Source organism: Phocoena phocoena, chromosome 2, assembly GCF_963924675.1.
Source record: "Phocoena phocoena chromosome 2, mPhoPho1.1, whole genome shotgun sequence".
NCBI classification, from domain to species: Eukaryota; Metazoa; Chordata; class Mammalia; order Artiodactyla; family Phocoenidae; genus Phocoena; species Phocoena phocoena.
The window spans coordinates 117,015,833-117,160,011 of NC_089220.1; the positions used below are offsets into that span (position 1 = coordinate 117,015,833).

General features: G+C 43.6%; 3 protein-coding genes, 1 non-coding gene and 2 pseudogenes across 6 annotated transcripts; 1 reads left to right on the forward strand and 5 right to left on the reverse strand.

The window, feature by feature from the left end:
- Positions 1-10,957: 10,957 nt before the first annotated feature.
- Positions 10,958-89,985, reverse strand: PTPN9 (protein tyrosine phosphatase non-receptor type 9). Its single transcript, XM_065871845.1, has 13 exons — positions 89,712-89,985; positions 54,676-54,819; positions 52,315-52,404; positions 51,498-51,622; positions 46,475-46,580; positions 32,100-32,210; positions 29,963-30,291; positions 25,471-25,564; positions 20,243-20,309; positions 14,452-14,530; positions 13,091-13,241; positions 12,462-12,669; positions 10,958-11,437 (listed from the first exon to the last, which is right to left on the reverse strand). Exons 1-13 carry the CDS (start codon positions 89,772-89,774, stop codon positions 11,223-11,225), a joined length of 1,782 nt encoding a protein of 593 aa, XP_065727917.1. The 5' UTR covers positions 89,775-89,985; the 3' UTR covers positions 10,958-11,222.
- Positions 41,952-42,046, forward strand: LOC136119742 (small nucleolar RNA U13). Its single transcript, XR_010655701.1, has one exon. It is a non-coding gene; the product is annotated as a small nucleolar RNA U13 (small nucleolar RNA).
- Positions 64,913-65,109, reverse strand: LOC136119357 (phosphatidylinositol N-acetylglucosaminyltransferase subunit Y-like; annotated as a pseudogene).
- On the reverse strand, positions 65,204-65,534 carry LOC136119352 (protein preY, mitochondrial-like; annotated as a pseudogene).
- Positions 89,986-100,032: 10,047 nt separating the features above from the next.
- Positions 100,033-119,537, reverse strand: SNUPN (snurportin 1). Of its 3 annotated transcripts, none has more exons than XM_065872160.1 (9): positions 119,481-119,537; positions 116,138-116,300; positions 114,108-114,255; positions 108,769-108,873; positions 108,433-108,529; positions 107,193-107,290; positions 103,720-103,794; positions 102,093-102,173; positions 100,033-100,619 (listed from the first exon to the last, which is right to left on the reverse strand). In XM_065872160.1, the coding sequence occupies exons 2-9, from the start codon at positions 116,293-116,295 to the stop codon at positions 100,296-100,298; spliced, it is 1,086 nt and encodes a 361-aa protein (XP_065728232.1). In that variant the 5' UTR covers positions 116,296-116,300; positions 119,481-119,537; the 3' UTR covers positions 100,033-100,295. The 3 variants fall into 3 exon arrangements, with proteins under 3 accessions (XP_065728232.1, XP_065728233.1, XP_065728234.1); XM_065872162.1 differs by lacking the exon at positions 119,481-119,537 and adding an exon at positions 118,897-118,924 and having other exon boundaries at positions 100,296-100,619; XM_065872161.1 differs by lacking the exon at positions 103,720-103,794 and having other exon boundaries at positions 119,481-119,532.
- Positions 119,538-136,795: 17,258 nt separating this feature from the next.
- On the reverse strand, positions 136,796-137,924 carry IMP3 (IMP U3 small nucleolar ribonucleoprotein 3). Its single transcript, XM_065872586.1, has one exon. The coding sequence runs from the start codon at positions 137,882-137,884 to the stop codon at positions 137,330-137,332; it is 555 nt and encodes a 184-aa protein (XP_065728658.1). The 5' UTR covers positions 137,885-137,924; the 3' UTR covers positions 136,796-137,329.
- Between the last annotated feature and the right edge of the window lie 6,255 nt (positions 137,925-144,179).

Consider the following 144,179-nt stretch of genomic DNA (forward strand, 5'->3'; position numbering starts at 1 on the left):
CAGGGGTGGACTTCCCCCTCCAAGCTCTCTGCGCCGGAGGAGGCGGGACTATCCGCCCCACCAATCAGAAGTAGGGGCGGGACCCTTGCGCCTCACGTAAGCCGCAGAAATCCTCCCTCCGCCCTTCACGGAAAAAAATCTTAGCAACTTAAACTCCAGCCCGGCCTCCGATAGGCGGAGCTCGGGAGAATATCATCCAATCAACAACCGAGAAGGAAAAAAGGAGCTTCGCCCAGCCAGTGGAAGACAAGAGAAGGCGGGCCCTCTGGAGGAGCCCGAGATGGGTGGAAGAGAGAGGGAAAGGCCCCGCCCCTCAGCTCCTCTCCGGGCCGGTTGCACAAGCCGTCGCTGGAGTAGATAGTAAACAGGCTAGGCCAAGGAGTGGAGGCAGGGGCAGCCCGGCGCTCCATAAGCCCGGGCCCCTGCGCCTCTTCTCCCGGCGTCGCCCCGCCCGACCTCGGCGGTTCGCGCCGGCGCCCCGCCTCCCAGCCCACGGCCGCCATCCCGGCTGACAGGCGCGCCCCCCGCGCCCCTCCCGCCGGCTGATGCATTTCCTTTTCCCGATTCCGAGCGTGGAGACTGTTTTCCCAGTTTCCGACCTTCACTGCCCCTTTCAGGCCACCCCCTCGTGGGAGCGCTCACACGTCCGTGCCCCCACCCCCGTCCCATCCGCGGGCAAACAGCACGGCCGGGGGAGGGGAAGGGAGCCACCGTCGCTGCCTTGGGGTGGGCGGGGAAGGAGGCAGCTCCATGTTTGCAAGGGGATCAGCTGGGGCCGCGGGTCGCAGCCGCCGAGTTTGTGGAGGTTTTCCACACCCCCAGGCCGGGTTCCAGCGCCGAATGCTGGCTTTACTGCCACGGCCCGGGAGGTCGGAGAGCCCCGACCGGCGCATGGGTCTAGTGCAGAGGCGCTGGTGCTCTTTCCGGTGGCCTCCCCCGCCCCCGGCCGCCCCTCCCGCAAGTCCGGCGTTGCCCCCGCCCCCAGAGTCCATAACAACCGCGGGCCCTAGGCGCCCGCGCCTCTTCGGAGCGCGCCCACCGCCCCCTCCGACAAGTTTGCGGACAGAAACAAAACCCTCGGGCGGCTGCCGCCCTCGCCCGGCGTGGTTAGCGGGGAAAGCCGCGGGCCCGGTCTCGCTCGCTAAGTCCAGCTCGACCAACTCCCGGCGCCGCGGGCTCAGTGAGCCCGGCCGGCTTGGCTCAGGCCGCCGCCCCCTGCCGAGCCCGCGCGCCGCAGCCCGGGCCCGGTTCCAGTTGGTGTATGGAATCTCCCCTTTTTTCTTCTCTACAATAATTTTTTAAGGCATTGCAGGAGCGAGGGGGATCTCCTCCTGCCGGCCCCTTACCCAGTCCGTCGCCCAAACCTACCGAAACCGACCGCTCGGTGAAATAAACTAGGCAGCACGGTCAGCGCACTGGCGACCCCGGGCCGGGCCGACCCCCTCCCCACGGATCCGGCCCGGCTTGGAAACGCACACTGGCGAGCGGGCGGCGCCAAGAGCTCTCCTTCCTGGCCTGCCCCTCGCTCAGCTCCCTCGGCCGCCGGACTCCGAGCCTCCCCTAGTTCCGTCCCAGGGACCGCGGCGCCTACACCATGGCGGACTGGCCAAAGCGACCGGCCGGCAAACAAGCCCCCCAAACCCTCGAGATTGGGGAGACCAAATTAAAAGCAGCTGTTTAACATACCTTCCGAGCCAGGCGAGGAGTACTGAATGGGGGGAACGCCCCCCACGGGCCATTGGCTCCCCGGTGCTCGCGTCAGTCATACTGGGCCCGCCTCCTCCCCTCGCTCCACCTCTTCCCCTTCATTGAACGCCCCCTCCCTCCAAAAAATATAAACAAATTAATTAAACTAGTCGTGAGTGGGAGGCGCATCTCTGGCAGAGGTCCCTATCCCTGCCGCACCGCCGCTTTGAGTTTCTTGCGGCCCTTGGACTAGGAGACCTCCTGGAACTCAAAGATCCGCTGGGTGGACCCGGAGGAGGAGCTAGCGGGGCCACCTGGCCCCCACTTCCTTCATACACACACCCCATTTGGAGCTGGGCAGAGGGAGGCGGGTGAGGATACCCTACCGACTGGCTGGAATGTCCCGACCCCCCTGTCTGTGTAACCTGTGTCTGGCCCATTCCGTTAAGTGCCTGCCTAAAAATGAGCGGTATAAGCTGGAAGTCCTGTGTTGGGGCAACAGGCATTTGCCCAAGCACCTACTGGGGTAAGGCAGACACATTCATACCGCACCTGCTGCTTGGGTGCGATTACAGAGACTGAATGAGATGCTCACTATGTACCCTCCAAGGGCATCAGACCTAGCTGAGGAGATGCTACAGAAAGAGCTAAGGCAAGGTGGAAAATGTATATGTAATTAGACATCCACAGAAGTTCAGAGCACAGAGATTCTTTCTAGCTGAGGAAAACTGGTGAAGTCTTCATGGAGAAGGTGGCACTCAGGTAGAAATGGAGGGGCAAGTTATTCTCAGCAAAGGACACAAAGAGGTAAATGCAAAGAAACATTAAGAACCATTTAAAGTGTGGCTGTAGTAATGAAACTCAGGGTTGGAAAGATGCAAAGAGCAGAAGACTTTACTACCTTGTTAACATTCTTAGACTTGCACAGCAGAATGTGCAAGCAGCATGGCCGCTCACAGGACCACAGGCCCAGAACTATGGTTTAAGATGCTCAACATCTCAGCAGCTGGATGGATTCTGAGGGTGGGTTGAATGAGGGGTGCCTACAGGCAGCAAGGTGAGGCAGAAAGGCTGTTGTAATAGTGGGTTTGGAGACTACAGAGGTACATCTTCTGGTGGGAGGGGTAGGTGGAGGGAGCCAAGAGGTTTCTTCTCTTTCTCCCAGCCCCCCAATCCAGAAACCCTTCCCTACCTTCAGCAGCCCTCAAGTCAAAACTCTGACTCAGATGCTTCCCTGAATCATTTGTAGTGTTTTGGAGGGGTGAGTGAGGCTACCCCACATGTCTGTGCTCAACAGAGCTGAGCCTGGGGCCAGAATACAAGATGAGTGAGTGGGAAAGACCTGTTGATTGAGGTATCCAGTAAAGGAAGCTAGTGTGGATGAGGTGGGGTGTGCAGAATGTGAAGGGCCTTAAAGGCCTGTGGGCAGAATGGGAGCCTGCTGCCAGTTAGGCTGTCCTAACAGTTCAGGTGAGATGTAATGAAGACCTGACTAGGGCAGCGGCAATGGATAAGCAAGAATAAAAACAGATGTGTTTGAGAAAGACTCCAGAGGACTGGGTGACTGATTCAGTGTAGGTAGTGGAGGGAAAGGACGAGTCAGTGGCCTGGTGTGTGAAGAGGTAGAAGAGCCTTGAGGTTAGTGGTTTGGTAAGCTGGCTTCCAGATTTAGTGTGGCCAGTGACTTAGTACTATATCCTTAGGCAAGTCCCTTCCTCCCTATGGGCCTGTTTCTCTCCTGTGAAATAGGGGTGAAAACTGGGGTAGAAAGACAGGCTCTAAGGACCCTTCCCTCCCTCAGAGTCCACAGGGATGGGGGGGACTCTGATGGGGAGGGAAGCTTGCTACTAAGGAGAGAGGGCAGGTGGGAAGAAATACTGATTCAGGAAGGGAAGTAGGTCATCTCAGGTGAAGTAGGGACTAGAATTTGGGTGGCAACTTGGTTGGTGGAATCACTGAAGGGTGTAAAGGGAGAAAGACCAGGAGGTAAAGAGTGTGTGTTCAGTGGGAGGCCCAGCACCTGGCAGGGCCATGGAAGTTGAGGTTCATTCTCAGACTGGGGGCTCCCTACAGGGAAGACCAAGTTTTTCTATATCAGAACAGACACCTTCTTATGTCTGGAGCCCTATCTCAGATTTGTGCTCTATTTCCTAAGAGGTTCTGCCCTAAATGAAGGCATAACAGATACTGTGTGAATGTAAGATGAGGCAGAGTGGGTAGAGCAGAAAGAACATTAGTCTGGAAGCTGACTAGTTTACACTTAGTCTTCTTATTACCTGTGGTTCAGCCTCCTGTCCTGTACAAGTTAACATGGCAGTCCTTACCCTGTTATGAAGATCACATGTGATGATAAAAGTGCGCTTTAATACACCCAGTGAGGCTCTGAACTTCTGTGGAGGCCAAAGGCCCAAGCATCTGACTGTGAGCCTGGACTGCAGGGGGTATACGCTGAAGGAAGTTACTTATGGAGCATTTGCAACCAGAACCGTTACTCCTCAGAGAACCAGACTTCGCTGAGACTTCTGACCCTCCTAACTGCACCACGCTGATGGAAATCCCCTCTTAAATGCTCCCTAGACTGAGCTCCTCGAGGGAAGCAACTCCATTTAATTCACCTCTGAGCCCCCAGTGCCCCCAGCGGTCAGGCAAGAAAGTCCCTCAGAAGGCATCCAGTGATGGTTTCTGACTCAGTACATTGATGCCTGCGTAGCACAGCCACTCCCAGACTCTGGGAAATTAAGAATTTGATTTGGAGACATTGGCCTTCCAGCTTCACTGAAGGTTGCATCCACTCCACCTCTCCCCTACCCTATCAGTGAGGACAAAAGAGTGAATAGATCTGGGTGAAGGCCCTCCTTGGAGAAGTCACATGGGGAAGCCAGGTTCTGATTCCCAGGAGTCCTCTTTTGTGTGAGTTAGGGATTATCGTATTTGTAGTTGAGCAAACTGAAGCTCAGAGAAGTAGAGTGACTTGCCCAAGCCAAGTTGCCAAGGCAGGCGAGTCTGCCTGAGCTTTTTCCATTCCACCACATGCTGTCTCTATACACATTAAGATCCATGATCCAAGTTGGGACTTCTGGAGAAAAACAGCTTCCCCTCTTGCTCCACACGCCTTCCCTCCCTGACTCCGAGAGCAGTTTGTACCCAGGTAGTTTTAAATGATTTCTGGCCCTTTCCAAAAAAATTATCCTCAAAGAAGCAATTTGTCTCCCAGTCACATACATGCATCCTCAACTCACAACCACATATACTCAAAACTATCACACCTTCTGACACCCTGCCTCCTAGGCATCACACACACATACCCTCACAGTTCTTTAGGGTGCTTATGGTAGGTGGTGATTGAGAGATATTTAGGGCCTGCACTTCAGTGGCTCTGCCAAAAAGATGTCAGTGCCAGTGCCCTGATGACAGAAACTCTGCCAGCTAAAGAAGACCATTGCCAGTTTGGGAATATCCAGGTGAGGGGCATCTATACGTTTAAGGGGAAAAGCTCAAGCTATTGGTCAGAATCCCAGTTTAGCCACTTCCTAGCTGGATGTCTTTGGCAAGTCATTTATCTTTTCAATTCCCTTATCTGTAAACTAAGAAGAATACCTACTGCAGTGGGTTGTTGTGAGATTAAAAATAAAGTATGCCTAGCACTCAAATGTTGTAGGACCCTTTCTTCCTTTATCTTGTCGACACTCTCTCTTCTCCTGGTCTTTCAAATGCAGTCCCTGGTGCTCCAGTTTGAGAGACCAGGACAGGCTTAAAGAACCCCAAAATTCCACTGTGTAAATTAGAAACTGCATTTGTCTGGCAACCAACTGGTTTATATGTTGTACATATGCCATATTTCTGATTTCTAGGTGAGTGGAGGCTTGGAATTTTTTTATTGGATTTTAAGACTGCTATTCACTGCCTTGAAATGTTTTGCTCTCACCTAGCATTATTTACCCCTCTAGGTCACTTCAGCCCAAATCTAGAAAACAGATATAACAATATGTTCCCAGTTTACCCAGCTTTATGCTTTCAAAGTGTTTTATTCTGCATATCAGTTGTTTGATGATTTTGTTTTAAGGCAGCAGGTTCCTTTGTTCAAATGAAATCTCATTCAGAGGTCTAACACGTAATAGATAAAGGTGGGCCTTGCTTTGGTTGAAGTGAACCCCAAGCACTGCAGTCTCTATCCCTTCACCTCCCACTCATGCCTCCTCCTTGTCAGCCCCTGCCCCAAGATCACTAGTGAACCTCCATTTATTAATCCTGTTCATTCATCCCAGCTACTCCCCACCTCTCACCAGTCTGTGAGAACACAGCCTAGTCTTGACCTTGGTTACCTCTGCCTATTAATCAGAATCTTTCCCAGGTTTTTCTTCTTCCATCCTCCCCTAAATATTGGTGGCTCCCAAGGGTCTCTCCTGTCTTCTTGCTCTCTTCATTCGTCTTTGTTCTCACCCACTTCCAAGGCTCCTAGCTTCTATCTAAACTAAGTCCCCAACTGATATCTCCAGCCTAGCATCTGCTCTGAACATCATACTCCATACGTCCACTGGCTGCTGGCCACAGAATAGGTATTCATTAAAGGTCAAGGAGGTAAAACAGACTTCACAAGATAAAGTGGGTGACCTAGACTCAGCTGTGCATCTGGCCAGTCTTGAGGCTAAGATAACTATATTAGCTTAGGATGCAGGGGGAGGGGTAGAAAGAAGTGAGCCTAGAGTGGGGAAGACAGCACTGTGCCTTTTTTGACTACCTTCTCTACACAACTCACTGTCTTGCTTTCCTACTTTCACCTTCATCTTAGTCCTAAAAACTGTATCAGGAACATATTTCCAGGTCAGGAACATATTACCCTAAGTTGTCAAAAAGGAATCACTGCTCCCCATCTCCAACCAACACTCTAGGTTTCCGGTTTAGTTAGTTATGTCCATGTTGGCCTTAGCCAGAAAAAAATGAGAGCATTTAAGACTGCAGAACGCCAGATTTAGCTTAAGGAAAAAGAAGGATTTTGTGAAAGCTATGGTGAGGGGTGAAGGAAGGCTAAACACTGCAACAGGTTTCTGAGAGTGCTAGATTTCTATCTGTGGAAAAGACCCAGTCTTCTCTGTGGTCAGTTAAGAGCAGTGCAGTCCAAAACACTTGTATTCACAACCGTTTGTGTGATGGTTAACTATAGGGTGAATATCTCCCAAGGGGAAATATAGTTCCCAAACTGGTGGAGCTTTTAGCTCCTGTCCTTGGTTAGCTAATGATGGTCTGGGGGTAGTAATCTTGGTAGTAACCCAGGCTGGAGACAAACCTAAGACCTCGGTTGGGAGGTCTGGTAGCTTGATTAGTTCATTCCTCCGCTCTGAGTCGTTCTGTCTGCCCCACATGTAACAGCGTAGAAACGTTAAAGGTCTATGGGATGGCCTGGGGATTATAGGGGAGACTTGCTGCTTACCAAGTTGGGGGCCAAGTGCGAAGGGAACTGAGGGAATAGGGAGGTGGCTGCACCTTGAAAGAGGAGACTTTGAAAACAAGCTAAAACTGGGGATTTCAAGTGGGAGCTGACCCAACCAGAGAAGGGTCTGATAGTTCCTCTATAGGCATCTGCACCATCCAGCAAAGAACTAGACCCTCAGAGTTGAAGGGCCTGCAGTAGGATCATCTAATAGAGCACATTCTTTTACAAAAGCTAGGACCTGGCTTCAGTTGAGTGGTGAGATCTCAAAACTACCAAAGAACTCAGTCACTCTAAGAAGGCTTTTCTACCTGGCCATACCTCCTGATCCACCTACCTGCAGGTGTCTGATTTATGAGAGTTTCCATATGTGTCTGGTTGTCTCTAGAGATGGGAAGACCATAAGGGCAGGAGTCCCATCTTCCTCAAGATATGATGCTAAATAGTCCAGCCTCCCAAGAACCAGTCGCATTCTGTCATTTACCTGCACACTGTGACATGGAGATTGACAATGGTGAACCTCCCAGGCTGAGGATGCTAGGGTACCCTTCACCTCAGGAGTCCCATCCTAGCTAACAGGGATGGGCAGAATGAAGGGACTAAGCCTAGAGGGAGTAAATTAAGTGAAAAAATACTCAAATCAGAAGCAGAAGCCTGAGTTACCCACAATATTCTCTCTCCCCTGAACACTTTCTTCCTCTTACATTCTCAACTGTGCAATCCAGCATTTCATTGTGGGTTCTCTTGTTCACCAAATCTCCTATGTGACAGCCTTGACTTCCTGGACAGATTCAGGGCTCCTTCTCTCTCTTCCCCTTTATCTCCTTTAACACCCAACACAGGTAGGCGCACACTGAGTATTAATTATCTTCCCAAGGGTAAAGGCTACAAGCAGACTACAGCAGTGGGGGGGAAGCTATTAATCTCTTTCTCTCAGATTTAGGAGACATCAATTTGCTAACCTTCCTTAGAGTCAGGGGCATGGACTAAAACAATGGTTCAAAAACCTGGCTCATCCTGCCGCTCACTCAACCACCTATTGGGCAGGACCCAGGAAACTGCATTTGTATGGAGCCCTTGCAAGTGATAACCTCACCAATCCTTAGATGTGCAATGAAGAACTCATGCATAACTTCTGAATTTAACAGCAGTTGGGCTACAGTCTCTTCAAATAAATGACAGTTCAAGGCCACCTCCTCCAAATCTTTTATCATTAATCTTGTTTCCTACATACTTCCCCAAACCCCTAACCTCTCTGATTTCCCAGATTTCATGTACCTCTGTTTACCTATTATGCTTGCTTGTCCCCAAGGGAACATCCAAAGAAAGGTCTGGCTTAATTTTTGCACTATACGTCCGCTCTTGATTAAGGTAGGAAACTCAAGAATATTTTGTTAGAAGATCAGGAGATGGATCCTTAGAGGTCTGAGTCAGGTGGTCCGAGTTCTTGCTGTGGCAAATTAATTCTCCTGTGCCTCGGTTTTTCTCTTCTGTCAATACCTACCTCAAAAGTTTGGTTTGAGGGTGAATGAGATAATACCGAGAAAGCATTTTGAACAGTACCTGCAACAGAGTTAAGCAACCAGTAAATGTCAGCTGCTGTCACTTTTATTAAGAACACCCCATGCCAGAACTGCTCCAACTGCACAGGTGTCACTGGCCAACAGGGAAGAGCTACAGAGCATGGGGAGTGGTCCTACGTGGACAAATCTTCTGGTTCTACTCTAAGAGAGAGATGCAAATGACTCAAGATCTTCCAACCAAGGTACCAGTGTAACCAAATGTATGGGGTTTCCCTGGGAGAATGACCCCTCTGGTACCCTGCAGACTTGAGGACCTGTACCAGGAGGTCCTATCTGGGAGAATCAGTCACCAACTCTGTCAGAAACCCTTCTTGTCTATTACATACAGATCTAGTCAAGATCAACTACCTGGAACTTAAGAACCGTCTATACCTTGAATAGAACATTAAAAAAACTCATTTCCAAAGAGAAAACACTATCTCGATCTTTGAGATAGCAACGCAGTAAAGAGGCCAAAGCTTTGTAAGCAGACCGGCCTGAGCTCCAGTTCTAGAGCTGGACCTGCTAAACCTTACCTTCACTGTAACCCTCTGTACCTTACCTTTCTCATCTACACAGAAACAGAAGGAAGGGAGAGTAACATCTCACTGGATTGTTGTGAGGTTTAAATGAGGTAATGGAGGGGGGAAGCACCAAACACAGCGATTGGCACTTGGCAAGCAGTCAACTGGTGCTGGTTCCCTTTGTCTGCCCAGAGTTGGGCCATGGCCTTGGGCAAGATGGGCAGCTCTCAGAACTGAAAGGCTATGAGGCCTTGGGTTCCTCCCTGCCTCCCCATCCCTCCCAGACCAGCTCTTGGAGCCCCTCCTCACCTTCCCAGCCCCAGACTGCTACTAAATTGATGAAGCTAAAAGGATTTGATCATGTCGGTATATTTATATGTAAATACAAAACTGTATCGCTGTAAGATATCGAATATGAACATTACAATTATTTTCTGAATCTGACTCAGTCCATTGACGTTAAATACAAAATGAAAAGATTGTAAAAATAAGAATATATACATTCAAAAAGCTTATTACAGTATAAAATTATCGAGGTCTGATCAGCTGCCAACCTCATCTGTGATAGGGTAAGAAGTTTTAGGGGTTCCTGGGATTTTCTTGGGAATGTGGAATGCTGGGAGTCTTGATTCCATCCCTGGCATATCAGGCTAGGTAGGCCAGGAGCAGACAGGGACAGGTTGAATGAATAGGGGGAAAACAGTGATTGCAGGGGACTGCTTCACCCAGACAGGGGTTAAGCTTTTGATTGACACAGAACCCACCCAGCTTGAGCTCCAGGGTCTGGCAGGCTAGAGGCAAGAAAGAAATGGGCATATGAATGGACAGGGCCAAGCTGCATAAGAAAAAGAACATTCTAGCAAAAGAAAAAGGGGCCCCAGCTCATTCTCTCAGGGAGGGAGTCTCATGGTATGTAGTCTCTTCTCTCTCACACCTGGGCTCCCTCTCTCTCCTTCTAAGACTTCGTACCGATTGCTTTTGGCTCTGGCTGCTCAGTGAATTCATCTCTGCCCAGATCCCAATCCCCAAGGGATAGGGAGAGGGGAGAGAGGGTCTGGAATCACAGTGGCGGTCTATTCCCAAAATCGGCAAAGTAAACGGAGGAAAAACCATTAGATAAGGGCAATCCATGCTGAATTAAACCAGTGTCACCACAAACCAGTATTCTTGGCTCCAACAGGCAGCATCCTGGAGAGAGATAAGTCATTATATAAGGATGAGGGCCTGTGGCAGGAGCATGGAGAGTGGATGTGTGTGTGTCCTCTTCCACCACTCTGCGGTCTGACAACAGGCAACATGATCCCCAACCCCAGCTCGTCCAGGATAAACAGTAGGATCCAAAAAGCGAGGAGTCCTGAACTGCAACAAGAAGCCCCAGGAACTTCTACAAAGGAGTATCTCTGTGTATATGTATTTATAGAATACGACCATATTATCACATACAGTATATATTATATACACACGTACGTATGGACTCATACACGTAAGTGCACATACACACACACACACACACAGAGAATGACAGAAAAGACTGGAATACACGCCCTAGGTATAAACGTGCTTGGCACTCAGGACGTTCTCTAGAATATGTAACTTGGTCAAGCTCTCTGGGAAGGAGGTGGATGCTCACCAAACCTCCCCATGAAATCCTAGCAAAGGGAAGGAATGGAAAGAGACCTTGAGAAGGAGAATGGCATTGGGAAAGGGGGGAGGGAGGTTCCTTCCCCACTTACCTCGGGGCCCCTGGCAAAAATCGATAGCCACAATTTGGTTTTAATAAGGCACAGTTCGATAGCAGGTGCTAGGAATTAAGAACACATTGCTGCTGGCCCTTTCTAGTGGCAATGTCACCACATCTATCTAGCCAAAGGGAAAGGCTGCCTTGCGTGCACGCGTGCGCCGGGAGACACGAGAAAGAGGTTGGTCCATGGCTTCAGTGTAACTGATGGCAACCTATAGGCTCAGCGGTGTCCAGGGTAGTTTAAGGAAGTCTGGGCAGCAGATAGGAGGCTCGTGGGACAGTTACTGACCCTCCATGGCCAGGAGGTTGTGGCTGGAGGGCACCATGCCCTCCCTCTCTGCAAACTCCAGGATTGCCTTGTAGCAGAAATAGTACTGCTCAGGGGTCTGGATGCTGAAGGCCCTCTGGGTCCTCATGCGGGACACCGTCTGGAACACATTTAGGGTGCCAAGCTCCTCCAGCTGTGCCAGGCAGATGTCCAATGAACAGAAGGTACCTGAAGGAAGGAAGGAAGTGGTCATACCTGATCTACCTCTCCTCTTTCCCTCCCTCTACCAAATTACCCAGGCAGGATTGGATGAATGAATTCAATGGCAAGGTGCCTCATGGCAGGAGGCCAGTTGGCCTTAGGCCTGAAAGGGCTCAAGGAGGAGGTCACAGGGAGTGTTGAAGGCCAGAGAAATGAGAAGGCCTCTTGTCTCTCAGGACATATATGGGGGTAACAGGAAGAGTAGGTGGGAAGGTGACAGAGGGACTTCTTTTTTTCTTTTTTTGCGGTACGTGGGCCTCTCACTGTTGTGGCCTCTCCCGTTGCGGAGCACAGGCTCCGGACGCGCAGGCTCAGCGGCCATGGCTCACGGGCCCAGCCGCTCCACGGCATGTAGGATCTTCCCGGACCGGGGCACGAACCCGTGTCCCTTGCATTGGCAGGCGGACTCTCAACCACTGCGCCACCAGGGAAGCCCCAGAGGGACTTCTTGCTTCAATCCCAGGCAGATAGAATGACAGCACTCCCACACTTGGGCCCTAATTTTTAGAATCCACAACTTCTCCACAGAGACCTATCACAAACCTATTCTTCCTTTCTCCCAAAGGGACCTCTGAACTAGAAGGCCAACAGTCCCTGCAATGTACATCTGCTTAAGGCAAAAGCTGCTAACTGGTTCCAGAATGGAGAGCACGGTCCAGGGTGGAAATCTCCCCAGGGAAGGGTATGGGAAGAAAGCAACAGCCCAGCTGAAGCTCTCTGGGACACCCAGGTGACAGTGATGAGATCAGAAGATAATCATGCTGATGGGATGTATAAAGCATCAAACCCCTAGAGGACTTGGCTTGTGAAGTATATATTCTGGCCAGTACACCTAACACTAGGGATACTAAAAGGACATTAAAGAGGAATTTTTCATGGTAATTCACCACCAATGGATCAAATACTCACATTCTGGCAACTAAGAGCTTTGTTATTCCTCCCCCACCCTTAGTGCCTCTGGATGCTCCAAGAGCTGCATCAGGTGCATTACCTGTCCTGCCAATGCCTGCACTGCAATGGACCACAATGGGTGGCTCAGGGCACTGCCCTTTGGAGCGTGCTCCCATGCTGCTGACGGCCAGCCTTTGCTGGTTCCTGACGGCTCTCAAGAAATCAATAAGGGAAGCTGCCGAGGAAGGGACACCATAATCTGGCCAGCTCAGGAACTGAAAGTGGGTCACGTGGCGTTTCTGCCGTTCCTTGGATGAAAAAAGAAGCAAAAGTTAATGAGGTCATTTCTCCTTGCCTCTGACTACCTTTGGCTTTTCCAGATTCTCAACCCTCTGGAATTGCTATCACCAAGGTTCCTATCACCCTCAACTTTCTCCACAATTGCTTCTCTACGAACGCAAAGGAAAGATTAAATGTCTGGAGAGGGCAGAATTCCTATATTATATGATCCAGATTTCTTACGTTATAAAAAGTTTCATTCCTAAGTAATGCCACTGTTGTGTTGAGACAATATGGCTATTCTGGCTCTGAGTCGAATATCCTGATCCTGTTTCCAGAAGAATGGAAGTAACTTACAAGCTCCCTGGAATCCTGCCTATTCCCTTTGGAGATTTTCTTTACAGTAAAGGTTTTCCCCCAGCTTCAAAAGAGAGAGAAAATAAAATTTACCTCTGTGTTGTGAATTTCTAGCGTTGTTTTCTTATAATGGTTCATATTCTCCACGCCTAGATTGGCCACTGTGAGGAAACCAAATCGGATCCGAGAGTCTTTTTCTAAAGGCCAGTATTGGCCACACTTTCTCCTGCCGCCCTCCTCAAAGCTGAAGACACACAGAGAAAGATAAGCCTTCCATCCTTCTTCTCCACAGCAATAACTCTGCTCTACCCATGACCTGCTGTACCCTTAGGCAGAAATGTCATCTCTTGCATTGCTTCTGTCTAATCTATCCCCTTGCTTCTTGGCAGAAAAAGGAAACCTTCATTCTAAACAAATGTAACAACAGCTAAATTTTCTGCATGTACTCATTCAGTGGACATTTATTGAGCACTAGCTACATCCATTTGGTCCCTTTCCTGATACCTCTTGGTACTACTCACATATCTGGCATAAACACTGGGTGGACAAAGAAAGACAGTCCACCTGGACAGAGAAAATATGGTGGGCCAGGTCAAACTCCCTGCCCTATATCTCAGTTACTGTTCATTCTCTTCCCCAGTGAGAGCCCTTGGCTGATAGAGGAGTGGGAAAGGCACAGTTCCTAGGATGCCAACAGGAGGTTTATGTAAAGGCCTAAAGTCCACCTCACTACTCTTCCAGTGGCTCCAAAGTACTCCAAGGTGGTACTTCTTCCACTCCAAATCAAAGGTGGCTTGTAACAGTGCCATGAGGAAGGGACCTGAGCAAACATTCTCATTAATTTTTTTCTCCTCATCTGAAATGGGTTATAATTATCATAATGATAATGATGATACTCATGAAATATTAATTCCTAAAGTTCTGGCAGATACATACACCAAAATTTCAAAAATATTCCTTTCGTCAAGAGCTTCCTGCCTGACCTATTATGTTTCACATCTCTTTTTTTCAAGTTCTCCTACAGGTGGAAATATGAACAAGAAGAAAAATCGTCAAAAGTAGCAAGGAAAGGGAGAACTAAGGGGAACTGGTAATTCAGAAGCCAGGAAGACGGCTGACCTTTGGAAGCAGGGAGCAGGCTAAAAGTAAATCGCTCCATGTTTCCCAATGCTTCCTCTGGTAGTTAAGGCCAGGACCTCAGGATAGGCTGTAACTGGCACAGGGTCACCAGAGCCATGGATTAAAGCTTTGACAAGTTAGATCTATCAATCTCCACCATACCCTGGCTCTGTTAACTCTGGGTCAGCTAAGAAAAAAGCTAAGACATCTCAAATTCTTTGCCATGCTTTCCTAATCCTCATTGTTTCTAAGAGCTAAACTCCCCTCTAGAATCACCCATGCTTGGGGACGGGGGACGGGGGGAAGTGCAATGGGTAGAAAAGGGATGAACTCACCGGGTGGTCATGACAATCACCAAGACTTTTTGCTCCCATACCATGAGCCAGAAATCACGATAGGTATTCTCCAAAGGGCCTACAATGAAAGTAGAAGACAAGGAACGTGACCCTGGGAAGCTCTTCTTTCCTTCTTAGGCTCTTCTGTTTTTTCCCAACTACTAACTCCAAAGCACATACGCTGGCTCCCTGCCTTTTTGACTATATCCCTGCTATTCAGGGTGGTCCTTGGGCAAGCAGCACCAGCATGGTACGGGAGAGTATCAGAAATGCACAATCCGCATTTTAACAAGATTCCCAGGTAACACTGTAGGTAGGCTACCGTTTGAGAAGCATTGCTACATATCCTCTTAGAGCCTCACCAACAGGGCTTCAGCTATCACATCCAGACTGAGAGTGTCAACTGTGCACATGTCTCCAGCTGCTTTCACCTCACCTAAGCCTTATAATCACCAGTTGCCTACTAAACCATTCCCCTTCCATGTCGCCTCATCCATCTCCTCAGACCCCGCATGTTTGCAATTCAGTCTCCTCCTTCAAAATTAGCTTTCTCTCTCTACTTTCTCAACTCTGTTAACAGTACTGGCATTCTTAAATGACTCAGTCTCAAAAAGTTGGAGTCAACTCTGACTTACCCATTTCTTTCATCTCCCAGAAACAGACACCAAGTCCTAGATTTTTTTTGCCTTTGGAATGTTTTTGGTTTTTACCCTTCTGCCCCTATCCTGGTCTTCCTGCCGAAATTCACTGCCACAAAGACCATATCATCTTTTGTCTGAGTTCCTGTAGTACCATCTTGGTTTACTTTTCTGAATAGGAATTTTTCTTCCAGTCTATTCTGGATACCCTTGCCAGTTTAATCTTTCTAAAAAATTGCTTCATCACAATATAGACACACAAGCGCACTTCTGCCTCTATTCCTTTGTTCATATTCTCTCACCTCCATTGCCATTGGACTTTCTACCCATTTTCTGTTTTTTTTTTCTTCCGGTTTTATTGAGCTATAATTGGCAAACATCACTGTATAAGTTTAAGGTATAGAGAGCATAATGATTTGACTTATTTATGTCATGAAATGATTACCACAATAAGTTTAGTGAACATCCATCATCTTATATAAATACAAAATTTAAAAGAAAAAAAAAAACTTTTTTCCTTGTGATGAGAACTCTTAGGTTCTACTTTCTTAACAGCTTTCATGTATAACACACAGCAGTGTTAATCATATTTATCACACTGCACATTACATCCCTAGTACTTATTCAGCTTATATCAATAAATTTGTACCTTCTGACTGCCTTCATCCAATTTCCCCCTCTCCCCAACCCCTGGTAACCATAAATATGATCTCTTTTTCTATGAGTTTGTTTTCGAAGTATAATTGGCCTACAACACTATGTTAGTTCCTGGTGTACAACATACAGGGATTTGTATGTTTTTTGATGTTTCTATACACTGCAAAATGATCAACACTCTACCCATTTTCAAGTGCTGCCTCTTCCTTAAAGCTTTCTCTTAACACCACATTCCTTTTTTTAAAAAATTTATTTATTTATTTATTTGTGGCTGAGTTGGGTCTTCATTGCTGCACGTGGGGGCTACTCTTCCTTGCGGTGCGTGGGCTTCTCATTGCGGTGGCTTCTCTTGTTGCAGGGCACGGGCTCTAGGCGCGCGGGCTTCAGTAGTTGTGGCGCATGGGCTCAGTAGCTGTGGCTCACGGGCTTAGCTGCTCCGTGGCATGTGGGATCTTCCCGGACCAGGGCTCAAACCCGTGTCCCCTGCATTGGCAGGAGGATTCTTAACCACTGTGCCACCAGGGAAGCCCCAACACCACATTCCTTGTAGGGCTTCCTCTCATCTCAGCTCTTGATGGCACATCTGGATCAAAACATCTTAACCATTTAATGTATATGGTCTTACATCAGTCATTTTACTTTGTGAGAAGTAATCATATCTCAGGCAAACATGGTGCTGAGGGCAAGGGCTATGCTATGTCATCAACTACTGCTTTTAGAGTTAGAATCTGTACAGGGCTGGGCACTCAGCAGGAACGCTGAAGATGCCTGTGAGCCAGTAACTCCCTTTCAATCAAGTGAGTAACAACCGAGGATAATTCCTTGTACTTCCCCAGTGCTTTTTTCTCCTTTGCTTTCAGGGAAGCAGGGCACTACCAAGGGCTGATTTTGTCGTGGAAATCTGCTAATTGCACTACCATTTTTGCTGAAGTCTCTTAGGAAGCACTAACATTTTATGATACTAGAATTCCCTCTTTGCAGAAGTGGACACTGCCAGGGGCATGTGAAGTCTTGGAAACAAGCTAAATGTCTAACAAGAGAGGATGTTAAATTATGGCATACCCCCAAATTTAAGCAGTCCATAAAGGTGATATTATATGATTTGTATTTTTGCTATGGAAAGGTATCCACAAGACAACCATCAACAGAAAAAAGAGATAATGTACAGAAAAGCCCATTTTGTTAGATAGTTTATATGTCCATATCTATTTGTATGCACAGAATGAGGTTTAGAAGGAGATGCTGCAAAATGTTAACATTTTCTCTGGGTCTCTGGGTTATGAGTGATTTTCATCTTCATTTTCTACAATGGACATGGCATTACCATAGCATGCATGTCAAGAAGATAATAAAAACACCCTTTCCCCACCTCTGACTCTTAGCCGTGTTCACATCGCACTATACTGCATCACAGCAGCTCTCATATACTTTATTTTCCACATTCAAACCACTGGCAAAATTGGTGTTGCCAATCAGAGCACCTGATAATACCACTTAGACTCAAGGCTAGACGGAGAAGGGTCATAATTTCCTCAAAGGCATAAAAGAGAGATTTAGAAGGGAAAGTTACACTTCCCAGGTTAGACTCTTTAACAGCAGACTTCTGCGAAGAAATAAAGTCAGCAGTTTATGCTGACATGGATGAAACAATCCACTAACCTGGCTTGCAAGGACTTTTGAATCAAACAGACATGTGCCCAATCCTGTCTGTGTCACTTACTAGCTGTGTGACCCAAGGTCACCTAATCTCTTTGGGCTTGTTTGTTCGTGGATTAATAAACCTTCCTTGCAGAGTGTCTATAATAATTAGATGGTGATTATATATCTAATATATAATAGATACTTTCAATAAATGACAGATATTATTAGAAATATTATGAATAAAAATCAGAATACTGAACACAGCCAAGAAGGTTAACCAGACAAACCAAACCAGCCTTCTCAACATCACAGGATCCCATTTTCCAGTCCTAACAGAGTGCTGATGCCTTCTGAAGATGATCAGTGTTTAACTCAAGAAATCCTCTTTCTCATACTCCTGGATGAGCTTCTTCTCCTGCACAGGGCCTTCAGAGCCAGCCTAAAGGATTCAATCCCTGGATTCTGCAGAACTAGCAACTCTAAGAAGTGCCCTTGCCTTCTAAACCTGGAGAGAGGAGCATTCTGAGACCCTTAGAGTCAGTCCTTACCCTCCATAAGCCCATCCATGCCACGGTCATCCTCCTCAACAAAGTCCTACTCTCAGGCAGATCACATCCTAATCTATACCTGCCCAAAATCTTTCCTGATAGTTCTCCTATTTGTTCCTAGGGTCTTGAAAGGACTTGTTGGAGAGAGTAGTCCCTCCTAAGGGACAAACAATAAATCTGTGACCATCAGACCAATTACAACATACCAAGAATCCAAAGGTCCTTTTCCCTTTTCTTCTCCCTCAACTTCTATTTTGAAAAATCTGAAACCTACAAAAAGTTGAGGGGCTTCCCTGGTGGCACAGTGGTTAAGAATCTGCCTGCCAATGCAAGGGACACGGGTTCGATCCCTGGTCTGGGAAGATCCCACATGCCTTGGAGCAACTAAGCCTGTGCGCCACAACTACTGAGCCTGCGCTCTAGAGCCCACGAGCCACAACTACTGAGCCCACGTGCCCCAACTACTGAAGCTTGCGTGCCTAGAGCCCATGCTCCACAACAAGAGAAGCCACCACCATGAGAAGCCTGCACACCACCACGAAGAGTAGCCCTCGCTCGCCACAACTAGAGAAAGCCCGTGCGCAGCAACGAAGACCCAACACAGCCAAAAATAAAAAAAAAAAAAAAAAAAAAAAAAAAAGTTGAAAGAACGGTACAATGTACTCATACATTCTTTAGCTCAAAAGCTATCGTTTTTGGCTATCGTTTTGCAAAGGCTGCTTCTCTATATATACACAACACATATTTTCTCTTTTACTGAACTATTTAAGTTTCAGACATTATGACATTTCACTCCTAAATACTTGAACACGTATTTAGAACAAGAACATTCTCCTGTAGAACAGTACCATTATCACAATGCAGCAATTAAACATTAATACAATAATATTATCTAATACACAGTCTCCAACTATCCCAATAGTTTGCCCTTAACAAATTTTTTTCCAAATTGAGTTTGCAAGTATGGATGACACACTGCCTTTGGTTATCAATGTCTCTTTAGTCTCCTTTAATCCAGAACAGTTCCCTGTCTTTTTTTCTCCCCCATGGCATTAACTTTGAAAAGTCTAACCCAGGTCTCTAGTATGTTCCACAATCTGGATTTGTCAGGTTTGTCTCTCATTATTAGATTCAGACTTAAAAACTGGCAACAGGACTTCCCTGGTGGCACAGTGGTTAAGAATCCGCCTGCTAATGCAGGGGACACGGGTTCAAGCCCTGGTCTGGGAAGATCCCACATGCTGCGGAGCAACTAAGCCCGGGCGCCACAGCTACGGAGCCTGCGCTCTATAGCCCACGAGCCACAGCTACTGAGCCCACATGCCACAACTAAAGCCCGCGCGTGTAGAGCCTGTGCTCCACAACGAAGAGTATCCCCCACTAGCTGCAACTAGAGAAAGCCTGCATGCAGCAACAAAGACCCAACGCAGCCAAAATTTTAAAAAATAAATAAATTTATTTAAAAAACCCCAAAAAACTGGCAACATACAACACAGGTTATGTTGTGTAGTTCTCACTATACCACAACAGGAGGCATATAATATGTATTTGTCCATTATTGGTGATGTTAAGTGTGATCACTTGGTTAAGGAGGTATCCGCCAGATCTCTTGCTGGCCATATTCCACAATGGTCAAAGGGCCTTAATTCCATATGATGGCCTGTCATGTCCTCCTATGTTGTGATTTCTCACCACCCTCTTTGAAGAAAACCTGGTATTCTCCTTGAGATGGCAAAAAACAGGTCAGGAGTAGTACTAGGGCCCACAAGAATATTAACAGAGGCTCCATCTGAAATCCTCCTAGAGCGCCCAATACTTCACTGTCAGACCTAGCAAAGACTATCCATGTCAGAGACTGCTGGCGTGCTCTGTGATGGTACAGGGACCAGCAAAAGCCTCTTAAGCCAGCAACACCCATTCATAGACTGAACTCAATCTCTGGGAAGTTCCATTGCCATTCCTTTACGTCCTACTTGACATAAAGAGCATCTCACTGCCCAGTGAACTCTGATGTCCCATTCCCTTGGGCTGGCAACACTAAGACACAGTCCAAAAACTTGTAGTAATGTTGTGTGTTCAAATCTCTAGTTTATCTCTATGCAGTGAGTTTCCAGGCACATCTGGTACAGAAACTCTACACCTCTCATCTGCCTTCCTCAATAACCCTCAATCTTTATGAAAGGCCAGGATCTAGTGGCTGCAACGTCACCTCAAGCTACCATTTCCTTTAAAAATTATGCTATCATCTGATGCCAACAATCACAGGTAGATGACACAAAACCAATTTGTGAGGGGCAGACTACTTACCTTGTGTCCCAATGTAAGCATTCTTCTGTTTGTAGCCATCCATGAAACTGGCATTGATGTAATCTGTCTAATGATAAAAAGGAAATATCGTTGCAGCTGTGTGGGATATACCATTTGGGTAGGAAAATGATGTACTAAGTAAATAAAACTCAAGGTATGAATTTTCTCTTTTTGTCACGCAGAAAGTGAGGAGTGAAAGGACCAATTCAAAACCTCACTTCCACAAATGTTACTGGGACAAGTGGATATCCACATGCAGAAAAAATGAAGCTTACCCCTTCCTCACATCATATACAAAAACTAACTCCAGGAAATTCCCTGGCGGTCCAGTGGTTAGGACTCAGTGCCTTCACTGCTATGGTCTGTGTTCACTCCCTGGTCATGGAACTAAGATTCTGCAAGCTGCACAGCGAGGCCAAAAAAAGCCCCCAAAAAACAAAAACAAACAAACAAAAAACCTAACTCCAAATGGATCATAGACCTAATGTAAGAGCTAAAACTATAAAACTCTTAGAAGAAAACATAGGATTAAATATGTGTGACCTTGGCTTAGGCAAAGCCTCCTTAGATATGACACCAAAAGCACAAGCAACAAAAGAAAAAACAGATAAATTGAACTACATTAAAACTGAAAACTTTTGTGCTTCAAAGGACACCATCAAGAAAGTGAAAAAACAGGGGATTTCCCAGGTGGTCCAGTGGCTGAGACTCTGCGCTCCCAATGCAGGGAGCCTGGGTTCAATCCCTGGTCAGGGAACTAGATCCCATATGCATGCAGCAACTAAAGATCCCACATGTCACAACTAAGACCCAGTGCGGCCAAAATAAATAAATAATTTTTTAAAAAAGAAAGAAAGTGAAATAACCACCCACAGAATGCACACATTTGATAAGGGATTTGTATCTAGACTATATAAAGAACTCCCACAAATAAATAGTAAAAAGACAACTCAGTTTTAAAATGGGCAAAGAATCAGAATAGCCATTTTTCCAAGATGATATATAAATGGCCAATGAGCAACGTGAAAAGTTGCTCAACATCATTAGTCATCAGAGAAATGCAAATCAAAACCACACTGAGATACCACTTCACACTCACTAGAATGGCTACAGGTAAAATATAATAACAAATATTGGCAAAGATGTAGAGAAACTGGAACCCTCATACACTGCTAGTGGTAATGTAAAATGGTGTAGTCACTTTGGAAAACCGTCTGGCACTTCCTCAAAAGGTTAAACACAGAGCTACCATATGACCCAGCAATTCCACTCCCAAGGGAAATGAAGACACAGATGTAAACAAAAAAACCTCATAAACAAATATTCACAGCAGCATCATTCATAATAGCCAAAAAATGGAAACAACTCAATTGTTTATCAACTAATGAATGGGTAAATAAAATGTGGCATATATCCATACAATGGAATATTATTTAGCAATAAAAAGGAGTGAAATACTGATACATGCTACAACATGTATGAACCTTGAAAACACGCTGAGAGAAACCAGACACAAAGGGCCATATATTGTATGATTCTATCTATGTGAAATGTCCACAACAGGCAAAAAGAGTGGACAAAAAGTAGGTGGGTTTGGGGGAAATGGGGAGTGACTACCAAGGCGAGTTTCTTCTTTAGGTGATAAAATATTCTAAAGTTGATTGTGGTGATAATTGCATGACTCTGAGAATATATTAAAAACCAATGACTTGTACACTTTTAATGAGTGAACTATTTGGTATGTGGATTATATCTCAGTAAAGCTGTTATTTACAAAAAAGGAGTTCATTAGGACTTGTAGCACTACAGCTCAGAACCAAAACCAAAAGGCAGGCAAGCCAAGCAACCTAAGCGGGAACACCTGTCCATGCTGTGACACACAAAAGGCAAAGTGTGACTGGAGAAGGAAGAAAGCTATACCTCAAAGCTAGGACCATCAACAGTATGGGCCAAACGGGCTCCATTACTGCCTAAATTAACACAAAGCAAAAAGCCACACACATTCAGAAGAGTCTCAATGAATAGCTCCTGACTCACTCTCTTCTGCGGGCCTTTTCCCACCTCCCAATGTCCTCGGTCTTATTTACATCATTAGCCATCAGGGAAATTAAATAGGATATGGAGGGTTACAGGAGGACAAAAGTAAAAAAGTTTCAACAGCAAACTAGGGAAAATCCATACTCCACTCCACTCTAGAGAGATGGGAATGACTCCCCATCAACCCTTTCTCCACTGGGTTCCAACACTTGGAGGACAGTCTGAACTGTCAGTACCACACAGCCACCCTAAGAAAACATCTCCAGGGAGTTCCCTGGCGGTCCAGTGGTTAGGACTTGGTGCTTTCACTGCCGTAGGCCGGGTTCAATCCCTGGTCGGGGAACTAAGATCCTGCAAGCTACACGGCTCGGCCAAAAAAAAAAAAAAAAAAAAAAAAAAAAACATCTCCATCTCATGGTCAAACCCATGCTATTTGGATATATGTCCATTAGATAGTCAGTCTACCAACTTATCCTCCCACTAATTATTTATTCAAGAGTTTCCTGCTCTGTTCTTCTCCCACAGCAACTGGTATTGACCTCATACTACTAGTGTTCTACCCTGACTTGGACACCTTCACTGAGCTAATGGATCATCTGCAGCAGACCCAGAAAGCTAAAAGTCTCACTCACCCCAACCAGGCTTCTCAATCCAGGGCCCACCCATAGTCAGCCAAAGCCCATCCTCTGTTCAGCCTGGCACATTCAAATGGTATACACTGCAGGACCCAGGTGAGAAGGCATAGAAAAGTACAAAGGATTTACCTGGTACATGCCAATCAACATATTATATAAGTAATATATGAGCTGTTACTCTTGGAGCTACCTTCATGCTTTGAAAAGAAATGCCACCTATTTAAAGGAGACATCTCTTTATAACTAAGGATACCAGCTCTTAGCATCCTTGTCTCTGAGAGCACTGGGAATTAACATCAGCAATTTCAGAAGAATCATTACATATTAAAAACTGAAAATGACCTCAGAGATAAAGTATAGACTTAGGGGCAAACTGAAATAGTAGGAAGAAACACAGCATGAACATTATGTTATAGGCCAGGTTCAACTGAAACTGGACTAACGGCTTTGTAATTCCAGGTGAAATCTGTTGAATAATTCACTAATAAACCTGAATCCTCCACTTATTGTGGAAATAAAGGCTATACCAATATTTGTAGTAATGAGACGGACTATAACTCAAGCAACGAACTTCAGATTAATTACAGAATGACTAGAATAGTCTCCTGGTACATTGGGATTCACTCATTCATTCACAAATAATTTACTGAATGTCTCATACATGCCAGGCACTGTCCTAGGTCTTGAAGACAGAGTAGTCAACAAGACAGACATTCAGATTATCTCTGACTCCAGAGCCCCAACTCAACTAAGATGATCTTAATAATACTGGTGAATTTGCCTTCAGTCAGCCAGACTCTTAGCTAATGCCACTGCAGGTAAACCCTCTCTAAGGATCCTAGACAGGATTATGAATTCAGTTTATGTGCTTGAAACACTAGGGTCAAAAGAGATTAAAACCATGATCCCAGGGTACTAACTCATGTACCATACATACCCAAATATAAGGCAATGATGTTCCTAAGAATTATCCTCCAGAAAAAAGGGGGGATATAACAAGTCCCTATACTGTGTCATGTTAAGGGGCACTATTTAAACTCCTTTTAAATAGTGAACAGCAACCTCAATCAATGCTGTTTTTTGATGTGTACAGAGGTCACCAGACAGAACTGTTGTATCGGAAGGAAAAAGAAGAAATGTAACACCTATTTAATTGTTGACCTCAAAATTCTTAAGTGTTGGATGCTGCTGTAAACAAGTTATAATAAAGAGGACTTTAAAAAGGAATAAGTAAATGATAATGCTACAGAGGATGCATGAGATACAGGATGAATGAAAAGAAAAAAATGTGCTAATGTTATGCTAATAGACTTTTCTAACGTAGAATAAACTTTCCAGTGACAATACCAGGCACTTAAAAAAGGAAATAAAAATGATGTGTTCTGGAAAACTGTTCGATTGACTCAAAAAGTAGCTCAAATGAAGACAAAGAAACTGATATTAAAGGTGTATGTGAAAAGTTTGAATAACTTTTCACTAAATATCTCTACTAAGTACATGGGATTTTTAATATGCACAGATATGATCAAATTAATACATTAAATAATAGAGGCACCTGACCAATTTATCTCTATCCCTATATATTTATGTATACACTAGTTGTCCAAAATTTTTGTCAGATCTTCTAGATGGAAAAATCAGAGGTCACTTTTTTTTTTAAGAGTTGGATTTCTTTCTTTCTTTCTTTCTTTTTTAATATTTATTTATTTGGTTGCCCTGGGTCTTAGTTGCGGCATGCAGGATCTAGTTCCCCGACCAGGGATCAAACCCAGGCCCCCTGCATTGGGAGCGTGGAGTCTTAATCACTGGACCACCAGGGAAGTCCTAGAGGTCACTTATAACGAGAGTCACCTGGTATTGACGCATATACACTCACCAGTATGGTGGATGACATGACTATGACTTTATTAGGAGTAAAAGGCGAAATAATTGAACATTTATCAAGCACCTACAGTAATATACCAAACTTTGTGCTATCAGCATGTACATAAAATATTTCATTTAATTTCTACTTAGTACTGTGAGATGGGCACATAGGGACTTGTGTATGTTAATAACTAGTATGTAGTCTAAAACTAAAACCTTGAGGCTGCTCTGGTGGCACGGTGGTTAAGAATCCGCCTGCCAATGCAGGGGACATGGGTTCCAGCCCTGGTCCAGGAAGATCCCACATGCCGCAGAGCAACTAAGCCCGCGAGCCACAACTACTGAGCCCTCATGCCACAACTACTGAAGCCCGCGCACCTAGAGCCCCTGCTCTGCAAGAAGATAAGCCACCGCAATGAGAAGCCCAGACACCGCAACAGAGCAGCCCCTGCTCGCCGCAACTAGAGAAAGCCCATGCGCGACAACGAAGACCTAACGTAGCCAAAAATAAATTAATTAATTAAAAAAAAATATATATATATATATATATAGTTTAAAAAAATAAAACTCAAACCTTCTCTCTCTGGCTTAGAGTCCATGTTCTTTCTACTACAGTATTAGTAAGCTTCACTTTGGAAGAGGCTTAAATTTCCCTCAGTGCTCCTAAAAGGATGGCATTTATCTTTCTACCTGAGCGTGGCCGCTTCGTTTTGTCAGCTTCACTCTAGTTTGGTCCAGGCAGGGTACATCCCCATAGCGGTTCTTCTCTAGGTTTCCTGGAGACCTGAAGGAAATGAAACAAACTAAAATAAAGAAAAAAAAAAAACAGCTACAAGAGTTGAAAATGGATGACAATGCAAGTGGAACTGAGCGCAAGTCAGGAGATTGTTGTCATTCATTACTTTTTTTTTTTTGGTACTATTTGGTTTCGAAAAAATCATTTGCATACATATTGATTAAAAGCAAAAAAAAAAACTTATAACGACCACACATATAAAGTAATACCCTATATTGTTCATAGGTATGAATGTATATGTAACAGTATAAACAAAATGATCTGGTAGGAAACATACCACATTCATACTAGTAACTGCTTCTGGGGAATGAGGAGAACTGATGGTGAGGATTAGAAGGATTTCAACTTTACAATTAATTCTTTTATACAATAAAAGAGATGAAGCAAATCCAACAAAATGCTAAAAACTGTCAGTACTAATGCGGTGATAGGAAATAGTTGTTTGTCACATTATGCTCTGTTCTTTCTCATATTTAAAAAAAAAAATTCCCAGATTTCCCTGGTGGCACCAGGGTTAGGAATCCACCTGCCGGGCTTTCCTGGTGCCGCAGTGGTTGAGAGTCCACCTGCCAATGCAGGGGACACGAGTTCGTGCCCTGGTCTGGGAAGATCCCACATGCCGCGGAGCGGCTGGGCCCGTGAGCCATGGCCGCTGAGCTTGCACGTCCGGAGCCTGTGCTCCGCAACGGGAGAGGCCACAACAGTGAGAGGCCGGCGTACCGTAAAAAAAAAAAAAAGAATCCACCTGCCAATGCAGGGGACACGGGTTCGAGCTCTGGTCCAGGAAGATCCCACATACCACGGAGCAACTAAGCCTGCGCACCACAACTACTGAGCCTGCACTCTAGAGCCCACAAGCCACAACAACTGAGCCCGCATGCCACAACTACTGAAGCCCACACACCCAGAGCCCATGCTCTACAACAAGAGAAGCCACCACAATGAGAAGCCTGCGCTCCACAACGAAGAATAGCCCCCCGCTCGCCACAACTAGAGAAAGCCTGCGTGCCGCAATGAAGACCCAACGCGGCCAAAAATAAATAAATAAATTTATTAAACACAGTTTGAGTACTCTGTGGATTAAAAAAAAAAAAAAATCCTTCTTCCCACACAAATAAGCCCAGCTGATATTTTACAAAGTTCCAAGAACAATTCAATAAAAGGAATACTCTTCGACCAACAGTGCTGGAGTAATTAGATACCTATAGGGAAAAAAATCTGAACATCAACCTAAACCTTACACCTTACACAAAAGTTCATTCAAAATGGATCACAGACTTAAATTAAATGTAAAACATAAACCTATAAAAATTTTAGGAAAAAAAACGTAGAAAAATCTTTGGATTCTAGGGCTAGGCAATGTGTTCTTAGACTTGACACCAAGAGCATGATCCGTACACGGAATAACTGTTAAAGGAACTTCATCAAAATAAACTTCTGCTTCACAAGAGACCCAGAAAAGGATGAGAAAAAAGCTACAGACTGGAAGAAAATATTCACAAACCATGTATCCAACAAAGAACCAGTACCTAGAATATAAAGAACTCTCAAATCCCAACAGTTTAAAAAAAAATCCAAATAGAAAATGGGCATAAGACATTTTAAAAAGAGAATATACAGACGGCAAAGAAGCACATGAAAAGATGCTCAATATCATTAGATAGTAGGAAAATGTAAATTAAAACCACAATTTTAATTTAGGGATCTCATCACACACTTATCAGAACAGCTAAAATAAAAAATAGTGACAACACTGAACGCTGGTAAGGATGCAAAGAAAATGGATCATTCATATATCGCTGGGAGGAATGCAGAAGGGTACAGCCACTCTGGAAAAGAGCTGGGCAGTTTTTCATAAAACTAAACACATAGTTACCATATGACCTATCAATCCCACTCTTGGACATTTATCCCAGAGAAATAGAAACCTATTTTCACACAAAACCTCGACACAAATGTTCAGAGCAGCTTTAATTGTAATAGAAACTGGAAACAACCCAGATGTCCTTCAACAGGTAAATGGTTAATTGGTTAACAGTTTGTACTGTGGTTCATCCATACCATGGAATATTACTCAGCAATAAAAAGGAACAAACTTGATACAAATAACAACTTGGGTGAATCTCCCGAGAATTCTACTGAGCAAAAAAAGGCAATCCCAAAAGTTTACACATAGCATGATTCCATTTATATAATAACATTCTTAAAATGATAAAATTATAGTAATGGAGAATTGATTAGTGGTTGCAGGGGTTGGGGATGGGGAGGGGTGGAATGGAGGTATGTGGTTATGGAATTCTGTATCTTGACTGCAGTTATGTATACACAAACTTACCTGTGTGATAAAAATTGTAAAGAACTAAATACATACACACACTGAAACTGGGGAAATCTGAATAAGATTGGTGGATTGTATCAATATCCTGGTTGTGATACTATATTAAACTTCTGGGAGATGTTACCATGGGATAGCTGTGGAAAGGGTACACATGATCTCTATTATTTCTTACAAATGCATGTGAATCTACAATCATCTCATAATAAAGTTATAATTTAAAGTTAAAATTTTTTAAATCCTTTGAAAGGATGGTATAGGGGAGGAAAAAAAAGGGAAAGAAAGTCTCTGGGTCCACGGGCATCCTGGACAGCAGTGAATATTCTATCTACTTCTTAATCTAGAATTCCATGGGAAACAGTTTGTTCTGTGTAAGTAGTTCTACTGGAACTTGGTGTAAGACAGAGGCCTGAAGATGTTGAGGATTCTGGTTTCTAGTTCCTGAAGTGGGACGTTTTCATTGATTCAGTAAATAAAGAGGCAAGATTGGGAAGTCCTTCCATAGGACTAGGACATATTCTCTGATTATAACACGACAGCTGGCTTGGGTGATGCAAGGAGCACAATCCAAACCCACTTTTTTAATGTGGGGAAGGGGAACCATTGTAGAAATGACACCTCAAGGACCCCTCAGTAGAAGCACCCAGAGCAGGGTCAGAAATACCCAGGACAAGTGTGCATCCTCTGCACTGGCTGGGAAAAAGACTGGATACATACAGGGGTCTTGAGCCGGTAGGGATGAAACAGAGCTGTGTGGGAGAGAATACTCTCCCCACATGATATATACTCTGCTTTCTCTCTCTCTTTTTTATTTCTTATTTTCCTTTGCATTCTTGTTCTGCTTATTGATTTTTTCTCAATTGCTTCTTCTCTCTTACTTCCCTTATCTGTTTCCTAACTCATTATTTTCCCTCTTTTTTTTTTCCTTTTCCCTCTTTCCTCACTCCCTGCCTACCTTCTTTACAGCACACTGACTAAGCTGGACAGGAATTACAAGAGGAAAGAGGTACTCACAGAATCACGGATTCCTAAAACATTTAAGCTACAAAAGAGTAAGTAGATATCAGTGAGTCTAATATCAAATACTACACACAGGAAAACTGAGGTGCAAAGAAGAGAAATAACTTGGGTAAGTTACAGAGAGTATTTCTGGCTAAGCTGGAACTTGAGCCTGGGACCCACTGGGGAGAGCTTCCTTAATTTTCTTTTTTTTTTTTTTGATGTGGACCATTTTTACAGTCTTTATTGAATTTGGTACAATATTGCTTCTGTTTTACGTTTGGATTTTTGGCTGCGAGGCATATAGGATCTTAGCTCCCTGACCAGGGAATGAACCTGCACCCCCTGCATTGGAAGGCAAGTCCTAACCACTGGACCGCCAGGGAAGTCCCTGAGCTTCCTTAATTTTCAACAAACAGTCTCAAAACTTGGAGAAAAAGAAGCTTTTGCAACAGCCAATGAAAACATGGTAAGATAAATGACAGCAGCAGTAAGAGAAATGATCCATGCTCTATTGCCAACAATAGTTATCAAGTGGTTATAAACCAGTTACAGAATTCAGGTAGAAGGAAAATCCCACAAGGCTGAATTCCTAAGAGGCAACTCTCTTCTCTTACTGACTGTGGATTATCTTAAATGGACCAGTACCCCTCCTCAGAAAGTAATGTAATACTATAAACGCTGTAGGGAGAAACTGCCCAAATGAAAGGACCAGAGATCAAATCGACAGCCTACATTTTGAGCCTACATTTTTGTTTTTTTCCTAAAAACACTTGCATATCAGGGAAATATCAAAAAATGTATCCATTAGTACACAGTTCCTCCACTGGGACCATAGACCTTCAGAAATTTCACAGCATACACTGTTGGAAACAAGCACCAAGAGGTGCCTCTTTCTGGATGAGAGAAACTATCATCTAAATGAGAGTGAGGCTCTTAACACAAGGAAAAGCCTCTGTTAAGGAAGTGAGGTGTGGAAGGAGGGGTAGGGGTACCAATGTGTGCCACAGCATCCTGGAAAGTGATCGCTGGCCCAAACCTTTCCTACTTACATGGAACAGTGGAAAGTGCCAACAGGGTTCTCACGACGGATGTCTTCATACTCCTCATATATCCCCCGCTTTTGCCTGGTGCTAACATAGTCCATCAACTCTTGGATGGTCATGGCATGGGGACCTGGGACATGCACTGAGTCCCAGTCTAAGGTCGGAGGGAGGGAGAACAGGATGATCTCATCGAAGGGATCTGGGTGGCCGTTCATCTGGGATAGAAACTGGAAATTCCAAGTGGCGAGGTCAATTTTAACGTACCCACCCAGGTTTTCTGGAAGGCACTCCTTGGGCAGGTGCTGGGTGACTTCAGATGTCTTTAATATCTGAATCTGGAAAGCCAGAAAGAACCACGTGAGTATGTGGGGAGGGAGGGGAACAAACAGATAAAGAACAAAAGTGCTTTGGAGAATGATATGAGATTTGCTTGAAATACCTGGTAAACTTAGAAAAGGAGTAGACTGAATTTCATCTGCTTGGGAATGAAGTCCTACGAATTTCCCAGAAAAGGTTTGACTTCCCACAACGTATAGCAAATTCATTCCTGGAATTAGGGGCCCTGTTATAAACCTTATATAAACGTAGGTATAGTGAACCAAGGCTTTATACTATTTACAAGGCTTTCCAGTACCATCTCATGTGGGTATTCGCCTTTTTGACTACTAAGAATGCATGGGAAGTGGTTATTTTTGTCAACCCCATACTAAGGCAATCAATTCTAAGCCTGTTGGCTTGTGTTTTACTCACAGCTTGGTATGGACATCCTCAAAGATCGGTTTCTGTGAAAGCAAGACAAGACCAGCCTCCCAGAGGCTGGGTAGCCCAGGAAAAATGCTAGAGAAGTAATTGTAATACTTAATTCCTCTCTCTGCTTGGACACAGCCATACTGGACCAAATTAGCCTAGCTGGTTCTTTTTGGAATCTGTGTGGAATGGGAATGTTTGCCTTGCTTGCTGTTGCCTCTTCCTGGAATGCCCTCTTTTCCTCTTTGGCCTCTTCAAGGACGAGCTTATAGCTCAAGCTCTTCTGTGAAGCCCTCCCTGACAGTCTGAGATAACATTCTCCTCTATGTTTCTCAAAGCCACAGTTCTCTGAACATGTCTGTGTCCCCTTTCAGGACCATAAGCTCCTCAGGAATAAGGGCTATCTTACTCAACTTTTAATTCCCAGGGCCCAGAGCCTGGACTGTAAAGGTGCTCAATATATTCTGAGTTCATACATGCATGTATATACTTGCATATAATTCAAGTGTCAAGAACTTGCCTAAGGAGTCCTCTCAAAGAGTTATCTTAGGAAAGACATCTCCTACTCTGGGGTCACTAGGCCACTAAGTAGCGTCCGCAGAATCAAACATCTTTAGTTTCCCCTCTCCAACCCAAGTCGCCTCAGCTACAAAGATCTGTATTGTTATTATTCATATAATCTCATACTAAAAAAAAAACCCTCTGATAATATTTTACAACATTATTATCTTATTCTATTATACCAATGTTTCATATACCCTTTCTTTCAAGGGTGAGAAATGAATGAGTAAATGACTGAAACCACAATCTTTCCATCCTGGAATGTTCAGTGGATGATAATAGAATCAAGATAATTTTAGACAACGCTTTTGAAGTTGGGAAGCAACAAGCTGTTTTAAGAGAAAATGCCAGGAATAAAGTAAAAGAGAGATTGAGAGTCTCCTCCACCACCGTGGTGGTCAAGGGAACTGAATATTTCCAGTTGAACAAATTCAAACACCAGTTCAACTGATGTAATTATATTAGAAGTTGTTAAATATTAAAAGCCTGTAGAGCCACAGGACTAAATTTTGGAAGTAGTAGCTATCTCTAAGTCACTCACGGGACACATTCCTTCGATACTATCCGCATGCAAGGTGCTACATACAGGGGAAGTGCCCAAACTATGACCAGGTCCTAACTCCAAGGAACTTGTACAGTAAGAAAGGCAGCCTGTGCTGGGCTGAGTAAAGAATAAAGCAGAGAATATAAGTGAACACACTAACAGAAGCAGAAAGAGAAACAAGCCAGGAAGGTTTTTTGAAGGTAGAAAATTAATTGGCAGGTTTCAGCAGTAGAGATGGAAATGTATCATATCTATCCCACCTCCAAATAAAATTAAGTTAGCTTCCTTTACCCTCTCCCGGACTTTGTCCTTCAGAAGGAGGCTGATGATGGAATAGGGCACTCGGAACCATATGGGTGCTCCCACAATCAGCACTTTCTTCAAACGAGCTGGAAAAGCTCCCTGTGGAGAACAATACAAGGATTTAAAAATACCAGTTAGGGCACTGCAACAGTGCCTAATGGGACCTTTGACTGTTCAAGCACAAAGTTTAGGTTTTTTGCTCTTCTCACCATTCTTACCCAGCAGGGGGAGTCTATAGCTTAATTCAGGTTTCACTTAGTAGCTAGAGAAAAAGTGGTTAAAAAGAAAGAAATGGAAGCAACTTAAATGCCCATCAACAGAGGAATGGATAAAGAAGATGTGGTACGTGTATATATATATATACATATATATATATATATGTATATATATATATAATGGAATATTACTCAGCCATAAAAAAACCCAAAATAATGCCATTTGCAGCAACATGGATGAACCTAGATATTGTCATACTGAGTGAAGTTAAGTCAGACACAAAAAGACAAATATCATATATCGCTTATATGTGGAATCTACAAAAAGTGTACAAATGAACTTATTTACAAAACAGAAGTAGAGTCACGGATGTAGAAAACAAACTTATGGTTACCAGGGGATGAAGCAGGGAGAGGGATAAATTGGGAGATTGGTATTGATATATACACACTACTATATAGAAAATAGATAATAAGAACCTGATGTATAGCACAGGGAACTCTATACTCTGTAATGGCCTATATGGGAAAAGAATCCAAAAAAAAAAAAAAAGAGAGTGTACATATGTAGATATATCAATATAACTGATTTGTACACCTGAAACTAACACAACATTGTAAATCAACTAAACTCCAATAAAAAATTTTTAAAAAGAAAGAAAGAAATTAAAAGCTGATTTACCTTTAAAAGTAATGATGTTATGGAGAAACAGAGAAGAACAAAAGTTTGGCCTGGGACACCTCAGAATTGTAGGTGAGTGTGCTGGAATCTGCACATTTAAATGCATGGGCTTTGAGTTATTTGATCTGGACCCATTTAATGACAGAGAAAGACTTCAGGACCTGCAGTTACATTAGTAAGAGATACCCTAAAGATTCTCAAGTCTTCCGGCAGATCTGAAAGAGGAATCTCAAAGGAAACTTTGATAACAGATGGATATCTCCTTACTATTTTTTTCCGTGATTATATTTCCCTGATCACATGAGTTCTCTATGATTTTTATTGTCAGCACAATGCTGCATTTTCAGAGAAAATCTTATTTGTGAAGCAAATAAATAAAATAAAAATTAAAAGTAACAATGTTATGTTGTCAGTGTAAGTTTTATGGATCAAAACTACTCTGATTTTTCTTGTCAGCATACATGTGTGCATCCTTAAGTTCTGATTATTAAAACTTTAAGGAACAACTAGATCATGAATAAAATGAACATGAAACATTTCTCATAATCTTTCCTTTATTCTGATATCTGTGTGTTTATAATCGTTGATTTTCCACTCATCTCTTCATCTACTTACGTATTCATTCATTCAATCAATCAATATGATCTAGAGGGCACAAGGGCAAATGAGGTCTAAAAGAAAAGAGACACCCTGATCTGCACAAGGCATAAGAGTGAAAAATTATTCCTTCTTAATCCATAGCTCTTAGTTTCATTTAGTTTCTCAATATTTCAACACTTCTCATAGGCAGGGATACTGAATAATACTGGTATTCTAACTGGGAAGAAATTATTCCCAGTTAGATTATAATAGTATTTTTTAAAAAATATTTTTATTTATCTATTTTTGGCTGCTCTGTTTCTTCATTGTGGCACGCAGCCTTCTCTAGTTGTGCTGTGCAGGCTCCAGAGTGCACAGGCTCAGTAGTTGTGGCACGTAGGCTCTCTAGTTGTGGCACGCAGGCTCTCTAGTGGCGTGCAGGCTTAGTTGCCCTGTGGCACATGGGATCTTAGCTCTCCCACCAGGGATTCAACCTACGTCCCCTGCAGCGGAAGTCAGATCCTTAACCACTGGACCACCAGGGGAGTCCCCACTATAATAGTATTTTTTTTTTTTGGCTGTGTTAGGTCTTTGTTGCTGCGTGGAGGCTTTCTCTAGTTGCAGTGAGCGGGGGCAACTCTTCGTTGTGGTGCACAGGCTTATCATTGCAGTGGCTTCTCTTGTTGTGGAGCACAGGCTCTAGGCGCACAGACTTCAGTAGTTGTGGCACACGGGCTCAGTAGTTGTGGCTCGCGGGCTCCAGAGCGCAGGCCCAGCCGCCATGGCGCACAGGCCCAGTTGCTCTGCGGCATGTGGGATCTTCCCGGACCAGGGCTCAAACCTGTGTCCCCTGCATTGGCAGGCGGATTCTTAACCACTGCGCCACCAGGGAAGTCCCTATAATAGTATTTTAAAGTATTATAATAGCATTTTAAAGTACAAAAGATAAATATAAATTATAATAGTATTTTAAAGTATAAAAGATAAATATGAAAAAATTAGCCACCCTATAAATAATAATCAGCATAAAAGTATAACGGTAAAAAGCCTCTGGTTTATAATAGCACTTGTGCACACAAGCACCATCTCTTTCCCTGTCTCTCTCTCCCTGTAAGTCACTGGTCATACAAAAAAGATGATTTATCCTTGGTGTCTGCTACGTTTATACATACATATATAGGTATACATTTTTTTAGCCTAGGAATATACGTCATAAGAAACATGCAAGACACATAATTTTAAAATCTTATTGAAAGACATAACAAAAGACTTTTAAAAAATCCATAAAACAAAACATAGTATTCCTGGACAGGAGAAGATGATGCTGTAAAGATGTCAATTCTCCAATTAATTCATTATATCCAAATTAAATCCCAAAGTGTTTTATCTTCCAGAACTTGATTGAATGACTCTAACATTCATCTAATCAAAAGATGATGATTTTTTAAAATATTTCTCATCAGATTTATAATTTTGAATAAGTGGTTATCTCTGGGGAATGGCACTGGGGTGTGTGAGGGAGTGGTCAGAGACTTTTCCTTGAATTACTTTTTAATTGCTTTTATAATTTATAAAAACTAGTTATAAAGTTTGTTTTTACTATGCATGTTATATATCAGTAAAAATTTAAATAAAAACACATGAAAGTGCATGTAAAAGAATAAAAGTGCAAAAAGGTCAAAACCACTTTTAGAAATAAAAGAATACAGGGAAGCTTGTTGTGTAAGATATTAAACTTTATTATAAGGCTACAATAAATTAAAAAGTGAATATGTTGGTTTTGATGCCTAGATCAACAGAACAGGGAGTCCAGAAATAGACATACTTACCATACGGAAATTAAGTATAAGATAAAGGTGTTATCCCAAATGAGTAGGGAAATAAATGTATTAGCTAACAAATGTTGCCAGCTATTTGAAAACAAATTATTTTGTCCATAATATTATGTACCATATATAATATGATATATTATTAAATATACTACATGTAATATAGTATATTAAAACGATAATGAAAAATTAAGAAAACATAGTAGTATGACAAAAGACACCATAAAGTTGAACAAATTATAAACTGCAAAAATGCTGGTAACACATACTTAACAATACTCTTAATATTCTTAATAACAAGTCTTGTAAATCAATGAGACAAACACTTCAGTAGAAAAATGGGTAAGGACTTCCCTGGTGGCACAGTGGTTAACAATCCACCTGCCAATGCAGGGGACATGGGCTCAAGCCCTGCTCTGGGAAGATCCCACATGCTGCGGAGCAACTAAGCCTGTGCGCCACAACTACTGAGCCTGCACTTTAGAGCCCGTGTGCCAGAACTACTGAAGCCCGTGTGCCTACAGCCCATGTTCCGCAACAAGAGAAGCCACCGCTATGAGCAGCCTGCATACCACAACAAAGAGTAGCCCCCACTAGCTGCAACTAGAGAAAGCCCACGCACAGCAACAAAGACCCAACGCAGCCAAAATTTAATTAATTAATTAATTAATTTTAAAAAATCTGAAGTATGAGACTGTGCATTAAACTTCTACTTACAACTTTCATGAGAATGAGGATGTTAGGGGACTATATTTAAAATTTTATCTGCTCCCAATGACAGAGCAATAAGTCACTAAGAAAAACATGATATGGATTTTAAGGCAACCAAACTTTTATTTCATTCTCTTTGAATTTATATAGCAAAACAACAACAAAACATCCATAGTAGTTTCATTATTTTGAACCAGATAAAGGAGGACACATTAACAGCAAAAGAACATTTGAAAAAAAAAGATACTACAATGTTATTATTTAAAGGAGTTCAAACAACAAAAAAAAGGATGTTATTATTTTAGAACTTCTAAATTCAAAAAAAGAGCAAAGGGAAGTGGGGTTCCCAGACTCCGTCTGGAGGAAGCGAGACTGCACCCGCTCAGGCAGTCAGAGGGAAGGGGACGGGACCGGCGGGCGGGCAGGCGGACTCACCCTCTCGGTGACTGCACCAATCGGGTGTGCCCTACCTGCCCGCAAGTGCCCTTGGATGAGGCTGTCCTGTGTGCCCTGACCAGGTCTTGGTGCTCCGGCCGGGTGTCAGGCCTGTGCCTCTGAGGTAGGAGAGCCGAGTTCAGGACACTGGTCCACCAGAGACCTCCTGGCTCCATGTAATATCAAACGGCGAAAGCTCTCCCAGAGATCTCCATCTAAACGCTAAGACCCAGCTCCACTCAATGACCAGCAAGCTACAGTGCTGGACACCCTATGCCAAACAATTAACAAGACAGGAACACAACCCCACCCATTAGCAGAGAGGCTGCCTAAAATCATAATAAGGTCATAGACACCCTAAAACACACTACCGGACGCAGTCCCGCCAACCAGAAAGACAAGATCCAGCCTCACCCACCAGAACACAGGCACCAGTCCCCTCCACCAGGAAGCCTACACAACCCACTGAAACAACCTTAACCACTGGGGGCACACACCAAAAACAACGGGAACTACGAACCTGCAGCCTGTGAAAAGGAGATCCCAAACACAGTAAGTTAAGCAAAATGAGAAGACAGAGAAACACACAGCAGATGAAGGAGCAAGTTAAAAATCCTACAGACCAAACAAATGAAGAGGAAATAGGCAATTTACCTGAAAAAGAATTCACAGTAATGATAGTAAAGATGATCAAAAATCCTGGAAATAGAATGGGGAAAATACAAGAAATGTTTAACAAGGACCTAAAAGAACTAAAGAGCAAACAATGATGAACAACACAATAAATGAAATTTAAAATTCTCTAGAAGGAATCAATAGCAGAATAACAGAGGCAGAAGAACGGATAAGTGACCTGGAAGATAAAATAGTGGAAATAACACAGAGCAGAATGAAGAAAAAAGAATGAAAAGAATTGAGGACAGTCTCAGAGACCTCTGGGACAACATTAAACGCACCAACTTTCGAATTATAGGGATCCCAGAAGAAGAGGAGAAAAAGAAAGGGACTGAGAAAATATTTGAACAGATTATAGTTGAAAACTCCCCTAATATAGGAAAGGAAATATTCAATCAAGCCCAGGAAACACAGAGAGTCCCATACAGGATAAATCCAAGGAGAAACACGCCAAGACACATATTAATCAAACTATCAAAAATTAAATACAAAGAAAAAATATTAAAAGCAGCAAGGGGAAAACACCAAATAACACACAAGGGAATCCCCATTAGGTAACAGCTGATCTTTCAGCAGGAACTCTGCAAGCCAGAAGGGAGTGGCAGGACATATTTAAAGTGATGAAAGAGAAAAACCTACAACCAAGATTACTCTAGGTAGCAAGGATCTCATTCAGATTCGACGGAGAAATTAAAACCTTTACAGACAAGCAAAAGCTAAGAGAATTCAGCACCGCCAAACCAGCTTTACAAAAAATGCTAAAGGAACTTCTCTAGGCAGGAAACACAAGAGAACGTAAAGACCTACAATAACAAACCCAAAACAATTAAGAAAATGGTAACAGGAACATACATATTGATAACTACCTTAAATGTAAATGGATTAAATGCTCCAACCAAAAGACACAGACTGGCTGAATAGATACAGAAACAAGACCCATAAATATGCTGTCTACAAGAGACCCACTTCAGACCTAGGGACACATACAGACTGAAAGTGAGGGGATGGAAAAAGATATTCCATGCAAATGGAAAATCAAAAGAAAGCTGGAGTAGCAATTCTCATATCAGACAAAAGAGACTTTAAAATAAAGACTATTACAAGAGACAAAGAAGGACAGTACATAATGATCAAGGGATCAATCCAAGAAGATATAACAATTGTAAGTATTTATGCACCCAACATAGGAGCACCTCAATACATAAGGCAAATGCTAACAGTCATAAAAGGGGAAATCAACAGTAACACAATCACAGTAGGGGATGTTAACACCCCACTTTCACCAATGCACAGATCATCCAAAATGAAAATAAATAAGGAAACACAAGCTTTAAATGATACATTAAACAAGATGGACTTAATTGACATTTATAGGACATTCCATCCAAAAACAACACAATACACTTTCTTCTCAAGTGCTCATGGAACATTCTCCAGGATAGATTGTATCTTGGGTCACAAATCAAGTCTTGGTAAATTTAAGAAAACTGAAATCGAATCAAGTATCTTTAACGACCACAACTCTATGAGACTGGATATCAATTACAGGAAAAAAAATCTGTAAAAAATACAAATACATGGAGGCTACACAGTACACTACTAAATAACCAAGAGATAACTGAAGAAATCAAAGAAGAAATTTAAAAATACCTAGAAACAAATGACAATGAAAACACAACAACCCAAAACCTATGGGATGCAGAAAAAGCAGATCTAAGAGGGAAGTTTATAGCAATACAAGAAACATCTCAAATAAACAAACTAACCTTACACCTAAAGCAATTAGAGAAAGAAGAACAAAAAAACCCCACAGTTAGCAGAAGGAAAGAAATCATAAAGATCAGAGCAGAAATAAATGAAAAAGACATGAAGGAAACAATAGCAAAGATCAAAACAACTAAAAGCTGGTTCTTTGAGAAGATAAACAAAATTGATAAACCATTAGCCAGACTCATCAAGAAAAAAGGGAGAGGACTCAAATCAATAGAATTAGAAATGAAAAAGGAGAAGTAACCACTGACACTGCAGAAATACAAAGGATCATGAGAGATTACTACAAGCAACTATATGCCAATAAAATGAACAACCTGGAAGAAATGGACAAATTCTTAGAAAAGCACAACTTTCTGAGACTGAACCGGGAAGAAATAGAAAATATAAACAGACCAATCACAAGCACTGAAATTGAGACTGGGATTAAAAATCTTCCAACAAACAAAAGCCTAGGACCAGATGGCTTCACAGGCGAATTCTATCAAACATTTAGAGAAGAGCTAACACCTATCCTTCTCAAACTCTTCCAAAATATAGCAGAGGGAGGAACACTCCCAAACTCATTCTATGAGGCCACCATCACCCTGATACCAAAACCAGACAAGGATGTCACAAAGAAAGAAAACTACAGGCCAATATCACTGATGAACATAGATGCAAAAATCCTCAACAAAATACTAGCAAACAGAATCCAACAACACATTAAAAGGATCATACACCATGATCAAGTGGGGCTTACCCCAGGAATGCAAGGATTCTTCAATATACGCAAATCACCAGTGTGATAAACCATATCAACAAATTGAAGGAGAAAAAACCATATGATCGTCTCAACAGATGCAGAAAAAGCTTTTGACAAAATTCAACACCCATTTATGATAAAAACCCTCCAGAAAGTAGGCATAGAGGGAACTTACCTCAACATAATAAAGGCTATATATGACAAACCCACAGCCAACATTGTTCTCTATGGTGAAAAACTGAAACCATTTCCTCTAAGATCAGGAAGAAGACAAGGTTGTCCACTCTCACCACTATTATTCAACATAGTTTTGGAAGTTTTAGCCACAGCAATCAGAGAAGAAAAAGAAATAAAAGGAATCCAAATCGGAAAAGAAGAAGTAAAGCTGTCACTGTTTGCAGATGACATGATACTGTACGTAGAGAATCCTAAACATGCTACCAGAAAACTACTAGAGCTAATCAATGAATTTGGTAAAGTAGCAGGATACAAAATTAATGCACAGAAATCTCTTGCATTCCTATACACTAAGAACGAAAGATCAGAAACAGAAATTAAGGAAACACTCCCATTTACCAATGCAACAAAAAGAATAAAATGCCTAGGAATAAACGTACCTAAGGAGACAAAAGACCTGTATGCAGAAAACTATAAGACACTGATGAAAGAAATTAAAAATGATACAAACAGATGGAGAGATGTACCACGTTCTTAGATTGGAAGACTCAACATTGTGAAAATAACTATACTACCCAAAGCAAGCTACAGATTCAATGCAATCCTTATCAAACTACCAATGGCATTTTTCACAGAACTAGAACAAAAAATTTCACAATTTGTATGGAAACACAAAAGATGCCGAATAGCCAATGCAATCTTGAGAAAGAAAAACGGAGCTGGAGGAATCAGGTTCCCTGACTTCAGACTATACTACAAAGCTACAGTAAATCAAGACAATATGGTACTGGCACAAAAACAAGAAATTTAGATCAATGGAACAGGATAGAAAGCCCAGAGATAAACCTATGCACATATGGTCACCTTATTTTTGATAAAGGAGGCAAGAATACACAATGGAGAAAAGCCAGCCTCTTCCCTAAGTGGTGCTGGGAAAACTGGACAGCTGCATGTAAAAGAGTGAAATTAGAACACTCCCTAACACCATACACAAAAATAAACTCAAAATGGATTAGAGACCTAAATGTAAGACCAGACACTATAAAATTCTAAGAGGAAAACATAAGCAGAACACTCTGTGACATAAATCACAGCAAGATCCTTTTTGACCCACCTCCTAGAGAATGGAAATATAAACAACAATAAACAAATGGGACCTTATGAAACTTAAAAGCTTTTGCACAGCAAAGGAAAACATAAACAAGACGAAAAGACAACCCTCGGAGTGGGAGAAAATATTTGCAAATGAAGTAACTGACAAAGGATTAATCTCTAAAATTTATAAGCAGCTCATGTAGCTCAGTAACAAAAAAACAAACAACCCAATCCAAAAATGGGCAGAAGACCTAAACAGGCATTTCTCCAAGATATACAGATTGCCAACAAAGAAGATATACAGACTGCCAACAAACACATGAAAGGATGTTCAACATCATTTATCTTTAGAGAAATGCAAATCAAAACTACAATGAGGTAACACCTCACACCAGTCAGAATGGCCATCAAAACATCTACAAACAATAAATGCTGGAGAGGGTACGGAGAAAAGGGAACCCTCTTGCACTGTTGGTGGGAATGTAAATTGGTACAGCCACTATGGAGAACAGTATGGAGGTTCCTTAAGAAACTAAAAATAGAACTACCATACGACCCAGCCATCCCATTACTGGGCATATATCCTGAGAAAACCATAATTCAAAAAGAGTCACGTACCACAATGTTCACTGCAGCTCTAGTTACAATAGCCAGGACATGGAAGCAACCTAAGTGTTCATCAACAGATGAATGGATAAAGAAGATGTGGCACATATATACAATGGAATATTACTCAGCCATAAAAAGAAACGAAATTGAGTTATTTGTAGTGAGGTGGATGGACCTAGAGTCTGTCACACAGAGTGAAGTAAGTCAGAAAGAGAAAAACAAATACTGTATGCTAACACATATATATGGAATCCAAAAAAAAAAAAAAAAGGTTCTGGAAAACCTAGGGGCAGGATAGGAATAAAGATGCAGACATCGATCCTTTTGTAGTTCATAAGTGTGATGATTGGGTTTTCATGCGCTTGTGTGACATGTGCCTCCTTCCATCCTTGTGGCACATTACCCATGTGACGTGAAAAAAAAAAATGCAGGGCTTCCCTGGTGGCGCAGTGGTTGAGAGTCCGCCTGCCGATGCAGGGGACGCGGGTTTGTGCCCCGGTCCGGGAGGATCCCACGTGCCGCGGAGTGGCTGGGCCCGTGAGCAATGGCCGCTTGGCCTGCGCGTCTGGAGCCTGTGCTCCGCAACGGGAGAGGCCACAACAGTGAGAGGCCCGCATACCGCAAAAAAAAAAAAAAAAAAAAAAAAAAAAAAAAAAAAATGCAGACATAGAGAATGGACTTGAGGACACGGGGAGCGGGAAGGGTAAGCTGGGACAAAGTGAGAGAGTGGCATGGACATATATACACTAACAAATGTAAAACAGATAGCTAGTGGGAAGCACCCACATAGCTCAGCGAGATCAACTCGGTGCCCTGTGACCACCCAGAGGGGTGGGATAGTGAGGGTGGGAGGGAGACGCAAGAGGGAGGAAATATGGGGATATATGTATATGTACAGCTGATTCACTTTGCTATAAAGCAGAAACTAACACACCCTTGTAAAGCAATTATACTCCAATAAAGATGTTAAAAAAAAGAAAAAATTTATGGAATGCAGTACTGGGATGGCTGAAGGAAATAGATACCCGTATTTCTTGGTGACAGTGTAAATTTTTTTCCACTTTTATGGAGGGTAACCTAGTAATGTATAAAAGATTAAGAATATTCATAATCTTTAGCCAAATAATCCATGTCTTAGAAATACCTTCTTAAAATAATTTAAAAGAAAAAGCTTAAATGATCATAATAGTATTATTTAAACCTGAAAACAATATGAATAATACAGAAAGATGGTTAGATGATTAAACTGTCTGTGATATATTAACTTACCAGGTTATTGTGACTGTTAAAACTGACAAACAGAAAGCCTATGTTGTGGAAAGGAGGGACTATTTAGTATGCAAAACTGGAAAAAAATTAGCTATCCATATGGAAAAAAAAGTCAGATTCCTACATCTCATACCATACTCAAAAATCAACTCCAGATGGATTAAGGTCTTAAATGACAAAAACAAAATTTTAAATTCTTAAAAGAAAATAGCTTCTCAAAAAGTTAAACATAGAACTACCACGTGATCCAACAATTCCACTTCTAGGCATATACACAAAAGAACTGAAAGCAAGGAATGAAACAGATGCTGTAACACCAATGTTCATAGCACCATTATTCACAATAGCCAAAAAGTGGAAACAACCCAACTGTTTGACAGATGAATGGATTAACAACACGTGGTATATACATACAATAAAATATTATTCAGCCTTAAAAAGGAATGAAATTCTGATACATGTTACAATATGGATGAATCTTAAAAATATTATGCTAAGTGATCAGACACAAAGGACAAATGCTGCATGATTCCACTTATATGAGGACCTAGAATAGGCAAATTCATAGCGACAGAAAGTAGAATAAAGGTTACCAGGGGCTGTGGGGCAGGGTGGGGATATATTGATTAATGGGCACAGAGTTTCTGTTTGGGATGATGAATAGTTTTGAAAATGGATAGTGGTGATGGGTTGCATTGTGAATGTACATAATGCTACTGAATTGTACACTTAAAATGGTTAAAATGGTAAGTTTTGTTATGTATATTTTACCACAATAAAAAAAATCACTAAAAACATTAATACACATGGTGCAATCAGTGGTACAGCAGTAAAATAAAATAAAATAGCTAATATATTTTTTCTGACTTTGGAATAGGGAAGGATTTACAATGCAAAACATATTAAGCAGAAAATAAAATACAGACTTATTTAATCATACTAAAACTAAGAACTTACGTTAGTCAAAAGGACTGTATAAAAAGTGAAAAAACAAGCTATAAACTGAGAGTATATGTATGTACATATACACACACACAGAGAAATAGATTAGTACAAAACTACATAAATGGATGATAGGAAAATGGGTAAAAGCCATAAACAGGCATTTTGCAGCAGAAGAAAACATATATGGCCAATAAATATATGAAGGGATACTTAATCTCACTAATAAGAGAGAGGTAAGTTATACCACAAGATACCATTTTATACCCACTCGATTGGGAAAAATTAAGAAGTGTGACATTATCATGTATTGGAGAGGATGTGGAAATTTTACACATGGCAGGTGGGTACAACCACTTAGGAAAACAATTAAACACTATCTTATAAAACTGAATCTTCCCAGACCTTACGACCCAGTAATTCTACTCCTAGATGTATACTCTAGAGCATGCATTTTCTTTTCTTTTCTTTTTTTAATATTTATTTATTTATTTTGGCTGCACCAGGTCTTAGTTTTGGCATGCAGGATCCTTTGTTGCAGCATGTGGGTTCATAGTTGTGGCATGCGGGCTTCTTAGTTGCAGCATGTGCACTCTTAGTTGCGGTATGCATGCGGGATCTAGTTCCCCAACCAGGGATCAAACTCAGGCCCCCAGCAGTGGAAGTGCGGAGTCCTAATCACTGGACTACCAGGGAATTCCCCTAGAGCATGCATTTTCAATAGAGGTGATATCACATCCAAGGGGGTGAAATTAGTTCTGAGGAGAGTGGGGAATGGGAAAAACAACCCAAACATACACACTCTTTTTGTGCATAAAGCATAGATATACGTTCAGTACATCAAGATATATATGTTAATACATTCAGTACATCAAGATATATACATTATATCTGTGGTATTAAAATTTCATTAGAAGAACAACAACTGGGGGTGGGGGGAGTCTAAAAAAGACTCCTTAGTGAGGCAATAATGAAAAAATGGTTGAGAAACACTGCCCTAGAGATATTCTTGCACACATGCACCAGAAGACATGTATAAAAATGTTCATAGCAGCACTGTTCACAATAGCAAAAATCAGAAAATGACCCAAAGAGCCATCAAGAGAAGTAGATAAATAAACTGGTGTATTCATAAATGGATGAGGAATTAAAAGGTATAAATCCTTCACCCATCAATAAAAAGGAATGAATCAAAGCTAAATGCCACAATAGGAATTTTAGTAATACAATCACAAGTGAAGTCCCAGAAAACAACATGCAGTATAATACTCTCTTTATATAATTTCTGTTGTAAAGCTGTAATAGTAAATAAACACTTCTAAACATCTAGTTCCACAGTACTCCCAAGTGAGGTCCCGGAACAAAGACTGCACAGACTCCTACAGGACTTCCCTGGTGGACCAGTGGTTAAGACTCTGCGCTGCCAATGCAGGGGGCATGGGTTCAATACGTGGTGGGGGAACTAAGATCCCACATGCCACACAGCTGGGCCAAAAAAAAAAAAAAAGACTACACAGACTCCTCGATCAATGTTTTTCCAACTGCAGGTTGTCACTCAGTGGGTCCTGAAATCAATTTAGTAGGTTATGACTAACGTTTTTAAAATGTTATAGAACAGAATAATCAAAATGATTGTACAGAGTAAAAGTAAAGCTTGTTTTGTGAAACTTTTTGTTTTATAAATATATACACACACATACATACATCTGTATGCTCAAATTCTGAAATCTAAACAGCTCTGAAAGCCACTAGTTTCTTTTTTAAGTTTAGTGCAAAAATTCATGGGACAGCAAAATCTGACCTGAAATCCCATAAGCTATTTATAACCTTTGCTCTTCTCCAAAGGTTATGATATGAATAATACATTTCATTGCAGAAATATTTGATATTAAAGTGACATACAGACCATATTATCTTTTAAAGTTCAAAATATTAAATAATATCTCTGGACTTAAGAGTTTGAGGTAAGAGATTAAGAACCTATCTATGTATATAACTTTACATGTATATGTATAGTTAGTGTACATATATTGATATTATTGTACACTAAGTTGCAATGTAAAACATATTTCTGACTAGGTTGAGACAAAAAGTCTGCAAGTTACTGGTTAGGTGACATTTTTCATAGACAATGGCCGTACCTAGGCTTCATTAATTCTTATTCTACAAAACTCCCGGAAAGAGGGCTTCCCTGGTGGCACAGTGGTTGAGAGCCCGCCTGCTGATGCAGGGGACACGGGTTCGTGCCCCGGTCCAGGAAGATCCCACATGCCGCGGAGCGGCTGGGCCCGTGAGCCATGGCCGCTGAGCCTGCGCGTCTGGAGCCTGTGCTCCGCAACGGGAGAGGCCACAACAGTGAGAGGCCCGCGTACAGAAGAAAAAAAAACTCCCAGAAAGAGACATCCCACCTTTATGACTCAGTGTTCCTGTGTATTTTATTTTAATTCCTCCCACTTTACTTTTAAGATTGTTTCTTGTTCTGAGGAAGCAGATATTGGTCATCATTTACAGGTGACCTTTAAACTGAACACAATGTCTGAAGTTTACATCATTCCTAAATCTCATAAAGAATAGAAAAAAATCACCCTAACCATTGAAGGGGGGTTGAAAGGGCCATTTCACAGTCTTACCTTCAGCAAGTTTAGGACTTTCTTGCCAAGATCCAGCTCAAAGTTGGCATAATTAGAACCGCACATGTCATAGATAAACACCAGTCCATTCCTCTGAGTTTCAAAGCTGTAAAGCAACCATTGAATGAAAACATTTATAAGTAATAAGATGGATGAGGCAAATTGAAAACCTGGGTCAAAACAAAGACACAGAGAGTGTGGGACACATCTGGGACTGAAATAATTGCCTTCCTGAACTGGCCTGAACTTTTGTGACTGGCCTTACAAGAAGAATTTATAATAAGAAATATATATTTGGTCTTTGACCCTGTTTCCTGGCAAACTTCCTAAAACTTAGAATTTCCAGGAGTGCGAGGAAGGCATCCATTGCTATATTAATGAGGTGACTTTTAGAATGCCCTTAGATCATCTAAGGATGGGGGCTGGTTGCCAGAGGAACCAACCACGTGACTAGAAAGGGTTGGGAGTTGGGACTTCCAGTCCCATCCCCCCCACACACACACTCAGGAAGGGTTGTGGGGCTGGAGATTGAGCTCAGTCACTAATGGCCAATGATTTAATCAATCATGCCTTGTAATGAATGAAGCCTCCATAAAATGCCAAAGGGATGAGATTTGGAGAATTTCCAAGTTGATGAACACATGCAGGTGCAGGGAGTGCAGCTCTCTCAGAGAGGGAATGGAAGCTCCATGCCCCTTTCCCCATACCTTGCCCTCTATGCACCTCTTCCATCTGGCTGTTCCTGAGTTATACTCTCTTATAATAAACTGGTAACCTATTAAGTATAACATTTGAGTCTGTGAACCGTTCTAGCAAATTAATCGAACCCAAGGAGGGGGCATTGGAACCTCTGATCTATGGTCAGAAGCAGAGGTGACAACCTGGACTTGCCACTGGAGTCTGAAGGGGGCAGGGGACAGTCTTTTAGGACTGAGCCTTTAACCTGTGTGATCTGAGGCTATCTCCAGGTACATAGTGTCAGAGTTGAAATGAACTGCAGAACACCCAGTTTATGGGGGAGAATTGCTTGGTGGTATGGAGGGAATACCCCACATGTTGGAATTGGAATTATACTTATTGATGCATATTTATCCAGATTCATCAAGTACCAAACTCACAGGCTGAGAATGTTCCAGAGCATCTAGGTTATCAAAATTTGAACTGTTTCCTCCTACATCTCTGCATCTGCCTATCCAAATTCTATACCATTCTATGTTCAACTCAAAAGTTTCCTCTTCTATGAAGGTGCCCCTGATAATTGTCACCAAATGTACTACCATCCTTCACCCACTTGAAGCCCCATAAATCTTTTTGTGGATTTTTCTTGTGGCTCTTAATGTACTCCCACCTTGTGTAGCCATCTGAGTCTCTCCTAGAGGGCCCAAACAAAAGTTTACCTCATAACCCTCAACAGTCCCCAGCACAGTCCTTGCAAACAGATACATAATAAATGGTCACAGATTTGTAATTCAGTGGGCTAGAGCCCATCACTAAAAAAATACTTTAGGCCCACAGAAAACTGTAAAGCAAAATTCTAAGCTCAATGATGGTGTATCTGTCTCTTATGACTTTAATGGAGGAAGAGAATAAACCCACAAATGGCCTTTGGAAGGCATGTTAAAAAGTAGATTAAGAGGTGGTGAGCCTATTCCCAGATTGAGGTTAGGAACATGTGAAGATAGAAAAAGTATTACTCAATCCCATCTTCTTAATTCCTAAAGATTTCTCAAAGCTGCACTCTTCCACCAAGCCCGATCCTTACCTGCTCCCGATCTGCACACCTAAATGGTTGTTCAGAATAAATTATTTGATTGGACTACTCACTGATGATAGCAACAGTTTTCACATTTATTTACAATTGAGAAAATTTTTTGACACAAAACACATTCTTGAAATCAGAAGTCTCAATGTTATTTTGTATCCGTATTTTTTTTGCATCACCTCCTGGAAGCCTCTGTATCTTCATCCTTTCAACAGAATACAAGGCGGAAGCACCTACCCATGAAGCAGCATTTCAAAAATCTCTTAAGTAGGGCTTCCCTGGTGGCGCAGTGGTTAAGAATCCGCCTGCCAATGCAGAGGACAAGGGTTCAAGCCCTGGTCCGGGAAGTTCCCACATGCCGCGGAGTAATGAAGCCCGTGCGCCACAACTACTGAGTCTGCGCTCTAGAGCCCGCGAGCCACAACTACGGATGCCCGCATGCCTAGAGTCTGTGCTCCGCAACAAGAGAAGCCAACGCAATGAGAAGCCCACGTACCGCAACAAAGAGTATCCACCACTCTCTGCAACTAGAGAAAGCCCGCACGCAGCAAGGAAAACCCAATGCAGCCAAAAATAAATTAATTTAAAAAATCTCTGAAGTAGACCCAAGTTTCTCCAGCAGACTTAATTTCAAATGGCCCTTAACATGATAAAGTGAGTGCTAAATCTTGTCTCCTTTTTTCATGACCCCAGCCAGAGAGACTGATTCACCAAGATCAAAGATTCTGTTCAATGAGTGGCACAGTCATTGAGTAGACTATCCAGATCTAGAGACTTCCCTTTTCTCCACAAGCTCAACAGGGGCCAAACTCAAAGAATTACAGGTTTTCCCCTCACAGCTCCAGCCTGCGGCGGGACACTAAAACAAAGAGAAGTCAGTGCCAGGGGAAATAGAATTTAATAAAAAGAAGCTATGGTACATAATGATGCAGGTTCTATATTCATAGACCTGAAATTGCTCATCCTTTGAAGGCACATGAAATAAATACAAATGCAATAGCATTTTCACTTTTCTGGGTACAGAAGATGAGGTTTACAATAATAGCGCTAGTTCCCTACTAAAAATAATTGCTTCCCTACCCTATTGAGTTTGATTCCCGAGCTAGGATGTTACTGGGAACACCAAGATTACCACAGTCCCTGACATTTGTTTCAAAATAATCTAGGGTAAAGGGGTGGGTGAGGGGCTTTCAATGAAACAAGATTGGTTACAGATCACTTTGAAGAAGATGAATGAAAGGCATGTGAAAGTTGATGACACCACTTCCTCTCCACCATGGAGATTTGGGAATTTCCCATTATATAATGTTGAAAAGAAGGTTCCCTGCCCTCCTGGAGCTTACCATCTACCGGTAGATGAAAAAAACATCCATGTAAGACAAATGACATCATAAGGCCATGTATAATTAAATACGAAATCATTGGTATTAATAATAACTGCGATTAAAGTCAGAGTAAAAAGAATTTTATGACAAGTTGGAGTGGTGAGGGAACCAGTCACAGAAGTTGGGCCTTAAAGAAAGGGGAAGATTAAGTGAAGAGGAAGGGTTTCCTCCTCTTCCATTCTGGTTCACGGTAACAAAGGAAAACAAGAATTTCTATTCATTAATGAGAATATTTCATTCAGAAAAAAAACGGTTCACATTGGGCTTCCCTGGCGGCGCAGTGGTTGAGAGTCCGCCTGCCAATGCAGGGGACGCGGGTTCGTGCCCCGGTCCGGGAAGATCCCACATGCCGCGGAGCGGCTGGGCCCGTGAGCCATGGCCACTGAGCCTGCGCATCCGGAGCCTGTGCTCCGCAACGGGAGAGGCCACAACAGTGAGAGGCCCGCGTACCGCAAAAAAAAAAAAAAAAAAAAAAAAAAAAAGGTTCACATTTACTTACCTTACATGCACCCTCTGAATAATGAGGAGTCACTGAGGGTTTTTAAGAAAGGGATGGACATCACGAGAACAAAGTTTTAATTACATTTACCTGTGTGGTATTCCTATGGGATTCAATACTCACACTAGAAAAAGCAGCTTTGGCCACTGTCATGCCTACACAAGAGCTCCGACTCTCTAAGCTGCTCAAACAGGAAGGCAATGCTAAATTTTCTGGTAAAAGAGCCTTCCATTCATTCCCCTGAGCTAAGGAAACATTTCAAAGGGAACTATACTCTAGAAATTATGCCTGAAGACCAAGCATAAGAAAGAAGAACTGAGAAATTCCACATTTCTGACTGGCTGCTGACCGCTGGCCCTCTCTCCTTAGTAACTTCTCTTTTTCAGAATAATGCTGTGTGTGTGGTTTGGATATATCTCTCACCGAACACCACCAGCAGAAGCTAAGTATATGAAAGTATTAACAGTAACAAGGCAGCAACAAGTGAACTAGACGGAGAGCCCCGCTTCAGACAATCCTTTGGCTATTCCCATCCTCTAAGTCCAGAAGTATGACTGAAGTGCACAGTTGTCTCTCACTATCTCTGGTCTTAGCCCTCGATATATCACATCTAACCCAGAGGACCAGCCAATGACATTGAGAGCAATAACAAACTGTAAATGGCAAGCACCAGGGAAAAAAGAAAGTAAAAGAGGAAGATAACATAGTAGGGTACAAATAGCTCTGACCAAGAGTGAAGAAACCAGGATCTTAGACCAGCTGGATCAATATGTGATGACTGTAAAAGAGCCACAAAACTTCTTGGGGCTTCAGTTTCTCTGTCTATAGAACAGTGATAATACTACTTACCTAAGAGCAGGGAGGGAGACATGACCTGAGTTGCTTCTTTTGGCTTATGCACCTATTTATAAAAATGATTTTGCTTAACTTATACTCTTGGACTCCTCTCTCCTGAATGTTGAGTCTCAAAATCCTCTGCATTATTCCTATTTTACAGACAAAGAAACTGAGGTCCCACAGGGTCTTCAACATCAGGGGAGAATGATCGGAAAGAACCAGCACAGGTCATCTCACCTTCACTCCCTTTCAATAACATCATTCTCAATACACTAAGAATTGCTAGTTAACTAGCTCTCTCAGCTTCTGTTACCCTGAAATACAGCCAAGCAGGTCAAGATGCAGAATACCCAACATCTACATAGTACCTGGAAACATGCCAAGCCCTAAAGACATGGAATGTTTTCCATTCATAGCACTGCCCAGGGCACATCCTAGGAGCATAGTGAATGCACTGCTGAGTTTAATCAAATCAAACATCAAACAGTGTCACTTTCCCATCTGGATGTAGAACACCCAAAAGACAATTTCCATGCTCACCTATCCACAGCTCTGTCTAGCAAGTAAAACAGAGCCTGAAGTACCACGTGTTGGACTGACTTGTGGGGATGATGTAATCTGGCAGTGAAGAGGGCAATGGAGGCTCCTGTTGGGTCCCGAACATTCTAGAGCAAACAAAACAAAAAATATTTAGAAATCAAATAGAAAATCACAGAAATCACGAAGCCCTCTTATCCTGCACAAAGGTTTGTTATGAAGAGAACAGATGCTGATAATACTTCTCTGACTTGCATCAATTGCTCCAGAAAAGGAAGAAAGCTTTTTATCATCCCATGTCTGATTCTCAGCACCCCCTGGATTCCTTCCCACTGTGGTAGGAAAAAACCACATTCTCTTAACTCTTCAATTACAGAGAAATTAAACAATGGTCTACACTGGCTGCCTAGCTAATTTTCCCAGGCAGGATAGCAAAGAAATAAGCAACAGGAGAAATCCATAGAATATAACAATGGTTTCTATACTCTGCCTTAAAAGTACTGCTGGATACTTACTGGAAAGGCTGTGGTCTCTAAGTGGAGAGAGCTTGCATTAAATAAGGAAGGATGGGCCTCTGACACATTTTATACCCATCCCAAAGGCCTTAACTAACCTTAATGGACCTGTGAAGAAACTTTTCTAAATGTACTGTACAACTGATTTTCAATTATTACTAGAATAATTTTATGCCAAACTTCACATCTGCTCTCCACTGTTGAGACTCTCTGATTCAGGATAAGATATCTAGGAACAAAGTCCAAAGAGAACAGCTACACAAGAAAATAACAAGACACTACAAGAGGGGTTCATTAATACTCACTAAGATGGTGAATTTTCCACTAAGGATCTCAGAACGGAGAGGTTCCTCATGAGGTTTCAGCTTCACAATGCCCTCCTTCCTTCGTGTTTCCTGAAAATAAAAAAAGCAAGATGAATTAATATAAAAATACTGTACACCCATGACAGCTTTATGTAACCACCAAATCTCAGAGATAAGGGATTTTGGAAATCAGCTTCCTGAATCATGAATTCCTTTGTAACCCCCCTCTAGGCCAACTGAGTGTTGTCAGAATTCTTGTCCAATGCCAGCTTATCAGCCCCTTCGGGCTTAGGTTTTTTCTTTGAATCAGTGAGAATCCTAACCCTGAAGACCAACCACTATATATCAATCATTACAGTGCAAGGTCAAAGTTCTTAAACATGCAGCAGCACTGATATTAAAATATGCACCCCAAACTGTCTGGAAACAGATATCCTAACACATCCTCCAGGCTTAGGCCTCTCCTGTCTTAAATAGGAGCCATCCCTCCCCTCAATATACTCTCCAACAACAGCTACCATGACCTCATTTTAATTCATCTTCACAGCCAGATTCTTTAAACTCATCCTCAGTTCCCTCACACTCATTCCACTGCACTCTCGTTTCCTCCCAAACTAACTATACCATCCAGAGCTCCTGCTCAATCCAATGGGCATTTTCAGTCCTTCTTCTACATGACAAGGGTGACTACTCACATTCTCTTTTTCCTGAGACATCCTCTATTTTTGACTTAAAAAAAAAAATACTCTCTTGGTTTTTCTATTTCTTCAGCTACTCCTTCTAAGTCTCTTGTGGGCTTTTTTTCATTCATTTGTTCACTCACTGACTCATTCATTCATTCTGTCAGTATTTGTTGAGCAACTATTATGTGCCAGGCACTCAGCTAAGTGCTAAGGACACTCTGGTGAATATAACAAACTAGGTCTTTGTTTATATTCTTCCCCAATTCATCCCTAAAATCAAATTCAAATGCCTTCAGAGGCAAGGCAGCAAGTGAAGACAGTATGAGTGCTGGAATCACAGGAGAGTGCATGCCTTACATAAAGCATTCAAACTTAACTTTAAAAAACAACACTGGACCAAAGAAAGCAAAAAGTCTGAAATGAGGTTCTGCCCTACACATCTCCCTATTCCTCACACTCTCCCAGGATGACCTCACCCATTCTCATGGCTCCAATATTCACCTCCAATATTCTACTTTGGTCACTCTGAAATCACTACTTTCAGTCCAGCCTTCTTTTCCCAACCCTAGACTCACATCCCAACTGCTTAGAGGACATGTCTATTTGGATATCCCATTGGCACTTCAACCTTAACACGGCCAAACTGAACTCATGACCTACTCTCTCCACGTACCTGTACCCATTCAGTGTCTCTTAATTAGTGAATGCCACCACTATTTACCACCCTGCCACCCAAGCCAGAGACCTGGAATTCACTTCCCTTTCCTCACACTAGTTTAATAAGCAACTCTGTCCTATCAATTTTACTTCTAGAATCTGACCACTTTTTCTCTATCTCCCTGACACTACATTTAATGACACCACAATCATCTCTCTCCTAGTAAGTACAACAGCCTTATAATTGGTCTGTCTCCAGTATAGCCCTTCTGGTCCATCCTCTAAATCACAGTGAAAATAATCTTTCAGAAAGCAAATCTGATCAAGGCATTCTGTTGTTTATACCTTCAATGAATTTCTCTGCCCTTAAGAAAGAGCAGATACTCTCTGATCTGGCCTTGTTTACCTGCTGCTCAATCTCTTGCCATGCCCCCTTCTCGCACTCAGCATTTCTGATCAGCTCAATTTGTCTCTTGCCACTAGGCATCTGAACTTGCTGTTCTCTCTGCCATACTCCGCTACTGTCTGATTCCTACTCATTCTTCTACTCTTAATTTAGAAGTCATTTCCTTCAGGAAAGCTTCCTTGACCCTCTTAATTAAATGTGCTTTCCACAGAACCCAGTACTGTCGTATCATAACATTTCTATAATTGTTTATTTACTCTCTTTCTAAATAGTAATCTCTGCACTGGGAACATAGTAGATATACAATAAATATCTGTTGAATATTGAACAACATGACCCACAAAATGGGTGTAAGTGAGCTTTAGTTTTAAACTCTTAAATTAATCCTAGTGCCTCTTATCTCAGTCTCCTTTTTTTTTTTTTTTAAATTTATTTAGGGAGCTTCTAAGTATGTTCAGAAGGATTTTCGCACTCCAAGGTAGGGCTCTTAGATACCGATCCACTTTTTTTTTAATGGGAGTGGGGAGAACCACTGTTTGTGTAGACTGTGGCAGAAACAACAGCAACATAGAGAACCCAGGTGCCACATGGCAGGTCCATCCCTGAGGTACATACTCTGTAGGAGTGAAACAACTCTATGGCACGGAGCACATCAAACTTCCGGGCCATGAGGAACTTGACGGCCACATTCCAAGAGAGCGGGGAAACGTTGTACTGAACTGTCCACTTGTTAATCTCTTCAAGAAACTGCTTGGTGGCCTGTTTGACAAAGAAAGTAAAGATAGCTATTAGAGAATATATTTACAGAAACAAAAAAATAAGCAAGAAAAAAAATAAACTTTCCCCAAGCAAGTTTGAACCCAAAGTTTACTAGAGGGAACAGGGAAAACAAAAGTTGAAAACAGATCTGAAACCAGAAATTGTTAAATTTCATACAACTCAATGAGGCCAGAAGCCAGAGCCAGGTCCAGAGAGCAGGGCTTAGCACAGGAATGTATGAAGAAATAATGAGGGGAAGACCAAGGCTCCCAAATACATGCAAATTACTGGCCCCAAAGCAAAAAACAAAAACAAAAAAAAAAACCCAGCAGTTTGTTTTTTTTTTTTAAGGCTAAAAAAAAAAAGTGGATGGGCCCTCTGAAGAGTTATTGCCTAACGCACAGTGTAGTATAGCAGTCTCAGCTGCTGTTTTGGTCCCGTAAGCCAGTCACACAAAGTAAAACAATCAGAAAATGGTTTTAGTTCTGAAATTAGCAATACTGTTGAGAGCAGCAAAATGATTAGAAGAATTTAACAAATGTAAAGGCCAACTGCTCTTTGCACTGACTGACCCCACAGGACCTCTTTGTGCTTCATATGGCAGCCCCCAAAACTGGACACCAGTGCCCAGAGGGTCATTAACAGCTCCTCTGGATAGTGGTTTGGGAGAGGGGTGTGAGGGTAGAGAACCTACTACTGGGGGAGGAGTGGGAATTTTCATTTTTACTGTTTAATCCCAAGCTGACAAGATGCCTATTTCCATAATTATTCGTATCTCTTGATTAATCCATGCTCTTTTATCCTCTCTCACCCTATTTCTCCTTACATTTTAACCAGTCTCCGCTCTAGCCAAACCACCCTTCTGTTTCTTCATTTTAGAATAGGATTTTTTTGGCATGCATTTTCTAAATTGCTAAACGTTTTCTGCACGGCTCTTTCTTCCCTTCCAATCAGAAACGTTTCTCACTTACTGGTCCAAAATGTGATCAACTTGATGAGAATTCTGAAATTTAATTGATCAACCAACCAACCCCTCAGTTAAGATGTATTTATTAAACTATTGTGGGGACTTCCCTGGTGGTCCAGTCAGTAAGACTCTGCGTTCCCAATGCAGAGGGCCTGGGTTCGATCCCTGGTCAGAGAACTAGATCCCACGTGTATGCCACAACTAAGAGTCCACATGCCGCAATGAAGATCCCGCCTGTCGCAATGAAGATCCGGCGCAGCCAAAATAAATAAATATTTTTTTAAAGATAAACTATTGTGTATTTAACTATTTGTTAATATCTGTGCTACATATAAGGAATACAAAATGAGGTTTGTTTCAAGAGGTGTAAGATCAACCTACTATGTGACCGTGGTCTCTAATTTTTCTTTACTTTTTAAAAATATTTGTTTATTTATTTATTTTGGCTGCACTGGGTCTTAGTTGCAGTACACGGGATCTTTTTTCGTTGCGGTATGTGGGATCTTTTTTTAGTTGTGGCATGTGGGATCTTTTTTTAGTTGTGGCATGGGGGCTTCTCAGTTGCAGCACACGAACTCTTAGTTGTGGCATGCAAACTCTTAGTTGCGGCATGCATGCGGGATCTAGTTCCCCGACCAGGGATTGAACCCAGGCCCCCTGTATTGGGAGCAGGGAGTCTTACCCACTGAACCACCAGGGAAGTCCCAGTCTCTAATTTTTCAATTCAAAAACAGGAGAGAGGACTTCCCTGGTGGTCCACTGGTTAAGACTCCACGCTTCCACTGCAGGGGGCATGGGTTTGATCCCTGGTCTGGGAAGTTCCACATGCCACATGGTGTGGCAAAAAAAAAAAAAAAAAAAACAGGGGAGAAAGGGTAACAGGAATGACCTACTTCAGAGTCTTAGCAACAAGTCCTACCTTGCAAATACAATCCAAATTGCTACATATGTGTTTAAATAACTAGCAAACTAGAATCCCAGGAGAGTCAGCAATACCTCATATAACAGAGCACCTGATTCATTCCCCCAATTTCTAGGAAAGGATAAAGGCACTTTACAAACCAGGGTAAAATCTAAGAGGCTTGGGGCTGCACCTGAGCTTTAGAACCCTCCAACTGAGGCAACATACCTCACATCAACTGGAAAAGGAGAGAACCAGCAAAACTAATCAGGCAAAGTGCATAAAGAGAGCCAAGAAATAAAGGCTATGAAGAAAAGCTTTCAGACGATCACTTTGGCCCAGAACCAGTTACAGTCAGACCAGAGAAATGAGTCCCAGAGAAGACAACAGGACAAACTTAGAATGCTCCACCAGAAAACAGTTGGAGTTGCCTCTGTGGGGTGAGTGGCCAGCATCAGAATGAGGAAAGACGGAAGGGAAAAGAAGCCGGCACAGAAAGATCCCAGAAACAAAAGTGCGGCAAGTCCGGAAGGTCCTAGGAGATTTTGTAAAGGCTATTTGTTTAATTAACATATCATCTTCTTAAGCCAGCTCTCTCCTGGGCATCTCTGAAGCTGCCTGTAGAGTAAAACACCAGAATAACAGAATATCTTTTCCCTCTTTTTCTAATAAAAACAATCAAAAGACAAAACAATATGCAGGTGGGAGGGGGAAATATAGTTAAATGACCAGGAGGTGATATGAAATCCAACTATTAAGATGATTTTTCATTTCTCATAAATAAGCCACACCCCAACAAGAGACACACAGGTTTCACACACTTCCTTCCAGGTACATATTGGCTTCCTTCTCATTAAACTCAGTTCCTTCAAGGTTCTTAATGTCCTGTAGCTCCCAAGAGCTGCTGCCTTCAGCTGACCTCTGTCCCCCGCTGGTCAGGATGTTGTTCTTGGCTTTAAGCATGGGAACAATTCCTCCAGATTTGGCAGGACTAGGCCTTGCATGAAGAGAGTCCAGTGTACTATAAACAGTGATGTGATATTTACGGATACAAATACACTCATACATCGCCTGCTATGTTCAGCCTCATTCTCTCTCTCCTGCATGCCCATTCCTCCGGTCAAAGAGATGAACCTCTTAGACAAGCTAGAAAGATGGTCTCATCTTCCACAGCCCCTCTCTAAACAGTTCATCAGGTCCCTCCCTCCGTCTGCACAAGGGTTTGGCACAGCCACAAAGTACAGACCAATTTGTGGTTCTGTTTGTTACCAGAAAAACAAGCCCCAGATATTTTAATGAGCGATACACTCTTCAGAAGGGATCACTGAAATTCCTGAAATTAATCTTCAGTGTATTTCCTGGTGAAAGAAAGAATGAGCCAAATGGTTAAGTCACAGCTTACAAAATACTTCAGATCAAGGTGAATGATTTGAAGCTATCTAGGCTTATGAATAATCACAAGTTGTTCACACCTGGCAACAAAGGCGTGGTCACAGTTCAAACAGCTTTGGTCTTCCTTTGGGAAAAGGTCTGAACTGATGTACAGAAAAACTAACATTATCACTTACAACCCTCCTCAACCAGCTTGTTAGGTATGGGTAAGATTTGTTACAGCATAGTCAAAGCTTACCGTAATTACATACTTCTCCCACAATCATGTTTAAATTGATAAAAACAAGTTTCTTGACTAAGAAACCAGAGAACCACTATAAAATGGCTGAGAAATCTGTCAGTTAAGTGATTATACCCTGGACACTATCTACTGGTGTTGTATGGTATAGGAGAGAATAAAACCAACAACATAGTCTTCATGCTATATTAAGCTCCCAAGAGCAGCTATAATTTTCAGATGAACTCTAGGCAAGGGGCTAGCAACCCAAAAGGTCCAGAAGAATGGGCTGGCACCCTTGGTTCCACAGTTAGTACCTAAAATCCTGTATTCCAAGACAATGTGGGCAAGAGTGAAACCTACCCTTGAAATAAAGTCCTGGGATGTCAGCCATCTAACCACCAAGAAACAAGTCTAGCAGTGTAGTGGGTTTGGGAGTCAGAAAGAACCCACCCTCTCACTCACTCCTGTATGATCTGGGCAAGTCACTTAACCTCTCTGAGCCTCTATTTCTTCATGAAAAGATAAGGCTTGAACAAGACAACAGATAAGAAGCATTCACCACACTACCTGGCACTTGGTAGGCAGTCTCTGAATGGATGTTCATTCTTTCTTCTTTTTTTTTTTTTTTAAATTTATTTTATTTATTTATTTTTGGCTGCATTGGGTCTTCGTTGCTGTTCGCGGGCTTTCTCTAGTTGCAGTGAGAGGTGGCTACTCTTTGTTGAGCTGCGTGGGCTTCTCATTGCAGTGGCTTCTCTTGTTGCCGAGCACAGGCTCTAGGCGCACAGGCTTCAGTAGTTGTGGCTCGCGGGCTCTAGAGCACAGGCTCAGTAGTTGTGGCGCACAGGCTTTGTTGCTCCACAGCATGTGGGATCTTCCTGGGCCAGGGCTCGAACCCATGTCCCCTGAATTGGCAGATGGATTCTTAACCACTGCGCCACCAGGGAAGCCCATTCTCTTTTTTTCTTAACTCCAGTCATTTCACACTAAAACTTCTTTCAACAGAGAGCTCCTCAAAATCAAGTGACCTTTGTTGTTTCTCTTTAGCCTGTAGCAATTCAATCTCTCTAATCCATTTTATCCAAAAGCATAAATTTAAATTAGAAACTTCCAATATGTGTTAAACTGTAATACAAAAGTCTCTAAAGGATCAACTTATCCTCATTCAGGGCTCTGTGGCAACATAGGAAAAGCTAGGTCCAGAAGTATTTATACCCCATAGCACAGGGAGATCAGCTTGGTGCTTTGTGACCACCTGGAGGGGTGGGATAGGCAGGGTGGGAGGGAGGGAGATGCAAGAGGGAAGAGATATGGGAACATATGTATATGTATAACTGATTCACTTTGTTATAAAGCAGAAACTAACACACCATTGTAAAGCAATTATACTCCAATAAAGATGTAAAAACAAAACAAAACAAAAAAAGAAGTATTTATACCCTTGCTCCCAACTCTCAATGCTTTTGTCCCTACACTGGCAGCTCTGGAGATTAACACTGCCATCCTGAGCACTAATCCTTTTTAACAGCATCAAACTGACTTGAGAGTATTTCTCATCATAATACAGGAACAATTTTGCTCAGGACAAACACCATGCAAAAAAATGCAGTCAGTCACCCTGCACTGAATACCTAAATAAGGAAAGTGATTCAATATAAGACTCAGTGTCTGCCTTTTAACAAATGTGAGGTTACCTCTGTATTTCAGCAAATATGCCATTTCCCCATTAATTTCAGTGACAGATGCATTAATAAATTACCTTCCTCTTATGCCTGTTTTCCCACCTTTCCTTCATTGTGAATTTTCTTGTAATGTCTAGTAATCCCTTTAGTCCACATCAATCTGCCAGGAAACAGAATCTGAGCTAAAATACACTAGCTTGCTATAATGCAGCAAGGTGAAGTTTGCTGAATTTTCAACCTAAAAACTACGCTCTTGGGACTTCCCTGGTGGTTACAGTGGTTAAGAATCTGCCTGCCAATGCAGGGGACACAGGTTCGATCCCTGGTCCAGGAGAATCTCCCATGCTGCAGAGCAACTAAGCCCGTGTGCCACAACTACTGAGCCTGCGCTCTGGAGCCTGCGAGCCACAACTACAGAGCCTGCATGTGCCGCAACTACTGAAGCCCGCGTGCCTAGAGCCCATGCTCCGCAACAAGAGAAGCCACCACGATGAGAAGCCCACGCACTGCAATGAAGAGTAGCCCCCGCTCCCCACAACTAGAGAAAGCCTGTGTGCAGCAATGAAGACCCAACACAGCCAAAAATAAAATTATTTTTTAATTAATTTTAAAAAGAGCCAGGGGCTTTCTTGGTGGTGCAGTGGTTAAGAATCCACCTGCCAATGGAGGGGACATGGGTTCAAGCCCTGGTCTGGGAAGATCCCACATGCCACAGAGCAACTAAGCCCGTGCGCCACAACTACTGAGCCTGCGTGCCTAGAGCCCATGCTCCTCAACAAGAGAAGCCACCACAATGAGAAGCCTGCACACCGCAACAAAGAGTAGCCCCCGATCGCCGCAACTGGAGAAAGCCCATACACAGCAACAAAGATCCAGCGCAGCCAAAAATAAAATAAATAAAATTTAAAAAAAAAAGAGCCAGTGCTGGGACTTTCCTGGTGGTCCAGTGGTAAAGAATCCGCCTTCCAATGCAGGGGACACGGGTTCGATCCCTGGTTAGGGAACTAAGATCCCACACACCAGGGGGACAACTAAAGCCCACATATCACAACTACTGAACTCGCGTGCCTCAACTAGAGCCCACGTGCTGCAAATTATAGAGCCCTCGTGCTCTGGAAACTGTGGGCCACAACTAGAGAAAAGAAAACCTACAGGCCACAACTAGAGAGAAGCCCACGCACCACAACAAAGAGCCCAAGCACCACAACAAAAAATGGCACGCGGGTGCCTCAAAGAAGATCCCGCGTGCCACAACTAAGACCCGATGCAGCCTAAAATAAATAATAAATAAATAAAAGAGCCAGTACTTGCTTTCTTTTTCTTTTATTATTATTTTATTGCCTTATATCTGAGGTTTACAACAGTGCTTGGCACTCAGCAAAAATACTTGAATGAATAATTAATAACAAGTAAAGGATGGATAAGCAATTCTTCAAAGAAACTCAACTGGCCAATAAAGTTACAGAAAATATTCAACCTCATTAGTAATCATGGAAATGTAACCAAAACCAGCCAAGGTTCCCTCCCACCCCGCTCAATGCTACTACCTAGTGTTGGTGAGGGTTCAGCAAAGGCACTCAAGCAGTCACTTAAAGACTATAAAAAACAGCATAGGATCTTTGACCCCGCAGTGCCACTCCCAGAAAAATAACCTAGATCTGTGAACATTTTCATCAATAAGGATAATTAACAAAACAGTACAAATCACCTCAAAATATAAATTGGTGAAACAATGGTAGTACACAGAATGTAACATTAAGATGAAAAAATGCTCATTAAACATTAACACAGATCATTAACAAATACGTAACAACAGAATCTCATTTTCATTTCTTAAAGTCTGAATACATAAAAATATGAAAATGTTTGCAGTAGTTATTACCACCAAGTGTTAAGATGAACACTCTGAAATCTTGGTGTTTTCCTGTATTTCCCCAGTTTTTCCTTACAATAAACATGCGTTACTTTTGTAGTCAGAAAAAAGGGGAGGGGAAGGTTTGGGAGTAAATTTGACAAATCAATTTTGAAGTACTGAGTCCCTAGCAAAGTATTCTCCCCCAAGACTGCCACCCTTAAACCTTAGTAACTCTGCTACTAATTCAAATCACTATAACAGTGGTGCTGTTTGGGCACCCAAACTTTAAATGAAGCTAGAGGTGCAGCAATATTAAATTCAGCACTTCTAACTGCTGGAGTAACCACTCTGCTTGATCCCAGCTCTACAACTTACTAGCTCTGTGCTGTTTCCTTATCTGTTAAAAGTGATGAGTACCCTGCTCATAGGAACGCTGAAGTTTAAATGAATTAATGTTTCATTGATAATAGAACCCAACATATGTAAGCCTTACATGTAAGAGCCAGTGCTTTCTTTTTTTTTTTAATTAATTAATTATTTTTGGCCGCATTGGGTCTTCGTTGCTGCGCGTGGGCTTTCTCTAGTTGCGGCGAGCAGGGGATACTCTTCGTTGAGGTGCACAGGCTTCTCATTGTGGTGGCTTCTCTTGTTGCAGAACACAGGCTCTAGGTGTGTGGGCTTCAGTAGTTGTGGCTTGCAGGCTCTAGAGCGCAGCCTCAGTAGTCATGGCGCATGGGCTCTAGGCGTGTGGGCTTCAGTAGTTGTGGCTTGCAGGCTCTAGAGCGCAGGCTCAGTAGTCATGGCACACGGACTTAGTTGCTCTTCGATGTGTGGGATCTTTCCAGACCAGGGCTCGAACTCATGTCCCCTGCATTGGCAGGTGGATTCTTAACCACTGCGCCACCAGGGAAGTCCCCAGTGCTTTCTTAAATAGGGTTTTACTGCATCTTGGAAGGAAAAAGTTTTAAGAAAAACTTTCTGATTTTATTTCATAACTTCTGTTATGAAATAATGTAAGAAAATCTGTAAAAAAAAAAAAAAAAAGGAAGCTGTCAGCCAGCGGGTGCCTCTAGGACTGAACGGCTGAGGGTGGGCTGCCGTCAGTCTCTGCAGGCTGGGCCAGGCCTCCTGAGAGTCTAAGGTGATCCACTGTGTATAAGCATTGGTGGTCCTGCACAGGTCACCATGCAGAACGCCATGAGTTAGAAGCTGGGGGACGGAGGGCTTAGAGATGCTTGAGGGACATCCTTAACCTACGTGAAATGTTGGAGGTTGAGGTGAAAAATATGGCTTTGATATCTTCATGGAAGACTGCATTATTTCAGGACTTCCCTGGTGGTCCAGTGATTAAGAATCCGCCTTCCCATGCAGGGGATGTGGGTTCGATCCCTGGTCGGCGAACTAAGATCCCACATGCCTTGGGGCAACTAAGCCCACGCACTGCAAGTACTGAGCCCACGCACCACAACTAGAGAGAAGCCCATGTGTCACAACGAAACATCCTGCATGCTGCAATGAAGATCCCACATGCTGCAACTAAGACCCGACGCAGCCAAATAAATAAATAAATGTTTTTTAAAAAAAGACTGCATGATTTCAATCCTGAATCTGGTTCAGTTCCCTTATTGACTTATTACTATATTTTAAAATGTTTGTTTAATTTAAAAAAAAAAAGGAAAAGGTCAACCAAAATCCCATCACCCTACAGCTGTTTTCATGTTTTAATCATTTAAAAGTGGACTTCCCTGGTGGCGCAGTGGTTAAGAATCCGCCTGCCAGTGCAGGGAACACAGGTTCGAGCCCTGGTCTGGGAAGATCCCACATGCCGCAGAGCAACTAAGCCAACGCGCCACAACTACTAAGCCTGCGCTCTAGAGCCCACGAGCCACAACTACTGAAGCCGGCACACCTAGAGCCCGTGCTCCGCAACAAGAGAAGCCACTGCAATGAGAAGCCCATGCATCGCAATGAAGAGTAGCTCCCGCTTGCCGCAACTACAGAAAGCCCGTGCACAGCAACGAAGACCCAACACAGCCAAAAATAAATAAATTAATTAATTAAAAAATAATAATAATAATTTAAAAGTTAAAGTCAACAGAAAAATACTAATAGATATATACTTTTCTAAGTTTATGTCCCCACAATCACCCCACACACACACACACACACACACACACACGCATCTTGGGGGAAGGGAAGAAGAAAGAGGGACTATTCAAGTAGACATTGTTTTAGTGCAGAGACTTGTTTCCTCTCTGGCAACCTTCCATGACTAGTAGCAGTAGTATCCCCCTTCAAGGCAAGAGCACAGCAGAGCTCTTTCAGGCATCCACTCATGTAGTCAGTCAAGCATTCACAAGTATTTGCTGAGGGCCTACTCTATGCTAAGCAGTACAGTAGCTGTTGAGGAGACATAATTTAGAGAGAGAAAGACCCATTCTAAGCAGGTTACAGTCATTTAAACATGCAGACATGTATAAATGGATCAGCATCATATAATTTGATAAGTTCTAAGACAGATCTATGAACAGAGTACTATGGGATTCAAACTCTCTAAGAGAATTAAAAACAAATCTTTTTTTTTTTGGCAAATACATGAAATTTCCATTTTATTACAGTTTTATACCACATTAGTTCAAATGCATTTCTCTACAACTACTCCAACAGAGCTCCTCTAGAATTACTTCAGTCATCCTTAACATGTGACTTTACCAGACTTTGAATGTAAAATAAACATATAAAATTTCAAATTTGTAACTTTTAATTATGAATGGGATAAGAAATAAAGTCATCAGATGATGTCTGGGGCTATTAACTTCCAACAAGACACTTTGTTGAAATGTTTCTTCTGATACCCCAGGTATAAATGAGAACCTTCAAAAACCAAGGGAAGACCAAAGTACAGTAAAGAAGCCTCTGCAGCTTAAGCCTCCTATAGTCCTAAACCTCTGACAGAAGCTAGGCAAAGCATCTTTCTTGCAAATTAAGTGGGTTTCCAGTATTTCCATGTAGTTGAGCTTTCAGAGACAGACACCCAAGCATATCATTAGGCTATACCATCTTGGCTCTGGTTGTATTAATTATGCCTGAAGAGTTTAATACCCATCCAAAGGTGGAAGAACACATAAACGGGTATGGTAATCGGCAAAAGCACAGGCTGGCTGTGTTAGTGCAGCCCTGTGGGAAGTTTTTTTCCACAGAGGATGAGTATAACAGTCCTGCTAAAGAGACCAATGGAATAAGGACAGTCAACATAGGAAGAGACAGAAACATTCTTTTCCTCCACTTATTACCCGTCACTGACTTTTTAAAAGGTGGATGGTATTTAGAAAATTTAGTTGTGTGTGTTGTTACTTTTAAGTATGATCTAATGCTGCTCCATTTCTTCTTGCTTCTTATTTTGATGTGTCATCCTGGCTGCCTGTGGTATCCTATTAGGAATCCCATCAATAATTGGATAGGCTATTCCTAACTTCGTTAATCAAGTCATTTGTCAATGCTTCATATCTGAGCAGCTTCTTGGCGAACGGGCACACCAGGATCTCCAGCAGCGCTGGGTCGAAGGCGCAGGGAGGTTTCCTCGTCCTCTCGCTCTTGTCTGTGGACAACATGTGCAGATACCTCTGGGCGATCGCGGACGGCTGTGTACGTGTCCCCCACAGCGCTGAGGCGAGCCGGCCGCACACTCCGCTCAGCATGTTCTGGCCAACAACAAATCTTTTTAAAAGAGTGCCTTGAAGGATGAATAGAAATTTGCCAGGAAGAGACAAGAATTCTCTTTAGAGAAAACAAAATGTGTAAAGGCAGAGTCATGAAAGCACAGGGATTACTGGGGGATACAGTGTAGCCAGTGTGTCCAGTGTATATGACAGAGAATGGTGGGATATGAGCTGACATGGAGGCTGAGCCACACAGGAAAGGCCCATGATCCTATACACATGAAGGACTCAACAGAGACTTTTTTTCTGGCTGTGTTGGGTCTTCGTTTCTGCACGCAGGCTTTCTCTAGTTGCACCGAGCAGGGGCTACTCTTCGTTGCGGTACAGGGTCTTCTCATTGCGGTGGCATCCCTTTGTTGCGGAGCACAGGCTCTAGGCACGTAGGCTTCAGTAGTGCAGCGCGTGGGCTCAGTAGTTGTGGCACACGGGCTTAGATGCTCCGCGGCATGTGGGATCTTCCCGGACCAGGGCTCAAACCCATGTCCCCTGCACTGGCAGGCAGATTCTTAACCACTGCACCACCAGGGAAGTCCCTTAACAGAGATTTTTAAGAGAAGGTATGAAATACATTTAGTCTTCCTCTCCCAGCTAAAAATGACTCTGCCAGCAGTGGGGAAGCCAGACTAAAAGGAAAAAATCTAGCAGCAGGGAGGGAAGTTCCTAGCACTGTGCCTGGCATTAATAAATATCTCTAATAATATCTAATAAATATGTATGAATGAATAATGAACAACAGAACTCTAAAGAACATTAACATTTAGAGGGCAGAGGAGGAAAAACCAAGGAACTTTTAAGATTCACTTTTAGAAGTACTAGTGACCACTGAGCATCAAAGAAATGTGAATGAAAAAACAAGAGTTGTCAAATATCCCCTACACACACACAAAAAAAATACCTACAGGCTCAGATGGTTTTTATGCCATATTCTATTAAACCTTCATGGCCCAGATAACTCTGATGTTGTAGAAAGAGTAGTTTAACAGAGGACAAATACATCATAACCAAAGAGGGCTTATCCTAGGAATGAAAAGACAGTTTAACCTAGGGACATCTACCAACACAATTTTCTATATTACCAGATACTAAAGAAGAAAACGTATATAACCGTCTCAACAGATGCTGAAAATGCACTGAGTAAAATTCAACACCCATTATGATTTTGTTTAAAAATGAGCAAACTAGGGACCTTCCCTGATGGCGCAGTGATTAAGAATCAGCCTGCCAGTGCAGGGGACACAGGTTCAATCCCTAGTCCGGGAAGATCCCACTTACTGTGGAACAACTGGGCCCATGTGCCACAACTACTGAGCCTGTGCTCTAGAGCCTACAAACCACAACTACTGAGCCCACGTGCCACAACTACTGAAGCCCATGCGCCTAGAGCCTGTGCTCCACAAAAAGAGAAGCCGCCGCAATGAGAAGCCCTCAAGGAAGAGTTGCCTCCACAGGCTACAACCAGAGAATAGCCCGTGCGCAGCAAGGAAAACCCAACGCAGCCAAAAATAAAAAAGAATAAATAATAATTTTTAAAAGAATGCTGAGTCCAGATAACCATGAAGGAAGGCTTAACACCATCCTCCTGATGAAACCACATGGGACTGGTTCTGACTCTTCCATCTATTACATCAAGCATTGTGCAAGAACCAAAAAGAATGAAAGCTAACTGCTATTAAAGGATTAACATCACAATGGGAACTGAATAGCAGGAAACCCAAAATAGGACTGACCAAGTGAAGCTTCCCATAAGAGTCCAAAGCTTCAAGCAACTGAAGGGCCGGAAGCTAATTCAGCCATTAAACATGAAAAGCTCCTCAGTGTTAATAACTTCCTACCAGGGGAAGTGAAGTCCTAGGGTTTATCAGCACTCCACCAGCCAAGTGTGAAGACCCCAGACCAGGAATAGCTGTTCTCCAATACCTGGGGAGCAAAAAATGTTCTATTCTTTTCAAAGTGCTATTTCTATCTCCCTTGGCTCATGGTTCCCTTCATAAGTAGAGAGCATTGATCACATATTACAGTAAAGGCAATTCAATCCATTCATTTTTTAGAGCAAGACTTTGCCCCTCCCAGTTCACACAGGCCAAAGAGTGTGGTCCAGCAAGAAACAGCAAAGGTAGCAACCATTTGTGAAGCATTTTGACATGCACCAGAGGAAGAACTGTACATACATCATACTCAACAGCCTTGGCACACTGAGTATTATTAACCACATAAAGAAATCAAAGCATACAGAGTCTAAGCAAACTGCCCAAGGTCACTCAACTAATAAATGGCATAGCTGAGGTTTTGAGGTTTGAATTCAAAACTTTTCAAATTCCAGTCTTCCCACTCACTAAATGGCCTTGAGAAATACAGGATACACATCATTCATCTCATCAGCAGATATGTTATCTGACATATATATTATGACATATATACTAAGTCGTGTCTTTGTCTATGCACAAAATTACTCTGGAAGGATATACAAGAAACTGGTAATGTTGGTTGTCTCAGAGAACTAGGTGGCTGAGAGACATGGCAAGAAGGAGAATATTTACCAAATTCTCCTCTGTACCTTTTTAAGTTTAAATCATGTGACTACATTATCCACCCCCAAAATAAAATGTACCAATTTTATATAGTCTTTAACTAAAATATATATATAATAAGGACATCTAAACATAATGTTTAAAAAAGTACTTTAGGGAATTCCTTGGCGGTCCAGTGGCTAGGACTCAGTGCTTTCACTGCTGGGGCCCAGGTTCAATCCCTGGTCGGGGAACTAAGATCCCACAAGCCACGTGACGGGGGTGGCGGGTACTTTAAACTCTGCCACCAAATGATGAGTTTGTTGATACTCTATAGTCTTCCTATCAAGACCAAAGATAATGAGTTAGGGAGCTCTACAAAGGGGTAAAGGATTATAGCTGCTTTTAGGAGCTTTAGCACTAAACAGGGGATGCTCCAAGGCCCTTGGAGTGTGGCAATTGTGCCACACTCGCTTTCCTGCTGGAGGTTTTTTGCCAACAGCATGTTTACTAAACATAAGCTGCCATCTCTATTCTCAGGCTTAAATACCACTCTCCAGACCAAGGTTATCAAAGAGGATGAAGAACTCCCAGAGACAATGGAGGAAATAATTCAACAAGAAAATAAGGAAGTAAACATTTCTAAATTGTCACAGGAGAAAATTCATGTCAAGAGGTTGAGGGGCAGAATATAACACAGAATAGAAACATAGAAAAAAACAGAAATCTGGAGAATAAACAGGAAGCTCCTCACCATCAGCAAGTGCAAAGTCATCCAGCTTCCCAGAAGGAGACAGGGGTTGGGGGGAGTGGCGGGGGAGGGTGCATAATTGGTCACTCCCTATAAGGAAGAACCCAAAGGCAGCTTGCCAGCTGCTACCCTTTCCAGCTGGTTAATAAGGGGGTGAACCACACAACCAGAAGAACCCTGGAAAGTCTTTCTAGGGAAAAAAAATCTAAAGGATTTGGAGAACCTAGGGGTGGGGGAGGCCTTTAGTAACAATTTTTCTCTCTGCTTCCAACTGATGGCTGAGACTTCAGAAAGAAAGAAGGAATGTTTATGACTGTCAATAAATTGGAGTTGACCTTCCAGATCCTGCTGGAACATTCTTCTCCTTCCCTTCCTCCCAACCCTGGCTTACTCCTATTCGCCCTTTAGATGTCAGTCTAAATCCCACTTCTTCATCCGGAAGTTTTTACTGTCTTCCACCCAGCCACACAGTGTTATAAAAGCTTATGTTATTGTCTACCTGCTCCCATTAGCCTATAAGTTTAGGGAGGTGCAAGGGCCAAGTCTTCCATGCTCACAAATGCATACTCAGCACAAAGCACAGCATATGGCGCCATACTGATGAGTAAATATATGAATGATGATGGGCTCTCAGCCTGCTAAAAGAGTGTTGTTGACAGGGAGTAGGAAGAACATGTTTGTCTGAATACTTGCCAATCTGATTATGAGAGCTTAAAATTGAAAATAAAGAGAGAAAAATTCCCAGATAAAACTGGGATAGAACATCAGGAATGACATAAGAAAAGCAATGGGAGAGGTAACTATTAAGCCACAAAAGAAAATATCTGAAAATTAAGTTGCCAATATCTTAACTGAAGACATCTAGGGAATTCCCTGGTGGTCCAGTGGTTAGGTCTCTGCACTTCCATTGCAGGGGGCACAGACGGGTTCTATCCCTGGTTGGGGAACTAAGATCCTGCAAGCCACACAGCACAGTCAAAAAATGAATAAATAAGATAAAATAAAAAGGACTGAAGGAAAGAGAAAAAGCAAAGGAATAAAGGAAGTTTATTATTTTTTGAAAAAGACATCTATAATAGAGATATCCAAAATCAGTTAAAGTTCATGACTTTTATGAAATAAATAAGACATGGTCCCTATCCACGAAAATCTGAGTTTAATGAATTTGTGAATGCCGTATGCCAATGACGGGCAAATCTCATTCAAATCTTAAAGGGGCAAGTGGGATGGCAGTATGTCTCAAAATGATATTCCCAGTAGAAATCTATAAACCACACTAAAGAATTTCTGAATGCGGATAAAAGAGAGTAATGGACAAGATACAGCTGCTGGAGTACACTTCAGCCTGCTCAATAATGGAGAATATAGATTAGTTTCTTGGTTCAGATCCCCAAATTGGCCTGGTAATGATGATGTTAGAGATAGGAAACTTCAGGTACCTCATCATCAGTTGGATATCAAATTTATCTTAAAAGGGGGTAGGGATTGAAAATCTAATAAAATCTTGCTGACAGTTTCATTCTAAAAGGATGAGGGGGGACTTCCCTGGTGGTCCAGTGGTAAAAAATCTGTCTTACAATGAGGGGGAAGCGGGTTCGATCCCTGTTCAGGGAACTAAGATCCCATATGCCGCAGGGCAACTAAAGCCTGCGCACCACAACTACTGAGCTCGCACGCCTCAACTAGAGGGCCTGCATGCCGCAAACTACAGAGCCCACGCACTCTGGAACCCGCGCCGCAAGTACAGAGCCCACGTGCCCTGGAGCTTGCACATCACAACTATAGAAGAGAAAACCTGCACGCCACAACTAGAGAGAAGCCCACGCACCGCAACGAAAAATCCTGCATGCCTCAACGAAGATCCTACATGCCTCAACTAAGACCTGATGCAGTCAAAAATCAATTAAATAAGTAAATAAATAAATAATCTAAAAAAATAAAAGGATGGGGGAACTACTATACTGGGCTTAATTCAGACCAAGAACATAAACTAGTTGAAAAACTGAAAGGGTCTCAAAGAGAAAGTAACCATGTAATCTTTGAAAGTGTGATAACCAAGGAGCTTCTGGGTTGGTGAACACACAGAGATCTGGGGAGAGTGGCGCACCTGGGCCTGGAGAGGACATGGAAGTTCTGCACCCCTTCCCACATACCTTGCCCTATGCATCTCTTCCATCTGGCTGTTCCTCAGTTTCTGTAATATATATAAATGTCAAATCACTGTGCTGTACCCCTGAAAATAATATAATATTGTATGTCAATTATACTTCAATAAAAAAGGAAAAAAAAAGAGAGAAAAAAGGTTGATAGCCAACAGCTGAGTGCTGTCAGAAGGATGCAGTAAAGAGAGCAAGTCCTAGATGTGGCACCAACAATCCTGTATTAAAGACCTAATTCTGCCACAGCTATGTGCCCTCAAGTCAGTCAAAATTTTTCACCCCATAATTTCCTCATCCAAAAAAGGATAATACCCGCCTACTTCACAGGATCCAATAACTGGCTATCTGGGAAGGCATTATGTAAACCTTACTACACATCAGTAAATAACACCAGACCGTTAACAAAATTAGCTATTAACAACAGAAAATATTTATTGGGTATTGAGCTCTAACCGCCAGTCAGACACTTAGTTTTACAGGGATGGTCAAGTCCTCTCAGTGGCCCTAAGAGGTGGATACTCTCATTATCCCCATATTACAGTTGAGAAAACTAAGATTTCCAACTGTTAGGTAACATGCCCAAGGCCCCCAAACAAAAAAATTGGTGGAACCTGACTCAGAATCCAGTTTTTCTGACTCTAGAAAGCTCACATTTTTATCCATTGTGCTTTATATTGCTTTCAAAATGTAGATTTCACAAAAGTAAATCTCATAATCTAAAACTCTAAAGAGAAGGCAGTTGTTGGTATTTTTTTAAAGAAATCCTCAAAAGCAAGATTCTGACAATAAATTGTGCAATTAATTATGAATTATACCAATTCAAATTTATTTATTTTTTTCTTTTTTGGGGGCGGGAGCAATCTGGCTTACACTTAAATTGGATATGATATAACCTATTGTTTTTTTTTTAATTGGGGTATAGTTGTTTTACAATGTTGTGTCAGTTTCTACTGTACACTGAAGTGGAGTAGAGTTCCCTGTGCTAGACAGCAGGCTCTTATTAGTTATCTATTTTATACATATTAGTGTATATATGTCAATCCCAATCTCCCAGTTCATCCCACCCCACTCCTGCCAATTCAAATTTAAAATGAGAACAAGCTAAAGAAACCACTAGTGTGGTTGCATAGCATTCTCCAAGGAGTACAGATGTTAAAAGCACTCCCACAAACACACACATGTACAAAGGAAGAGGGCACAGTAAAAAAAAATAATAATAATAGAGTGGTGGTTCTGACCTAAAGGAAAAGGGCTGGGAAAGTCACAGCCCAGAATGAGCCAAGGCCTGTAAACTAAAGATAACAAAAAGAGCTTTGTGAGAACTGTCTAGATCAACTCCTACTTCTTTTATTTCTCTATCAAAAAGTACAACCTACGGGCTTCCCTGGTGGCGCAGTGGTTGAGAGTCTGCCTGCCGATGCAGAGGACACGGGTTCATGCCCCGGTCCGGGAAGATCCCACGTGCCGCGGAGCGGCCGGGCCCGTGAGCCATGGCTGCTGAGCCTGTGCTCCGCAACGGGAGAGGCCACAACAGTGGGGAGCCCGCGTACCGCAAAAAAAAAAAAAAAAAAAAAAAAAGAAAAAAAAGTACAACCTTCAACCTGAAGAGGGGAAGAACAAGCCTTGTGGAAAGCAAGAGCTGAAGTTCAAAATAATAGAGCCCATAATTATTCTAAATCGGTCCAAGCCTCCAGACCTACAAAACCTGACAATCCTGGGAACTCCATAGGAGCCTGATGAACATCTGCTACAGAACTTAAACGACCAGAAAGGTATCAAAGCCTGAGGATGAGCAAACATAGTCCTAACTTCAAGAGGGGGCATCTACTGAGGGCTACAAAAGTTCCCAGTCCCTGACAATTTTGACATCAATTCTTGGCAAACTGCACAACTGATCTTTCTTTCACATACATATACACCTAGCCCTGGCCAATAGATTCTTTTTTTAAAAAGGTGGGTTTTGAGGGAATTCCCCGGTGGTCCAGTGGTTAGGGGTCAGCGCTTTCACTGCCAGGGCCCAGGTTCGATCCCTGGTCGGGGAACTAAGGTCCCACAAGCTGAGTGGCTTGGCCAAAAAAAACCCAAAAACAAACAAACAAAAAAAAGTGGGCTTTGAGCTTTTAGGAAGGGGAATACTGATCACCAGAAGTGATTTACTGAAAACAAGTCTTTCAAGAAAGAATACATTAGACTGAAAAGTAAAGGAATGTACTATACAGCAGTGCTACTCAAAGTGAAGTCTTACTTCAGCAGTCGTACTTTACAGTAGCAGTGGCATCAACCTAGGAAGTCAGAAATGCAGACCACAGGCCTCATCACAAACCTGTTTAATCAGAATCTGCATGTTAACAAGATCCCAGATGATTCTTGTGCATGATAAAGTTTGAAAATCACTGAAACACAGAACAGACCTACTTTCAGCAAGGCATTTGATGAGCATTTCATGGCATCTTTGTGGACAATAAGATTTCCTTCTATTAATTTATGTATATTTGCCAGTCAAAATGTCAAGCAGTTGACTACTTACCTCATTTAATTCTCATAATAACCCTACAAAGTAGGCATTATTATCTGTAATTTGCAGATATTCACAGTAGCAAAGATTATAAGCAGCACGATCTGCCAGGCACTGTTCCAAGGATTTCACATATATTAAGTTATTTAATCCTCATAACAATTCTTTATAGTAGATTTTATATATGTACATTTTATATATGATGAAACTAAGGCAGAAAGAGATTAAGCTACTTACTCATAATCACAGAGAAATTTATGGTACAGTTCTTAACCACTCCTTTCTATGGCCAGGTGTGCTGCCACAGTGGGGCAGACGATACCCTGCGGGAAACAATACACAAACATACCCAAAGAATATTAAAAAAAAAAAAAAAAAAAGATTTTAAAGGAATTCCCTGAAAGGAGGGAGACAAATAGACTAATGTTTATTGAGAGCCTACAGTATGCTTGCCAGGCCATAAGTCAAGCACCTTGCATCCATGTTTTATTCAATCTTTCCAACAGCAGGTATTAAGACATTTTATATATGAGGAAATGGAGGCCAAGACAAGTTAAGGACCTTGCCAACTCACACTTCTCATGATGATACAACCAAGATTCCAAAACCAAGTCTAACTCTAAAGCTCACACTCTTTCCCTTGATTTGCTCTGCATCCATCCCTGGCCTGGTTCCATTGCTATAAATGACTTAGATAAGGGCACTGGGTCACGAGACAATGTAAGAGGAGAGATAAACTAAGAGAACAAATATATTGTAAAAGAGAACACAGATCTAAAAGATCAAAACAGGACAGAACAAAGGACTAGAATGGTACTCAAAGGTGAGGCTTTGGAGTCAGACAGACAAGGGTTTGAATACCAGGTTCTACCACTTATTGTTTAGAATGCAAGCAAGTTACTTCTTTGAGCCTTAATTTCTACACCTTTAAAATGGGAGTAATACCGCCACAGAATTGGTGTAAGAGGGGAGAAAACATAATATTTGTAAAGTTTTTGGCTCATAAAGCTCAACAAATCGTAATGAACATTAAATCTAACAAAATTATATTTGAGGATAAGTGCAAGAAAATCAATTGTAGAGGCACCAGATGAAATTTAACAGAAGCACATAAGAAAAGACTTAGGGGGCTTCCCTGGTGGCACAGTGGTTGAGAGTCCGCCTGCCGATGCAGGGGACACGGGTTCGTGCCCCGGTCTGGGAAGATCCCACATGCCATGGAGCGGCTAGGCCCGTGAGCCATGCCGCTGAGCCTGTGCATCCGGAGCCTGTGCTCCACAACAGGAGAGGCCACGACAGTGCGAGGCCCGCGTACCACAAAAAAAAAAAAAAAAAAAAAAAAGAAAAGACTTAGGAATCTTAGCTGACTTGAATCTATGAGTCAACAATTTACTAAAACTGCCAAAAATTATTTTGAATTTGGAGCACATTACAGAAGCATGGTGCCCAAAACAAGGGGCCTATCAGACTTCATTTGTAATAACTGTCTTCAGTTCTGATGCTAAACTTTAAGAAGGTCACTGGCAAATCAGAATCAGTCCAGGAAAAGATGAGAATGGTGAGAGGCTTTGAAAACATAGTAGCTAGTTCCTTCTTTCCTGGTTCTATATTCCCTCCCACTCCACACAATGAAGCTACCTCTCACCTGCTTTGCTCCCTAATAACTAACACACCACCCCCCATACCTCCTCCCCTCCATCTTCATCTCCCTCTTTCCCTCCCTACCCCTCTCCTCTCCCTCTCCCACACGTCAAGCTCAATTTTGCCAATGTCAAATGGATCTGACAGGAGTGACTTGAGGACTTCTAGTCCAACACTTTAGGATTCAGCACGTCAGACCTGAGGCTAATCTGGCCCTGGCCTGCAGATTAGACCTGCTGTTGCTAATCGACCCCAAATTTAACTGGCCCTCCTGTTTTCTTCCTGAGGCCAAGCCCAACCTATGCCTCAGGTGACCGAATCCTGAGTGTCACACATTCAGGAAACTGGGACCATGACCTAGAGCTTCATTACTCCCTCAAAGGCATACAGATGGCTGGGAGATTGCAATTAGGCAACATCAGTCATTTCAGACCTCAGCCATCTCAAACTCACTGCATCAATACTTCCAAATCCAAGGAGGCCTCTCAGATAAACTAAAGGACAAACCTATTCATGCTCATAAAATAGTACAAGTAGATCAGCTTACTGTATCTCAGAGGCCATTTGCAAACCTACAAAGAACGAAGCCTGGAAAAGCTGCCTACAATCTGGCTGTCCTCACTGCAGTGCCCCATTTTCAACTCTGAACAGAACTGGGCTCAGCTCCCAGGCAGGACTCAGACAGTAAAATCTGGTAACTCCTAGGTCCAGATTCTAAGGGCAACTGACATTGGAGTAACACGAGCTTTCCTATGGACTGGCCTTGTCAAAGCTGGCAGGTTTTCTTGGCTGAGTCAGAACAGCCTGTGTCTTCTTTCATTCAATACTCCCTTGGAAGCCAAGCATCTCTCTAGGTAATGCCATCAGCAGTGGACATCAAGTGTCTCAATGCCTTGTTTTGCAGACATCCTGGTTCCATTTCTATTTCTCAAGTAGATACGGGCTCTGCTCTTTGTTTTTATTTATTTACTTACTTATTTATTTTATTTATTTTTTGGCTGTGTTGGGTCTTCGTTGCTGCGCGCAGGCTTTCTCTAGTTGCAGTGAGTGGGGGCTACCCTTCATTGCGGTGCATGGGCTTCTCATCGAGGCAGCTTCTCTTGTTGCATAGCACGGGCTCTAGGCGCGCGGGTTTCAGTAGTTGTGGCACGTGGGCTCAGTAGTTGTGACTTGCGGGCTCTAGAGTGCAGGCTCAGTAGTTGTGGCACACGGGCTTAGTTGCTCCACAGCATGTGGGATTTTCCCGGACCAGGGCTCACACCCGTGTCCCCTGCATTGGCAGGCGGATTCTTAACCACTGCACCACCAGGGAAGCCCTCTGCTCTTTCTTTGGATCAGAGAAATCACGATAAATGCTAGTCTTTGAGAACCTTGCCTTACTGCTCCTCTCCCTTGGAACAGCACAGTTCTAGTACAGAATCAGATGATTCCTGCAGGTTTCATCCAGTTCAGACTCGCTCTAATACCTAGAGTTCCACAGCCAATTAGTAAATCCAGGCCTTCCCTTTCTGAAGTGAGCCTAAGTGTCTAAACTCACTTCTAGGTGGTTTCCCGACAAGCACAACAGCACCCTAGTTATTCTCTGGACTACTAGTTCTCAAACTTGAACGTGCATTTGGAGACTTGTTAAAATGCATATTGTTGGACCTCACCTCTAGAGTTTCTGATTCAGTAGGTCTGGGATGCACTTGAATATGTGCACTTTTAACAAGCTCCGAGGGCATGCCCATGTTTCTGGTCTGGAGACTACACATTGAGAACCACTGCTCTAGATCAACAATATTTCAAGTCATTCCCAGTATAGTTCTGGGACGGGGGACGGGGGGAGATGAGGACACTATACATATATGGGTTCGTTTGCATCATAACACTCAGTGCTTTGTCCTACACAGAAAACTCCTTTTTCTCCTACAGAGTAAACCTCAACTGGATCTCACAGGTGAAATATTCAGGAGTTCAAACAGATGACAATTCACATTCTAACAAATCATTAACATAGATACATCCTGTAACCAATAAATGGTACTCATGTAAGAGATTCTAGGCTCAAGATCAGCAGCCAGAGGAGAAGTGGAAGTAACACCTATTCTCTTTCCTTTGACTCACCAGCTGCATTATTCACTAAATAAACTAAAACCCGTAAAGCACTTTGAATAGTGCTTAGCCATTATTTTTTTACTGTGGTAAAATATACAAAATACTTATAATTTTTACCATTCATAAGTATACAACTCAGTGGCATTAAATGCATTCACAAAGTTGGATAACCATCACCACTATCTATACCCAAAACTTTTCCATCACCCTCAACAAAAACTGTGTACCCATCAAACAATAACTCCTCCTTTCCATCTCGTCCCAGCCCCTGGTATTCTACTCTCTGTCTCCATGAATTTGGCTATCTAGGTACCTCATACATTTGTCTTCTGTGTCTGGCTTACTTCAGTAATCAGAATGTTTTCAAGGCCCATCCATATTGTATCATATATCAAAATTTCCTTCCTTTTTAAAGCTGAATAATATTCCATTGTATGTATACACTACATTTTGCTTAGCTATTCATCTATCATTGGCCACTCGGGTTGCTATGACATGCATGTACATGTATCTATTTGAATGCCTGCTTTTAATTCTTTTATAACTTTGTTTTTTGTTTGTTTTTGGCTGCACTGCATGGCATGCAGGATCTCAGCTCCCTGACCAGGGATTGAACCTGCGCCCCCTACAGTGGAAGTGTGGAGTCCTAACCACTGGACCGCCAGGGAATTCCCTGCTTTTAATTCTTTTGGATATATACCTACAAACGAAATTGCTGCGTCATATGGTAGTTCTATGTTTAATCTTTTGAGAAACCATCAGACTGTTTTCCACTGTGGCTGTACCATTTTACATTCCCACCAGCAATGCCAACATTTGTTATTTTCTTTCTCTCTCTCTCTTTTTTTTAAAATTATAGCCATCCTAATTAGTGCTTAGCCACTATTATTATCATGAGTTTGACGTGGGCTTTTACAATTACTTGTAGCACTGTAAGGACAGCATGACAACAATTAGAGGTTCTGACTAGTTTCCATGTTCAAATGGTCTTAGCAATTTCATTCACAACACAAGCTTCTAGTTGCTTCTAATTTTCTCACAAAATCACCTCCAAAGCTAACATATCCCTAGCTTGATATCAACTATGAAAGAAAATGATGCTTTGGGTGCTTAAAGGAAAAAAAAAAAAAGATGGATGGTTTTCAATTTTTAAAAAATGTTTCTGTTAACTTAATTCCATAACAATGCTGAGTTTTTCCTATAAACAAAATGGTATACCAGCATTCAGTATGAGAAATGTCAGATGGTTTCGCTAAAACATTTAGAATCCTAATCTAAAAAGATTTATTTTTGAAAACAAAAGTATGATGGAAAATTCTGTATATTTTAATCTTACTAGCTATATCCCTGACCTAGCCAGAAATATTGTTTTCTCTTCACTTCTGGAGTTTCCTGGGACAGAAGAGCTAAAGTCAATGAGACAAATGGCCATTCCCAAATAAATCTGTTTTCTTTTGCTCATGTTCATGTTCAAGGTTTCAGGTCTCTCTCTTAGTTAACTCTTTTTCTTCCTTTAAAAATCTAAGAAAGGTGGGCTTCCCTGGTGGCGCAGTGGTTGAGAGTCCGCCTGCCGATGCAGGGGACATGGGTTCGTTCCCCGGTCGGGGAAGATCCCACATGCCGCGGAGCGGCTGGGCCCCTGAGCCATGGCTGCTGAGCCTAAGCGTCCAGAGGCTGTGCTCTCCAACGGGAGAGGCCCGCATACCGAAAAAAAAAAAAAAAAAAAAAATCTAAGAAAGAGAAAACTTGTAAGTATAGAAAGTAAAAAGGAGAAAAAAATCCTTTTTTTGGAAAAATTTTCATCCTCAATTTTTATACTTGGCGAGAGTTAAGAAGGGAAATCTAGTAGTAGCTTAAGTACAGACAAAAACATGGGCAAACTGAAGGTGTCATGGACAAAACAATTTAAAGAGCTGTAGTCTAATCCTAATTACTGGTAGGCAAATATACCATATATACTTCCCCATTATGCTGATAATAATATCTGAAAGATTAAACTCTACCTATAGAAAACTAAAGACTGGTTTTATAAAGGCAAAGAGTAAACCGACAACATTCTGAGAGGTACAGCCAGAGACCTATATGAAACTTCAAGTTCACTGACCCCATTAAAGCATATAATTTTTCATAAATGTACAATAAGCAGCTAGGAACAATTCAGGCACATCTCTGTAGAGAAACTGGTGAATGGCTGAAACCAGGAACTTTTAACCCACAAACGCCAAGAAAGAGCCGTTTCTGGTGTATATGTATATAGGTGTGTCATACATAGAAACACGTGGTTAAGAGAGATGAAGTCTACTAGAGAGAGCACTACATTTAATCAGAAGAGTTTGAGTTCCAGTGTTGCCTCCTCAGTGGAGCCTCTGAACATCATTCCTATGTCAGGAAGATAATCATCCTAAACAAAATAATACTTTATGGGTGTGTGAGGAATAAGTAATTTCAATGTATACAGTTTCACTCATTCTTCAGCAAACATATTTTGAACTCTCACAATGTACACTAAGGATGTATAAGATTGAGTCCCTGTCCTCACTGTAAATAGGAGGTCCTCCTCCTTGGTGGGTACCCCACAATTCAAGAACTGCCTACAGAGAACTGGAGGGCAATTCCTTAAGGACAGAGAGCCCTCAATCCATACTGAACAAGAACCTAGCACACAGCAACAGACAATAAATGACTCCTAAATGAACAAATTGTATTTCTGTTTATGATCTGTTAAACCTTCCTCTTAGTAGACGTTAACATGAAAAGGAAAAGAGATTGATACAGAATAATCACCTCACTCACTGGAGGAACAGAGACACTTGGTAGCAACACAGAAATATTTGGAAGGGAAAGCAAAAATTACAATTCCCATTATCATCATTCCATGGCAGGACTCAGTAGTGTTCTGCTTGTCATACAAAATCTCCCCATCTCTGAAAACCCCTGCAAAGGCTGTGGAAACGTCTCATTTTATCTTCTGTGATGGTTATGCTGCAAAATAATTATGTTTTAGACTGGAGTTTTTCAGTATGTGAAGTCAATTGCAGAAACCAGTATTTAGGGACACAGAATTTGAATAGTTAATGTGTGAAACAAAGACTTACCTTGAATTAAAAAGTAAGAATTTGTAACTCTGTCCCTAAGAACTACAAAATTCTTCAGTTATAAACTAGGGTTTTTCAATCTTGGCACTATTGACATTTTGGACCAGTTAACTTTTGGTTGTGGTAGGCTGTATGCCCACCATTATAAGATGTTTGGCAGCATTACTGGCCTCTACCCACTAGATCCCAGTAGCACCCCCCAACTGTGACAATCAAATGTATCTCTAGTCATTGACAAATGTTGGGTGGGGGTGTGTTTTAAAATCACCCTGGTTGAGAACCACTGAGATAAACAGTGGAATGAGAATTTTTTTCACAAAGGCTGTTAAAATAAGATATGGAAGAGGATATAAACCGTCACTCTTTTCACTCTAAATATGAGTCATTTTTAGATCATCAGATGACCATTTGAAGTTTTATCTGAAAAAAAAAAGATGATAATCAGTGCGCCTAAAGAAGAAATCTATAACCTAGAAGAATAAATAAACAAATGAACCAATGGATAGTTCATTAAGTGTTAACAGCATAAAATGAGCACAGGTAGGGACTTCCCTGGTGGCCCAGGGGTTAAGAATCCGCCTGGACCCAACGAGGACCCAACACAGCCAAAAATAAATAAATAAAATAAATTAAAAACAAACAAACAAACAAATGAGCACAGGTAGCCTCACTACCACCTTCTAGATACAGTATTTGTGCATGGCAACTGTCAGAAGTCTTAGACTACCTAGAAATCTTCTATTTCACTGCTACAAAGTAGGATTCTTAATTTTTCCTCCTATTCTTATCTGAAAAAAATTGTCTCCTGTAGCATAGAGGGCAAGAATACTATTATCGCAGATATCTACTGAGCATTTTGTAACCATAAGAGATTTTACTTAAATTCAGCAGGTCTGAAAAAAAAAAAAAAAAAAATTCAGCAGGTCTCCTAAAAGCTCCTTAAGGAAAGAACACAAAACAGACTCAAAAATATTAATTAAAATGCCTGGAGCCACAAAGCAAGCCGGGGATTCCTGAAGTTTACCTAAGACTCATTGCCATCATCTCCCCAAAGGCCCAGATTTCACTTGTAAATATCTCTGTTTAGAAAAGGGCCAGATTTGCATTAATCTTAAATACTGTGATCTCACCAGTTTATAATATATAATTATATATAAGTATAATACTAAACCTGTATAGAGCATGCAGCACTTTCCACAAAAAGTTATTCGTTTTAATTACAAAAGAAACATATGGTCATTGTAGAGAATATAAAAAACCTATTTTAAAAAAGACTGATTTTAATAATGATGTCTACTGTGTAATAATGAGGTATAGAAAAGCAAATGCAAAGGTAAAGATTAGCCAGTTGTTCAAGCAATGAAAAAGTAATTAATGGATTAATGTCCCCAAACACTTCAGTACTAAAGTCATGGATGGCTCTCTTTAGAATCAACCCATCAATTCTGAGAATAAATTCTGGTTTCATAATAATTCTATTAGGCTAGTCAGATCTGTGCCACCCACGCTGGACAAAAAGACAAGAAGTGTGCATGTGTGTTTTGAATGGATTTGGTATTCCAGAGGAAACCAGTACATATAACAGAAACTGTCTTTCCCAGAGAAAAAATGGAGTACTTCCCTCAGAAGCAGAAATTAAAGAAAAAGTCACCTCTAATCTACTGTTTTGGTTTCATCATCTTATAGTCTAGACCTAAGAGATAACCAATCCTTAATAAACAAACAACTCTTCCCATGCGCTCTGAAGCTTCCCAGCCTCCCACTCCCAGCCCGCATCCCCAGGCCACCTCAGTTAGGTTCTAATGAGCCTTTTCAAAATCATATATGAAAGGGCTCATTCCAGTAAGTACAGGTCCTTCAGCACTAAACAGTGCAGGCTAAACTACCTGTTCTAGGAATATCTGGCCCTACTCCAGAGGAAGAGGAATAGAAAACAGTGATTAGGGGACTTCCCTGGTGGCGCAGTGGTTAAGAATCTACCTGACAATGCAGGGGGCTTGGATTCGATCCCTGGTCTGGGAAGATCCCACGTGCTGTGGAGCAACTAGGCCTGTTCGCCACAACTACTGAGCCTGGGCTCCAGAGCCCGCAAGCCACAACTACTGAGCCCGCCTGCTGCAACTACTGAAGCCCGCGTGCCTAGAGCCCGTGCTCTTCAACAAGAGAAGCCACCGCAATGAGAAGCCCACACACTGCAACGAAGAGTAGCCCCTGCTCGCTGCAACTAGAGAAAGCCCACGCACAGCAATAAAGACCCAACGCAGCAAAAAATAAACTAAAAAAATTTTTTTTTAATTTCATTAAAAAAAAAAAAAAACAGTGACTATTCCAGTGTCCAGAAAGGCCAACCAAGGATCTCTTGTGTGGAGGCATAGGGTGGGGTGGTGGGGGAGGATAGTGATTGATTTGGAAAAAGAAAGTACCCCTAATTGTCTGAGACATCAAAGCAGAATGATAAAACTGGTGTGAAATGCCTGAAATTTCACTGAACTTCCAAGTATCTGAACAAATAACCAGAGTTAGGGGTTATGACATCTAATCTTGACACTGCAGTGGACCAGCCATTCTACTATAAAATGGGTCTTAATATGTAGAAATCAAAGTTGCAGTATTCCAACATTACTATGTCTTTTCCAACACAAAAAAGGTATACAAGTCATAAAATGAGACTCAGGTGTACTGATCTACAATGAGTTTTAACTTTTACCTCTGTAAAACAGTTCAGCTCCTTTTTAGAGTGTCTGTCTTACTTTTCAATTCATTAGTAAGTATTAGAGGTCAGGTTCCTTGGAGAAAACCTCCAGGTCTCTTTAACATTCAAACCTAAAGCCCAAGACCCTTGATACGCTCAGAAGTTTTAAGAGAATAAAACTCTCACATCCAAATGAGATTTCACCTAATTGCTAATTACAATATCTTTAGTTACTGGCAATAATGAAAAGAATGAGTCTTCTTCATCTATCCCTCCTCTCCTTCCCCTCTGTGGAAGGCCTCAACATTATGAATCATTTGGTCCTTGACGTATGGTTACTTCCACGGGGACAGATGACATTTAGCACAGGACATGTGAGGCTGTGGGAAAAGGGAAGTTCTTGGCCACAAGAACCAGGACAAAACCCCTGCCCTTGGGAAAAATTCCAAAAATCTCTGAAATCCACTGCAAGGCAGTTAAATTTTTAACTTTAGAAAATCCCGTTATAAGAATACAAACCACAGCACAGAGTTAAAATAGGTTTTTGAAAACTATACTATGAAGTTGCAAGATGATTATTTTCTGGCATTCATAAAAATCCATGCTAAGTGATGGTCTCCAGCATGAATATTTTCCCCTCTTGGGACTGGTTTAAGCTAACTTGGCTCTAAAATCTTTCACTATTCAAAGACGGAGAATATCATGATAATGGCTAACTTAACTGAGTGCTTACTATGTAATGCATTACTATCTATGTGCACTAGCTTATTACTTTTTACAACAATGCTATAAGCTCTACACAACATGAACTCTAAAATAAAAATTTTCTTTGGAGACTTTGAAAATCAATACTAGTAGATTATTTGTTGCAACAACTTTTAAAAACTCATGAATCATTTTTAATGTGATAGAAATACTACGTAAGATATTAAAACCATCTAAAATGAAGATATGAATAAAAGTATAACTACTTTAGAAAACTACTCTACTGTTCTGTCCTACTGGTCGTTACTGGGAAATCCATGAAAACCCAAAAGACCCTAAAAGGCTATAATTCCTTAGATATTCCATCAAATAGCTTTATAATCCGCGCTAAAAGTCTTTCTGTTATGGTTTATTGCAAAGAGGGTGTTCTCCTCACAACTTACCCCAAATAGACGTAACCGAAGGTGCCCCACTTTCTGTAGGTTACATGGACATAGAACAGTTGAATGAGACACCCTTAACTATCCCTGGTGGTGAAGTTAATTATAATTTAGTAAATTCGATAAAATTACCAACTTCAGGTCAAGTTACAAATGTGAGTGTATGCTTTGGAAAAATAAAATTAAGACAATAACATAATAAGAATGAAGATTAGTACTGAAATGTAGAAATTACCCTTCACACTGGCAAATTTACAATTTTGCCAACCTATTAAGAAAGGCTTTTATATTTACACATAAAAATATCAAAAAAAGAATGTATTCCTGACACAAAAACACCTTGGTTTTTACAGTTTCGAGAAATAATATTCTTCATATTTGGCTCTAAGAATAGTTATTTCTCTTATACAAAAGAAAAAGGACACATTTTAAAAAATAAATTTTTATTGTGACCATACCTCAAAACAGAGAGTTTCCAACTCTATTCTTAAGGAACAAATTTTTTCCAAGAGTAATTTCCATCATAATTTCTTGCACAGGGCTTCCCTGGTGGCGCAGTGGTTAAGAATCCGCCTGCCAGTGCAGGGAACACGGGTTTGAGCCCTGGTCTGGGAAGATCCCACATGCCGCGGAGCAACTAAGCCCGTGCACCACAACTACTGAGCCTGCGCTCTAGAGCCCGTGCTCCGCAACAAGAGAAGCCACCTCAGTGAGAAGCCCGCGCACTGCAATGAAGAGTTCTTCCCACTCGCCGCAACTAGAGGAAGCCCGCGCAGCAACGAAGACCAACACAGCCAAAAATAAATAAATAAATAAAGCAAATGCAAAATATATATTATAATAATAATAAAATAATTTCTTGCACAGGCTGTACAATATGTTTCTGCCAGCAATAAACAGGTCTGAGTAAAGGTTTTCCAAAATTTTTCCTGTCTGCATTTTTTAAATTATATTTTAAGAAGCATCATCAGGGCTTCCCTGGTTGCGCAGTGGTTAAGAATCTGCCTGCCAATGCAAGGGACACGGGTTCGAGCCCGGGTCTGGGAAGATCCCACATGCCGCGGAGCAACTAAGCGCGTGTGCCACAACTACTGAGGCTGCGCTCTAGAGCCCATGCTCTGCAACGAGAGAAGCCACTGCAATGAGAAACCCGCACACTGCAACGAAGAGTAGCCCCTGCTCGCCGCACCTAGAGAAAGCTGCACACAGCAACGAAGACCCAACACAGCCATAAATAAATAATTTATTTTTTAAAAAAGCATCTTCAAAATCAAACACACATATCAACACCAAACCCCACAAAATTAGCTATCATACACCCATGTAGGCATCTTATTAAACTGGTTAATTGCTTCATGAGATGTAAGGTAGTTAGTGTAATAGAGGGAACATTTGCAGTGGAGGCAGAATAACTTAGAGCTGGGTGGAAATCTTGGCTCCATCACTTGCTAGCTATGTGAACTTGGGCAATTTCCTCCTCTCAGTCTGAGTTTCCTCGTTTGCAAAATGAGATAATTATTCCAATCTTATGAGGATTAACTGTATGTGAAATGCCCAGCACAGAGCCTGACTCAAAGCAGGAGCACAGGAAACAATTACTATTATTACTCTGTTGTCATTCATGTAAACTTTTTAAAGGCAAAGCATACATTTTTCTTGTAACTCAACTGTAGGCTTTATAATATTGAGAACTGAAAAATTAAAGGCAAGAAACATCATAAGTTACAAAGGACTTGGTATAATATCAGTTCAGCACATGCCTAGATAGGAAATGAAACTATGAAGTAATAATGATGACCTTAAAAACATATATAAAAATAAGGAACATCCTTATTTTTTTAATTATTTATTTATTTTTGGCTGCATTGGGTCTTCATTGCTGCGTGCAGGCTTCCTCTAGTTGCGGCGAGTGGGGGCTAGTCTTTGTTGCGGTGTGCGGGCTTCTCATTGCAGTGGCTTCTCTTGTTGTGGAGCACAGGCTCTAGGCGCGCGGGCTTCAGTAGTTGTAGCACACAGGCTCATGGGCTCTAGAGTGCAGACTCAGTAGTTGTGGCACACGGGCTTAGTTGCTCCGCGGCATGTGGGATCTTCCCGGACCAGGGCTCAAACCCGTGTCCCCTGCATTGGAAGGCGGATTCTTAACCACTGCACCACCAGGGAAGCCCCCGTCCTTATTTGTATAAGCCACTCTGAAAGGAGACGACGCTGTCTATGTACAAATCTCATATAGAACTACTTTTCATCCCACAAGTACTTCCTGAACGTCCACTGAGTGCCAGTCATTATGACTGGCAATGTGCGTATGATGGTGAGCAAATGCAGACACAGTTCCAAGCCTCACGGAGCTTCCAGTCATACAATCATACAAATAGTGTAAACTTGTGATAAGTGATATAAAGGACAGTACATGGTACTCTGAGAGCCAGCAGCAGATCTAACCTAATTGGGGAGATCAAGGAACACCTTCCCGAGGAAGTGGAAGCTGGGAGCTGAAGGATGAAGAGGGAGTTACCAGTGGAGGGTATTTCCAGAGAGAGGAAAGCAACTTGTGCAAAGACCCTGTAACAGAAGGAAACAGGCAAGAATGCAGGACCAAAAGGCCAGTGTGCCTGGAGCAAAGATGAAGTGTGAGAATTAGCTAGGGATCTAAACCGCACAAGGGCTGAGGCATTGTAGACCATATTCAAGAGCTGTAACAATCATTCAAGAGCTGTCAATCCCAAGAGCGATGAAAAGCCACTGAGGGTTTTATGAATGCTTATTTTGGTGGCAGGTAGGCCAAAGGGAAGATGCAATCAGATTTGCAGTTTGCCTTTGGTTTCTCGAATAAGAGCTAAGGAATGCAGATGGATCAAGTAGGAAACAAAAATTCTGTCAGGATATGACAGTGCTTGATGATAATGGTGGTGGTGGTGGAAGAAGTCAAAGAGTTCAGGAGATATTCAGGAAAACCTGATGATGTATATAATACACAGGGGCTGAGGGAGAACAAAGTATCCAAGAAAACTTTTGGGTTTATGATTTGCATGACTGTATAGAAAGAGGTACCATTTGAGAGGGATCTGCTCCAGAAACATCTTTAAAGCAGTTTACACAGTGCACAAAGGGTCTGAAACTGTGTTAATCCAGTTTGATCCCCTACTTTACCCATGAAATAGGATTCCAAAAGATTTTTTCTATTTCCAAAAATCAAACTGACTCTCAAATGTACAAGATTTTTCCAACACTGAAGATATTTCAAAGATTCTGCCACAAGCTTTGAAATCAACTCCAAATGAGATCTAAAACTGGTTTGAACAATGAGGCAGCATTATGGAATGAATATGTCATTTCCCATGACAACTACTTTGATAAGACTAACATGCATTTGTTGTTGTTTAGTTTAGATATTTTAAAGAAATCTTAACAGTTAAGAGTACTCTCAAAAAAAAAAAGAGTACTCTCATGTGATATTAAACTAAAATATGAAATTTTATCTGGCATTACCACAATTGGAATTATGCTTTTATGTTTGTGTTTCAACATTCTGAAGTGCCTGTAGAAACCTTGGTATTTTGTAGGAAAACATATGGTTAAAAAAACTCCACATAACTTCTTGATCTTAATATACATATATTTTACTATTTCCATCCAGTCCTTGTTAATTCCCAGCACATTCATTCGATGTAAAAGATTTTTACTAAACACAGTTGCATACATGTATACACACATACATATACAGAGTAAAGCTAATACTTTATCAATACTATGAATACTTTAATATTTACTTTTCTCAGTTTTTTGTTTTTTTTTTTTTTTTTCTTTTTGCAGTACGCGGGCCTCTCACTGTTGTGGCCTCTCCCGTTGCGGAGCACAGGCTCCGGACGCGCAGGCTCAGCGGCCATGGCTCACGGGCCCAGCCGCTCCGCGGCATATGGGATCCTCCCGGACCGGGGCACGAACCCGCGTCCCCTGCATCGGCAGGCAGACTCTCAACCACTGCGCCACCAGGGAAGCCCTACTTTTCTCAGTTTTAATTTTTTAACTCACACCCACATGGCATTTTCATAGTGGAATACTGATTCCCTCAAGTCTTAGAAACATAAAAACTTCAAATCTGACTAGCCCTAGAAAAAGAAGTGAAAGAGTTTTGCCCCTTTAAAAATCAACCGAACACCATCACACCTTAGTGCTGAAGTACTGATAGTATTTCCCTAATTTTGGCAAGGTGGGCTCCTTGGCCACCTGCTTGGACTAGGCCCTGACTAGCATTTTATTAACATTAATTTCAGTTACCGGGATATTACTACTGCTTATACAGAGCAGCAGATTTTTTTTTCCCCATGCTGATTTTATCTCTAGGCGTCAAAAGAACAGACTGTGGTCTGAAGCCAAATATGAAAAATGTCATCTCCACAAATGAGGAGAAAAGTCAAGCGTTTTTTAAAAATCAGGTCTTAAGCCCATTAACCAATATTAGTTTGTAAAACCAGACTGTCTCCACACGAGAGACTGTACTACCAAATGTGGTCCTTTGGGAGCAAGGGCTGGCAAGCTTGAAATGGGTTACCAGCATAGTTCACCTTTTTCTTATTTTAGGGGTTTTTTTGTTTGTTTGTTTTGTTTTTAAACAAATCAGACCATGGCTATATTTATTTGAGCATGGGTGTGGGCAGTATCAAGGAAGAGACAGCGAAAAGACTTTAGGGTTCCAATCTCAGCTAACAAGACTTTCCTACCATCCTCAGAAGGAGTGGTCCATGTCTCCCCAACAGGAATGTGGGCGAGGGAAAGTTATAAAGGCCCTAAGGTCTTCCCTTACCCAAGCCCCCCAAATGACACGACAAACCACTTCCTTCTGGGAACTGAAAGTCTTAAGCTTTAAGGGACAATGGAGCTCAATGTAGGCTTCAGAAAGATGGAGACAGTGAGATGAGATGCGGGGAGGGAAGTGGGGGTGAGGGGATGCGTCCAGCGGCAGAGAGCTAAAGAGGGCGGTCAAGGCTAGGGACTTCGGGAGCCTGAGAAGGCCTGGATCTTCCAGAATCTGTCCAAGTAGGCCACAGCCCTCTAAGAAGCCCGAGGGGCTCGTCTGAAAATCTAGGGCATCTATGGACCCAGTGCCTATCACTGTCCTGGGGAGGGGAGACAGTCCCCGCAGGAATCCGGCCCCCAAAGTGGGGCTTTTCCTGCCCTTAAAAAACCACAAACCCTCACGGAATGAAGCAAAACACGTACAGGGATGGCAGGGCCGGAGGCAAAGTAGGTGTTCTGCAAACGTCGGGGGCGGGGAGATGTTGGCAGAGGTAAAGGGAGGCCCCCAATTCGAGAAACTTTAATCATCACCGGAATAGGGGAGGGGGCAATATGCGACCGGTAAGCAGCAAACAGAAGAGGCCGGGAGCGAGAGCAGTGACCAGCAGCGCCCCCCGGCTTCGGGGGATGACGGCCTGGGGCGCGGCCGCCGGGGGCGGGGGGTTGGAGGCCACCGCGGACCCCCGGCCGCGAAGAGCACAGCCGGGCTAGGCCTGAGGTGTCGGGACACACCCACCGCCGCGGCCGCAGCCCCGCTTACCTGCTCCTCCTCCGGGGTCAGCTCCGGCGCCATGTCGGGCTGGGGCGCGGTCGTGGGCTCCATCCCGCCACCGCCGTCGCCGCCGCCGCTCCCGCCGGCGAACAGAAGTCGCCCGGGAGCGCGGGGAGCCCGGTGCGGTGGGCCTCCGCTTCCGCGTGCCCGCGTCTCAGCAGCCCGGGGCCGGCTCGCGCATAGCTAGGCCGGCGGGGCCCGGCGCCCGCAGCGGCCGCAAACGCCGCTTCTGTTTCCTTAAGAAAAAGCTCTCAGAACTGTCGCTCTCTTCTGGGCGGAAATCCTTTTTTATTTTCTTCGTTCCGTTCCTCACACTCCCCCACCTCTCCCGGAAAAAAAAAAAAAAAATAGTGCAGGCAAGGAGCTAATCGGGATTAAAAAAAGGAAACGTGAAATCGAGAACTTTCTAAGCCCAGAACGAAGGGCCGCGGGGGAAATTTTCGGAAGGCCCCCGGCCTCCTCGGCGTCCAGCTTCCTCGGCGGCACTCCGGCTCCTGCAGGAGTCCTCGGGGATGCGGGGCCCTGCGACCTGCGCTGCAGCCTCTCAGCCCCGTTCCTCAAAAGCCGCGGTGACGGGAGGGAGGGAGGGAGCGAGGGAAACGCGCCCCCCTCCCGGCTCAAGGCCAGTGCTGCGGCCGCACTGCGTCCGCCCGAGCCCCCCGCGGCTCCATTGAGAAACTGAGCGTCTCATTCACAAACAGGCGACGAAAAGGGCCCGGCAGTGCTCGGACGCAGCCCGGGAGGGGGAGACAGAGAGGAGCCCGGGGGCGGGGGCAGCGGAGCTAGAGGAGGGGGACGCCAAGAGGAGGGGGCGGGGGAGGCCGGCGGGGGGAGGGGAGGCCCAGAGGAACCAGGGCGGGGGAGGGGCTTCGGCGACTGGAGGAGCGTGGAGCGAAAAAAAAAGGAAGAGTTTCAAGAGGTTAAGCTCCGTGGAGGAGGGAAAAAATGCATGTGTTTGAAAACTAGCTGCCCACGGACACCTGGCCTGGGGTTACTTGCTACTACCACTTACTTGTGAGGAACCCGCGATCCTCACCTATTTCCACGTCACTTCCTGACTGAAAGACCCTGAAAAGGTTGCTTACTAGGTCCAGGATGCGCAGGTGGAAGGAGCAGACCCTGGCCCGCGGTATCCTGTAATCCATCACCTACGGCTAATTTTAGTCTCTCAGAAAAACAGCATCAGATTTCGAACCTCTTTCAGGAATCATGCAGCATTTGCAAGCCTTTGATTTTCACTAAGGCGGGTATTACGGGAGTCAGTTTGGGAGTAGAGGGGAAGGCAGGGCTGGGTCTGGCATGTTTTTGCATCATTCCAGACCAAAAATAAATACTCTAAAAGGGACCCAACTAACAAGTGAGTGCCACAACTAGTGCCAAAGGCTGAAACCTGGAGAGCGCACAGAGCTAGGCCCACAGGAGAGGTCTTCAGACAACTGAGGAAGATGTCCTGAGTTCTGATGCTCCTTCTAGGACTTTAAAAGCAACCTCTGACCTCACCTCATTTCTGCACCGTTGCAATAAAAACTTCAGGCTGCACTTGTTTAGAGAAGAAACCCCTGGTGGTTGGTACCCTTTCTGTCTCCGGTGGGTTACTTTATTCTTTGCACCAATAAGGCTGACTCTAGGTTGGGTTCATTACCCCATACAGGAGTTACAGTTTCAGTATTGTAACCAGATGCTCCTCTGGAAGACTATTTAGCAAGTATGTTTATATGCCAGGCACTGGGGTCTGCACTAAGTTTACAACAATGAACAAGACAGTGGTCTCTTCCACATGTAAGGAATGGAATGATCCCTAAGCTATGTTATTAAGGGAAAAAAAGCAAGACCCAAATAGTGTGTATAATATGCTGTCATTTGTATAAAGGAAAAAATGAATGTGTATTTGTAAATTTATTTATACATAGAAAAGCTTTGAGAGGATACACAAGAAAGATAGCAGTGGCTGTCTCCCAGGAGGGGAACTGGGATTCTAAGGAACAGAAGGGAAGAGGGAGACTTTTCCCTATATGGTCAATTATACATTTTAAGGGTTTTTTGTGTGTTTATTTATTTTTGGCTGCGTTGGGTCTTCATCGCTGTGCGTGGGCTTTCTCTAGTTCCGGCGAGCAGGAGCTACTCTTAATTGCAGTGCGCGGGCTTCTCATTGCAGTGGCCTGTCTTGTTGTGGAGCATGGGCTCTAGGCGTGGGGGCTTCAGTAGTTGTGGCGTGTGGGCTTAGCAGTTGTGGCTTGCGGGCGCTAGAGCATAGGCTCAGTAGTTGTGGCACATGGGCTTAGTTGCTCCAGAGCATGTGGGACCTTCCTGGACCAGGGATCGAACCTGTGTCCCCTGCATTGGCAGGGGGATTCTTAACCACTGCGCCACCAGGAAAGTCCCTTTAAGGTTTTTTTAAAGCTTTTTATTGACATTGTCAACTACGAATTGGCATTTTCCATTGGCACTTGCCATCTACCTCTACAAGGATTAAATCATGAGCTGCTGCAGCTGCTGACTTTCAACACCCCTTGAAAGGAGCTCAGGTGGAGAGCAGACATGAGGCACTCTGTGCTCTGGGAAAAACTGGCAGAACAGGTCTTCAGATAGTTGGATATTTTCAAGAGCCAATTTTATGAGCCCAATTCTTGTATCTCCTCATATCTAGAAAAGCACTAAAATCCTTCGTGGTGACGTCTGCTCCTCGTGACTAGCAGTAACCTGTACGAGACTAGCAGAAATCTTCTGTAAAAAAATATGTGCTTGATTGCATGTACTCCCCCTTCACCAAAATCACATATATACTGACCTTCCCCCCTGCCTCTTTGAAGCAGTTTCTCAGAGCTATCTGAAATGCTGTCTCCCCACCTGCGGTCCTCATTTTGCCCCAAATAAAACTTAACTTGCAACTCTCACGTTGTGCATTTTTTTTAAAGTCAACAACATATAATATACATACAGAAAGATGAAAATATGTGTACAGCATGGTGAATTTCATAAACTAAACACACCCACGTAACCAGCATACAGATCAAGAAATTCCCAACTTTCCAAAGCCCTCCTTATGTCCCCTCCCAGTCATTACTCGAGTTACCACTATCTTGGCTTCTAACAACATTGTGTGTATGTATGTTTAAATTTTGCACGTGGATGTATAAACTTTTCCAAAAATTTTTTAAATAGTAACAAATCTAGTTTTTCTCCCTAAGCAGGCAAATGGCTCTAGGACTAAGCTAGAGTAAGAAATTGCAGAACCTGAGTAGTACAAACCACTGAGTGGACACAGAAGAGGATGGAGTCTCTCAACCCACTATTTACATTTTTACATTTGTTTTGCCCAATGATCCTCAGGACGCCAGTGGTTGGTGTCGCACAGCTAATTAATTAGTATTGAACTAGAACTTGAATCCAAGCATTCTGACTCCTTGTGCTGGTATTGGGTGAGGAAAATTTTAAGAGAGAAGTTTAACAGAATGAGCTAGGAGAGAGAACTCAGCGGAGTTTTCAGAGGCACAGCTGTGTGTGTGGGCGTGTGGGTGTGTAAGGGAACAGTTTTCTGGAACTGTTGCCTATCACAGTCCAAACAGGACAATGTTTGGAAGTTTTTGAGCAGAGGCGTGGGGAACAAAACCAAGTGCAAGGCGGCTGGCTGGATTTGCTATGAGTGGCAAAACTTAGGAGAATCAGAGTACAAAGTCTTGCCTTTAACTGCAGGCTTGAACTAACAAAATCAAGAATGATACTGTCATCCTGCTCAATCAGATCTTAGAGACTGTAAAACAATTTGTAATACAAAAGATTGGAAACAATATAATGGCCCATCAATAAGAAACTCAGTAAATAAATCATGGTACAAACATACACTGAACTAATAAGTTCCACTTATTGCATCCTTACCAGGTGCCAGACACTGTTCTAAATGAGTTTCATTCATCTAATCTCTCCATCACAGTATGAGATAGCTGAAGTTTTGATCTTCAAAATATATATATAAGGTAGATCCATATGTGTTGACATAGCCCTGGACTTTTGAATGCTTGGCTGCAGGACCTCAGAAGGAAGGCTAGGGTAGGGTTGGGGGAGTATAGGTGACAGACAATCACATTTTTATTAAATTAACATGAACTGAAATCTGAAAATGGAAAATAAATTACAAAGAGGGACCCTTTGGGGGAGGGGTGTTATGGGTTGAACTTTTGTTTTTTGCTTTTAAAGCATAGGTTTCAGGTCTCTGTCTAGAAAGCTTATCCTCCCCTTCCTCCCACCTCCTTCACCAGACAAATCTGACTCATCCTTAAGGTCTCAGCTCAAAAGTCACTTCCTCAGCAAGATCTTCCTTGACTACTCCCTGAACTGCTCCTTGTTACTCTCTCTCCTAGCACCATCTTGTTTTTTTTAAAAGAGAGTTGATCACAATTTGTAATTGTGTACATGTTTCCATGTCATTGGCCTAGAGTCTGCCTGCTTAGCCAGGAAGGTGGGAACCACATCTGTAGGCCCCTGTACCCTCAGTGCCTAGAGCCTAGAACCTAGTACACAGATTCTTCATAAATATGTATTGAATGACTGAATTAAGAAGATAACCAGACTTTCCTGGCGGCACAGAGGTTAAGAATCCGCCTGCCAATGCAGGGGACACGGGTTCAAGCCCTGCTCCGGGTAGATCCCACATGCCACGGAGCAACGAAGCCTGCATGCCACAACAACTGAAGCGTGTGCTCTAGAGTCCGCGCTCTGCAACAAGAGAAGCCACCGCAATGAGAAGCCGGCACGCTGCAACGAAGAGTAGCCCCCGCTCGCTGCAACTAGAGAAAGCCCGTGGGCAGCAACGAAGACTCAACACAGCCAAAAATAGAATAAATTAATTTTTAAAAATTCTCTTAAAAAAAAAAAGACAACCACCTTGGGACTTCCCTGGTGGTCCAGTGGTTAAGACTCCACACTCCCAATGCAGGGGGCCCAGGTTTCATCCCCAACCCGGTGCAGCCAAATAAATAAATATTACAAAAAAAAAAGACAGCCACCTTAACTCTGAGACCTCTGTCTTACCATTGTCGTATGCCTTTTTTTTTCTTTTTGGCTGCATTGGGTCTTCGTTCCTGGGTGCGGGCTTTCTCTAGTTGCAGCAAGCGGGCGCTACTCTTCATTGAGGTGCGAGGGCTTCTCATCGCGTTGGTTTCTCTTGTTGCAGAGCACAGGCTCTAGGCGTGTGGGCTTCAGTAGTTGTGGCTCGTGGGCTCTAGAGCGCAGGCTCAGTAGTTGTGGCACACAGCCTTAGTTGCTCTGGGGCATGTGGGATCTTCGTGGACCAGGGATCAAACCCATTTCCCCTATATTGGCAGGCAGATTCTCAACAATTGCGCTACCAGGGAAGTCCCTCTCCTGCCTTTTTTTATATTTGTTTGGATCTAGGAATAGAGATACTTCCAAAGCTGTGATTAGAATTTTGTAACCTTTCCCCAAAAACACCTTTACTTCTGAAATCTAAAGCTTCTCTCAGAAATTGCTCCAAAATACCTACTGCCTATGAAAGAGACATGTCTAAAAGACAGATACAGAATAAGTAAGGTCATAGTACTAACCGATGTCTAGGGTGAAATTTTTTTCTTGTTTACTCATAGGCCAAAGCTATAATCACTAGGATGGCTGAAGTAAGCTATGTAAGGAAGGTGAAAAATCTTGTCCCTTGTAGATAACATTTCCCCCATTACCCAATACTTTAGGGCCTGGTATTTACCTACTCTCTGCTTTTTCTATTCTTTTCCTTTTCTCTAAACTAAAATATGATCTGGCTTCTTCCTCACACAAACAATTTTCTCATCTGACACCCCTATTTACTACTCCCAGATCACAGGTTAATCAGTCACTATTCTTGATACCTGTTGTTACTTCAATACTTGATACCTGTTGTCTAGAGTTTACCTAACACTCTGAATTGTAATTATTTGCTTATTTGTCTGTCTCTCCCACTAGACCATGAGTTCCTTGAGGGCAGAGGCCATGTCTTATTCATCGCTCTCTCTTCAGAACCTAGCACAATATATAGTTCAGAGTAGCTGGTGCTCAATCAATGTTTGCTGAAAGAATGCACCCATCCTTTTCCAGCAAACAAGGTACAATTCTTGCCAAAGAGTACCAAACAGGTTTGGGTACTTAATTGCTCACGGGAAAACATTCAATACAGGAGAGAGGTACCAACTGAGTTACTTTACTCTCACTCTCTTTGACTTACCTGTGTTAATGGGGAGGCCAGAGCAGAATGGATAAATTAAGTCCACGGATTAATCTGGTCCTTCTTTGATGTAAAGATTGGGTATAATAACAGAATCCTAACATAACATGGGACTCAAAAATCAGCTTATTTTACCAAAGCAACCAGTCATACTCTGGCTAAAACCTCAAGGCTTTTTGTCAACTTTTCCTGCCCTACATATCTGAAGGCGTAAAACAAAAGACCGCATTTGCTTAAAAAATACATATTATGGGTTTTTTACTCATTTCTTTATTAGAAAGGAAGTCTATAGCTAGGAAGATCATTTCTTTCCCTCTTCCAATGTACGTAGTGAGAAGGTTTTGGGCTATCCTTTTAATCACATTCACAGAATTAAATATAGTCCTTGTTCTTAGAAGTCTGAAACGTATCCAAACAACTTTTAGCAGCCTGCCACACACCTCCACTCGGTCTTCTCTCCAGGGTCACTAACCTGGGAAGCAGAGAGTGGAGGGGCTTCCCTCCAGACTGCATTCTCATTCCAGTTCATCATTTCATTCACTCAGCAAACATATATTGGTACAACAAGTAGCAGGCATGATGCCAGGCAGCAGCGACCTAAAGATAAATAAGACAAGGTCCCTGACCTCAAAGTGCTTACAATCTAATAGAGGAAGTGTGCAATAAAGAATTTAACCTTGGGGCTTCCCTGGTGGCGCAGTGGTTGAGAGTCCGCCTGCCAATGCAGGGGACATGAGTTCGTGCCCCGGTCCGGGAAGATCCCACGTGCCGTGGAGCGGCTGGGCCCATGAGCCATGGCCGCTGAGCCTGCGCTTCCTCCGCAACGGGAGAGGCCACAACAGTGAGAGGCCCGCGTACTGCATTAAAAAAAAAAAAGAATTTAATCTTGCCCAAAGAGAGGCTGACCTTTGCCCTTGGTTCCTGGTAAGGAACCTCTAAGCCCTTGGAATGTCCTGCCTAATAAAGGTGTCTTTGTTTGCATGGGGGTCTTTTGCCACACTAGATAATCCAGTAATGTGACTAGGAGGGAGGGGGACTTTGGACCACATGTTATCAGCTGGACCCCAGGAAGGGCTGGAGATTGAGGTTGGCCAACCAGGTCTGTGTGACCAAGTCCAATAAAAAACTTTGGACACCAAGGCTCAGGTGAGATTTTCTGGTTGACAATACTCCATGAGTTTTGTCACACAGTTAGTAGGAAGTTTAAAGCTGTCCATGACTCCACTGGGAGAAGACAACTGGAAGATCCATGTTTGAAACTTCCCTGGACTCTGCTCCATGCATTTCTTCCCTTGGCTGACTTAAATCTGTTTCATTTCACTGTGATAAACTGTAACTGTGAGTAAAACAGTTTTCAGTGAATGTGTGAGTCCTTCTGGTGAATTATCAAACCAAAGAGCAGTCTTGGGGACTCTCCGTAACTTTGGGAAACAGATGTGTAGTGGGATGGGGAGGGCACAAAGATGAGAATGGCTAATTCTACCTGCAGAGGTAAAGTTTCAAACAGGTATCTGTTTATTCAACAGATGAGTAGGTATATTCACCAGGTGGATAAAATCAGAGTGAGAAGGGACGGTTTTGGGGGGAAAAAATATGAAACATGTGTGTTTGTACTGCGAACTATAAAGCAGCATCACTAGAAAGGAGGCAGAAAAGGAAGCAAGGTATTTTATGAGACTAGACGGATACACTAAGGCCAGGTCATGAAGAAACTTGCATAGCAGGCCAAGAAGCTTCACATGTACCCTGTAGGCGAAGGGAAGTCCTTGAAGTAACATGATCAGATGTGCATTTTTAGAAAGGATCACTCTGCCAGTTGTGACAGGCATGGATTGGAGCTGTGGGGGAGGGGGGAAGACTGGTGGCAGAGAAACTGGTGGCAGAGTAAGAGCCTCTGGCGGTGCTGCAGAAAAGAAATGATGAAGACTTGAATTAAGGCCTAACTACTTACCAGTCTCCCAGTCACTTCAAACTCAGCATGTCCCAAACTGAACTCATTATCTTTCCCCCCAGTCCCGCTCAATTATGCTCTTCCTGGGATTCTTGTCCTTGTTAATAGCATTTAGTCACCCAAGTTAGGAACCTAGGAATCATTCTGATGATTCCTGTCCATTTCTTACCTTTCACAGCTAGTGAGTCACCATGTCCTTAGGTCCCACCTCTTTCTTCTCCATTTCCTCTACAATCTAAGTTATGAGTCAACATTAAAATAACCAATATCCAATCCCAGAAACCTATAACGCAACCATATTTGAAACAGGTGGCAGGAGGTGACTTTATAATTCGCAGAGAAATATGACCAAGAGACATATTCTATTCAGTGATGATAAATAATACTGGCTCCTCAGTTAAAAATATAAGGGCACTAAAAAAAAAATATATATATATATATATATATATAAGGGCACTCCCCTGAGATACAGCCTTCAAGCTACCATTCAGCAGTATCAAGTCGTGCATGGTGATAAGTTTGGCTAATATGTTCTTTGGTTCATGCATCTGTCCCCAGAGAGCGTTCTTTGGGGAAGTAGTCCTTCCAGACCGATTATTTCTGGGCAGAGCCCGGACAAGTCTCTACTGATACTAGCATGCACATCTCCTGAAATGATACAGTTGGCTGCTGAGAGCAGACTAGAGCATTCAGAAGAGACTAACCCTTTAAGCAGCCTACAACAAGCTTTTTGGCAAGAGGGACACAATGTTTCTATTGCAGAGTTGACCTAAATTCAGGAAAGAGCTTATTGATATAGGCACGCTTAAATCTGCAGCCAGCTGGGTCATCATTGGGTAGGGGAGGAAGGGGTTTCTTCCTTCACCAATTTTACAGAGTCAGCCCGAGCAGCTCTTTAAGAGCCCAACACTGAGGCTAGCTCCAATGGTGTTCTGAATTTGTGTAATGAGGCTCTGCTACACCACAACTTCTGCCCGGATCTGTTCCCAGAACTAATCAACACAAAGAAACAACTGCGTGTCAGACAAGATCTGCCCTGGATCCCTCTGAAATTTTGTCCACAGGATACTAGTACTGCTGGAGTGGAACAGTGAAGTCCTTTTGTCTTGTAAGAGAAGTCCTAGAAAAGTGGAAAGTAGTATGGGGAGCAGATTGAGGCCACGGGAAATGGGACACATTTCCTGAACACAGAGCAGAAACTGGTTGGTGTTAGACGCCATCTTCCACTCCCACAGCTGCCAAAGGGCTCTAGTTCACAAATCTGAATGGATCCTGCCTGCTCAAAGCACTTCATCAGCTCCCTTTCATCCATACATAAAACCCAAAACCTCTGCATAACACACAGGCCATTTATGATCAGACCCATCTCTTTCCAGCCTCCTTTCCCATAGCTTTCCAGCCCTACTTGACAACTGAGCTATGCTGAACCGAATTCAGGTCCCAGAGCAAGTCCTTCCTGGCTCTGGAGGCATGCATCTGCACACCCTCCTGCCTCTGTGAGAAACTCCTGCCCTCCTTGTCTGCAGAGCACATTTCTGTCCCTCCTATGAGCCTCAGCCCAGCTTTGAACTCCTCTGTGAAACCTCCCTCTGCTCTTCCCGGCATCCCCCCACACCCCATGCTCTATGCCCCTTTCTGCACTAAAGCAATCATCCCACCATCTGGACCCACTCTAGATGCTGGTGGGTTTATTTTCTCACTGGATCGTGAGCTCCTCAAGGGCAGGGATGAAGTATGGTCCCTCACCATAACCGACTCTACATAAGCACAAGGCTTATCTTCTGGAAGGTGCTCAAATGTTGGCTGAAGTAGTGAATGAACTCCGTTTGCATTTTATCTCTGGCTGTGTCTAAACCAAAGAAAATCACACTTGTCTTCTCAGAAGAGGGGACATATTCAAATACCAAGAACTGCAGTTCCTGGTAAGACCTTTGAGAAGATGACGTTACCAACAGCAGCAACTGGAAACTCAGCAGAATGCTTAAGTGCTACAAACAGAGTGAAATGGGCCAAGACTTGAACAGTCACGGTTTAGGGGGCCTGAAGGGGTAGAGGTGGGGGAGATTCCTGACTATCTAAAGTTTAAGAATCACACACACACACAAATAAAATAAATAAAGTTTAACAATCACAAACAACTTCTTTCGTAAGAATTATATATATTTACATTGTGGATCCGAAATACATTTTCACAGGAGTTGCTGCTCAAATGCAAAGACTACCCAATCTGGAAACCTCCCCCAACTGTTAAAGCCAGCACTTCAGATAGGAGATAAGCTGTTTCCAGCTGGAGTGGCTTTGGAAAGTCTGCTCTAAAATGAAGTCATCTTGTTCTCGTCACTGTCCTCCTCCCCAGCCTTCCTTCTGGGACCAACCCCCATCCTGTGACTCCTAAAGGACGCTGCCCTCTCTAGTTATCCATGAGGCTCCCTGGGTGCTTGGGGCTATGGGAAGGGCTCTTCAGTTTGGGGGTAGACAGGTGCTCCAACTCATAGCGTCCATTCTCAGAGGACTTGTGTGTGAGTATCTTCTTTATTCCCTCCTTCTGGCTCCTCTTGTGCTCAATAATCTGCTGGAGCTGGTACCCAGCATATTCTGGCTTGGCAGTCAGCGGGCCAGCTGGCACAGCTACGCCAAGAACATCTGACACCATGTAAGGGCGCAGCCAGCCCACCAGAGGAGTGCTTCCAGGGCTATAGTGGGTCTGCTTGTGGTAGAAGAGAAGCCCATCTACCTACAAGAAAGAAAACCAGGGATCAGAATGACTTCTGGGGCCACATGTTTGTAGGAGACCTATATGCACTGGGGTAGCTCTTGTGGTCCAGCTCTTTTTTTCTGGGTCACTGCCAGCAGAAAAAGAGTCTTTGTTTCTCACACATGAATTTCTCTAAAAGAAGAAATGGCCTAGAAAACTAAATTTTAGAAAATAAAAACATAAAAAGTACTTTCCCGTTTACAGGGTGCTTTCCTACCTACTATTTCACCCTCTTACCCACCATGGAAGTGTCTGGGAGATGGAGCTGCTCAGACTCAGGGAGTTCTGGAGCCTCCCTCAAACACACAGTGAGTATGAAGCAGAAATTCAGCTTCAACCCAGGTCTTCTCTCCTCAAATCCCATTCACTTTCCACCACCCGGAGGTCTCTGTAGTGGGGGATGTGCTCCACACCGGGAACAAAGCCGGGGGACTGGACAAGCCCCTCCAAGATGCTGGACTGCTGAGTGCAGGGCAAACAGCCTGTCAAGAAGCCCTGCTCCCCAGCCACTGCTGGCTGCCTAAACCTCCTCCTAAATTGTCTGTGAGCTATGTTCTGGGAAACTCAGTTTTTCTCAACGGGAAGACCTCCCACAGTCCCATATGTTCTTTTCTGTGATTCGGTGACTCATCTCTAAAAAGCATTTATTGTCACTGGGGCATAAGGGTTATAAACAAAGATGGTGTTCTTACCACCTTCTTAACTGACTCCCAGAAATGAACGCAACTCAGCCTTTGCCATTTCATCATTTGGGAAGCTGTGATCCTTTTAGCAAAATTATATCCAGTTCAAACAAATACTTGCAGGTGACCAGGCAGAATTTTAAAGGGTATCATGGGCAAAGGAAGTCTGCTTGTAGGGTAACTGCAGGTTCTGAGGATGACAAAAGACTGCCCAGGACTGAGGAGATTCTGGGGATGTGAGACTTTCAGCACTAAAACCAGGGAAGTCCTGGGCAACCTTGGACAAGTTGGTCGCCCCACTGCCATGCCACTGCTCAGCAAGCACTGCCATCCCTGGGGACCATTTGCTCTTCGGAGGAAGGAAGGATTAGGAATTCACAGCCCTGCAGTCTGTCAGTCACAGAAGCCCCAGCTGTGGCAGTCAAACAAGGAGCCTCGTTCTCTGGCTTGTAGCAGAAAGAGGCACACAAGAAGGACCTAGGAATGGAAGCCTCACCCCTCTCTGGGCCTCAGTTTCTCCATCTGTAAAATGAGGGAGTTAGATGAGCTGTCCTTTCAAGGGCCCTTCCAGCTCTGGCATTCTGACTTATCTGGCAGGGTGGCACTGAGGCTATGAAGGGCCACGAGCACATCTTTTTCCAAGAGTCAGCACTTAGCCCTTTTCTGATGCTTTGACACAGCAAAATCAGAGGCTCTCTTAAGACTGTATAACCAAGTTTCCCTGTGTCTTACAATCAGATCAGAGCAATAAAAACAATGGTTTTGTTACCTCAAAAGGGAAATCCATAGACAGCACCTTACACAGGCTCTCAGGGGTACAAGGGAAATTCTTTAGCCCCACAAATTTAAACTAAAACGTAAATTAGAACAAAGAATTAGTACATGTTACAAACAATATTGGTTCCAGCAACTGAACAGCTGTATCAAAGAAGAGAAGTTTTCAGTCTCATCCTTCCCTACCCACTCCCTTCTACTTATCCTCTGAATTACTAGGTCAGGAGTTCTCAACCTTGCTTTATACAGGAGAACCATCTGGGAAACTCTTAAAAATTACTCATGCCCAAGCCCCACCCCGAGATTCTGACTGAACTGCTCTGGGGTGGGATCCAGTCTTTTTTTTTTTTTAAGCTCTCCAGTTGATTCATGCAGTCAGGACTGAGAACCGCTGCCCTGTGCTAGGTTTAGGGATTCTATGTTATTCTCCCAGCTCTATGACAGTTGCCCCTAATGAAGGACTGGTGAAGCCCCTTTCACACCAGCAAAAGTTTTTATACTGAAGCAGTATACCAAAGTGATTAGGACTATGACAACCTCTGAGTCAGATTGCCTAGGTTTGAATCCCAGCTCTGTCAATCATTTAATCTCCATATGCCTCCATTTTCCCATCTGTAAAAAGGGATAATAAGATATCTACTTCCTAGGATTGTTATGCAGATACAATGAGACAGTACATGTAGCACACACAGAACAGCATCTCAGAGAAAGCAGTACCCATGTTCCCTTTCCTCGGTGCATGTTCTTCTAGGACCTTATTGATAACATCACTGGAAGTACTGGTCCCATTTATTGTTCCTGTAACTGGTTATTCAGTTGCTTTTAAAAATGCTGTAAGCAACCCAAGCAAATGCCAGTCTACAGGGCTTAACTAATAAAATGCAATGAAAACAACTGTCCCATATTTAATCACTGAGCGAAGAGCCAAGACGTTTGGGTTATCATCCTGGACTCTGGGACCTTGGGGAAGGCAGTCCCTTCTCTGAGCCTATATGCTAATCTATAAACAGAGGGGACTGACTAGATGAGGTCACTCTTAGCTCAGATACAAAGGCAGAGGTTCTCAAAGTGTGGTCCATGGACCAGCAGTATCAGTTTCACTGGAGAACTTGTTAGAAATGCAAATTCTCAGGCTTTACCCCAGACCTACTGAATCAGAAATTCTGGGGGTGAGGCCCAGGAGCCTACATTTTACCAAGCCTCCAGAGGCTGCTGATGCAGGCTACAGTTGGAGAATTCTAAATAGTGTTATTAATAAAAACAGTTATTAGCATTTTATACCAACCACTGTTTATTGAGTGCTCACCGTAAGTATTATGCTAGAAAGACTTGTATATTTATATAATTTGGTTCTTAGAACAACCCTGTAATGTAGGTATTATTAACTGTATTAAACAGATGAAGAAACTAAGGCCAAGTAAAGATATTAACTTAACCTGGTAATTGTTAAAGCGAAAACTGGAATCTAGATAACTGTTAAGTCCATACTTTTCCCACTATGCCACGCTGCCTCAAAAAGAAAAAAGAAAAGATAATTTCATTCATAATGATTATATTTAGCTAACAGACCAATCCAAACCAATCCCCATAAAGAACTCTGCAATCCTAACACCAGGCCTTACGGGATTGAGCTTGGTTTTCTCTCCCAGTCCTTCTTCTGGTAACTTTGAATGCATCCAGTAGAATCGGAAATCAGTCTGCCAGAGAAGAGAAAGGGAAAGATTAAAAACTGCTCACCTCAAACTCTAATACGAACAAAAACACCCCATTCTAAAAAGGTACCTGATGGTCAAAAGGTACAAACTTCCAGTTATAAGATAAGTAAGTACTAGGGATGGAAGGAAAGTACAACACAATGACAATAGTTAACTCTGTTGTCTGGTATATACATGACAGTTGTTGAGAGTAGATCCTAAGAGTTCTCATGGCAAGGGAAAAAAAACCTTTATTTTTTTCTTTTCTTTTCTTTTTGGTATCTATATGAGATGGTGGGTGTTAACTAAACTTACTCAGGTAACTACTGCAAACTACATGTAGTCAAGTCATTGTGCTGTACACCTTACAGTGTTGCACGCCAGTTTAATTTCAATAAAACTGGGAAAAAAATAGCCACCTGATTTATGAAGACCTAAGCCCTTTTCTCACCCTCATTTCCCTTAAAACACTGCCGTAAGGTCAGGAAGATGTTCATAAAATATTTTTTCCTTAAAATCCAATAGAATTATTAATAGTAGTAATGCCAACATTTATCACCGAAGGGCTACTATGTCTCAGGCTCCGTGCTAAGGACCTTACATACATAATCGTATTAATCTTCAACCATCCTCTGAGAATTTTATTATTTTTTGTTTTTAATATTTATTTTTGGCTGTGCTGGGTCTTCATTGTTGCACGTGGGCTTTCTCTAATTGCCTCGAGCGGGGGCTACTCGTCGTTGCAGTGCGCAGGCTTCTCACTGTGGTGGCTTCTCTTGTTGCGGAGCACAGGCTCTAGGTGCACGGGCTTCAGTAGCTGTGGCACGCGGGATCCAGAGCGCAGGCTCAGTAGTTGTGGCACATGGGCTTAATCGCTCCGCGGCACGTGGGATCTTCCCAGACCAGGGCTTGAACTCGTGTCCCCTGCATTGGCAGGCAGATTCTTAACCACTGCACCACCAGGGAAGTCCCGAGAATTTTATTATTATTATCTCCATTTTACAGGTGAGGACTCTGAGGCTCAGAGAGATTACATCACTCACCCAGGTGCACACAGAAATACTATGGGACCAGGACTCACCAACTCCAAAGCACATTATGTTAACCTCTGTTTTATTTTACCTAAGGATTAGAAACTACTTTATAGCTGTAACTTCACATAAACTATTTTATTCCAAATTACTATTTTTTTTTTTTTTTTTTTTTTTTGCGGTACGCGGGCCTCTCACTGTTGTGGCCTCTCCCGTTGCGGAGCACAGGCTCCGGACGCGCAGGCTCAGCGGCCATGGCTCACGGGCCCAGCCGCTCCACGGCATGTGGGATCTTCCCGGACCGGGGCACGAACTCGTGTCCCCTGCATCAGAAGGCGGACTCTCAACCACTGCGCCACCAGGGAAGCCCCCAAATTACTATTGATCTAAATTACTGATACATATGCTTCTGTTGTTATTTAGGGACTTTTCTTTCTTTCTTTTTTTTTAATTTCCAAAACCAAAACCCAAAATAAAAAACCCACAATCTTTTCTTTATATTGTCAAAATATAGGTGGCTTTAGTTATCAAATTTGTAGGTTACAACCTACATGCATGTTATGAAACATCCTTCAACAGAATTATAGGAAAATATGTTCTTGATTGAATTTTTATTTTTTAATTTTTTTAATTTTTAAAAATTAATTAATTAATTAACTTTTGGCCACATTGGGTCTTCGTTGCTGCACGGCCTTTATCTCTCTTTTTTATAAAAATAAATTTATTTATTTATTTATTTTTGGTTGCACTGGGTCTTCGTTGCTGCCCGTGGGCTTTTTCTAGTTACGGTGAGCGGGGGCCACTCTTCGCTGTGGTGCGCGGGCTTCTCATTGCGGTGGCTTCTCTTGTTGCGGAGCATGGGCTCTGGGCGTGTGGGCTTCAGTAGTTGTGGCTCGTGGGCTCTAGAGCGCAGGCTCAGTAGTTGTGGTGCACGGGCTTAGTTGCTCTGCGGCATGTGGGATCTTCCCGGACCAGGGCTTGAACCTGTGTCCCCTGCACTGGCAGGCAGATTCTTAACACTGCGCCACCAGGGAAGTCCCTTGATTGAATTTTTGAGTTCCGAGTTTTAGGCTTGGCTCTGCATTTGGGCAAGGTACTTAACATCTGTGGCTCTCAGCTTTCATATCTAAATGATGAGGAGTAGCAACAATAGTACATACTTACTTTTTAGGGTTGTAAGGGATTCAATGAGATCATGCTCACAAAGTGCTTAGCAATGCAGGTCTTGGCTATTTTTTTGTTTTTGTTTTTTTATCTTTTGGCCACACCGTGCAGCATGTGTGAACTTAGTTCCCTGACTGGGGATTGAACCCATGGCCCCTGCATTGGAAGTGCAGAGTCTTAAACTGGACCGCCAAGGAAGTCCCTTGGCTATTATTTTTTGAATGAGATGCATGCTAGAATTCTGAAGTACCAGCACCTAGCACAATTTGGAAACCTAGCTTGGGGTAATGGCTACAGAAAGAAGCAGCCTGTGGTGATAACCTGTGATTTGGACACGTGGGCCTGCATGAGGATCGCCTGGAGGTTGATTAAAACGTAAGTCCCATCCCCAGAGTTTCTGATTCAGTAGGTCTAAGAATTTGCATTACTAACAACCTTCTGAGGCCACACATTCAACATTCTGAGAACCACTATGATAAACTAATTGACAGGGAGCATAAAAAACCCACCACTTTAAAACTGGGACAACGATGGGGAGCATAGGAGCAGAGATGGACCCTGTAGGGTGACCTAGCCTCTCTCTGATGACTGCATCTGTCACTCGAGAAAATCACCAATCTGAGAAAAATGTTGTGGGAAGGTGAAACCTAAGGGGAGAATATTGGGTGGGGGGCCTCTCCTCATTTGGAAAATCTCCTTCCAAAGCTAACCCCTCAGAGATTCGAGGCCTTACGGTCATACCAAGGAGGCCCTGACATTTTCAGGGTCAAGATGTGGTTGGTGAAGAGTGGAGGTGACAGAAGTCTATTTGATGGTGCTTAACATTCCACCTTCTCTTCCTTGTGCCGCCTGCACGAGGCAGCATCCCCTTCACCTGCAACCTTCCCTGCCAGCAAGCCTCCCACACTCTGGAGAGAGGGGAGGGGGCGGTTACAGCTTCTACAAAGTCCCAGCCTACCCTACACTCTGTTTCTCCTTCCTCCCCTCAAGAATTGCTATGCTTCCCTTAGTTCCTCCTACCTCTTTTTATAAATGAAGCTAATTTAAACACACCCAAGGATGCAAGGAACATTAGACAATGTTCTTGATATACCACATCCTGTACACACCAAGAAGTTGGTCACGTACTAGACACACATGCTGAGCCACTTTCCTGGGAGGAGAGGAGAAAACAGGAGAAGACATGAGGGGAGTATCAGTCCTTACCTGGCAGTCATAAAAAGGGTGTCCCCGCCAGCACATCACGTCCAGAACGTAGTAGGTCTGGTTCACCTCACTGTAAATGCAGTCCAGAATGGTGTAGTCTGGAGACACAAAGTAGAAAGTCAGTACAGGGTACCCCTTCCCATCAGGGTTCCCTCCACCACAATCTGGGGAGCCCCATATTAGGGGCTTGGGAACTGAATCCAACAATCCTCAGTGTTCACGGCAAGCACCAGCACTACAGGACAAAGTTCTTCACAGCCTTTTCTGGCTACCTGGCACAGTCTAGGGGTGACCTGAGGTATGACAGCACAAGAAGGATCAAGGCAATGCCAAGTGTGAACTCTGAACCTTTAGAAAAACTGGGACATTTACTCACCTTAGAGAAGCTCAAGTTTGAAGGGAAGTAATCTTCCATTTTAGTTTACAATTACTTTTTGAGTTCCTAACACAGGCACTGTGTTCTGTGGGGAATATTAACTATAAGTAATCCCTGCCTTTAAGGAAGTTACAATCCAGTTAAGGAGATAAGATGATTACAGAGGAAAGAACCAAGACCTGAATTATACAGCACAAACTAAGAAAAACGAGAGTTCCAGGAAATGCTTCATGGAAGAGATGGGATATGAACAATCTTTTGGGATCAGAGGACTAAAATAACAGGGCAGAGGGGAGGTGGAAGCACATTTCAGGCTCAAGTAAAAAAAGCCAATAGAGTGCTCAGAACAGAGGACAGGAATAACCACCAGCAGAGCCTGGGCAGGCAGAGGTGAGAGAACGGTTCTGGCAGCTCTGCCAACTCCTCGCTGAATGACCCCAGGCAAACTTTCGTGACCTTAGTCTCCCTGGCTGGGCCCAGGTGGGAGGAATAAGCTAAGATTAGGACACTGAGAAAGGAGAAAAGGGAATTCGGCGGGAAGCCGCAGCAACAGCTTACTGTACATTACATTTGGCCTTCTGGGGGTCCTTTCCCCAGAAAACTGCACCTGTCATCTTGTGATGGAAGTCCATGGGAAAGGTGCATTGACTTTAATTTAGGGGTTTATTGCCCAGCAGGCCTCACAAGTTGCAACTATTCTGCTGCTGAGGAGGCCTGACCTTGAGGGAGAGCCCAGTGGGCAGGATATTACCTGTGCGCAGTTTCAAAAGTATGCTTTTAAAGTGGGTCTTTAAAACAACTAACTAAGCAACTAACCAAGCACTGATTATAAAAGTTAATAAACAGTCAATTGTATGTAGGTACCTTTCGTTGTTGCTGAGTTTCGCCTGTTGCCTCCTGGCAGAAGGGAAGAAAAGCTGCTGACGCAGTAGCCACTCTTGGTGTAGGCACTGGTAGAACCCTGTGTGGACAATTACCATTCTTGTCAGGCATCAAGGTCTCCTTACCCTCTTGCTTCCACGTTCTGCAGGGGTGCCATCAGCCCAAAGATGGCTCTCATCAAATCCCTCCTGCAGGAAAGCGTTTCGATCCCCATGGCAGGGACAGCTGCTGTGGCAGATAAGGAACACAGAGTGTGCAGAGAACCCCTCCCACTACAGGCCAGGCATGCTGGTGCCGGGGGCAGGAGCAGCTACTCACCCTGGAGGCCACAATAAGGGCTCTTTTTCCAACAGGGCACACGACCACAATCCATTCCTGACCCAAATCTGAAGGGACGTCAATTAACCACTCTGACAGCATTAACTGGGAACACAAAAAATGGTGTTAAAAATCAACAGGGCTGTGCTGCTCCCATGTTTACAATGACAAAGAATTCACGTCCTATATATATAATAAAAATACATGTAAAAGAATGAGAACAGAAAAGGGTGACAGTGGGACCTCCAACCCACTAGCTCTTAGTAGTCAACTCATCTCCTGCTCACTGTGAACTTCAACTTCTCACCTTCATTATCTGCATCCATATCCATTCTTACTACTTCACCTCCTGTATGGGGGGATAGGACCCTCTATCTTTCCTTACTTTGTCCACCCACCTACCATTATCACAACCATTATGTTCCAGGGGCTATACCTCAGAGACGAATCAAGTCCCTGACCTTGAGATGCTCTAAACTAGATCATTTCCCAAACTAGTGACCCAAATACTATACTAAAGGATGTTAGGAAATCTACCTTAAATTAAAAAAAAAGGGCTGTGGTGAAATGAATTTGAAAAAATTTACTCTTCCATTCATCACTAGTCCCTCCCATCTATACAAGACTTTAGCCTATCAATTAATACTTCCCACCGAATCTCTCATCTCTCCCATCTCTCCTTCCCCTTAGGCCACAAAATACTTAACCCCTAATCCTCAAAACCAAGGCAAAAATGAAAACCTTTTATCACTCTACATTTCTATTAAGATATTCCACGTTCTCTCTTTTTTCAACTACTTCGTATTTCTTTTTTTTTTTTAACATCTTTATTGGGGTATAATTGCTATACAATGCTGTGTTAGTTTCTGCTTTATAACAAAGTGAATCAGTTATACATATACATATGTTCCCATATCTCTTCCCTCTTGCGTCTCCCTCCCTCCCACCCTCCAACTACTTCGTATTTCTTGCTGCTGCCTTCCCACCCACTCTGACACCCGCAGTCCAGATTTGCTACCTCACAGCCCCACTTGACCTCCTTGCAGCCAAGTGCCTCTATTCCCTCCCCTCCCCCTCCTTCCTCTACTCCTGGTGTAATGCTGCCAGTCACATCCTCCTCCTTGGCACATGCTCCCTTGGTCCCATGACAGTACTTTTCTGTTTTTCCTCCAAACATTCCTCCACACACTCCCCCAAAACATGTAGATAATCTTCAGGGGGCTGTTTTAGGTCCCCCTTTTCTTTTCTCTTAGATGCTGTTCCTCCTGTGGGGGTGGAACTCATCTACTTCACTTGTCATTTCTAAGATGATGCCTCCTGATTCTCTCTCTTTTTTTTTGTTTTGGCTGCGTTGGGTCTTTGTTGCTATGTGCGGGCTTTCTCTAGTTGTGGCGAGTGGGGGCTACTCTTCATTGCGGTGCACGGGTTTCTCATTGCAGTGGCTTCTCTTGTTGTGGAGCACAGGCTCTAGGTGCACGGGCTTCAGTAGTTGTGGCACACGGGCTCAGTAGTTGTGGCTTGCGGGCTCTAGAGCACAGGCTCAGTAGTTGTGGCGCATGGGCTTAGTTGCTCCATGGCATGTGGGATCTTCCTTGACCAGGGCTCGAACCCGTGTCCCCTGCATTGGCAGGCAGGTTCTTAGCCACTGCGCCACCAGGGAAGTCCCCTAATTCTCTTCTTTTTCATCTCCAGACTTCTTTCCTTTCCTCCAAACCTATATTTCCAGCTGTCCCTTTGCTATCTCTTTCTCTGTTGGTCCTCTCTGTACCTTAAACTCAGCATAGCCGAAACAGAATTCACTGGCTTCTGTTGCCCAAGTACCTCCCGTCCCTGAAACACCCACCCTTCCCCTTCTGCATTCTGTGCCCTATTAATATCATCACCTTCCTCTCTGTTATTCAATTAAACCCAAGGCATAATCAACACTCCCTTAAAGAATAATAGTAATACAACACCAAAAGCACAAATGACAAAACAAAAGATAGATAAATTAGACTACATCAAAATGTAAAACTTCTGTGCTGCCAAAAACATCATCAAGAAAGTGAAAAGACAACCCACAGAATGAGAAATATTTGCAAATCATGTATCTCATAAGGAACTTGTATCTAGAATATATAAAGAACTCTTATAACTCAATAATAAAAGACAAATAGCCCAATTTTTAAACGGGCAAAGGATTTGAATAGACATTTCTCCAAAGATATACGAATGGCTAATAAACACATGAAAAGAAGCTCAATATCATTAGTTACTAGGGAAATGAAAATCAAAACCATGAAACACCACTTCACACCCACTAGGATGGTTATATTCAAAAGGACGGACAATAACGAGTATTGGCAAAGATGTGGAGAAACAAACTCTCAAACATTGCTGGTGGGAATGTAAAATGGTGTAGTCACTCTGAAAAATAGTCTGATAGTTCCAGAGTTATCATATGGCCTAGTAACTCCACTCCCAGGTATATACCCAAGAGAAATGAAAACATATGTCCATGCAAAAACATGTAAATAAATGTTCATAGCAGCCATATTCATAATAGCCCCAAAGTGGAAACAACTCAAAAGGCCATCAACTGATGAATGGATAAACAAAATGTGGTATATCTATACAACAGAATATTATTTGAAAAGACATGAAAAGGAATGAAGTTCTAACACATGCTACAACATAAATGAATCTTGAAAACCTTCTAAGTGAAAGAAGCCAGAAGCAAAAGGATGTATCTCATATGATTCCATTTATACGAAATGTCCAAAATAGACAAATCCATAGAGACAGAAAGTAGATCAGTGATTGCTAGGGCCTGGAGGGAAGGGGAAATGGGGAGTGACTGCTAATGGGTGTGAAAATATTCTAGAATTAGATAGTGGTGATGGCTGCACAGCTCTGTGAATTACTAACAAAATACTGAATTGTACACTGTAAATGGGTGAATTGTATGTTATGTGAATTGTATCTCAATATGGCTGTTTAAAAAAATAGCAGTAGCAGCTAATACTGTGGGGCATTCATTATGGGCTCTGGGCTAGGTATTTAAGGTACACTATTTCATTTAATCCTTCTAACAATCCTATGAGATAGGTACTATTACGATGTCCCATTTTAAGGATAAGAAACTAGAGACTTAGACTGGTTAAGTAACTTGCCCATGGTCAACACAGAGCCTGACTTTGAGGTCAGTCCATGCGACCTGAGCTTAAACCCTTACCCGCTTCTCATATCGCCTCTCCTAGCCATAAATTCTGTTCATTCCACCTGGCAACATCTCTCATACTCATGACCTCTTTTCCTTCCCACTTCTACTGCCCTTAGCACTCATCAGATCTTTTAGCAAACCTAAGCCCCCTACCACAGTCTCTCTCTTCCAGGCCTTTCTACACTGATGTGGTAGTCATCACATGAAGTCCCACCTCTGCCCCTGACTCAAAAAGTCTCGGTGGTTCCTCACAATCTAGACCCAGAGTCTAAAACCTTGTACATATTTCTGCTATACTCCTCTCCCTACCCTATGTTGCTCCATCCTCACACACACTCTGCACACCCCTCCTGAACACATCATATATTCTTCTCCCACCTCTGGGCTCTTGCTCAGCCTGATCCTGCGGCCTGGAATGCCCTGAAATGCTCTGTACCTCCACCTGTCCTACCCATGTTTCCAAACTGTCTCCTCTTTCATTAAGCTTTTCCTGATTTCACAACCCTGCTTCTTTCTCTGTTGGAAGTTAATTTCACTTTCTTATTGCAAAAACCATAATCTACACTTATTAGAGGAGTGCATGGGCTATTTCTGGCCCACATCTATCTTCCCCTGAGAATAACCTAGCTTAACATAGAACAGGGCCTTCAACAATGCTTGCTTGGGGCTTCCCTGGTGGCGCAGTGGTTGAGAGTCTGCCTGCCGATGCAGGGGACGCGAGTTTGTGCCCCGGTCCAGGAGGATCCCACATGCCGCGGAGCGGCTGGGCCCGTGAGCCATGGCCGCTGAGCCTGTGCATCCAGAGCCTGTGCTCCGCAACGGGAGAGGCCACAACAGTGAGAGGCCCGCGTACCACAAAAAAAAAAAAAACAATGCTTGCTTGGGGGGGACTTTTCTGGTGATCCAGTGGCTAAGACTCCGCACTCCCAATGCAGGGGGTCCGGGGTTCGATCCCTGGTCAGGGAACTAGATCCTGCATGCCACAACTAAAGATCCCACATGCAGCAACAAAGATCCTGCGTACCACAACTGAGACCCGGCACAGATAGATAGATAGATAAATAAATAAATATTTTTTTAAAAGCCAACATTCTGTTTTAAACAAAAACAAAACAAAACAATGCTTGCTCGGGACTTCCCTAGTGGTGCAGTAGTTAAGACTCTGTGCTTCCACTGCAGAGGGCATTGGTTCGATCCCTGGTCAGGGAACTAAGATACCGCATGCTGCGCAGCATGGCCAAAAAATTTAAAAAACAACAAAAAAACAATGTTTGCTCAATAGAACTAAATTGTACTTTGTCATAGAAGATGTCTGTGCTATATTTGAGGCAGAGAAAGAGGATGGGAGTGTGTGCACTCAGGAACCATATTCTTAAGGTGGGAGAGGATTCTGAAGTGACAAGACACTTGGGTTATAGAGAGAAGTATACAATAGCAGGGTAGACCCCCAGCCCCACTCAGACACATGCCCTGCCTTCTGGAGAATAACTGGATTGCCTAGAGCACTGGACAGTCTCCACGCCTGCTTCACCTATGGTGCCACAAGCCACACCGATTTCCTCTCTGGAATCAACAGGCCACTTAGTCAAGTCTGTTATAGTGATCTGTTGTTTCATGGCCTCAACCTCACCTAGGCCAACTGGCTGGCCTGGGGTGGCTGGGCAGGCTCCCAGTATTCAAGGACCTCCAAGCTCCTACCACCTGAGTGTGAAGACCCAAGGCTGGCATGTTAGTCTACCACTTGGGAAAGACTACCAGCTTGGGAGATGGGGTGGGGGACAGTGCTGGGCTGGGCAGGCCTGATCCAAAACAGCTGTATAACGACTAGTAAAGAATGGCGTCCGCTAGCATATCAGTAGCTCAGGGGCTTTAAATGTAGCAGGCCGGAAGCCTTTGCTAACAGCATGGGGTAATGCTTCCCAAACCCACTACCCAGACTCTATCAGTGACCCCTGTCAGCACACAAAACTGTAAGTCATCTCTCTTCATCTCATAACTTTTATGTACATCAGCACTTTCGTTGCAGATGCTCTTCCTTCTTCCTGCCTCATCCTCCTCTTCAGGGCAAGTAAAGAGCTTTGACTGCACAGTAAAGGGAGAAGGACCAGCGGCGCCTAATCTTCTCTGGAGCACTCACTTGATTAGCATAGCGTTTTGGTAACTTCTTGCCAGTGTCAACATCCATTTCCTCATCATCTTCCTTTTCTTCTTCTTCCTCACTCTCCATCCCTGTCCAGTCATCTTCAGCGAGTCTTCTGGCATGGTTCACATAATCCAGCCGCTTTCTGAGAAAAGAAAAGGCATAAGGACAGGTCTTTACGTCTTATAGGAAGACACTCTGAAATGTGACAGATGTAATTCAAAGTCTCCAAATTCAAGAGCAACTTGGGAATTGTGGTGGGGTAAGAGATGACAAAATTTCCTTTGTAAGCCTTAACTAGTGACCACCTCCTCACAGATCCTGAATAGGAAACTCCCTCTGAACACACTCAGCTTTCCTCAGTTTCCTAAGAATAGGCAAGGTACAATATTTAAAGGAATTCTCAGGGTTCGCTAGTGGCTGATCCTACTCCTACCCACCCCACCCTAGACTCCCATCTCCACCCCAGGTGAGAGCTGACACTTCCCTGCCTGGCAGATATACCGTCTGAAGGCTCCCAGGGATTGCAGAGAGGAAACACCCAGAGGCAGTGAGAAGTTTGAGACAAGGACAGCTTCTGGGACTTTCTGAGGAACAGCCAGACCTTTTTGCAGTTCCTAACTTTCAAAAAAGGCCACTTAGAAAAAACTAAGGAAATCTGAGTGAAGAAGTATGGATTTTAGTTAATAATAATGTATCAATATTTGTTCATTAGTTGTAACAAGTGTACTATAAGATGTTGGGAATTCCCTAGCGGTCCAGTGGTTAGGACTCGGCACTTTCACTGCCGTGGGCCCAGGTTCAATCCCTGGTTGGGGAACTAAGATCCTGCAAGCTGCTCAGCGTGGCCAAAAAAAAAAAGAGAGAGGAACTTGACATTTTGGAGGGAGACTTTTCACCACATACTCCTTTTCAAAAACATTTATTTATTTATTTATTTATTTATGGCTATGTTGGGTCTTCGTTGCTGCGTGCGGGCTTTCTCTGGTTGTGGCGAGCGGGGGCTTCTCATTGTGGTGGCTTTTCCTGTTGAGGAACACAGGCTCTAGGCACACGGGCTTCAGTAGCTGTGGTGCACAGGCTTAGCTGCTCCGCGTCATGTGGGATCTTCCTGGATCAGGGCTCAAACCCATGTCCCCTGCATTGGCAGGCGGATTCTTAACCACTGCACCACCAGGGAAGTCCCGTCTCCATACACTCTTGTATGTATTGTGAATTTTGAACCATACGAACATACTACCTATTCCAAATTAATCACAATTTTTAAAAACTGGGGATCGGGGGAATGCGTGATCTGAGAATGTAATCTGCAAGCAACCCAGAGGCCACAGGGAACCATCTCTGCTAAACACATCTAGTGATGAAGCAGTGGGCAAAATGCAGCTGTCGATAGTTCCTCCTAATCCTTAATTCCTTAACCAGAAGAGGCCTGTGTTGCACTGAGAATAAAAGGATAGGCCCTGCCTTCAGAGCAGCCCATCCTCAAACACTCCTATCCTGCAATCAATCTCTTTCCCTGTTTGCTCATCTTGGTATTGAGACCGAAGTGTATGGAAGACATTTCCTCAGATTCCCTGTGGAATTATTTGTCTTGAATTCCCAAGGGCTCCACAGAAACATCTGGGCTGAAGGAAGACAGGAAGCCCACACCAAAGCCAGGAGTCAGACTGCAGGAGAAGGCACACAGGGAATGTGGGGAGTGGAAGTATGGGAGTGGCTTTCACAAGTCCCTAAACTACAAAGCTCAGTACTGCTGCCAGGAAAAAAGAAAAGAAAAATTTAACCAGAGAGTTGAGCTTTTGCTTTCAAACTTCAGTCTCTCCCGACTCCCTCATTTTTCCCAAGCTCTGGGTGTAAAGGATGTCTACCTCTGCCAGGATTTACCCCTCCCAAACTTGTGGGCAAGAAGAACCACCTACAAAGGGTCCACTTTGAAGGTGGCTCTGTAGAGACAAGCCTGGAGCCTCCTGAATGGTTCACAGCTCCCAGCCTACAGAGAGAAGCCAAGGAGTTAAAGTATCCCTTACGATTTCTGCAGTTCCAGTAACCGGCGGCGCCGCTCACTCTGCTCCAAGGAACTGTACTTGGACTTGTACTGGGACAGGCGGGGGTGTGGGGCAGCTGTGCTGTTCAGATCTTGAGACACAGAAAAGCTACTAGCCAGGGCTTGACTCAGCTCTTCCATCTTCCCTACAAAGGAAAACATCAGAAAATTGTTCAATCGTTTTGTATCACCTTTCGGGTACAGGCAGTTATGGTGTAACATGATGGCTACATTCCTAAAAAACCTCACTTAATCCAAAATCACAATTATTTCTATGGGAAAAAAAAGAAGTTAAAGGGTAAGTGAGTTACATATGAGCAGTAATGTTTTTCTCGCAGATATTTTAATAATGAGCATTTTGATAGCTCTGAGTGTATAAACTTCAACATCAATCAAATTCACCTTGTGATTGAATCTAACTTTTGCTCTTTGTCATCATTCACCAGGGACCCTGTCATTAATTCCTTCTTACAATCATTGACATGCAGTGAAGTAATCGATCATCTAATTTTTTTCCTGAATAGCTCTAAAAAGCTGTTACTCAATAACTAATGTAATTTTCTTTTTTAACTTTTTTTTTTTAAATGTAGGGCTTCCCCGGTGGCACAATGGTTAAGAATCCACCTGCCAACGCAGGGGACACGGGTTCGAGCCCTGGTCCGGGAAGATCCCATGTGCCGCAGAGCAACTAAGCCCATGCACCGCAACTACTGAGCCTGCACTCTAGAGCCCACGAGCCACAACTACTGAAGCCCGCGCGCCTGGAGCCCGTGCTCTGCAACAAGAGAGGCCACTGCAATGAGAAGCCCGCGCACCACAAGAAGAGTAGCCCCCCCTCACCGCCACTAGAGAAAGCCCGCACACAGCAACGAAGACCCAAGGCAGCCAAAAATAAATAAATTTAAATAAATAAATAAAATATGTAATTTTCTGATGCAAGTTTTATCTGATTGGCTGTTTAGTTCTCCAATAAATGCCAACTCATATCAAGAAAATTTAGTTCCAGGAGAAGTACTGGTTCTGGAGCCCAGGGAGGAAGACAAGAGGAGCCAAAACCCCAAACCTGGTAGTTACTTTCTTGCTTTATAGCTTGTTTTGTTTATTTGCTTGTTTGGGGTGGGCAGAAGGAAGGTTTCAGGGCTACCTATGCAGGACTCATTTCGAAAAGAGCTAAAATGTGGAAGGCTGCCTTCCAGTTAACACCAGCTGCTCTAGAAAATGTGAAGGACAGACATGTGGTACATTTGGGAGACAGAGAGTAAATCATATTGGAGACAGACTACCAAGGGCCACCCTAAAGAACGGCAGTAGAGAGAAAGATGTGAATTCATACTTCACTCACCCTTCCATGAATGAAGGTATGAGGTGGCACAGGAGCTCACCTAAAGATTAGATGTGCACCTCAAGGAATTCCCTGGCAGTCCATTGGTTAGGACTCTGTACTTTCACTGCCAAGGGCCCAGGTTCAATCCCTGGTGGGGGAACTAAGATCCCACAAGCCGCCACAGCCGGAAGAAAAAAAAAAAATTAAAAAAAAAAAAAGTGTGCCTCAGACTGCAAGAAAACAGGAACATTTGGGAGAAATTTTACTCACACACCTGGGCTGGCCCAACCCTTCAAGTTCTAGTATAAACCAGAGGGTACCACCAGTGCTTAAACTCCACCCCAGTCCAGGTCCCAATGCTCTTGAGCCTCAAAACCAACAGGTTCATTGCAGAGCCTCCACAGTTAAAAATACAACTCTATGGGCCTCTACTTGGCAAAGAGTTATTTTCCATTGCACATTTGAATTCAGATTTTCTTTCTTAATTTACAGCATTAGATTTTTTTTTTTTTAATGCCTGCACCACGCAGCTTTCGGGATATTAGTTCCCAGACCAGGGATCAAGCCCCCAGAGTGAAAGCGCCGAGTCCTAACCACTGGACCACCAGGGAATTCCCTAGATTTCTTTTTTCTAATTTGAAAGGAACTTTTCTTGTGTGTGTGGTTAAAAACGCATGACATAAAAGTTTACCACTTAACCTTTTTTTTTTTTTTTTTTTTTTTTGTTGTGGTACGCGGGCCTCTCACAGTTGTGGCCTCTCCCGTTGAGGAGCACAGGCTCCGGACGTGCAGGCTCAGCGGCCATGGCTCACGGGCCCAGCCGCTCCGCAACATGTGGGATCTTCCCGGACCGGGGCACGAACCCGTATCCCCTGCATCAGCAGGCGGACTCTCAACCACTGCGCCACCAGGGAAGTCCCACTTAACCATTTTTAAATGTACACTACAGTTGTGTTAATTACATTCACATTGTTGTACAATTTCCAGAACTCTATTATTCTTGCAAAATGGAACCTTTATACCCATTAAACACGAAAAAAACAGAAACAAAACCAAAAAAGCCCACCTTTTTAAAACTTAAGATTAGCATATTATGTGTGGATTTGAGGCGTGTCTTAACATGTATGTTATGCAACCGGGGTGGCCATTCATAGTTGAGGCTGGGTGATGAGTACTTAGGATCCTAAATGGTATGCTATTTTCTGTATTTTTCTATACTTTTGTGTAAGTTTGAACACTTCCATAGTAAAATCTTTTAAAAATTCATTATGTCTTCGTCTTACCAAAGTAATGACCCAATCTAAAATACATTTATTAGGCCTCATCGTGCTTTATCTCGGTGTGGGTTCATGCTCTGCCAAGAAGCATAAAATCCTTCTTAAAATTGATGCCTTGGACACTGGGGCGGCTGGCTGTACCTCCCTTTATGGCTGTCCTTGGCTGGCTCCTGCTCTTTCAACCCATTCTTCGGAGGATGATGACTCCAAGGGTTCTGACCTGGCGGTCTCAAACTCCACCCGTATCCCATTTCCGATCCACCCAGGCCCCTCCCCCGAGCTCCAGACTCCAATTGTCCCCCCGCTACTGCCTCTTCCTCCTCTCCCTCCTCCTCCCCCTCCGGGGGCGCCCCGCCTCGAATCCCGCAGCCAGGATCTAGGCCTCCTCAGCGTCTCCCACCGGGCTTCAATGCGGCCGGGGGAACTGAACTCCACTCGACCGCCCTCCCTGCTACAGGCGCGCACAGCTTTTCTCTATGGATGGGGTCATCTAGGCCTTGCATGATTCGCCCCTCCCCCACAAAGAAAATCCCTGAGGGGTCCTGGCCCGACAGCCTGGAACTTAAGAGTGGAAGCGCGCCCAAGGAGAGGCCCCGGCCTCGCTCTGCCCCTCCAGGTCATGTCTCGGGAAGCCGGGAGTGTGCAGCCGGCCACAGAAAGTTACAGCCGGGCGCCCAGGGGCAGTTCGGGAGCCGGCGGGGCCCAAGCTTGAACCGACGACTCACCAGGCCGAGGTGACAATTCCACGCGCAGCCGCCAACGCCGCCGCCGGGGGCCGACCAATCAGCTGCCTTTAGAGAGCCGGCCCCGCTCCCTTGGCCGCCGCCATGCCGCCGGGCTCACCCACCTAGCGAGGGGAGTTTCCGGCTCCTCCGGACGTAGAGAACGCCGGGAGTTCTTCCGCGGTTCTGTCACGGGCTTGCGGTTACTTCCGCCCTCAACTACTGGGGTTTTTCCAGTCCGCCCGGGCGGGAGTCCTCCTTCTGATTTTGCGTTGCTACCCTCCTGCAAGGTGACTTGGCCGGGCCGAAGCCTCACTCCTGGGCAGAAGCTACTCCGGGTTACTTTCGCCAATAGCTGGAACCCCGGTCTCGTGGCCGGGCGTTCAAGGCCCTCCAGGCCCTGGATCCTGCCGCCTCCCCCAGATACGCACAGTCCTTAGGAGTGCACCAACAGTCCGCTCCCTCTCCCGTGACCATGCTTTATACGGGGAAAGCGCTGCCTGACTGACTCCCTCCCCCGCCCACACATACACCCACCACTAAGTCTTAGACAATTAGTCGTCCCCTACCCATTCGCCCCTTAGAACACTGGAAAGAAACCTCGATTACAGCCATTTGCTCGCTTTAGGAGTTTCTCTTTCCTTCTCGGCTGTGGGCTTGGCAATGGTAGGGACCTGGTTTGATTCCTGCATCCGGCACAAGACACGGCTCTGGTGAAGGAATGAATTGGTGCAAAGGGTGGAGGGAAGCAGCCGAGATTTAGGAACTTAATAAAACTGGAGGGCTTCCCTGGTGGCACAGTGGTTGAGAGTTCGCCTGCCGATGCAGGGGACACGGGTTCGTGCCCCGGTCCAAGAAGATCCCACATGCCGCGGAGCAGCTGGGCCCATGAGCCATGGCCACTAAGCCTGCGCGTCCAGAGCCTATGCTCCGCAATGGGAGAGGCCACAACAGTGACAAGCCTGCATACAGCAAAAAAAAAAAAAAAAAAGCTGCTATAAAACTGGAGAGCAGCCTTTGTGGACTAAGATTGAAGAGATGCAAAATAAAACTGTGAATAGCCATTTATTGAATACTTACATTGAGGCAGACCCCGTGCTTTGCATGAATTATCTTATTTAATCTTAAAATAGCACAAGGAAGTAGAGACTAAAGCTCAGAGAGGTTAAGCAACTTGGCCAAAGTTACACGGCTTTTGAGCCAAATATTTAAGTTTGCTGCATGTCTGACTTACAGAGAATTTGGATATTACAATACCACACTACAGAAACAATGTACACAAAGTTGGCACATTTTGAGTCCAAGGTGTGGACTTGTTGCATATTTTATGTACATGACTCCGTCCATTTGGAGGTCAGATTGACAGGGAGGGTAGAGGGTGCTTGGGGCTGTGGAAGACCAATTTTTCTTTTCTTTTTTTTTACTTCAGAATTTACATAGGTGAGCTCTAACTTTCAGTGGTCAGGCTGTGCACTAGGTTATTTGGTGCATCGACAAATAAAAGCTGATTATGAGACTGACAAAGAAGAGCCCAGGACCTGACTGCACTAGGAAACTTTGACACCAGGATATTAAGTATTTTGTGTCTCAGAACCACCATTCTCTACCCACGACCACAGAAGTCACAGAAAAGAACAAAGGCCCTACGTTGGAGGAAAACAACTGAGATGGACAAATTCATGCACTGAGGTCCAGGAGAAAGGCTCCAGCCCCTCATTCACACCAGCTGAATAACTTCCCATATCACTAAAAAACCAACCAAATGTCACTCAGCCCAGGGGCTCATTTGGGGCCAGTTAGTGTTCCATAAAGCGCTGCTCTACCTGGAACAGTGATTCTCCAACTGTAGCCATTGGCACTCCACCTTCACAACCTTGGCCACATACACATACACCTATATTTGATGTCTTTAAACCAATTTACTTTTTTAAAAAGCCTAATACATTTATTTGAAAGAGGAACACCATAACATTACCTTAAATCACTTCCCACTTTAATAGAAAGCATCTATGAACTCTATAGTGAAAATAGTATAATGTTATAATCTAGCTACATACTGATGTCTGTAGAAAACTGTAAGACTGTGGACTTTGTAAAAATCAGAGATTAGCAAGTGTTGGAAAACTGATAAGGAGTAACACTAACAGAATTTTTCTTTTATGTAATCAGAAAAATTCACAGAGAACAGAAGATCCACTTTCTCACGCTATGATTTAATGTTATTTAAGGTGGAATTTGTGTACCCCCCCAAATCTCGTAAGCACCTACAGGCAGGGGAATCTCTATCTAGAAAACAGGACTTTGAGGGCAGGAAGGTGTCCCCGCTTTTCTCAAGAGGAGGCTCTTGCCAGGAGCCCTGAGTGTCACTCTCAGTCAATTAACAAATGTGTGTTTAATACCTGCCGTCGGTCAGGTACTGTGCCAGGCCCAGGAGATACCAAAATGACCAAGACTGAGTTGGTCCCTGCCCTTCAGGAGCTTACAGCCCAACTGTGGTAGGAAAGACAAAAGGTAGATGCTGTAGCTGAGTGCAGACTAGTACCAGGGAGCTCAGGTGGCTGGGTAGAGAATGAGACAGGTGGAGCTGCTGAAGTTACAGTGTTGGGGAACTCCCCTCCCAGGAGGTGACATTTGAATCTAGGCCTAAATGATGAGAAGGAGCCAGTTACAAGGACGGGGGGACCAACCATTTCTAGTGGGTGTAAAGAGAGGCTTTGTGTGAGTGGTAGACAGAAGGCCAGGAGGAGGGGGAACAGAGGGAGATGGGGTCACTGAGGCAGGTGGGATACACAGGCCTGTAGGCCAAAATGAGTAGTTTGGATTTTACCTCCATTGCAGATGAAGGTTTTTTTTTTTTTTTTCAGATGAAGGTTTTTAAACAGTTGTGACATAACTGAATTTGAGCTGTAGAGAGAGCACACTGGCTACTGGGTAGAGAACTGAATTTAGCCAAGCAAGCATGGAGGTCAGGAGGCCAGTAAGCAGCACTTGCACTCAGGTTGTGGCAGTGGACGTGGTAGGAAGGGTGGGATTTGGGATATAGTCTGGAAAGAAAACCAAGAGGGCTTATTGTTCTTAAAAGGGGGAAGTCAGCAAGAATTATACACACATGCAAGTCTAGCCCCCAGCGAAGACTTTCCCCTTGAGGTTATTGGAACTGAAAAGGGAATAGCTTTCTCCCATGTAATTTGTTATTATTTAAGGCCTAGAGGGGGAAACTGAGATTATGGAGGTGAAATAACTCACCCAGGCCACCATCTAAGTCATCTTGAGGACCAATGCTTCTCACCGCCCACTTGGAGACACCTGTAGGAGAGGGCTTCTTCAGCCATTTGTGGCAGGAAGGAGAAGCTGACCTGAGAGGGTGACAAAGTCATGTATCAATGGGACTCACATGTGCCAGGAGGCAGAAACTGCAGTCACAGGAGACTCTAAAGCTCTGGGGGGTGGCAAACCTCTTCTCCATCACTACAAGGTCCCTGGGGCTCAGCTCTGGGTTGCAGGAAGCACATCAGAGTGATTAGGGTTTTAGGCTCTGGAGCTAGATGGCTTGGGTCAAAATCCTGACTCAGCTACATGCTGGCTCTGTGGCCTGGGTGGAGTTATTTCACCTCCACATGCCTCAGTTTTCCCCTCTGTAAAATGTGGCTAATAATAGTATCTACCTCATAAGATTGTTATAGTTAGTTAAGGGAGTCAATCCACGTCGGATGATTAGAATAATACCTGGCACAGACCAAGTCCTCAAAAATGTTGTTTTGTTAGTATTTAACTTCTTATTACAAGACAACTTTTCCCCAACTTCCCTGGTGGTCCGGTGGTTAAGACTCCGCGCTTCCACTGTGGAGGGCACAAGTTCCATCCCCGGTCAGGGAAGTTCCGCATGCCACGTGGTGCAGCCGAAAAAAAACAAACAAACATAAAACCAAGATAACCTTTCCCTTACTGATTTACTTACATCATAAATAAATCAATAAATCAACCTCTAGGTGAGCCCAAGAGAATCTCTTCCCTGCGGATAAAACTGCTTGCCCAGATTAAAGGGCTTGAAGCAGCTCATCCAGGTTGTGTACATCCAGAAGGCGATGGGGCCAGGATTTTAATCCAGGCCCTATTGATTCCAAAGTCCTAATCTTTACCCTATTGGACATTGCCTGTTCTATATTTTAAGAGGTCTAGTTTCACTTCTGATTTTCAGCTGGTGAGCTGAATGGGTGACCTGGCTTATCTCTACATTGCCTCTCTGTGCTGGGAAGAGTCACAGCCCCAGATGGGGGCGGGAGGAAGGCTATCCTCTGGAAACTTCCCCAGGGCCAGGTAGTTGGAGCCCATTCTCAGATGCCAAGACCAAACTTGCACAGCTTTCATCTTGAGTCAGGGGTGGGGATGCTGGGCCAGGCAAAGCACCTCTAATTTCTTCTCTGTCTCTTTGTAAGTGCAGACTGCACTTTTTTTTATTTCCTGTCCTCCAAATCAGGAACTTTCAGGGCAGAAATTAGAGGCCATCTGATTCAGCCTCCTCTTATTACAGAGAGGAGATGGAGTGAGGCTCAGAGCAGGAGAGGGATGTGCCCCAAGTCACGGGGCCAGTCATCTGCAGAGCTAAGACTCCACTTCACTTTCTTTTTTGCCCACCCTTCCCTGCAGCTGGTCCAACCTCTGCCCCTCAGCTGTTGGCAGATGATCTAACATTTCAGTGGTGGTTGCTCTGTGCCAAGGGCTGGGCTATAGGCACAAGGCTCATGCTTCTCATAGTGTGACACCCCGACCAGCAGCACCAACATCACCTGGGACCTTGTTTGAAATGCAAATTCTGGAATTCCCTTGCAGTCCAGTGGTTAAGACTCCAAGCTTTCACTGCCGAGGATCCCACAAGCTGTGCAGCGTGGCCAGAAAAAAAAAAAAAGCAAATTCTCAGGCCCATTCCAGATCTCTTGAATCAGAAACTCAGAGGGAATGGGCAGTATCTGTTCTCACAAGCTCTCCTGGTGATTCCGCTGTCTGCTCAAGTTTGAGAATCACTGCTCTAAGCCATAGGTGTGTGGAACTTGGAGACAGAGGGACCTAGGTTCAAACTGCCTCCATCACTTACTAACTCTGTGACTTGGGCAAGTTATTGTCCCTGAACTTCAGTTTCCTCATCTATAAAATGGTCGTAATAATAGTACCCACAGGGGTTATTGTGAGGACTCCATGAGATAGCACGAAGCGTGGTGAGTAGAAGCACCCAGTCAGGGACAGCCTATCTCGGGTTTAGTGCTTTCAGCCAGCAACTGTAGCCAGCTAATAATGAATAACACTATTGTTTCCTTTGTGTTTATTTTTACCTGTTTGCTCCAAATGCAACTGCTTTTCCACTTACGGTAGTGATACAAAAAGTTTTGTGGAAAGAGAAAATGATAAAATCCACATTCTTCAATTCAGCCCTGACTACAGATTAAAGCAGAGCCACAGCTATGAGCTTCAGCTAGCAGCTCCAATGAAAAACCTTCAGAGGGACTTCCCTGGCAGTCCAGTGGTTAAGACACTGTGCTTCCACTGCATGGGGCATGGGTTCGATCCCTGGTCCGGGAACTAAGATCCCACATGCCACACAGTGTGGCCAAAAAATAGAAAAAGAAAAAGAGAAAAGGAAAGAAAAGAAAAACCTTGAGAGAACAAACAGTGTCAACACAGATACACCCAGGAGGCAGGGCCCTGACCTCAGATAAGGATGAAAACCCACAAAATGCCCAAGTCCAATTGAAGGACAATGTTCAAAATGCCTGAAACTATCAACTCCTCAAAACTATCAACTTCATCAAAATCAAGGCAAGTTTGGACTTCCCTGGTGGCCCAGTGGTTAAGAATCCGCCTGCCAACGCTGGGGACACGGGTTCAAGCCCTGGTCCGGGAAGATCCCACATGCCTCGGAGCAACTAAGCCCGTGTGCCACAACTACTGAGACTGTGCTCTAGAGCCTGCAGGTCACAACTACTGAGCCCATGTGCCACAACTACTGAAGCCGACGCACCTAGAGCCCATGCTCTGCAACAAGAGGAGTCACTGCAATGAGAAACCTGCGCACCACAATGAAGAGTAGTCCTCGCTTGCTGCAACTAGAGAAAGCCTGCGTGCAGCAGCGAAGACCAACGCAGACAAAAATGAATAAAATAAATAAATTTATTAAAAAAATAAAATAAAGGCAAGTTTGAGAAACTGCAAAAGCTAAGAAAAGCCTAAGGAGACATGGCAGCTAAATATAATGTATCCTGGATAGGCTCCCAGAACAGAAAAAAGATATTGGGTAAAAAATGAGGAAATCTGAATAAATAAAGTATGGACTTTAGTTTATAATAGTGTGTCACTACTGGTTCATTAACTGTGACAAATGTACCATACTGACCCGAGATGTTAATAATAAAGGAAACTGGATGTGGGATACATGGGAACACTGTACTATCATCCCAGTTTTTCTGTAAATCTAAAACTACTCTCAAATAAAAGTTATATTAAGAAATAACTAGAGCTTCCCCGGTGGTGCAGTGGTTAAGAATCCGCCTGCCAATGCAGGGGACACGGGTTCGAGCCCTGGTCTGGGAAGTTCCCACATGCCACAGAGCAACAAAGCCCGTGTGCCACAACTACTGAGCCTGCGCTCTAGAGCCCGCAATTCACAACTACTGGAGCCCACGTGACTAGAGCCCATGCTCTGCAACAAGAGAATCCACCACAATGAGAAGCCCACGCACCGCAACGAAGAGTAGCCCCCGCTCGCCACAACTAGAGAAAGCCCGCGCACAACAATGAAGACCCAACGCAGCCAAAAATAAATAAATTAAATAAATAAATTAATTTTAAAAAAAGAAATAAGTAGAACTGAAAAAAAAAACTAGGACTGAAACTATAACGTAGAAGAAAACACAAGGGAAAATCTTTATGACGTTGAATTTGCCAATGATATCTTGATTATGACACCAAAAGCACAGGCAACAAAAGAAAAAAGGAGATAAATTGGGCTTCATCAAAATTAAAAATTTTTGTGCATCAAGGGACACTGTCAGGAGTTCCTGGCAGTCCAATGGTTAGGACTCTGTGCTTTCACTGCCGGGGGCCCAGGTTTGAGGCCTGGTTGGGGAACTAAGGTCTCGCACGCCGCTTGGAGTGGCCAAAGCAAGCAAACAAAAAACCCAAAAACAACAACAACAAAAATGGACACTATCAAGAGTGAACAGAGGGACTTCCCTGGTGGCGCAGTGGTTAAGAATCCGCCTGCCAATGCAGGGGACACGGGTTCATGCCCTGGTCCGGGAAGATCCCACATACCATGGAGCAACTAAGTCCGTGCGCCACAGCTACTGAAGCCCGCGTGCCACAACTACTGAAGCCCGCGCACCTAGAGCCCATGTTCTGAAACAAGAGAAGCCACCGCAGTGAGAAGCCCGTGCACTGCAACGAGGAGTAGCTTCCGCTAGCTGCAACTAAAGAAAGCCTGCATGCGGCAACGAAGACTCAATGCAGCCAAAAATAAATAATAAAAAAAATAAATTTATAAAAAATTTAAAAAATAAAAGGACTTGGATAGACTTTTTTAGTTTTATTTTAATTTTTTATTTGGATAGACATTTTAAAATTATTTATTTATTTATTTGGCTGCATCAGGTCCTTGTTGTGGCAGGCAGGATCTTTAGTTTTAGCATATGGGATGCTGACCAGGGCTGAACCCCAGCTCTCTGCACTGGGAGCACAGAGTCTTAGCCACTGGACCACCAGAGAAGTCCCTTGAATAGACATTTCTCCAAAGAAGATATACAAATGGCCAATAGCTCATAAAAAGATGCTCATCACTAATCATTAGGGAAAGACAAATCAAAACTACAGCAAGATACCACTTCACACCCATTAGGATGGCTATTAAAAAACAAACAAACAAAACAAAACTCCGTATTGGTGAGGATGTGGAGAAATTGGAACCCATATGCATTGCTGGTGGGAATATAAAATGGTGTAGCCACTATGGAAAACAGTATGGTGGTTCCTCAAAAAATTAAGCATAAAATTACCATGTGATCAAAAAATTCCACTTCTGGGTATATACCCCAAGTAATGCAAAGCAGAGACTCAAAAAGATATTTGTACACACAGGTTCATAGCAACATTATTCACAATAGCCGAAAGGTGAAAGCATTCAAGTGTCCATAGAGAGATAAATGGATAAACAAAATGTGGTGTATGCATACTACATACTATGGAATATTATTCAGTCTTAAAAAGGAAGAAAATTCTGAGACATCTTACAATGTGGATTGAGGACATTTTGCTAAATAAGCCAGTCACAAAAGACAAATACTGTATGATTCCACTTATATGAGGTAATTTGTTATACTGTGATTTCTAGTAAGAAATATGCATTTGGTTTTATTCCTGTTTCTGGCACAGAGCTCCTAAAAGCCTTGGGATTTCCTATATGAGTAGAGTGATAAAGATGTCTTTTGCTATTTGTAGCAAGCTCCCTTTCAGCCACACCTGAATTTAAGTTAGTGAGGTAATTTTTAGAAAGCCCCTAAGGATGGGCTGGTTGCAAGGGGAACCAATGTGAGATTGGAGGGTTTTAATTTTTTTTTTTTTTTTTTGGCAGCACGTGGGATCTTAGTCCCTGACCAGGAATCAAACCCACGCCCCCTGCATTTGAAGGGGAGTCAACCACTGGACCGCCAGGGAAGTCCCAGAGGGTTTTAACTTTTAGTCTAATGCCCTCCCCTCACCTCCAGGGAGGGGAGAGGGGCTGGAGGTTGACTTAATCATAATCCTCAATTATGCCTATGTAATGAAGCCTCCATTAAAAATCTTAAAACTACCAACCAGGTTTGGAAAGCACCTGAGCTGCTGAAAATGTGGAGGTGCTGGGAGGGTGGCATACCTAAAGAGGTCATGGAAGCTCAGTGCCCCTGCTCCCATACCTTGCCCTATGCTTCTCTTCTATTTGGCTGTTCCTGAGTTATATCCTTTTGTTTGTTTATTTATTTTAAAAATTCTATTTATTGATTGATTGATTTTTGGCTGCATTTGGTCTTCGTTGCTGTGTGCAGGCTTTCTCTAGTTGCGGCGGGAGCTACTCATCCTTGCGGTGCATGGGCTTTTTATTGCTGCGGCTTCTCTTGTTGCGGAGCACGGGATCTAGGCGCGCAGGCTTCAGTAGTTGCAGCATGCCGGCTCAGTAGTTGTGGCTCACGGGCTCTAGAGCGCAGGCTCAGTATTTGAGGCACACGGGCTTAGTTGCTCCGCAGCATGTGGAATCTTCCCAGACCAGGGATCGATCCCGTGTGCCCTGCATTGGCAGGCGGATTCTTAACCACTGCGCCACTAGGGAAGTCCCACATCCTTTTATAATAAACTGGCAATCTAATAAGTAGGCCGTTTTCCTGAGTTCTGTGAATGGCTTTAGCAAATTAGCCAGGAAGGGGGGTCATGGGAACCTCTGATTTATAGCCAGCCCATCCAAAAGCATGCATAATAACCTAGATTTTTAATTGGCACCTGAAATTGTGATGGGGCAGAGTAAAGGGACAAAGTAGGTAATTAAATAGTTAACTCCACTAGGGATTGTAAGTAAAGAAAAAAGCTTGGGAGACCCCTGTAAGTTAATGATCATTCAGAAAAGCAGGTTTGCTTAACCACAAAACCAAGTAGGCTTGCTTAGCGACAAACCATGCAACAGAAGCATGAGACATGGCCCCAAACAATAAAACGGTGGTGGCATGAGACCCACATCCTGCCAAGTGAGCTCAGTAAGTGAATGACCCCTAAGACATGCTCTCTGCACACATAAAAAACAATAATTTATGGAAAGGTGACATTTCAAAGTGAAAGACCCTCATAGTACTGAGACTTGAAATAATTTTTCCATAGTGCCATGACAGTCCCAGCCTGACCGTGTAGGGACAAGAAAACTCCCCTGCCCAACCTGGAGGAGAAGCTGATGATGGAAGTTTGATGTCTGCTCAAGAATGAGGAAGAAAATGGTCTTTTCCCCCTCCCCACTTTTCCTTTGATTATAAAACTGTAGCTCACTATGTTCTCAGGGCATGGCACCCACCCGCCCGCTTGTAAGCTTCACAAGCGTCCTATTCTAATAAATCACGTCTTATCCATCACTTTGTCTCTCGCTGAATTCTTTCTGTGCTGAGACATAAAGGACCGGAGCTCTTCAGAGCCCCCCGAAACGACACTTAGCGGTTTCAGTTGGGGAGGGGAGATGCAGTCCTGTGGGACTGAACCCTTAACCTGTGGGATCTGACATTATCTCTAGATAGATTAGTGTCAGAACTGAATTGAATTGTAGACAACCAGTTGTGTTGCAGAACTGCTTGATGTGTGAAAACCGCCACACACATTTGGTGACCAGAAGTGTCAGAAGTGAAGTAAGTATTCTGTGAGTAGCGTTGTAGTAGAGTAGAGAAGAGACACAGAAGAGTTTTTCTTTACATACCTAGAGTAGCAATGTTCATAGTAGATGTTCACCCTTCAAGTAGGAGGGTGATTGCCAGGGGCTGCGGGGAGGGGAAATGGAGAGATATTGTTTAATGGGTACAGAGTTTCAGTTGGGGATGATGAAAAAGTTCTGGAGATGGATGGTGGTGACGGTTACACAACACTGTGAATGTCCTTAATGCCACTGAACTGTACACTTAAACGGTTAAAATGGTAAAATTTTATGTATGTGTTATCTCAATAAAAAAAGAAATGGAAAATGCTTGAAGTGTATTTTTCTTTGATTATAATTTAAAAAATCAATGTTACCTTGAAGCTGCTTTCTTATTCGATATATGCTTATTCATTTTCCTATTTTCATGAAAATGGCCTGGCTAGTTTGTCAGGAAGTTCTCTGGAGACATTTTAATATTAAAAGCTTATTGAAATTAACATGACATTGTAAATCAACTATATTTGAATAAAAAAAAAAAGCTTATAGTTATCTCCTGTGGAATGTATCCTTCATTTAGAGCAGGTATTAGTAGGTGTTTGTTAATGGGGAAATATTGATATGTTAACCTATGTTGACTGAAATAAAAATGCACAACGTGAGAGCTGAGTTTGTTTTATTTGGGGATTTAGGACTGTAGCCAAGCAGACAGCCTCTCAGATAACTCCAAGGAATTGCTCCTAAAAGGTAGTGGCAGGGGTGGGCAGCACATATGTGATTTTGGAGAAGGGGTACATGCAATTAAGCACACATCTTGGTAGAAGGCTACTGCTAGTCACAAGGAACAAATACCTTAGTTAATGCTTTTAGTGTTTTTCTAAATGAGGGAAGGTGCAAGAAATTAGTTTCATAAAATTTTCTCCTGAAAATATCTAACTATCTGAAGGCCTGTTCTGCCAGTTTTCCCAGAGCACGGAGTGCCTCATGCCTCATCGCCACTCTGAACTCCTTTTAGGGTGTGTTGAAGGTCAGCGACCGCAGTGACTAATGACTCAATCCTTGTAGAGCCAGATGGTGAGCGACATTCTTCAGCTGACATCCACCTGCTATGACTTCAGTGCTTTTATTCTGTAATTTCACTGGTGTAGAATATATCTTCGATTCACTTTTAAGTCCAAAGGCATCAAGGTGATTTGTCTTGCCTTCTCTCTTAGACCTGAATGTGCGATTCTAGAAGATTAACATCCTTAAAGCTTTTCCCTGGGCAGTTTCCTTTTAAAATAAACTTAAGTTGAAAGAAAAGAAAGATAACGTAAAGAAAATGATTGAGAAAATAATAGTTGTGAGAGTTAGCCAAATGCAAAGTAGGGGGGTTCAGTTAACATAAGATTGTCCTCATTTCTGACAGCACTTGCAAATTCACAGGGCTCCCCAAACCACCCTCAGCTTTGATAACTCACTAGAAAGACTCACTGAAAGTTGTTATTCTCAGTTATGGGAAAGGGAAAAGATCTGATTAAAGTCACCCAAGAGAAGAAGCCCAGACTGAAAAGCTTCCATCGTCCTCTCCCTGTGGGGTCAGGACAGCATTCCTCTGCCAGCATCCGTGGATGACTATATGCATGGAGTGCTGCCACCCAGAGAAGATCACTGGGCCAGAGTCTTTATTGGGGCTCCATTACACAGAAATGGTTACGTGTCCACCTGGGGGCAGTTTTCAGCCCCCTCAAGAAGCCCAGCTGCTGCCCCAAAGTTCCCACCCTCCACCACATTGTGAGTGTGGCTCAGAGCCCTACCCATAGTCACATTGTCGTTATCTGACTGCTCCAAGGACCCCAGGCAAACAAAGACACTCCTAACAGACATGATATTCCAAAGGTTTAGGGATTACCTCCCAGAAGAAAGGGCGATGACCTTTTGGGGCAATGTTAAATTCTTTACTATACTATAATACTAGTGGGAAGCGGCTATGGCAAATGGTGTGATAATGGTTCAGAATGACCAGACCTTGGGAAACACAGCATGAGGCCTGGCTGGGCTGGCCGAGCCCAGAGCTGAACCCAGGGATGTAAGTAGCCAGCTTACTGTAGCCTCTGTCCTCTCAGGATAGGGACCGTGCCTCCTCTGTACTCATTTCTCCCTTGCTTTGAGAGCACCATGCCTATCACCAGGGCTGGAGCTAAGGAGAGGCAAATGGAGTGAAACAGGAGGCAACGGGGCGGGGCACAACGTTTGAAAGAATGACATAGCCTGAGGACATGACATAATCTGATTAGAACCAAATGGGTCCAAGATGGCAGACAAGTCGACCTGCACTAGATCTTGAGCCTCAGTATATGCTCACTGTAACACATCAGCAAGCTAAATGGCACCCCACAGGCGCTGTGACAGTTCCAAGACCCACCATAAGGATCAGAAAGTGGAGGTGGCCCAATTCCTAGAAATCCCGGCCCCTTCCTGAGATAGTTGGAATACTCCTCCCACTCATTAGCCTATGAAATTACCCACCCCTACGAAAGTGGCAGGGGAGTGGGGGGTGGTGGTGGTGGGATGAATTGGGAGATTGGGATTGACATGTATACACTAATATGTATAAAATGGATAACTAATAAGAACCTGCTGTATAAAAAAATAAATAAAATTAAATTAAAAAAAAAAAAGAAATTACCCACCCCTATAAAAACTGACAACCCATACCTTGGTGCCTTTTCTCACCTTCTGAGATGGCCCACACTCTGACTGTGGAGTGTGTTTCTCTCTAAATAAATCCACTCCTTACCTATCACTTTGTCTCTCACTGAATTCTTTCTGCCATGAGACATCAAGAGCCTGAGCTTCATTAAGTCCTGAAACCAGGTGTGTGATCTCAGTTGGAAGACCGTGGGTTTTGGCTGGGTTCGAGTCCCGGCACATGGGTTCAAGTCCCAATCTGAAGTGTACAGTTTTAGGACCTAGGGTGCAAAATTTAAGGAGGTGCTCATTCTTGGGGTCTGACAAGTGCCCTAGGTACCTCCCTTGCCTCACCTTGATCCCAGCCTAGCTGGTCACAACAAAGAGGCTGAATTTGAAGCAGTTATTAATTACCTACTGTATGCAGGGCCTCATCCTGGGGGCCATGGTGGTGATATAGCTAGTTTTCCATTGTGCCTGAGCCACTCTCTTGGGTAGTCATACCCACCACAGGCAACTTGAGAGTAATATTAAAATGTTATGCAGGTTAATTGCTGCTGCTGAAGGATGAGACAAATGCATCCCAGCCAAGTTGCCACAGTTACCCCAGCCAAGGCATCCTAGACGAGCTGACAGCCAGCCAGCCTACCCCCAGACTTAAGGGCAAGCACAGTCAAGGTCAGCAGAGTCATTAATCCAGCACACATTCAATCACAAACTCTACGTGAGCCCAGCAAAGATCTGAAGTGCCCAGCTGACCTGCAAATTCATGAGCTAAATAAATGCTTATTGTTTTAGCTCTTGAGTTTTGGGTTGGGTTTGTTACACACCATTACTTATTTATTTATTTATTTTATTTTTTGCGGTACGCGGGCCTCTCACTGTTGTGGCCTCTCCCGTTGCGGAGCACAGGCTCCGGACGCGCAGGCTCAGCGGCCATGGCTCACGGGCCCAGCCGCTCTGCGGCATGTGGGATCCTCTCGGACCGGGGCACAAACCCGCGTCCCCTAGCATTGGCAGGCAGATTCTTAACCATTGCGCCACCAGGGAAGCCCCTATTGGTACTGTTTTATGTTTTGTTTAACTGTTAACTTTTTGAGTCCTTAACTATCTTGCTACAATAATTTTTAGTAGTTGAGCTTCATCATAAGGCTATCTAGTAATTTAATCAGTCCCTTGTGGATACATTTTCAATTTTTCTGTTATATTCTATTATAAACACAGTGATGAAGAGCCTTGTAGTTAATTTTTTGCAAATATCCATAATTAATTTAAGCTGAATTCTTGAAAGTGGCAGTTCTAGGTCAAAGGGTATATAATGTATGTTTCTAAGGTTCTTGATACATGTTGTAAAACTGCTCTCCTGAAAGGTACCAATTTGCCCTGCTGCCCACTGTGTTTACATTGTTTTAATCCATTAGGCTTTTTTGTTGTTGTAAAATGTTTAGCTCCCTGTACTTCCTCTGGGGCCTGGGGAGAGATAGCAGGTGGGGAGCTCAGCTTTGGGGTTTTACCACATGCAAGGAGCTTCTCTAGGGGCTTTGTAGGAATTATGCCATTTACTTCTCTCTATAATTTTTAATTGATTAATTAATTAATTTTTGGCTGCGTTGGGTCTTTTGTTGCTGTGTGCAGGCTTTCTCTAGTTGCAGCAAGCGGGGGCTACTCTTCGTTGCAGTGCACGGGCTTCTCATTGCGGTGGCTTCTCTTGCTGCAGAGCACAGCCTCTAGGCGCGCAGGCTTCAGTAGTTGTGGCATGTGGGCTCAGTAGTTGTGTCAGATGGGCTTGGCTGCTCCGCGGCATGTGGGATCTTCCTGGACCAGGAACTGAACGGATTTTTAACCACTGTGCCACCAGGGAAGTCCCTCTCTATAATTTTTAATGTCAGTACTCTTATTACCCACCCCCCTTTTTTTCACTTTTTAAAAACTGTGGTAAATATATATATATATATATATATATATAAAACATAAAATTTGTCATTTTAGCCATTTTTAAGTGTACAATTCAGTGGTATTAATTATATTCACAATGTTGTGCAATCACCACCACTATTTCCAAATTTTTTTCATTGCCCCAAATAGAAACTCTGGACCCATTAAACAATAATTTTGCATTCTTTCCTCCCACCCTCTATTACCATATATCTGTGACAAGGAAAATGGAGGCACAGAGAGGCTAAGTAAAATAATCAATGTTACACAGCAAGTAGGCACAGAAGCCCCAATCCAGACCTGGCAGTCCGGCTTTAGACTCCTTCTGAATCGCTTGTGTTGCAGTTTTATTTTTTATTCTTTTTGGTTGCCCTGTGCAGCATGTGGGATCTTAGTCCCCCAACCAGGGATTGAACCTGTGCCCCCTGCATTGGTAGCATAGAGTCTTAACCACTGGACCACCAGGGAAGTCCCCCATTTTTTTTTTAATTAAAAAAATGTTCCCTGACCAGGGATCAAACCCACGCCCCCTGCATTGGAAGCGCACAGTCTTAACCACCGGACCGTCAGGGATGTCCCCAATTTTATTTTTTTTAAAGCCCAAAGTTTCTGGTTACACGTTCTGATAAGTCATTTCTTTCTCATTTTCCCCCAAAGGAGAAAAGGAATAGCTTTTCTGAAGAATCTTGAATTTTACTCCTAAGTTCCTAAACCCAGTTTCCTTCAAGCGAACTTTGAAGTTGTATCTGCTTGGGTGATAAGGGCAGGATTCAACTACACCAAAGGGACCCGTTTACCTGTCTTGCCCTGTGGGGCCCAGTGAGAGCTGGAGGGCCGCAGGGGGTTCCTGCTTTCTACAGCCACCAAACTCTCCCCCATGAGATCCCTAATCCTGGGAGCCCTCCTCAAATGGGCGAAGATTATGCCTAGCCACCAGAGCTGATGAATGGGATTCTCTCTCCTTCCTCTCCTAAAGGAATGGCACTGAAAAAAAACATGGCCTTTGGAGTTGCATGACCCTGGACTTGAACCACAGTCTTGGACAAGTTCTTGTCCCAAATCTGTGTGCCAAACTGAAAAGGTGTGAATAACACCACCTACCTGTCAGGGTTGTTGGGAAAAGCAAATGGGCAGCCGAGCACAAGCAGGGCCTCAATGAATGTTAGCCAAGGCTTAGCAGCTCAGTGCCTGCTCCTTGTTCAAACCTTTACACAGCACCCTGTTGGGGACCAACAACATTGGCTAGTGTTGCTGCTTCTCTGCTGGCTTAGAAACTGATTCAGGGACTCTCTCTAAATCCTGATGTATCCCTTGGGCTGGCTGTGCCAATGTTCACACGACCCTTAAAGGAGCATTCCAGCTCTATCACTTCTTGGCTATACAATCTGGGGCAGTTTGACCCATCTCTGCCTCTGTTCCCTCATCTGAAAAGTAGAGAATTGGGTTCCCCACGTCATTGGATTGTTGGATTAAATGGATTAAGATATGTAATGCATTTAGTGCCTGACATACAGTAGAAGCATTTGCTATTACTGTCATCCCCAGTGTCACCTTCCCTTGTTTCTTCACCAAATGTTGCCTTACACCTGGGGAAATAGAGAAGGCACACATAAAAGCAATCCATTGGTCTTGGCATTCTATTATTCTCCTTGTATAAGTCTTGGATAAATGAGGTAGTCTCCCTACTCTCCCTTCCAGTGAGGGGGGTGGATTAGAGCAGATCTTCTTGCTTCACATTCCTCCACTGTCATCAGGCTAGGCTCCCTGACTCCCAACCCATCCTTTGCTTCTTTCAGTAAAACCCATTCCAATTGGGGAATTAGAGTTAATCTCTGTCTAAATTAAAGGCTGGGCAGGGAGCCAAGGCGGGCTGTGATGGGCAGAGGCTGTGCAGGTGCTGCTCCGGGAAGGCAGCCCTGGGGCCTCCTGAGGGCTCCATTCATAAGAAGTTTCCAGGAACCTCCTGGGCCACTTCTAACCGCTAGATGGCCAAGCTACAGGGTGATTATTTCCTTAGGCAAGCCAACACTTCAGCCCTCTAATATGGTATTTCCTGGGGCTGGAATATCAACAGGAAGTCCTGTGGGGAAGAGCTCTGCCAAAACACTCATTCCGAGGAAGGGATTGGTAAACTGACAAATTTGCCCAGCCCTGTACAACATTCTGCAACCTCCACACGCAGGCTCTGCTGCAGGCTTCACCCACAGGCAGATCGCTGCTGTCTCTAGTCTTCTCCGGATTCCTGAGCCAGGGAGACTTATAGATGTGACCCTAGGTGAGAAGCCCAGACAGAAATTTGCACTTAAAGAGCAGTTAAGCCATTTGTTGGCATTAGGAGAGCATTCTTTTAAACAAGAGAAAGGACTCTGAACACTAAAATCTCATCCACTTTATGAAAACTTGAGACCAAACTCTCCAACATCTGTACACAGCTTAATCACGAACAAGCGCAAGAATTCGGGTTAAATACAAATTAAACTAAACTGTCCTGCTACAAAGAAATGAAAGGAAAGCTGGGGGCGGGGTAGCCCCCCCCCCCCCCCCCCCCCGCCAAAAATCATTGCTTTCACACTACAATGTTTCGGGTACAAGAATGTAACAATTCCCCAGGGCAGCGCAAAACCGCTTCCCATTGTCTCTTAAGGCAGTCATTTAATTACCAATTGTCCAAAGGCTAAGAAAATTTTGTGGAAAAAGGGCGTACCCTTTGGCTCTGTGAGGGCCTGTAGCTGAGGAGCCAAGTTCTTGGCTGACACACTCTTGGTGAGGGCGCCTTCACAGAATCTCAGGCATCAGGTCTCAGCTTCCCCATCAATAAAATGCAGTCCTGGCGAGGGAAGACCCGCTAGGCTTCCAGATCGAAGTCATCACGCTCCTCATTGTACTCCAGCACGTGCCGCTTGATCTTGGACGAGTCAACCCAGGTGACGAAGTCCTCCATGCTGCGCGTGACAAGGAAGGCGGGGTCGGTGACCACGTCGGGGCCCACGCGCACGTGACCCTGCTCCACGAATGCCACGGCGGCCTGGAGGTGCTGCGCCATGCGCAGCTTAAGGAGCACGGTGGGCAGGCGGCGGCGGCAGAAGGACGAGGCCGTGACGAAATCGCAGAGCTCCAGAGACCCGCGCGTGGGGATCAGGCCGAGAGCATACAGTTTGTCCAGCAGCGCGGCCGAGGAGCGCACGCGAAACGGGTCGCGCTCCGGCAGGTCCCGCAGGCGCCGCGCCAGCTCGCGCACAGCACGGCTCAGCTGGTTGTAGCGCGTGTAGTCCTCGCGCCGTTGCAGCCGATAACGCCGCAACACGCGCAGCTCGTGCAAGTTGTGATCAGTGACCTCCCAGTTCAGGAAGTCCACCTGCTTCAGCAGCTTCTGCTCGTGGAACTTAAGCTTCCGCACCATGACGGCGGCTTGGATGCTGCAGGACCCGTGGCTCAGCGCGCGTTCCGGCGCCCGCGCGACTTCCGCCTCAGCACTGCTAGACCGGGCCTGGGGACCCTGGGCCAATAAAAGAAAGGCTCAGTGCTACGCCCTCTGTTTCCACTGGTCAGGGTGGGGCCACGCCCCGCGTCTGTATCTCGCGATTCTTCTCTTCTTCGCGTTCTCTGAGGGAGGCGGGGAAAGAGCGCTGGTAGACACCTGGGACAAGAGGGGGGCCCCAAAGACGAGTCTGCGCGGTTTTAAGTCGTCTAGAATTAATCACCTAGTGCCGTAATTATTTCCTCTCATTTAGATTTCTGCCATTCAGTGCCTCTCTGAAACTGGCTTAAGAGGCCAGTTCCGGGAAAGGGGGGTGACTGTCGCGCTAGTTTGGTTGAATTTACTGTGCTGACCGTGGCGGGCGGGGGGCGGTCCTCCGACCTCGTGGCGGGCTTCCCCGAGCCGGCCGGGGCTGATCGGGTATGCCCACCGCCCACTAGCGCCAGGTCCATTAGCAGGCGGGCGGAACGGTTTCTCCCTGCCAAGTGGGGCTAGGCGCCACCGAACCTATGAAATACCGATTCCCAGCTGCTTCCTACACCCACAGAATCGGGATCTACACCGGAGTCACCTGGAAATCTGTATTGTTAACAAGAATGCCAGGTGATTCATAAAACCCAGTAAGTTTGAAAAGCTTGGATAGTACAAGTGCTGACCCTTTAATCCGGGCTCAAACGAATTAGCTTGACAGGGTGCATTTCTGGTGCCGAGTATTTAGTTAACTTAACACTTTTTCTGCTAGTTATATCTGTTTTAGCTTAGTGTAGCGCTACAGGACTAACTTCTTTATTTGCCCAAGACTTTGACGCCACCTAGCTTCTTCGCCTATCATTTTGTTTTATTTTTGTACGCTTCTCATTGTTTTTTTAAAATATAATATTTGATATATGGAATCTACTATATGTAAGATACAAAGTATAATGAATACTTGTGGACCCAAGAGCCAGTTTAAGAAAGCATCACCAGGACCACTTCATCTACGTATTCCAGCCACTCCCCCAGTGAGAGGTAAAGGTATCTACTCTCCTGAATTTAGTGTTTATTTTTACCTTTTGTTTAAAAAGAAAAAATTTTTTAATTTAAAAAAATTTAAAAAGGAAAATAGTTTTATCATTGTAAATGCATCCCTAAATACTGAGAACCTTCTTACTCAAAGTGTAGTCCATGGATCAGCAGAGAGCTGTTGGAAATGCAGAATTTCAGGCCCCATTTCTGACCTACAGAATCAGAATCTGCATTTAACCAGACCCCCAGGTAATTTGCATGCACACTGACATTTGAGAAGTGTTGCTTAGAAGACATCACATCGTATGGAGTTTTCTATCTGTAGCTGCAGTTTTTTTTTTTTAACTGTTGCATTATATTCCATTGTTTGGTTCTATCTAATTTATTAATCCATCTCCTGTTGGATTTTTTTGGAGGGAATATTTTTAGCAGTGCTACTATTAAAATTCTTGTAGGTTTCCTGTTGCACATATGTAGTAGCTTCTGTTGAATAGTATACATCTTGAAGTTGAATTGCTCAGTTGTAAAGTATGCATGTAAAGTATGCATGAACATGTAAAGTGCATGTTGAGCTTTACTAGATATTGCCAAATGGTTTTCCAAAGGGGCTGTACCAGTTTATATTCCTTTGACAGTGCATGGGCGTTCCCTTTGCTCCTCATTCTTGACAACACTTGGTTGTTAGATTTTTTAAAATATTTGCCAATCTGATGAGTGTGTGATGGTATTTAACTGTGATTTTAATTTGCATTTCCTGATGAATAAAGGTTTCATATGTGTTTCTTCCTCTATAGAATGCCTCTTTGTGTCTTTTGTGTATTTTTCTATTGGATTATGGGGTAAGTAGAATAATGGCCCCCCAAAGATGTTCACCCAGAACCTGTGAATGTTACCTTACATGAAAAAAGGGATTTTGCAGATGTGATTAAATTAAGGATCTTGAGACCATGACATTGTCCTGGATTAACTGGGTGAGTCTCATGTAATCACAAGTGTCCTTATAAGTGAAAAAGGGAGGCAGAAGAGTCAGGGAGATGTGGTGATACATACAGAAGTCTGAGGTGTGATTGCTGGCTTTGAAGATGAATGGGGGCCATGAGCAAAGGAGTGTGGGCAACCTCTAGAAGCTGGAAAAGGCAAGGAAATGGAATTTTATTTAGAGCCTCCAGAAGGAACACAGCCCTTGCTGACACCTTGATTTGAGCCGAGTGAGATCCAGTTTGGATTTCTGGTCTCCAATACTGTAAGATAATAAATTTGTGTTGTTTTAAGCCACTAAGTTTGTGGTAATTTGTTACAGCTGCAATAGGAAACTAATACAGACTGTTTGCTTTTTTCTAATTGATTTGAAGGTGTACTTTGTATGTTCTGGATATTAGTCCTTAATCAGTTATCTATGGTGCAAATACCTTTTCCCAGTTTGCACTTTATCCCCACCCTTCATACTCCCCCAGCCTCACTCCCTTCTATCTTCAGCCCTTGCTCAATGTGTCTGCAGGAGGACTCTTGGTTAACTTCCTTCTCCCCAGACAATAAACATAATAAATAAGTAAACTATATATGTTAGCAGGTGATAAGTGTCATGAAACAAAACTGAGCAGGATATAGGAGAGCTTGGGATGAGGATGGGCTGTAATTTTAAGCAGGGCATGTCAGGGTAGGTCTTACTGAGAAGGTGATATTTCATAGGGGGTTAGCCATGTGGATATCTAGGGGAAGAACATTTCAGGAAGAGGAAACAGTGAGTGCAAATGCCTTAAGACAGGAATGTGCCTGGCATATCAGAAGAAGAATAACGAAGCCATCTTGGTTGGAGCAGAGTGCTCTAGGGGGTGAGGAAAGGGGGCTCAGATAACAGAGGCTCCATAGGCTCTTTTAAGGACTTTGGTTTTTAGGTTAAGTGAGATGAGGACACTGAAGGATCTTGAGCCGAGAATTGACATCTAACATGTTTTAAAAGGATCGCTCTGACTGCTGTGTTGAGAATAGACATATTCTTAGGAGGCAGGGCTGGAAACATAGAGGCCATTAGGAAGCTGTTGTGGTGGTGCATGCAAGAGAGGTGGTAGCTGGGACCAGGAAAGCAGTTGTGAGATGCCAATGAGAGAGGAGTCCCAGAATAAGGAGAGGGTCAAAGGATGGCTCCCGTTTTGGACCTAAGCAAGTGGAAGAAAGTACTCATCACCTGAGATGGGGAAGGCTGCCAAATAGGTCAGATTTGGGGGGCAAGATTAGAAATTCAATTTTGGACATGTTCGGTTGGAGATGTCTATTAGACATTCAAAGGGAGATGTCAAGGAGAAAGATATGTGAGTCTGGTATTTTATTTTTTATTTTTACTTTTTTATTTTTTGCCAAACCTTGCGGCATGCAGGATCTTAGTTCCCCGACTGAACCCGTGCCCCCTGCAATGGAAGTGCAGAGTCCTAACCACTGGACCACCAGGGAATTCCCTGAGTCTGGTATTTTAGAGAAAGGCCTGGGCTGGTGATTTAAAATTTGGGGTATTATTGGTAGAAAGATGGTGTTGGATGCCATGAGCCTGGGTGAGATCGTCAAAGAAGTGAATATAGAGAGAAAAAGACAAGAGGACCACTTAACTAATAGTCCACTCTAGTGTTAAGAATTATTGGAGAGGGGCTGCCCTGGTGGTGCAGTGGTTAAGAATCCTCCTGCCAATGCAGGGGACAGGGGTTCGAGCCCTGGTCTGCGAAGACCCCAAAAGCATCCAATAAATAAATCTTAAAAAAAGAAAAGAATTATTGGAGAGAAGCGGATGAACCAGTGTAGTAGAAGGGAAACCGGGAGAGTATGGTCTCCCCAGTGCAAGTGAAGACAGTGTATCCAGGGGGAAGTAGTGATCAACCTGGTCAAATGCTACTGAGAGGCTAAGAGGAAGGCTGAGAATAGCCAATAGGTCACTGATGACTTTGATAAGCATAGTTTCAGTGGAATGTGAGGGTGAAAGAATGGCTAGAGGGGTTTAAGAAGAGAAAGGGAGGAAAGATGTTGCAGGCAGCTAGTAGAGATGGCTATTTTGAGGAATTTGCTGCAAAGGTGAGCACATAAATGGGGAAATAGCTGGTGGGGAAAGTGGAGTTGAGAATCTACGTTCTAAAGATGTGGGTTGACTTTTCCCTCAATACCTACATCTTGTTGGTTGTCATTCCAGTCTGTTCTACCCCCATAGAATCTCAAATTTACTTCTCCCCAGCCCATTACCCCTGCCCTACCTCAGGCCCTCATCATCTCTTCTCTGCATCACTATAGTAATAGTCCAGTGTGTTCACCACGCTGCCACCAGTGGAGTCAGCCTGGAAACCACTGGCCACAGCTCTCCCTTGCTGATTCCTTTCCTAAAGGAGGAAAGTTAGCTATCTGGATGGGGGATGGATGCTGTTTCCTGTGTCCAAATCAGGGTCCCATCAGGAAAGAGAGAACACACTCCAATTAGAGTAATGTGAGGAGAATTTAATAAAGGGACTTTTTCCAAAGGCATGGGCAGGGTGTAGGGAACCACAAAAGTTAGTGCAGTTGCCTGAGATTAGTAACTGTGGGCCCTGTTACCCAGAGATTTGAAGAGGGTTGGAAGTAGAAGATATAGGTTCTGGAAATCTCTGTGAAGCTGCAGAATGAGTTTCCCCTAAGAACCTGGAAATAAGGTGGCCACTGTGAGATAGAAACCACCCTCCCTCCGTCCCTGAACAGATATGAGAGTAAATCCCAGGTGTAAATGTGCATAAACATGTGACTGAAGTATTTGCGAACCAACTAAAGACCACCAGGGTGGTGGCTGGGGGCCCCTCAGTGGGGTGGGGCTACACTAGGCCCCTAGCTGGGTGAGCAGAGATCCCATCAATTGTATTAAGTGAGCTAATAAAGGTAAAATGTTTACAGGAGTCTAGCACTCAGCAAGCACTAAGGAAGTAGCTGCTACTCTTAAATCCAGCTTGGAGACAGGCTCTGCGAACAGAAGATCAAAGAAAAGGGGTGCCCCCAAAGCAGCTGGGGAAACATATTCAGGCTCTGGTCCTGAAGATACTAGGCTGAACTGAGTCCTTAGAATCAAGACTGCCCCTATGGCGGGGGACAAGATCTCAAGGCTTCTTGGCTGAGAGACTTATACCATCCTTTCTTCCCCTCTTGGGGTTTCCAGGTTCCCTGTGCTAAACTTCTGGTAACTGGGCTTCCTAAGAAGCAGCCCAAACTGCCTTGATCTATTGATACAAATATTTGGGTCTGCCTGACAGTTGAATTTCTCTGTGTAAGTTAATACTTGGGCTTCTGGGGTTTGGACATAAGCCTGTATCCCGGCCAAATGCCAGCTCTGCCTAGGGAATTGGATCTACTCACTGCTCCAGTGAAATTGGTTTTTGGAGCCAGAGACATGCAAATTACACCCCTCAAAACAGTCTAAGGTGCCCACCTTTATAGTGCTACCTTGTGCCAGTTAATCTGCAACAAGTGGGAGGAATGAGAATGAGGGGGAAGGAAGTTCTAGTTAGAGCGGTAGACAAGGCTCCAGGGCTTAGCCAGGAAGGGGAGTAGGGCCCAAAGCCTTTGCTTCACCGTAGGTACATCCTCCTCCAGAAAGCCTTCCTTGATCCTTGCTCAACCCAGGCTGGAATAGGTGCCCTCCCATTCACATTTCATGGCACTGGTCTCACCGGGCAGGGAACATCTCTTTACTTGTCCTGACACATCTGAGCTTCTGGTAGGTAAGGACAATGCCTTATTCGTCTTTGTAAACCAAGGGGCCTGGTACAGAATACTCAGTTAATGTTTCCTTGAGTGGAAGGTTGGATGAATGAGAGACAGAATGAAAGAATGGAGAACAAGAGGGTGGACTTGTCATTTGACAAGAGGGTGTCAAACTCTCCGACTGCCTTGTTGTACTGTAATCTCCAGTGCCCAGCACAGTGCCTGGCAGAATCAATGCCCAGGGTCAAGTCCCCTTTACCTCTTCCCGGAACCCTACCCCGACCACTCCTCTCTCCTGGGTGCTGCCGGCAAAGACAGGACATCCAGTCTCCACCGGCCGCCGCACGAAGCGACACGGAACCCGATCCTGCCGGGTCTTGTTACCGTCGCTACAGATGTAGAGTCTTGTCTTCCCCCGCCCCGAAGGAAGTCGCCCAAGACAGGGTTGCTCCTGGCCTTGTCTGGGCTAGGGTACTAGGACCCGCAGCAGCCCGTATCTAAACTATCCAAA

Coding starts and splice junctions, on each gene's coding strand:
- PTPN9 (XM_065871845.1), bottom strand. CDS start 89,774: ATGGAGCCCACGACCGCGCCCCAGCCCGACATGGCGCCGGAGCTGACC. Junction 54,820..89,711: donor TGACCCCGGAGGAGGAGCAG/GTAAGCGGGGCT, acceptor TTTGTCAAACAG/GCCACCAAGCAGTTTCTTGA. Junction 52,405..54,675: donor AGTTGTTTCACTCCTACAGA/GTATGTACCTCA, acceptor TTTTATTTTCAG/GAAACACGAAGGAAGGAGGG.
- IMP3 (XM_065872586.1), bottom strand. CDS start 137,884: ATGGTGCGGAAGCTTAAGTTCCACGAGCAGAAGCTGCTGAAGCAGGTG.
- SNUPN (XM_065872160.1), bottom strand. CDS start 116,295: ATGGAAGAGCTGAGTCAAGCCCTGGCTAGTAGCTTTTCTGTGTCTCAA. Junction 114,256..116,137: donor TTACTGGAACTGCAGAAATC/GTAAGGGATACT, acceptor TTCTTTTCTCAG/AAAGCGGCTGGATTATGTGA. Junction 108,530..108,768: donor CCCTTATTGTGGCCTCCAGG/GTGAGTAGCTGC, acceptor TTGTCCACACAG/GGTTCTACCAGTGCCTACAC.